The 107,229-nt window shown below is 37.3% G+C and overlaps 6 protein-coding genes across 10 annotated transcripts; 3 read left to right on the top strand and 3 right to left on the bottom strand.

Moving 5' to 3' along the window:
- Window positions 1-1,346: 1,346 nt before the first annotated feature.
- Window positions 1,347-7,845, top strand: fbxo9 (F-box protein 9). 4 transcript variants are annotated; one of them, XM_042736107.1, is made up of 13 exons: window positions 1,347-1,514; window positions 2,066-2,131; window positions 2,606-2,728; window positions 2,887-2,944; window positions 3,027-3,123; window positions 5,441-5,571; window positions 5,653-5,767; window positions 5,880-5,998; window positions 6,079-6,169; window positions 6,612-6,707; window positions 6,792-6,885; window positions 6,987-7,141; window positions 7,360-7,845. In XM_042736107.1, the coding sequence occupies exons 1-13, from the start codon at window positions 1,512-1,514 to the stop codon at window positions 7,466-7,468; spliced, it is 1,257 nt and encodes a 418-aa protein (XP_042592041.1). In that variant the 5' UTR covers window positions 1,347-1,511; the 3' UTR covers window positions 7,469-7,845. The 4 variants fall into 4 exon arrangements, with proteins under 4 accessions (XP_042592041.1, XP_042592040.1, XP_042592043.1 ...); XM_042736106.1 differs by having other exon boundaries at window positions 6,984-7,141; XM_042736108.1 differs by lacking the exon at window positions 1,347-1,514 and adding an exon at window positions 1,526-1,935 and having other exon boundaries at window positions 6,984-7,141.
- A 645-nt stretch (window positions 7,846-8,490) lies between these two features.
- On the bottom strand, window positions 8,491-20,143 carry elovl5 (ELOVL fatty acid elongase 5). The gene is made up of 8 exons (XM_042736113.1): window positions 19,694-20,143; window positions 18,334-18,398; window positions 17,606-17,793; window positions 13,647-13,724; window positions 12,590-12,761; window positions 12,057-12,181; window positions 10,047-10,181; window positions 8,491-9,965 (listed from the first exon to the last, which is right to left on the bottom strand). Exons 2-8 carry the CDS (start codon window positions 18,389-18,391, stop codon window positions 9,846-9,848), a joined length of 876 nt encoding a protein of 291 aa, XP_042592047.1. The 5' UTR covers window positions 18,392-18,398; window positions 19,694-20,143; the 3' UTR covers window positions 8,491-9,845.
- A 1,212-nt stretch (window positions 20,144-21,355) lies between these two features.
- Window positions 21,356-37,845, bottom strand: gclc (glutamate-cysteine ligase, catalytic subunit). The gene is made up of 16 exons (XM_042736097.1): window positions 37,344-37,845; window positions 36,073-36,185; window positions 35,690-35,872; window positions 35,152-35,265; window positions 34,650-34,708; window positions 33,752-33,888; window positions 33,563-33,637; window positions 33,006-33,122; window positions 31,201-31,339; window positions 30,839-30,951; window positions 30,638-30,730; window positions 28,369-28,473; window positions 28,091-28,172; window positions 25,848-25,960; window positions 25,636-25,756; window positions 21,356-22,280 (listed from the first exon to the last, which is right to left on the bottom strand). The coding sequence occupies exons 1-16, from the start codon at window positions 37,491-37,493 to the stop codon at window positions 22,099-22,101; spliced, it is 1,896 nt and encodes a 631-aa protein (XP_042592031.1). The 5' UTR covers window positions 37,494-37,845; the 3' UTR covers window positions 21,356-22,098.
- A 2,855-nt stretch (window positions 37,846-40,700) lies between these two features.
- Window positions 40,701-47,541, bottom strand: klhl31 (kelch-like family member 31). The gene is made up of 3 exons (XM_019115663.2): window positions 47,408-47,541; window positions 44,656-45,858; window positions 40,701-41,495 (listed from the first exon to the last, which is right to left on the bottom strand). The coding sequence occupies exons 2-3, from the start codon at window positions 45,828-45,830 to the stop codon at window positions 40,763-40,765; spliced, it is 1,908 nt and encodes a 635-aa protein (XP_018971208.2). The 5' UTR covers window positions 45,831-45,858; window positions 47,408-47,541; the 3' UTR covers window positions 40,701-40,762.
- Window positions 47,542-48,240: 699 nt separating this feature from the next.
- Window positions 48,241-56,036, top strand: eloal (elongin A, like). Its single transcript, XM_042736098.1, has 11 exons — window positions 48,241-48,382; window positions 49,819-49,875; window positions 49,953-50,065; window positions 50,181-50,871; window positions 51,206-51,308; window positions 51,425-51,586; window positions 51,661-51,758; window positions 52,542-52,722; window positions 54,695-54,818; window positions 55,268-55,371; window positions 55,728-56,036. The coding sequence occupies exons 1-11, from the start codon at window positions 48,311-48,313 to the stop codon at window positions 55,787-55,789; spliced, it is 1,767 nt and encodes a 588-aa protein (XP_042592032.1). The 5' UTR covers window positions 48,241-48,310; the 3' UTR covers window positions 55,790-56,036.
- Window positions 56,037-58,769: 2,733 nt separating this feature from the next.
- lrrc1 (leucine rich repeat containing 1) lies at window positions 58,770-98,017 on the top strand. Of its 2 annotated transcripts, XM_042736100.1 has the most exons (15): window positions 58,770-59,313; window positions 71,486-71,603; window positions 74,293-74,371; window positions 75,408-75,497; window positions 77,239-77,295; window positions 77,404-77,467; window positions 78,874-78,948; window positions 79,178-79,322; window positions 79,679-79,797; window positions 82,622-82,705; window positions 88,122-88,237; window positions 91,790-91,962; window positions 94,366-94,508; window positions 96,549-96,668; window positions 96,756-98,017. In XM_042736100.1, the coding sequence occupies exons 1-15, from the start codon at window positions 59,155-59,157 to the stop codon at window positions 96,795-96,797; spliced, it is 1,584 nt and encodes a 527-aa protein (XP_042592034.1). In that variant the 5' UTR covers window positions 58,770-59,154; the 3' UTR covers window positions 96,798-98,017. The 2 variants fall into 2 exon arrangements, with proteins under 2 accessions (XP_042592034.1, XP_042592035.1); XM_042736101.1 differs by having other exon boundaries at window positions 58,772-59,313; window positions 96,549-98,017.
- The last annotated feature ends 9,212 nt before the right edge of the window (window positions 98,018-107,229 follow it).

Genomic DNA, 107,229 nt, shown 5'->3' with positions numbered 1-107,229 from the left:
CACGTTCACATGGAGGGCCAAATTACTTGAATTAAAATTACTCACACTTAAATCGTTAAATAAATGTTGAGATATATAAATAAATCATTAAATACATACTTTTATAATTAAATACATAAATAAATGCATAAATGCTTTTATTCATTCATTCATTCATATGAAAGAATGAATGAATGCATAAAAGCATTTATGCATTTATTTATGTATTTAATTATAAAAGTATTTATTTAATAATTTATTTATATATTTCAACATTTATTTAATTATTTAATTTTGAGTAATTTGGCCGTCTATACGTTCAGAGTTTTTATTTTCCTTTTATCTTATTTTACCTACCCTTTTATTAGCAAATCTAATAATAATAATAATAAAAGAGAATAAAAGAAACAAGCCAACAGATTGTGGTATGAACCCGCTCAGACGACTCTTGAGAAAAAGAAAACGCCTGCAGATTTTACAGTAAAACAAAAAGTAGTTTTAATAGTTTCTGTCTTTTTCTACTCACATTAAAATAATACTGGTGAAATAAGGAACATTTGTTTCACTTTAGATAGATTTTGATAACGAACGTAATGGTGAGACCTTTTTTTACAGTCTATGGGTGAGACAGACGTACACAACCTTAATTTGAAAACCCACGCCACCCGACATCTTTCAGCAGAACCACAACCTCAAAAACAATCCGGCAAGGAAGTCGACCGGAAGTTGAAGTCGGCCGCGTGCCGCCATCTTGTAGCAGAACTTCACCTGCTGTTAGCATCCCATTGACTCCCATTCATTTTTGCGTCACTTTGACAGCGAATAACTTTACATCTGAGGCGTTTAAAGACTCCATTTGTCCATTATTTATTTCTAAAGATACACGACAATGTATAAAGGGCTCCATCACGTTCTATGTTACATTATGGCCCCGTAGAAACAGTTTTTTGTAAAAATAGGCTAACGATTGCGTCATAACCACTCGACTCTCTGTCGCACAGTAGAGAAATTACCGTACAGACAGGAGGAGAAGCTCGCAGTCAATCGGGGAGACGTCAAGAGATATGGCGTACTGGCGTTACATTTTAAAAATACTATACAAAATAATTAATCAGAATACTTACTCCTGCTCACTCACGCCAAAGAACTCCCCGCTCAAACTCGCCGTCTCTGCAAGATTAACGATGGCAGTTTGCACCCACAGCTACTAGAAGATTTACATCTGTCAGACAGGTTGCTGACGTCATCAAGCTTAGCCTGAGTCTGCGCGTCAGAAACGGAAGTTCTAAAAATCGCTAAAAACGGGCTTCACTTGTCTCAATTGAGTTCCAATGGGGTCGCTGTGTCCATTTCTTTTACTGTCTATGCTCAAAACAAGTGTGTCGCCATTGCTGCAGTCACACACTCATCGTGATGGCTGCCGTGTGGCGAGCTCGCAAATTTGTCCGCTCTGTCGTCCGCTTCTCTGATCGTGATCTGTAAAATACTCGACTTTAAACGCGACATTAAAAGAGCTCGCAAAATAAGCTGTTATGGTTAGTAAAAACCGTGTTTCTAAGATCAGCGAAGCTGCTAATCAAGCGCTAACATTAGCATGTTAGCAGTCATGACGTGTATTAGTTCTGTCACACAAACCCGAGTGTTTTTTGACTGAATAACAGTCTTAAATAATTCCTTAAATGTTTATCGTGTAATAATAACACATATGCATAATTTCCTCGTGTATGTGTATTAAAAAGTTGTGCATGCATGTTGTTTACAAAGTTTGCAGTTCTGTAAATCACGCAACAACTGAGTTTAACTTGACAGTCAATCGTTTGTTTTGAAAGTTTAGTGCAATGATATTCTGTTGCACTGGGCCTGGTCATAAATGCATGTCAAGCTCTCTGCTCGTCTCTGATTGGTCGCTCTTATTGTCCACACCAAACATGGACGTGGTTATAGTTTTTTAATCAGGTGTTTGTGAGAACTGCGTCACCTTTTTTTTTTTTTTTTTTTTTTTTTTTTTTTTTAACTATGTATTTTCACCTACTCAATTAATATACAAATATATAATTTGAAATGACTGAATATGTGTTGTTTCTAGGCTGAAAGCAACCAAAACACTGTTGAAGAAGGGGAAGATGAAAATACAGAGGATTCTAATCTGCAAGTTAGTGAGCCTGGTCTCCTTATTTATTTTTGTTAAGACATGAAAGGAAGTTGTAACCCTCTTTATGTAATAAATTTGACTGTGCACAATTCATTAGTACTCCAGTTGACTCCCGTTGTTCAAATCAAGTCTCACCCTACATGTCCCGTTCTTGTTGCAAATCTCAAAGACATTTTCTTAGTATAATCATTTAAAGCTATGAATTCTGGGGATTGATAACTGATACGACAATGAACATCAGCTCCACTGATTGTCTTTACAAATCTATTTTCATAACTACTTCCTTTCTGGTGTTGTTGTGCATAATTCATAGTTGCACACAATTTCCAAGAAAAACATTTTTGAATCTTTCATCAAAATTTATTTTGCTCTGCCAGTGGAAGGACTTTGCTTGGTCCGAAGGTGTGGGAATACTGAACTTCTTATGAGCAGAATCTATCAATAGAGTTCTGTAGTTGATTTTTGATGTTTCAGTTGGAGCTCAGTGCTTTTCGAGCAAAGTGGATGTCTGAGCTTCAGCCCAGCTCAGGTGGAAAGAAAAGCGTCCCTAAAACTGCTGAGCTGAAGAGGAGACAGGAAATCGCTAACGAGGAAAAGGTGTGAGCTCGTGATTATTCATAGTGGATGACGTTCTCTACGAGAAGAAAAGATCGTTTCTTGACCAAAATAACTCTGTGCTGTCACAGTGCTGATGTGTAATGTTGTATCCTTCACTCGACGCTGTCTCCTCACTGATTGTGAATGTGTGCTCATAGGCCCGAGAGCTGTTCCTGAAGGCTGTCGAGGAAGAACAGAACGGAGCAGTTTATGAAGGTCTTTTTGATTCAACAATCAGACTTATAAAATGGACTCCATGAAGGCTGCAGGTATAAATTTCCCCATTTTGACTTCGCAGCCATCAAGTACTATAAGAGTGCAATGCATCTGGTGCCGGACATTGAGTTTAAGATCAACTACAGCAGAAGTCCTGATCCGGACCGTGCTGGGAGCTAGTAAGTGCTCGGGTGCAGAATGAACTGTCACGGAAATTTTGTCATGGATATTATTTTTGTACAGACCCTTTGTATGCGACTTTGTATAACATTTATATGGTTTATTTATATAAATATGTGTGTGTGTGTGTGTGTGTGTGTGTGTGTTTTGTAATTTGCATAAATACAGTGAAGGTTTTGTGATTTTTATGACAGTTTTTAAGCACATTTTCTCATTACTGTAAGGTATCACGATGATGCACTTTTTTAGTTGTTTTGAACAACTTTGATCGTTTTTGAAGATTCTCATAACCGTATTACTTTATACAGTTCTTTACCATTTAAATAAGCCTATATATATATATATATATATATTATAGATATATAATATAATATATATATTATATATATATATACAGTACAGGTCAAAAGTTTTGGAAACACTATTTTTAATGTTTTTTTGAAAGAAGTCTCTTCTGCTCATCAAGCCTGCATTTTTTGATCAAAAATACAGAACAAAAAACAGTATATATTGTGAAATATTATTACAACTTACAATATATATTCTATTTGAATATACTTAAAAAAATCAATACTTTTTACTTCCTGTGATGCAAAGCTGAATTTTCAGCATCATAACCGTAGCCAGCTTCAGTGTCACATGTAACATCCAGTCTATCACATGATCATTTAGAAATCATTCTAAATATTCTGATTTACTGTGCTGTCTAATATATTTGATGAAAAAAGGTTTAAAAAGAACTGCATTTATTCAAAAAAAAAAAAAAAAATCTAATAATATATATAATAATATATTTTCTTTACTATACCTTTTTATTAACACATCCTTGCTGAATAAAAGTATTGATTTTATTTAAAAAAAGAAAGAAAAAAAAAATTACTGACCCCAAATTACTGACCAGTAGTGTAGTTTATTACAAATATATTTAATATTTTTTTTAAACCATAGCTTCTTTTTATTTATTTTTTTAATTTTTTTTTACTTTTTTTTATGATCCTAAAAAAGTATCATATGTTCTGAAAAAATATTAAGCAGAACTGTTTCCAACTTTGATAATGAATCATATTATGATTTCTAAAGGATCATGTGATAATGATCCTAAAAATTCAGCTTTGCATCACAGAAATAAATATAATTTAAAGTAGTTTTAAAATATTAAATTTTTTTCTGTATTTTTGATCAAATAAACTGCAGGCGTGATGAGCAGAAGAAACTTCTTTCAAAAACATAAAAATAGTAATGTTTCCAAACTTTTGACCTTACTATATATATATATATAATATATGTGTGTGTGTGTGTTGTTTGTTTGTAATATAACGATGAAGCTTTTGTGATTTTTATGACAGTTTTTAAAGGGGTCATGACATGTTTTTTTTTTTATTTTATTATTATGGTCCCCTAGGTGCAATTATAGTATTACTATAGTTTTAAAAATTTTTAAAAACTTTTAAAATGTAGTGAATTATGACATTTTTGTCCACCCTGTTTCTCATCCTTCCCAAAACAGTCTGTTTTTGGGTTGTTTCCCCTTTAAGAGTTCAGTGTTAACGCCCATTGTTATGATTGGCTAACGACAGTGCCCATGGATCAATATTAACACCCCCAGCCATATTGAGGCATAACGTGTTTCAGTAGCGGGTGATGCAAAGCGACTCTTGCAGTTGATAAAACCTTATGTTTGAGCACATCTGCGTGGCATTGTAATTTTTTCCTGTACACAGACCCACTCGCTGTCCGTCGATGAACACTTGTGACGCGCGGTGCGACAACGATACGAAATGAGCAGTTTGGCTTGTGCTGGAGGCGTTCATATGCAAATGGTTGGAACGTCACTTCGCACCGTGACGTCACTTCTTACCATGGATCCAGAACGAGCTGTATTTTAGAGCTTGATTAAAATAAATGGCTCGTTTATATGGGGAGGACGTCTTAAGCTATGAAACTTGCAGGACGTTTTAATGGTACAAAGACCTCTTATATTCCAAAAGATCAAGGCAAATTTGGTTTCTCATTTCATGACCCCTTTAAGCACATTTTCTCATTACTGTAATGTATCCAGATGATGCACTTTTTTAATTCTCATAACTGTATTACATAACACAATAATCAACAATAAAAAAAAATACATAATGACAATAAAAAAAAAAATTAATTAGTAAACATGAAAATTACCTATAATAAGCAAAAAATGACCCTGAAAATAAGCTTTATTTTGCATACATGCAAAATACTTGACAAGTTCGTATTTGTTTTTTGGTTTGCCATTTGAAGTTTGATTGCATGATGATGTGAATTTTTGATTGTCCCTCTCCTTAGCTTGGAGGACAATGAGAAAGATCGGGAAATAGACGATCTACTGACGTACTTCCAACAGCAGCTGACGCTGGGGGACGGCACCATGAAGCTGTGTGAGCCTGACACCGACACGACTCAGGTGCACATCTCAGGTAATTCTCACACTGGAGATAGTCTCTGTGGATTTCTAGAGTTTACCCGTTGCCCTGACAGACCTTTTTTCACGTCCACAGCTTTGCCCTTCGAGGTGCTCATGTATATCTTCCGCTGGGTGGTGTCATGTGACCTGGACCTTCGAGCCTTAGAGCAGCTTTCTCTGGTCTGCAGGGGTTTCTATATCTGTGCGAGGTGATCATCATCAGAGTAAACCAGCTCCCCCTTAGCATTATAGCGGCTTGTGCTCAAGAACAGCACTCAGATTTTCTCCATTAAAGATGTATTTGTGGGTGTCTTGTTTCAGGGACCCTGAGATTTGGCGGTCTGCCTGTTTGAGGGTGTGGGGGCGGAACTGCACCAAAATGCTGCCCTTTTCATCCTGGAGAGAGATGTTTTTGGAAAGGCCACGTGTACGCTTTGATGGTAAACACGTGCGTTTGTGTACGTCTTCTTGGACGTGTGCTGCATGGACAGTATTCACTAAAGGTCCGTGGTTTGTGCAGGTGTTTACATCAGTAAAACATCATACATCCGTCAGGGGGAAGAGTCTCTCGATGGCTTCTACAGGGCTTGGCACCAGGTGGAGTACTACAGGTGAGCTAAGGGCTTTAAAGGATACTCCGCTCAAAAAAGAAAATTCGGTCAGTATTTACAACCCTGTATGCATTTCCAGTGTTTCCCACAGGATTTTATTAGACTGGATTGTCCTGAGTCATGCACCCCCTGGATGAAAATGTTTAGATTTTAAAATGAAATGCATGAATCTGTTGCACTTTGAAATCAAAATTAAGAGTGACCAAATTGAATAGAGTAATAAAGTCTTGTACCTGGGATTTTAAAGTGAACTCAAACGTCGTTTAGTTGTTGATAGTGTTTGTTCAATAGTAAAGTATGATAATTATTATCCATAAGACAGTTTTATTACTATTGTAATACAACTGAACTATAAAATAAATAAAAATCTATTTGTATTCATTTCTTCACTTAAGCACACTGATCTATATTACAATTTATATGACGAGACCTGATCTTTTAGGTACTTGCGCTTCTTCCCTGATGGTCAGGTGATGATGTTGACCACACCTGAGGACCCTTTGGTCACCGTCCCAAGGCTACGCAGCAAGAACTCCAGGTACGTGTCACGTGAACTTGGATGAAAGCACATTTCTAGGCCCTTTGCCATCTTTAAGTCATTCTTGATCTTCAATTTCCACAGGGTGGATTCCATCATGTTTGGTCATTATCGGCTGTCCCAGGATACAGACAATCAAACCAAAGTTTACGTTGTTGTCTCCAAGAGAAAAGAAGAGGTGGGTTTGCCTGTGCAAGTTTATTGGCCCTTTCCTTTAACAGCGCTCTTCTATTTCTTTGCTGTTTTACAAGCAATGAAGCAGTTGTCATCTTTCAGCAGAAGGTGGCAGAGTACCAGAGGAGCCGGTTCTGCAGGCGGAACCCAGCCCCCGAAGCAGAGCGCGCCTTCCATGTAGGACTGCAGCTGTCCTCAGGGGGACGGCAGCGCTTCAACAAGCTGGTGTGGATCCACCATTCCTGCCAAATCACCTACAGGTATCTCACCAATCTGCCCTCTCCTGCACATGTGACGAGTGCGAATGAGATTCCACCTGCCGTCTGTTCACACAATCATCTAGAAGGAGAAACTGATGCTTGAAGGATTTAGTCTATTCTAAAATTCCAAAAATAACTTTTACTCACCGTCATTCCAAACCTTTATGAATGCAATTTTTCAGTGAACTAAAATGTATATTAACTTCTCTTCCCTACAGATCGACCGGAGAGACCGTTGTCACTGCATTTGATGTAGACAAAATGTACACGCCTCTGTTTTTTGCACGAGTGAAGAGCTACACAGCCTTTTCAGAGCGTCCACTGTAGGACTACCCAAGCGATGCATGCAGTCACTCGACCCTTGACCCCTCAAGGTTTACACCTAACTGCCACCTCCATCTGCTCTCCCTACTGCTTCCAGCCCCAGGCTCTTTCTTATGAATGTACAAGAACGCTGTGATGTTTTTAGATTCCTACAGTCTTAACTACAGCTCAAAGCATTATGTTTTGTTTTCATTATAGTGTAAGATCGTTCTCGCTCATATTGTAAAGATAAAGATACTATATATATATATATATATATAAAAAGATTGTCTGTAAGTTTCAAGTCGACTGTGCTGAATGTTCACTTTGTTTTTGTGAATTTCAGTGAGGGAATATGCCTACTGACAACTGGAACGCCCAAATAAATGAGCTATATTGTGTTTTGCTCTCTTTTCTTTTGCGGGTGTAAATTGTGTTGCATAATACCCAAAGTCAAATTGACATCAGAGGAAGAAATATTGGTCTTTGTGGTTTCAAATGTTGTCACCATTTCAGCCCGTCTTCTCAACAGTTTTTCTTGTTGATTTTGTTCTATTCAGTAATTATAAGGGAAGAGAAGGGTGTTTTTAACATAATTTTCAGTTTGTTCAGTTTGTGTTTTCTCGACTGGACCCTGCAGTTTGAACGTCTTTGAACCAAGCACCCTTCAGAAATCAGGTCTAGAATTTAAAAAAGAGGACAGATATAATCCAACTATAACATGCTCAGAGATTTGGGGACTGAAGGGGATTTAGTTCAAGGGGAATTGGAACTGTGATAATATTAAAGAGAATATAAAGCTATGATAATATTCTCTTTCAAATCCACTGATAAACCTTCTCTTTATGTTATTATATGATTATGATTAAGTCTGAATAAGTGTTTGTAGTTGCTTAGCTCTTTTTTCATATTCTGCAAACGTCCTGGAAATGTAACGTGCGGAAACTCGATTTATTACAGTAGAATTCAGTTAAAGTCATAAGACAAACCTTTCAATATATAAAAGCTCAATATACAATAACAAGTAAATAAAGACTGACACATGATTTATTTCCAAATAAAAATCACTTTATTGGGTCTAATGATAACGGCCTACTTGTATCAACTATTGTGCTATTAGCAAATGCTATCTGGTACATTGCATGGGTAGGTCTGTATTTCTGCACTGAAAGCATGAATTAACAGCATTATATCTTTTACCAGGGAGGTGTTACAGTAATGCAAGATATTGTTACTTATCCTACACAGAATACTAACTGAGAGAATGGCTTAATTGTTATATCATATGAAGAACTGGAACTGTTGAGTGTTACAGTAGGAGTATTCTTTGCTTAATGGTTTAACGCGTAAATTACACTTTAACAGCAGACTAGGTTAAGAAAAAAGTTTGTTCAAACACAAGGGCAAAATTTGTTTTAAGTGACTCTTTCTGGGTCTAAAGAACTGTGCGCATACCCTTCACTGCCAGACATGCAGCATTTTCAGTGTCTCAGGAAGGAAAGGGGAAGTGTTACACAGTTCTTAAAGTGCTTTGTAATTACAGTGTAAGCCATTGTTCATTGTTAAAAGTGAAAGTGATGTGCTGGATTCGTTGTGACATTTGACACCATAAAAAAAAATACGAAGCTATTAACTGCTTCTTTTATGCATGCAAGGGCTAGCCATGTGCACAGAACAGAACTGATGAGATATTAAACTGACATCTGCAGGCTGGAGATACTGTGGTGGAGTATAATCTGTGCCAACAGTTTCATATACAACAAACAACTGTATATTTATGGTCTGTTTTTTCCCCCTTTTACAATTTATCAATGCATGCACAGGGCTATTTGGGGGAATACTAAACCCTTATTTTATTTTATTTTTAACTATTAAAATTTTTATTAAATAAACAGTCCATTTTCTTTTGTAAACATTCATTAATTCACTTGCTCGATTAGTCCATAAAACTACATAGCTTCTATTTTTTCTGTATTTCTCTTATGACTTTTACATACTGTCTTCTATTGACAGCAAGATTATCTGCCTGCGCTATAAATAAACGCTGTATAAGCTACTACTGTGTTTAATTCAGCTCATAAGTGTGACATTCTCCTGTATACTTGTCAAATTCTTCTAATAAATTCTTCTTTATGTCTACAAACAAGCGTAGTGTGCAACAGTGCAAATTAGTACAGCATTAATGTTAGCCATCTTTGTATTTCAAGAAAAATTTCATATGAAAAACAACAAATACTCAAGTACACTAACCAAAGCTCTCTTTTCTTCATTTCTGGGTTCAATATGAAAGTGTGGCTGCAGTGTGCAAAAATGTCAGGAGTCTCTTAAAGATGAAATAGATGTAGCGTGGTAAGTGGATAGACTGATATTAATAACGGGACTGTAAGCGGACGAAGTGTCGTCAATCTGCGCGCGGTTTCCTGTATTTCACCTTCTCATTGGATGCCACCCCATTAGTGTGACCATTTATTGATCCGTTCGAGTAATCGGTCTTCCGAGATCCCGCGTGTCTCTTATAGGTCTGTGGAGCAAAGAACGGGAACATTTTGAGCAATTTTTCAAGCCATACTTTGGTACAATGACATTCTTGATGCTTGTTTACCTTTATGTAGAAGTTTGTGAAGAGTAAGATGAGAGTGATCATATAGGTGATCTGGAAATACAGCCAGCCCATTGGGAAACCACATGGCCAAACCACAGCACAAGATGTCTGGAACATGGTCAGGACAAACTGGACCTGCAACCGGAAACAGCCATCAGTGATCATTCTTGAACAGGAGTGACTCTTCAGTTAGGTTAAATAAGCTAACACAAGTTTGCTTGTGGTCAGTTGACGTCTAAATGCTGGCAAATGTAACCATCAGAATGTATATTTTCCAAGCATTTTGTCTTGAAAAGCATACTAGAGGAACAGAAAAGCTCCCCTAATTGGAAATTACCTATGAGCAAAAGACATTGACTCTGGTGAACAAGCTGAAACTTATGTCCTGTTTTTTAGACATCCAAACCAACTAGCATGGCTGGGTAAAAAAAAAAAAAAAAAAAACTTCTACTTTTGATATGAAACAAAGTCTCAGATTTCAAATTCTGTCCATTGTATTACAGTATTCAAACAATAAATGCCGTTTTGGTGCTGTTTAATGGTGTGCTCAACTTGTGGGAAGTGCACATGAACTGATCATAACTTCTGCTTTAATACCAGATTCAGCATGAAATAAACATCTGAAGGTGTTAAAACAAAGGAGACAACAGTATTACGGAGTACAGTATTCGCTCAATCAGTGTTTTAACCGTTTTTTTTTTTGCTTGGTCGGAACAGCAGCTACGCTAATTTAGTCTCTATATGCTTCTCTGTTTCTGCGACAGTACTTGCATTACGAGGAAACTATGAATTACACAAGCTTCAGTCTGGATCCGACCCTTACGAAGATCTGAGAAGAGATGATGATGTCAACCCCCCAGATGACCTCAGATGAAGCTAAACCTGAACAACATATAAAACTACCAAATTTTGCTTAAGCGCAACTAACGCAACGTTTAATTGCAGTCGCAAAGTTTATAATCATTGCAGTTAATAGTGTTCACCATTTGTTTGATTGTGTGTAATTTGTAACTAACTGCACGATTCTTACTGTACATTTCTGCCGTAGTCACCGCTAATAACCTACTCCTAAATACAATGTAGAAACTTAATATTTTCTGTTATGCTGCTTTGCAGCGATTGGTATCATTAAAAGCGTTGTACAAATAAACTTGAATTGAATTTTAACCGTGCAAAGACCTCAGTGGAACAGCTTGTAAACAATGTCATGTAAAAAAAAAGACATATTCATGACCATAAACTCATTAGTTAGCTAGATTTTTTTTTCTAAATATATGCACCATATAACATATTCACTAGAATTTGTCAATGTTTAATTTGTTTGAATAAATCCGTCAAGTTTTTATGACAGTGAGCATTTAATATTAGAAATATTATTGTGTAATTGTTACTTTATAATGATAAACTTAATTGAGTGTAATTTACATTACATCTACATTTAGTCATTTAGCAGATGCTTTTATCAAACGCGACTTACAAGTAAGGTCAATGTAAGCAATCAAGACTAACAAAAGAGCAATGATACGCAAGTGCTATGACAAGTCTCAGTTAGCTTAACGCAGTACATGTAGCAAGGTTTTTTTTAAATTATATAATAAATAAAAACAACAGGAACAGATAGAATAGAAAAAGAATAGAGAAGCTAGTTTTTTTTTTCATTTGAATCCGTTTATTTTAATCTTTAATAGGCTACTACAGTAATGTAGTACCAACTGACTCTCCTGTTTATTTAACAGCATTGAGAGATATTTTTTTCCTTGAGAAAATTTGGCATGTACTGTACATGATATATATCCAAAATAATCTATATTGAATCCAATCGAATCACTATTCGAATCGAATTGCAAGCTTGTGAATGTGAATCGAATCGAATGGTGAAATTTGTGTCAAAACCCAGCCTTACCAAATTAGACATTTTTAAATTGAATATAGCAGTGAACACATATTTCATTACAACAAAGCACTGTGTAAGTGTCCTTATAGAAGTCTGGAGTGAAAGCGTGTACTTGCCAGCTGCCCTTGAGTGATGTACTTTTTCCACCACAGATACGGTCTGAGGGCTGGGACAGCGGAGAGGCCGTAGTACGAGTACATCAGCACATGGATGAAGCTGTTAAACGTGGCGCCGAAGTAGGCTGATGAACAGAGCAGTAATATCAGCTTTAGTCAATCAATCGCAAATCAAATCAGTCACTGAAGCATCACATTAGGTTCACTATGACTTCATATATTTTAAAATGTACAATCTCACAGATTGATTATGGTTGTAATTTTCATAAATAGTCAGCATTATGCACCTCAATCAATAAATCGCTAACCACAATCTATTCCAAGAAGTAAATGGATCTGGTAATGCCAGAGATCGACTCAACAAACTCCTTTAAATATCACCCTGCATTATGCAAACAGTTATTTAAAGACCACCTGGACAAGCATTTTTCCCTGTTCTGTTTGCTTTGTTTTTATGCATCTGAATAATGCAGCATATAAAATGCATGATAAGCGACTGTGAAACCAGGGCAGTTTCCCTGCGAGGAGCTTACAGTGGCCACACGGCACCCAGTTCATGACGAACCACCAGATGTTGAGCATTGTGGCGTGATGGTAGACGTGCAGGAAGGTGATCTGGTGGTTGTTCTTCCTCAGAATGAAGAAGAAAGTGTCCATAAACTCAATGAGTTTGGAGAAGTAATACCACCAAAGTACATTCATCATCTGAGGAGAGATTAAAAGAGAAAAAAAATGACACAAGATGTCATTTCCCAAACATGCAACATCAGTTACATGAAAAGTCATGAAATCATTAGGGCTGCAATGATTCTCAGTCCACTTCTGATTTCCACTTACACAGTTTTTGGTCTCTAACTATGCACTAAACAACAAATATAATACTGCTAAAATGTATAAGCTATGCATTATAGAATAACATCATGAAATATCCTTGTGAAAAAGAAGTGAATGTTAGTGTACTGAATATGCATTTGTAGTTTTCTTCAAATCATAGAAGTATGTAGTAAAATATATATAAATATATATAAAATTCAAAGTATATTATTTCAGTAAAAAGTCTGTTAAAGTGTCACTCATTTAAAATCTGTTGTTTAAATAAATGTTACTGCCCAATTCACCACTGCTTCCATTCACCATATATTCAAACCTTTCCTATTTTCTAATGTCAGACATTGTCCACAATTTTGGTATAATGCTTACATTTCTAATATGATATATGATTTCTAATATACAGTAATAGGGTTCCCAGAGAGGATGCATCTTAAATCTTGAAATAAACCTTCATATCTCCATGCAGTGGATCATGAGGTGACTGTGCCGCCAAGAGCTTCCCAGCTACATGCTGACATAAATTAGCTTGTACATAAAGAACTATTTTAGAATCCTAGCAAACAAAACAGAGTCAAAGGCTCCAGAACTATTCAGGAAATCCTGTCTGAATTTTCCACCTAGTGTGTGAAGCAGAGCAGCCAGTTTAACAGCACACTCACGCATTCCACCCATAGGGAATATTGTGTCTTTAGTAAGAGTAAAGCTGAAGTTTACATTACTCCCAAATCACACAATGTAAAGCGGAGTTTGTTGTGTTACCCTGTTGTCGGCCTCTCCTCCACTGTGGGTGTTCTGGCAGAAGAAGTTGTATCCGCCTTGATACACTGACATTACCAGCTGCAGATACAGAAAGACAACAGAATGAATCATCCTTCTCCACAAAACTGCTTTAACCGTTCATTACACATTAGTGGAATTAGAACTAATTCTTGTGGAGCTTGAGGATCAGTTCACATTAACAAAAAAGTGCAATGTAAATATCATGATATTTCAATATGGCCATTATCCAGCTCAGTTCCTGATACTACCACTGTACCATGGTATTGTCACCAGGTCTCAGTCAGTCAGTAGACTTGTGATATTCTCATGGACACAAACACGGGAAAAAAGGATACATTTCATTTTTAGCATTTATAAGTGTCAGGAAGGAAATATGTTCAAAGCACATTACTAAAAATAATGCAATATTATAAAACTACAAGATTTTTTTTTTTAATTCACAGTAACAGAAAAAAAAAATATTGATATTAAAAATAATGCAAACTAATAAAAATACTACAATAAAATATTTTTAATTCACATTAACAGAAAAAAATATTGATATTAAAAATAATCCAAATTAATAAAACTACAAGAAAAAGTTTAATTCACAGTAACAGAAAAAAATAAAAATAATGCCAACTAATAAAACTACAAGAATACAATTTTTAATTCACAGTAACAAAGAAAAAATATTTATATAAAAAATGCAAACTAAAAAAACTACAAGAAAAAAGTTTAATTCACAGTAACAGAAAAATATATTTATATAAAAAATGCAAACTAATAAAACTACAAGAAAAAAAGTTTAATTCACAGTAACAGAAAAAAATTATTTATATAAAAATAATGCAAAATAATAAAACTACAAGAATAAAATATTTTTAATTCACAGTAACAGGAAAAAAATATTTATATCAAAAATGCAAACTAATAAAACGACAAGGAAAAAAGTTTAATTCACAGTAACAGAAAAAAAAATTATATTAAAAATAATGCAAACTGATAAAACTACAAGAATAAAATATTTTTAATTTACAGTAACAGGAAAAAATATATAAAAAATGCAAACTAATAAAACTACAAAAAAAAAAAGTTTAATTCACAGTAACAGAAGCAGATATTTATATTTAAAATAATGCAAACTAATAAAACCACAAGAATAAAATATTTTTAGTTCACAGTAACGGGAAAAAAAATATTTATATTAAAATAATGCAAACTAATAAAACTACAAGAAAAATATATTTTTAATTCACAAAACAGAAAAAAAAAGAATTCACAGTAACAGAATTACAACTATTAATGTAAGTCATGAATTCATATAGTTCAGAACATTACTGATTTGTTTAATGCTTCATATCTACCACAAGTCTTGCAATTTCAACAAAACAGGTCATTAAATGGATAGAAATTCTCTTGCGCACACATGCGCATACATTGTGAAGATAGATTTAAGTAACTGTATAAAATAAAAATCTCTCATGATAACTGAAGCGGAGCGCAATATTATGAACAACTGCAGAGGCTTGCAGGTGTACGGCTGATGCGTGGACATATTTTACTGCCGACTCGTACAGAAAACTGGACAAAAGTGCTTAATTTTTCACATTTTCATTTCTTGCATGATCTCGCTCTCACCTTTCTCTCAACACTGTGCAGAGCTCCTGGAAAATCTCCCATCAGCCTCTAATCTGTCATTGTTCATTGTCTCATTTTGAATAAAGCCCTCAAGTTTTTTTTAGCAAATGCAGAATGAAAGCTACACACCTGTCCTCTATACAAAATTATATGAAACCTCAAATAAGGTTCTCATTAATGCCTGACCTTGTGTTACAGGTGACAAGGTATTCAGAAGGTGCTCGACTGTCTCAATATAGCCGTAATTGCTTTGGCCTGATGGAGCTCCTCAGGGTCAGAGGGTTGATTTTGTCTCTCTGAAGTCCTGAAGTGCACTCGGCTAATTTCTCTTTACACCAAATAACTCACAGACTGCTCCAGCATCCCACGACCCTACAAACAGTAGGACAGGCACTTTGGAAAATGGATAGTTAATGCTTGCTTTAAGTGTCATGAACTACATATTTAAGCATTCGTTGATGTTAATTTATAAACATATTAGTATTTGTTTTTAGTATATGCTCGTTCATTATTAACTTACATGATATGAATTAATGTATGCTTCAAATATTGATGAATTGAACCTGATTCTAAAACCAAATCCTGAGTGATTGCCTACTACTGGAGGAACATTAATCTTAATATATAACCAGGACAATCATTTAAAGGCACGGTTCACCCAAAATGTAAATTCTGTCCATTTGTGTTCTGCCCATGTAAAGTGACTCTTCAGAAGAGTGTGTCTTCAACTGCTTGATTGATTCATAAGGATTTCTTTTACAATGTCTTTATGAACTTTTGGAGCATCTTGTCACAGTTTGGTGTTTACATAGAAATATCTCTGCATTATGTGCATTTTAAAGACAAACAAAAGGTCAGATGCGTTTGAACTGACATGAGGGCAAGCAAATGACAGAACTATCCCTTTAACAGAGAAGAGATGGGCATTTGTAGCCTAGAGGTTTCTTTCTCTAAAGAGACTGCCATTGATGAGGCAACTGATGGCTGTGATTAAAGATAACTTGTAGCTAACATATCTGTGAGCTTATCCTGAATTTAGTGTTAATTATATTTGGAAAGCCAGGCAATGCAGATAGCGTGGAGAGTGCAAATTAGGCAAGAAAGGACTCTGAACTTTAAGGTGCACATGGACTGTGACTCATCAGTTGGTTTGTCCTGTTCAGTTTCCAAAAAGCCAAACCATCAGTTTCAAAGTGCATGGCATTTCAATACCAGTTTCAAAGGTCCCAGTCCCATTCAAATATCTAGATCAGAGGTCGCCAGCCCCCTGCTCCTGGAGAGCTGTACTTCCTGCAGACTCCTGCACGCTTCCTGCCTGCCATTATCAAGTTACCCTGAAGACCCTGCTCTAGATTGTGTTACATCTATTACAACGTAAAATCAATGAAAATTCTGAAAGGCATTTGTAAACACTCCAAAACAGAAGAATGACAAACAGTTTTTGTTCCAAAAGTACTCATATTTTCTTTTTGCAGCCTCCTTCTGACCTTTAGATTTAAACAAGCCCCTTTTTCTTTTACTGCTGCATGGAAATGTATGCAAAATCACAGCTGTATGCTGACAGAATACAGTGAAATGCACTGAAATGTGTTCTTGTAAGTTCTGGTGTTCAGGGATAATAATACCTCACAATGGTGACATGTAAACATGGACGGTCATATTTTAATAAATGCTCTTTTTGGACTGGGTTAGGATATTTGAATTCTGAGGATGTTCTCACAGTTGATCACCTTTCTCAGTACATTAAAGGGTTACTCCACCGCAAAATGAAAATTAAGCGCCATTTTGGCAAATCTGAGCTGTATGCATGCAGCGTACGCGCTTCTGTATCAGCCGCGCTACAAGGATATGTGTATTTACGCTTTGGTCAGTGCAGCGCGTCTGACACAGAAGAGCGTACGCCGCATGCATACAGCTCAGATTTGCCAAAATGATTTGGAGAGACACTGAGGAGAGGGATTGTTGAATTTTTGTTTTCTTTGAGTACAAAAAGTATTCTCGTCACTTCATAACGTTACGGTTGAATCACTGATAGCAGATGGACTATTCTGACGATGCTTTTCATACTTTCCTGAACCTTGACACTGTTATTTATTTAGCAGTCTATGGGACAGTCTCAAGCCTCCCTGTTTTCATCCAAAATATCTTAAACTGTGTTCTGTAGACGAATGAAGCTTTTAGGTGTTTGGAATGACATGGGGGTAAGTGATTAATGATTTTCATTTTGGGATGGAGTATCCCTTTAAAATGTATCAAATTTGATTCTTACTGATATGACCTCTTCACATAAACACATGTCTTCTTTATGACAAGCCCACCTCATAGAACATGTAGAGAGACAGAAGCGTCAGGCCGAGGTTATACGGCACTAGCAGTGCTCTGCAGGAGTAGGGCTGTCTATTCTTCATGTATTTTGGTCCCATCCACACAACCAGAAGGTACATGACAGTGAAGGCGAAAGTGGGGATGTAGTTGTCCAGTAGAAGCCATCCTCTAACCCGAGGATCTGCAATCGATAGAGCACAACCATCCTCATGCATACGCTATTGCTAAAGGATGTTCAATAAATAGTCACAGTTGTTCCTCTGCAATAAAAAATGGTTTTAAATGTGCCTCATTCCAATCAGAAATTAGAATTGTTATAATGCTGATTTTTTTCTATAATGCTGCTTTGCCTACTCACAGTGCAGGCTGAAATTGCAATTGCTACCAATCTGATTACAAACTTTATTAATATTATTTTTCAATGAGCCTGGAAACCATGTTTCCAAGATACTGGATTGATACAATGAGCACTTTAAGGATCAAATAACCATTGGATTTGTCAAAGTTTGGCAGACTGAGAGATTGCGTGGCTGCATGACACATGATGTGACAGATTCAAATCATCAGCATGCAGTAATAATACCATGGAAATAAAGTGACAATATGTTCCATTCACTAAATCTGCAAAGTTTGTTCAAAAGTTAGGAACACAACACAGAGAAAGGTTTAGCTAAGACTGCAAGAAAGACAATTAAAGACTTAGTATTGGCATTGGTCTTACCCCTGGGTCCCATCCAAGAGTCAATATAAGTGTTAACTCTGTGATTAAAGGCCTCCATCTCCAACCTTCGAGAGAAATCATATGAAGATTACTTCAGCTGTTTACACAAGAGTCAGAGCAAATATACATTCAGTCTGTCTGTGAAAGTCCTAGAACATAATATAACAAAATAAGCTAACCTTATAAATCCTTGCTGGAACACTTATTGATTACAGCAATAAAAATGGCTGCCTACAGCGAGGACTATCATCCATCAGGTTAAATTCTCTTGATTGCCTGTTTGTAGCTCAGTAAAGGTCAAGACATAGTGCTTATAACCCAGAACCCCCCCCCCCCCCCCTTTTTCCGTTAGCAGGACTAAAGATGAGAATTCATAAACGTTAAGAGAACATTCGATTATTGAGACATTGTTTCCATCATATATGGAAACGTGTACTTGCAAGAAAAAGGTTTTCTACGAATGATACAAGAGCTCCTGATAAAAATCAGTGGCTCAAACGCAGTGTATAATGGCTCAGACACACTTACAAAAATTATATATATATATATATATATATATATATATATATATATACATATATATATATATATATATATATATACACACACACACACACACACACACACACACACACACACACACACACACACTATTTTTAGTGGAAAGAAATTATGTAGGGCATAAACTTTATTGTCAATAATAATAATAATAATAATAGCCTATTAACCAATTAATAGGCTTCATTGTCTTTACTTTGTTTTTGGGGTGAAATGTGACATGCTCTTGACAGGTTTTCATCTAAATATTATATATTACATATACAGTATGAAAATTGTAGGCTACATCTCATGACAACCAATATGGCAAACTAAAATGTGTTCATTATAAACTCATAATTTGTAAATGTGCACGATTGGAGATGGAATGATAGAAACCAACATAAAAAAGAAAGAAAAAAACTGACAAAAGTCTAAATGCATACCAATAAGTAATAAAAACTCGATTAAAGACAACAACTGCTGAATATAATATAAAATGAAAATTAGATTCATTATACTGCTTTAACTGATTTGCATGTCATGTCAACTAACGTTACTCGATAGATCGCGTTGCCTTTAAACAACAGATGAAAACTGCAACAACACATTTAAAGACGATTAGGAAACGTTTTGCTAAGATTTCTTCGTCAGAACAAATAAAGAACGGCTTCGCGTGACATAATCATAAACCTATGACGAGGTCATATGATGCTAGACGCCGCGCTCGAGAGGTTACAGACAGCGCAGTTTCTGATGACATTTTTGGGAGCGTCGCGGTCAGCAAGACTATCCAAAAAAAAAAAAAAAAAGCATCTCTTACCTTTAGTCTTCACACATATGTTTCCTTCTGTGCTCAGTCCTGTGCGGATGGTGTCGTCAGTGTGAAAGAGTGGTAAAAGCTCGTGAACTAATGAGTGTCTGTAGTCCACCTTAAACTGATGCGTATAACGGACCGTGTTCCAATAACTCTCTTTATACTGCCGCTCTAGGGCAAAGTCTGCGAGACGAGCACACTGCGTCCCTCACTGCACTTCTACTGTTACGCAGATGTAAAAATCCAGATACGTTCCATTCCGAGAACCAAAGTATGCATTTGGAACGTTTAGAACGCGTTAAAAGATCAGAGCTGTGGATAGAGGTGTGGCTTTAAACACACTTTTTAAAGTGGGGATTTATTCGAAATTTGATTGATGTCGTCATGACAGTGCTTCAAATGGATTTAGAACGTCAACGTAACTGTTTGACTTGCATTATGACGCGTTCTGTTTTAAGCTTTAACAAGGCGTGAACGGTTTCGCGAACTTAAGTCAGTAGTCACCCCATTCATCTGGAGTTAAAACAGACCAATCACAGCGCTGCTATGATGTGGAGCCAAAACAGACCAATCACAGGCCAAGCGCGCATCCAGGGGCCCATGGTGAAGGGGACAATCACAGGAAAAGTGTCACAAGTTCCACCAAACGTGCTCATGTAACATTTTCTTTGTGGAAAGCAGTGGTTAATAGTTAATCTTTTTATAGATATTGTAGTTTTTAGTTTCTAGTTGTAAATTGCATGGCATTTTGTAACTTAGCTACACGCTAAAGAGAAGCTTATTAGAATGACTTCTGTAAGCATAAAAAAGTCATAAAGGTGAAAAAATAAAACTGATCTCTGGTTGATCTGGTCATAGTTCAGTGTGCTGATTCTTTATGATGCAGCGTGATACAAAGTCCCATTATTTTGCATCATGCGCCAACCACTGCACATCTTAGAATCACATATGAAAATGTTATCCATTATTACAAACAATCTACCACACTCAATACACACACTTGACACTCCCTGGCATCATTAGATGAGGATGACTGGGAACATTATTAAGAGCCCTTCCATAAAACTTTTGTTCAGCGACAGCCTTGGATTTTAGAATACAAAGCGGTAAATTATTAACACCAGTAACTGCATAAGATCTATTTTGCTGACATGTGTTTGATACACTGTTTAATCTTTCATTGAACATAAACCTCACGCAAAAAAAAAAAAAAAAAAAAAAAAATCACTATATTTAATTTCACCTGTAGTTTGACTGAAAATAATATCTAAAGACCCATTTTATTTTTTATTCATGGCCTAAGCATATTAAAGCTTGCATTTCAAGCCAATGTAAACTATACAAGTGTTATCTGCTTAATGTAAATGAGGTCAAATTAGTAAGTGTAATAATAGATTGGAAAACTAGTATTTTCACCAAGCACATTCAGTCCTCTGACCAATAAAATAAAGCATTATGTCAGACATGCTGGGGGCATGTGCTTGTACTTGTGCAGGCTTTCATTGCCTGCTCACTGCCTGATGCTGATTAAAAGATTTAATCAATTGAATTTTAAAGTACAAACATTCCACACAAACAGCATTTAAAGGATTGTTTCCACAAGGCTGCAATGAACGCTAATGAAATGACAGTGGTGTGTAAAATGCACAGGTGTTTCACTCAATAAGCTGATTATGTACAGGAATCACTTTATTTGAAGCCATATACAGATGTTAAAGCTAACAAACTTAATCTAATTGATCTTTCTATTATTTTAATAAAAAAAGACCATCGGCACCCTCTAGTGGTAGAGCAGCTAAGCAAAGCTTAACAAACAACTAAGAAACTTCAGTTTAAATTTAGCTGTCTTTCAAACACTAAAATTATATGAAATATCATTTGTTAGTTAAAAACACAACACACTGCACACCACTACGGTCTTCAACTTTCCCCCCCATTTCAATTCCTACATGGGTTCAGTCAGTGCTGCATACAGATTTGCATCAAGACAAGTGTCTTAATCTTTGTCTTATTTGTACAATATTGAATGCCAAAAGAATAAGAATCTGCAAAGCAAGTCAAGTTTCATCCATAAAAAAAAGAGAAAGTACACTTGTTAATGGGTGATGAAGTACAGTATTTACATTTCGACAATGAAAATATTACTAATGTACAATCTAGTGTTTGCTTCATTTACATAATCTTGCACAAACTCAGACTGACGTGAAATATGTACACATCAGAGTACAATTACATCATGGATCTGTTTAAGCTATTAAAATAATTTGCGAATAATAAAAATCTGCTATTTACAAATTCGACAAACCTTTGGCTGACCTCAGCAATCAACACATGCCATTTTAAATATTTAAAACGTTTAATTTCTGGACTGCTGTGGTGTTCTGTTTTCATGCTTTTGTGTCGAGCAGGCTTTATTTTCCTCTGTTAACCGGGTCTCCGATAAGTTCCGGACACTTCTCCTCCCCATTTGCGATTCTGTCACACTTGTGCAGGAGGTCGTAGTTGATTTTGTCCGTAATGACGCTGTCCTGCTTGTACTGAGGATGTTTGGCGACAAACTCCCTCATCCACTTAGCCATCGTCATCAGCTCACCTGAGAACACAGTAGTGAAAACAGACATTACAAGAAATATCAATAACACAATCCAAAATGAAAGTGAGTGAACTAGTTTGCCTGGGGGGGTGAATACACATTTAAATAACTGCATTTCATAAAATAGTTTTGCATGTGTGTATAGTGTAGTATAGTATAATTTTCTATATATATATATATATATATATATATATATATATATATATATATATATATATATATATATATATATATATATATATATATATATATATATTTTATTTTTATTTTTTGCATAATACAGTGCCGTGGAAAGGTTTTTGCCCTCTTCCTGTTTTTTTTTTTATTTGTTGCATATTTGTCACACTTAAAAGATTCAGATCAAACTAATTTAAATTTTTACACAAAGACAATGCAAGAAAATGCAGTTTTTAAACAATGATTTAATTTATTAAAGGGGTCATAGGATGGTATTTAAAAGATCATTATTTTGTGTATTTGGTGTAACAGAATATGCTGACATGCTTAAATGTCTGCTCTGATTGGCCAGCTGACCCAGTGCACTGTGATTGGCCGATCGCTGCAAGCACTCTTCGGAAATGTAACGCCCCTTTCCATAATCACAAGTTTCGTCTCTCAAAATAAATGTAAAGACAGTCAATAATGTCCTAAGTTTTACCAGCAGCTTCAGCCTGAAAGGGGAACAGAGTCATGTGCCAGACACAGTGATGATGCTCTTATGTGTCTGCAGTACACAAGCCACGGACGGTGAAGACAGCTGACTCCACTGTGTGACCCTGTCTCTCTCACTCACACACACACTCAGATACTATTGGCAAAACTCCGCATTTGAAAATTCAATATCAAATACTTAAACTAATACCAAAACATACTTGCAGTAGCTGATTCAGAAGCACCAGATTGTCGTAGCAAAGTCAGAATTACCTCCTCTCCTAGGTTCGCGAAACAGTTGTCCATAAAATGCGTGCCTGTTCTGTTGTAAGTAATCTTAAAGCTTCTTAAATGCATCTACTTTCGGAAGGCCAAATAAAGTGCTTTTGCTTTCGCTTAGATACACAGCATCTCCCTGACATGGCTGCTTCAACACTAACTGCGGTTACTGAAACCCCGCCTTCGTTCTTTGCGTGAACATTTGGGTGGCATTACACAAATATTTCCACATAGTGATGTAGATATGTGGGGGCATGTTTGAATAAGCCTTTTTAGGGGGGCGTGGCAGAGTCTTAACTTTGATAAAGAATATCTCTTTGGATTTGTGACTTTACTCTTTGCAACTTTACAGATCTTCTTCATGCACCAAGAGCTTGTAACACTCCAAAGAGAAAGGAAAATCACATGACCCCTTTAAGGAAAAAAAACCGTCCAAACCTACCTGGCCATACGTGAAAAATTAATTGCCCCGCTCCTGTTAAATCATGAAAGGACTGTGATTAACCACATTATTATAGAAAGCAGAGTTAAATTTCACAAGCCACACCCAGGCCTGATTACTGCCAGACCTGTTGAATCAAAAAATCACTTAAAGTGGTCACCGGATGCCCATTTTACACAAGTTGATATGATTCTTTAGGGACGTAATGAAAAGTCTATAACATAGTTTGGTTAAAATTTCTCAATGGTAGTGTAACCTTTTTTTACCCTGTCAAAAACAGCTCTTTTCAGAGCAAGCCATTTTTTAGCATTTTCCTTTAAATGTTAATGAGCTCTGCTGACCCCACTCCTCTCTTTAGCTGCATTCATCATGAAACTTGTTAAGTAGTACATTATTAGGAAAGGCAATTTGCAAAGATTCATTAAAAAACCTTATACTCACTTCTTTTGATGGTGAAGCTGGATTACGAATAATTCGCGTGAACAGACACATTTAGGTAGATCGGGGTGCATTCCCTTCAAAAACAAATGTAATCCACTACGTCTTCAGCAGCTCAGATGTTGGGAGTAAATGACGACTGCTATGTTCATTATTACATCCAACAACAGAATACCTGAATCGCTTAGGAGACATTCTTGTCTACATTTGCTCTGGTGGTGAAACAATGTTGGACTGATGACAGTCACTCAGGTCGGGTCTAAGTTAAGACACCAGGCTAGTCTGTGCTGAAACACTACTGTCAATCAAACTATCATGGGAGGGGTGGTAGATCGGCTCGATTTGAGAAAGGGGAAATTATTTAACGAGATTAAAAAATAAATAAATAAATAAATAAAAATAGTGGGTGGATTTTTATCATTATAGGGTGGTTGTGTACACACACTGCCAACACACATTTCAGTTCAAACAACTTGTAAAAGTGCATGTAGCGTCCGATGACCCCCTTAAATAGAACTTGTCTGACAAAGTGAAGCATGCTTAAAGAGCAACACATTATGCCGCGATCTAAAGAAATTCAAGAACAGATGAGAAACAAAATAGTTGACATGTATCAGTCTGGAAAGCTTATAAAGCCATTTCTAAAGCTTTGTGACTCCAGCGAAACATAGTCAGAGCCATTATCCACAAATGGAGAGAACAGAGGTGAACCTTCCCAGGACTGGCCGACCTACCAAAATTACTCCAAGAGCGCAAGGATGACTCATTCAGGAGATCATAAAAGAACCCAGAACAACATCTAAAGAACTGCAGGCCTCACCTGCCTCAATTAAGGTCAGTGTTCATGATTCAACAATAAGAAAGAGACTGGGCAAAAACGGCATCCATGGGAGAGTTCCAGGGCAAAAGCCATTGTTGACCAAAAAGAACACAAAGGCTCATCTCACATTTGTCAAAAAATATCTTGATTATTCCCAAGACTTTTGGGCAAATACTGTGGCAAAAATATAGTGGACTGATGAGACAAAAGTGAAAAAATGTGGCTGAATTAAAACAATTCTGCAAAGAAGAGTGGGCCAAAATTCCTCCACAGCAATGTGAAAGACTCATTGCCAGTTATCACAAACACTTGATTGCAGCCAACGTTGGCACAACCAGTTATTAGATTTAGGGGGCAATTACTTTTTCACGCAGGGCCAGGTAGGTTTGAACAGCTTTTTTCTCTTAATAAATGAAATCATTATTTTCATTATAGGGGCAAAAACTTTTGCATAGCACTGTATATAGTATACATCTATTCTGCGTTTTTTTTTTTATTATATAATAATAATAATAATAATAAAAAAAAACTGCTACATGTATTAATCTAACTGAGACTTGTTATAGCACTTGCGTATCATTGCTCTTTTGTTGATTTTGATTGCTTCTATTACCCTTATTTGTAAGTCGCTTTGGATAAAAGCATCTGCTAAATGACTAAATGTATAGAATGTTTAAGAACAGAAACAGCACTGCCACTGTAAATAACCTTAACCTCTCACATACCAGAAGCACGCTTCTTAATGAGTTTAAGGTAGTTGAGAATAGTGCACCGCGTGTCCACATCCACCTCCATGTTCTCAAGGTAGCTGTTCAACATCGGTATCAAGCCGTGAAATACCCCTTCCTAAAAAAAAAAAACGAACAAACACAATAATAACAAGTATCGTTCAACTCGCAGAAGCTTATTGTTGAAGCTATACGAATGTACAGCTAACCTTCCCATTGATGATGGTGTCAATACTCATCAGTGTGAACTCTTCACCGTCATTAGCTTCACTCTCCACTCCATTCTGAGCTGTGGAGGGCGGGTCTAACACTGGGTTGCAGCCTTAAAATAATAATAAAAAAAAAAAAATTACATTTTAAAATAAGTTTGGAACTAGGGATCGACCGATATGCATTTTTCAGGGCCGATGCCGATACCGATTATTACAGATCAAGGAGACCGATAACCGATATTTTGAACCGATATGTGTCTAGTGTAAAAATGAAAATTAATGTCAAAATTAAGAATAAAAAGGCCTCTGACAAAAGACTCTCTCTTTAAATTATTTTAACACATCTTTAATTCTGAGAACTGTTCATAATAACAACATTAATATTAATAATAACAACAAACATAAAAAAGTGCTGGGGAGCATCCATCAGCAGCATTCTGTAAACTAAGTAAAACTTGCATCCATCAGCAGCATCCTATAAACAAAGTAAAACTTAAAGCAAATTTAAACAGCGACAAATTAACAAATAATGGAAAATAAATGTAATCTCTCTCTCTCTCTCTCTCTCTCTCTCTATATATATGTGTGTGTGTGTGTGTGTGTGTTATATTTAACATTTTATTTGCAACCCAGAATTGCATTAAAATCACACACAACCCATATTGTAATAGTGTGTTTTTTATTTATTTTTAGACTGTTTATCACGGCGATACAAACTAGGAAGTATACAGGACAGCGTCATCCAGAAACGTGCAATGTGAGATTATTGACAATTTACGTTATTACCATAGGGTTATTAGCAGGGTGCGATTTGTGAAATAAACAGAGGGGGGGGGTGAAATGTTTTTAATACGACGGAAATTGTATTTAGTGTGATCTCAGTTTAATAAAAACATTGTAAGCATACGTTAGCCCTATTAATCGTAATGATTTAATGTCCACGGTTATTCAAACAACAAATTACATCGAGAAAGCGAGCAAAGAACACAATGGAGCTTTTTGAAACTCCGAATCAGTTAAACCATTGCGTCGCAAAATGATTCACTGTTTCGATGCGCTTCAATCGGATCGCGAACTCGCGAATCATTTGATTCAGATCTGGACGTCAGAGCGGGTTATTGCATGATGTTTTTATCCCCACCGGAGATAAAAGTTATTCAGCAGAGGCAGGGATGCATAGACCAGAAGGGGGAAAAATCCCCCCATCCCCCCCGGCAAATCGCATGCCCGGCTAATGGTTATTAGTCAAAATGAGAGAGCGCTTGGCCGCGGAGATAACTAAATCAGGAATAGGGAGCTCGCGTCGCGTCAGGGCGTCAGAGCTCGCGCTTGATGCCCTTTCAGCTCTTCAAAATTGCATAATGGTAATCTGAATCTGTATGATAAATTATTTTGCAATCATGTTAGAATAAAGCAATATTTCTCCAAATATGCACAATTTTTTTGACTAAGAGCCCTAACGGAACGTACGCTGTTCAGTGAAGCTATGTGAACAACACAAAAAAAAAAAAAACCGCAGCAGACGTGAGTGAATTCATTCGTGTTGATAATCTATTCACAATATAACGTTAAATTGGCCGAATGGTGAGAGAAGTAGGTTTTAGTTTCACTATCTCAGCACTGATGTGATGATCCGTTAAAGCATATCACTGCAATGACGGACATTGACCGGGAATTCACGGTATAATAACTGAACGGGGCTTGTCATCATAAATCGATTATATTTAGGTGTTTTGCAACTTCAATGTAGTGATTTATTGCAACTTCAGGAACGTTTACTGCATTCTTACCTTCGAGAGATAACTTATTGATGTGTGATGATGATCACTGAAGCAGCTCCTGTGCTTTCGGTGTGAGAGCGGAACATTTTCCAGCCGCGCCAGCCGTATTGATTGGCCAGGCTCGTGACTCCCAACAAATCAGACGGACGATAGGCGGGGCTTAGTCTAGGCCACAGAGCGGTGCGCTCTGACTGAGGTGGCTGGATCAGTGCCAGATCGCGCATTTAAAAAAAAATGGTTTTATCGGCAAATCGGTTTTGAAAATGGCCGATGCCGATAACAATAAAAATGCTTAATATCGGCGCCGATAATCGGCCACGCCGATAATCGGTCGACCCCTATTTGGAACCAGCATGCAGTGTTAAAAATCTCCACAATATTTTGGTTGTGCCTTTACACAAAATGTGTCCCAGCTCATTGTTTATATAAATGATATATTTAACTTTAATGTCACCTAACCTTTAAAGACGTCCTTCCGGAAATAAAACATGCCTTCCTGCACCGCATTTCGCTTCTGGGCTTCTTTCATATTTTCATCAACCTAAAACAAAACACATTGAAGAATTAATGAACACATTAATGAACAGAAAGACAAGTGTCATGCACACACATGTTTAATTCTTGGTGGTTGTCTTAGTTTTAAGAACGTCCAGTTTTTTGCCATTTAATATCTTCCTGTTTTTTAGCCGTGTAATGAAGAGTTGAAATGCATCAAAACACTCAAAGAGTAAACCAACCTTTGACAACGGAATGAGGAAATCCAACTTATAGGATAAGATTACACGGGTGAGGAGAACGATAAACACGACATAAGCTGAGTTTTCAAAATCTGTCAGTTGAACCTGTTAAGAAGAAAACAAACAAACAAATGACTGCATATATGTGACCCACAAAACCAGTCAAAAGGGTAAATTTTGTGAAATTTTGATTTTTTTACATCATCTGAAAGCTATAGGACAATATTTGGCCGGAAATAAAACTATTTGAAAATAAAAATTTGGAATCTGAGGGTGCAAAGAAATTTTTTTAAATATTGAGAACATCCCCTTTAAAGTTGTCCAAATTAAGTCCTTGGCAATGCATATTACTAATCAAAAATTATTTTACAGTAGGAAATTTACAAAATAGCTTCATGGCACATGATCTTTACTTAATATCCTAATGATTTTTTGGCATAAAAAGAAAGATTTATCATTTTGACCCATACAATGTATTTTTGGAGATCGCTACAAACAGGGCTCTAAATCGGTTCAAGGAACAAAAACGAAAACCGGAAACGAACGAAATTTTGACAGGAACAGAACCAGAAACGAAATCTAATCTTATAGTTTCGAACAGAATCGAAAATTTGAAATGGCCATTAACCGGTTAATAACGTTATTTTATCATTCCATATAATATTTTAAATTTGCTGTCAACCAATCACGAATTCCAGTAGTACGGTCTATGCAAATGTGATGCTGAAGCCAACGAGTGAAATGTCCGCTCAGCTGTGAACTCATAGGTAAGTCGCAATAATGCACCGCCCTTAGAGTTTATCTTAGGATAGTGTAAGATGAATTCAACAGATCACATGCACCTGCAGCGTTTCTGTGAATGGAGAAAACAGAAAAACTATAGGCTTACATAAAAAGGAATATAGGCATATACACTAAATATTTCACTTAAATCATATTGACAGATTAACGAAACGAAAGAAAAAATGTGCTAAATTACGGTTCATTGTGACACGTTCCAAAGTTTTTGGAAAGGAAAACAAAACAGCAGAGAGTATTTTTCTTTATTTTGCAAAAGCTTGACAGCTTTGAATAATGTTTTGCTTCTGTATAACCAGCAGCGTTGGTATGACCATCGCGCTGACGCCTTACGCGCAACAACATAATTTTGCTATATTGAAGCCTGTTCATTATCAAAATAACATACAGTTAAGGAAACAAATAAAAAGTTACACCACACCGTTTTACAAAATATGTTGCGTTCATCGTGACCGCGCCTCACTGTGCTGATATATCCGATGTGAAGGATGATGTTTTATGTCGATGAAAGTACAAACACTATATAATAAATTATATTTTAGCATCCAGATACGTCGGGAATATGGAAACATTTGGATTCGTGCTGAATGAGAGATGTAGGCATCAGCTTCACCTTAAATTAATTTGTTTTTGGATTGATGTTTTATAGCCTAAACTTTAGAGGATTTGTTTCAGAGAGAAATTAATAACTGTTTTTGTAATGTTTGTAAACATTTTGCTTTAGCCTACAGGCATTTTAGCCTTCACTATTTCGGAAAGTAATAGGGCTAAGAAAATGCGACGTGAGCCGCGACTTAAGGTTTTTTTTTTTTTTTTCTTTTCACTCTTTAAATGCAATCTTATACAAGTGTTTTTTTTTTTTAAACAATGCAGCAAACATTTTTAAATATCTTTAAAATACTTTGATGTCTTTAAAGTGTTGATAGAAAAACATTTTTTTTTAGTAGCCTACATTTTGAGTAAAGAAAACACTGTACTTTATTATTATTATTATTAGGCAAATTACAGTCAAAGAAAATTGTTTTTTTTTTTTAAATAACGTTATTAACCGGTATTTCTTCCACCCGAACCGGTTTCGGAAGGGTAATAATATCAGAGGAACGCAGGAAAAGAAAAGTTAAAATATCGATTCTGCTCCGAGTGAACCGATTGAATTTTTTTTTTTCATTTTCAAGCCTTTTCTACAAACATACCCTTGCTACTTATGACTGCTTTTGTGCTCCAGGATCACGTATGAAAATCAAATCAAACCTGTCCAGATGTCCACATTTAATCCACGTTGTATTTTAGAATTACGTGAGTTACATTATATTACAAAAAGTCATAATATATGGGGTGTGTATTCTGTGAGTTTTGCGTGTTGTGCTTGAATAAACTGTAGGTTGCTTTGCTAAGCACACAGCCAGTCAAGCTGTGTCTGCTTGCATAATTTGGCACACAGACCGGGTGCAGACAGCTGTTTGTTTAATACCTCCATTGGACGGAACTCGACTCTCCATCCGATGTCAGAGTTTGGAGGGGGGGGCTTGAACCTCATTGTCTGCCAGTTGGTTGACTGAATATTCTGCAACACGCATGCAATTTTAACCAAAGTGAGAGAAAAAGGGGGAAATGCCAATGTTAGACCAGTTTTCAATTTGCTAGAACAACAAAAATCATATGTTAACTTTACCTCAAAGTGGTCCGATTCATTCTCATCATCCAAATGAATCTTCTCCTCGAAGAGCGATAGCGGGTCGCGGATGAAGAGATGCGCAATGTGCTGTGCTAGCAGTTTGTCAATGCCTGAACAGAGCAGTACAGCGCGCTTGAAAATACTGTACACCGAGCTGCCAGTTCAATAACCCCCCGTCTAAACCAGATGCGAGTGCTTTGTCGCATCAAAAGCAAACAGAACCCATTATAAGCAACGATGCTGTCTACAGTGGGGTCACAGCATCTTTTGACAAGAGGACAAAGACAGTTTTGACGTGTCCAGTGAGTGCACACAGCCTCAAGCCGCTGTAGACTGGGTGTCAGTGCTGGTTTCTTTACCTGCATCTAGGAGCTGCTTGTTGATATCTTCATCTATGGTCAGCTCAATGTCATTGTATTTCTCACCACAGCAGGAGAGGTAGCTGTCAATCGAATCATACCGTGATTTGTGGATCTGGAATTTGTTGTTTTTCAGCGGCTGCACAGACAGAAACAACACAACATCATTCATTTTTAACCTTGTCTATGAAAAAGCAATCAGAAACACACAAGGACATGGGCAGTTGACATGATGTGACATGCTTAACGTCAAAAACATCCGCTGATTAATCAGCTTGGCCGATATGTTGGTCTATTCTGAGTACTGGCCTTGGCTGATAACTCAGGACATCAGAAGAAGTCAGATCTACCGACAGCCTTGTTAATCATTATAAACAAAGATTTTATTGTCATTTGACAGTAAACATTTGTACTTAATTTTATTAATTTACAAATATTGTGTGCAAACTAAGTGTGATGAGGTTTTTCTTTTTCCTTTTACATATTTAAATAACATCAGACATTATATGAGACCTTTGCTGGCAAAATGAGATGAGCAAATGACACAATGAGCAAATTTAACGAAAAGACCTTCAAAATGATATATGACTGGGCTACACAAAGAAAAATCACCTAGCAACATTGCATCTTTTTCTCCAGTTTTTTTCTCAATGTTCCTTACTAATATTAATAAATCACAATATAGTTTTTTTTTTTTTTATCTTGAAAAAAAAAACAAAACAAAAAAAAAAAAGAACAAATTAAGGCTGTTTACACGTCAACGATGTAGTTAAAAACAAAGAAGTTTTTCTGTTGCGTTTTTAAAAAGTTTCTCGTATACACGACTACGTTTTCAAAATGATCCGCGTTTACACACGCCGCTAAAACAGCCCAAAATGCTGTATTACATCTTTAATACGTGATAACACTCATTGCCTACTCTAGCGCAGCACAACCAGGTCTCGTCCCATTCGTTGATATTTGTGATATCACAAATCCCGGAAAATATGCGCTGTAGTCCATACGAGTCGTTTGTTGTAGTTTTTGAAAAGTTTCTTCTGTTAAATAAATCTCCTTTTGAATTGTACTTTGAGCTTTGTAACTTTGCAGATCTTTTTAATGCTCAAACAGCAACATTACAGACTAAATTAAGTTAAAAAAGTGAAAAAGCATAATAGGACCCCTTTCATTATTATTTGGAGCACTGGCATCACTAGACAAGGGCTTATTGGACTAATCTTTGTTTTTTTGCCTGTAACTCAATCCGACTTATTTTGCCAGCATGTCACATATAAAGTGTGGTGGTATAAAAATTATATATATATATATATATATATATATAAAAGTTCTCAATAGCACCAATTAGATGGGATTAGTCTTATTTTCAAATGATTAACAGAGGCTGTCTGTTACTCCGTGTATGATTCACAAGTCTGGGATTACCGATGTCTGTAATCATTACTGAACTGGGAGGGTCTATTGTTAGGACGTGGGCGTTCCAGAACATCATGCAGCCTATAATTATAAAACTAGTGGAAGGAATTAAGGTCAAAAACCACTGCATTATTTTTTCCATAATTTGCTCCTTACATTGTGCAGGGAACCCAGGCTAGGTCAATATTCATTAGGTCTTGTCCCTATAAGGAAATCTATTTACTTATGAATAGGGTCTATGACTTTTAACTTTTTTTGTTTGTGTGCAGGTTATGTCATAACACTGGGCTTTTCAGCCAGTGGAAACACAGGCCAGATCCGAGCAACGGCTCCAGCACAAGCCAAAAAAAACATTTTAGTAGAAAAATGGGAAGACAGGATCCCGTTGTCACCTCCAGGCCCCGCTCCTCTCGTGTTCTGTCATCCACAGACGCAGAGATCACACCCCAGCGGCAGTCAATGTCTGATACGTAGCCCCGATAGAACGGCGAGGCAGCGCTGAGAGCCATCTGCACAAACATCAACCGCAATCAAGACAACTTCTGAGTGCATCTACAAGCATCTAAAAAGGTTGTACAACTACTAACCACACAAGAATGTGAAAAAGATGAGGGTGGGTTATATATTACTTCATGTGTGGTAAAGATGGTCAATTTTCAACTAAGGTCAAAGTTAGAAGACACCCTTTAAAAGCTTGAAGTTTGGGATCTTAAAATCTTTTTGATTTTCTTGAATGCGGTAGTGTACCACACATCTCCCTCTTACAAACAATCACATCATGCATAAAACCTTTCCCCCACATCTATATACAATTTATTTAACAGTATAAACATACAGTGATTCATTGTCATTTGTTCTGTGAAGCAAAGTTGACTTTCTTTTTTTTGGACCCTTTTCACATGGACAGCATGTTCTGTTGTAAGAATTCCTCCAAGCAGTGTGTTCTTACCACTATGGGACAGAAAGTGGCCAGCTGGTCGTAAAGGTAGCGCGCCTCACTGATGCTGCAGGCCTGGAAGGTCACCTGCAATGACAGTGGTAGACAACATTGATCTAATGTCACTTGACTTAAATATCCTCAGTGAAAATCTGTGAGAGGCAACAATGGTCAGGTTTCTGGGAGGAAAAGACATTTTACCTGCAGGCAACAGTTTCCCATGCCAAAGCCCATGGCGTCCATGTAGATGTGATCAGGCAGGGCCCCCCGGGCAGCTTCTCCATCATCCTCCGGGAACGTCTCCACGAAAGGAGACGGGGTGTTTTTATCTTTAAAAACTGTTAAGGACAAATAAAAAGAGAAGCAATTGAAAACATGCATTGATAACAACACTACAAGCTTTAATGGCTGTGGTTGCCAGATTTCCCCCAATAAGAGTTGTTTTTTTTTTTTTCTCTGTCCAGTGGTTTACTTAATCTTCCCAACCTGACAACCATGTGCAAAAAAAAAAAAAAAAAAAAAAAAAAAAAAAAAAATAAAATATAATAATAATAATAATAATAATAATAATAATAATAAACAAAATAATAATAATAATAATAATAATAAATATATATATATATATATCTGTTGTCTGAATAAAATATAATAAAAAGACCTGTCTAGAGTAATGGCTCCTGAAAATTCAGCTTTATCATTAAAAAGAATACATTTTAAAATATATTTCACAATATCAGTGTTTTAGTCCATTTTTGACTAAATAAGAGTAGCCTCGGTGAGCATAAGAGACTTCTTAATGATTCCCATTTTTAACTGCACATTATAAATATAACAGGTTGGCATTTAGAATCTGGTCGTGTTGCACCTGCTTAGTGTACATGAAGAGTTACTGAACTGTACGTTGAGAAACCCTCCAGTGTATCCACTGGGTAGTGCTCAAGTTTCTGGGTCATCATAATATAAACTCATTTACTCACATCAGGAGTAGATCAAATGAAACCTCATACACTGTTCATTTTATTTCCAGAGAAAGACTGACTTTCAACAACAGAAACAGAAAAGTCAATCATCTACAAAAACAAACACAAAACACACTTACTTGGTACATTTATCACCACCTTCTCGCCCCTCCGGTGACGTATGTTTCTGGTCAGAGTGCTGTAACACATCAACAAACGAGATCTGTTAGTGATGCATTACCTAAAGGATCCATACCTTAATCCATAATATTGTACAATTGTATTGTAGTTTTTGTACAATTCATGTCTGCAGCACAAACAGTGCAGGTTTGCAGAAATCCTTCACTTCCTGTAAGTACGAGTGAGCGTAATGGAACCACCAACAATTCTACAGAGGAGCAGCACTTTGTAAAACGCTCTTAGCTACTGGTATGTGAACGATCATTGTCTGTTGAACTGGGCTCCCCATAATCCCCTTGTGCTGCCTCGGAGCTCTAGCTTACACAAACAACTTCACACTGTTCTGCGTTACACTGCGTCACTTCAGCTGCGGACTCATGACGGCCCATTTCAACATGAAACCAGAGAGAGTTCAGCTGGATTCAGGAACTGAAGCAGGTCACCCGACACATGATCTCTCACCTGAATCTCGGGTGGCTGTTGATGGCCTCATCGGGGAAGAAGAGCGATTTTGACACCCCTTTTTCAACAGGTGTGGGTTTGTATTCTGGCTGAGTGAAGCCTGGGCAGCCTAACCTAAAACACACAAAACGCAAAGAGAGAAATATAACTACCAGGCACATTAGCATAATACACTGCAACTCTACAGATGATTTAATAGCATGGAAAGACAAAATAAGCATGCATCTTTTATCAGGGTCAAACAAGTGTTTGGGGGAAAGGATTACATGTTATCTATACGGCACACCCAAATCACTCATACAGTCAGGAGTTTTGTGCTTAGAACCAAATGGAAATTTGGAATATTTTGGAAATTTAAATACTTTATTAAAGGGCAAAAAGGTCACCCACTAAGACAATATAATCAGGAAGAACCAGGAAAAACATCTCACGTCAAGAAAACTGTTACAATATGTTCTGTGCCCGATGCAAAACCCTGAATCTACATGCAAAGACACCCTTAACGGACATTTGGCAATGCTTGCACAACTTCAACTACCTGGGGAATGATGTAACTGTGAGGAGAGTCTCGTTCTTATTAAGCACAGATGCGGCTTCTCTCCTCCTCTTTCCCATGTTGTCTTCCACCGTGTTAAACTCCGACATGGTCCCTCCGTACGGCTGCCCGGGGGTCCCTTCGATCATGTAGCTGCCGTACTCCGGCCTCCACAGAGTGGGGTGGCTGCGAATGTGGACGTACAAATATGAAAACTAGCATAAGCACAGACAAATCAGCACTCATATCTTGGACACGGACAAACTTTTTGGAAACTAATGGTCAATAGAATGAGTTTTAATAACCGATAATGATAAATCACTTAAAAAAAAAAAGAAACCTTGTTTTACAAATATGTATTATATCCCACTAGAAAGGTTACTCACTTGGGGTTGATCTTTTCACCCTTTTCCTGAAGGGTTTCCAAAACATCCTTCCCGTTCAGAACTAGGCAGACTTTTTCACTTTTGTCATCCATTTCCACCAACATGTACTCCACCTGCAAGATGTTTCAAACACAGTCCATCACGTTACTAACAAAGCCACAAAATATTACCCACAGGTAAAAATAGTTTCTGTGAGCACTGTTGCTTTCACCAAGGTATTATGCACATTACGTGTGAGTGGATTTGAATTGCAAACGCAACGATGACAAAGCACAATATTATTTTTCTCCAAACATTCATAACATACTCATTATGAAAGGACATTTCTAGACCGATGCCATTCCATTCTCTTGGCCTTTTAAATCCACCAATACAGAACAAAAGATTCACCTAAACCAACAACATTCCAGCAGGTTTCAACATAAATCCATCTTCTGGCTGAACAAAAGGTAATGAAAGGGAAAGCCACTTCAAAAGGAGATTTAGAAATTGACAGCCTGTTGATCCGACGTGAACTGCAAGTTTGTACATGAAAACACTTTAAGGCGCCTTTGTTTGAAATGTTTAGTTTAATGCATGGTTGAGAACAGTTTAAAAACACATTAAAAAAAAAAAAAAAAGAGCAAGAGCTCACAAAAAAAAAATTAAAAAAAAAAGTTGACCCTCCCACCCATCCAATGGCAATGGAATTTTGTAACTAAAAAAAAACAGTGGGCAGATCTTTACATGCCTGGGCTGCATTATACATACTGTTTATCAGTGGAAAGTTAGGACACACCCTCTCATAACTTATTACTGTGATTTTCCACATTTGAGGATAAAAACCAACTCAACAATGATGGAACATTGAGTGAAATCAAATCAAAATATCTTAATTTGAGCTTCAGCTGTGCAGTGTCTCAACCAACTTCACCCTGGGGTCATTTTTAAACATCACTGAAGGAGGTCATATGTAGACTGCTTTCCCTTCACTATCGAAAGTTAACAGCCAGAGCGAAACGAGGTGAAGTTTTAGTTTGGTTTGCCTACATAACTAAATAAGAATGTAAGCATTAGCCTTCAGATCGCAAGGATGTTAAGAATCATGCATCCACAAGTGCCAATGCACAGAGTAGAAAGCGTGCATAACACAAAGCGAGCTGAACGGCGCACCTGCTCACAAGCAGCATCCACATCTGGTTCACTGCATCATTGCACGCGGCATCTAAACACGTGTTTCTCCATCCCATACAGTTATACCGTGCATTTGTGAAGACGAGAAAGAGTCTCACCTCGTCTCCCCATTTCAGCACATCCTTCTGTCGATCTTTCACCTTGTTGTAGATGTTGAGGAACTGCAGGATGCCGTGCTTTCTAACGTGGTCCGCATGTTTCTTGGTCTCTTCCCAGTTGAGCGGTGACCCCTGTGACAGTAAGCCCATAGCACAAACCTACGATCCCTCGCTTATTGCTGTGGACTCGGACTTCTGCGTCTCCTTTACCGCGCACCGCGACCTCCCTGCACTCGCAATACTCAACTACAATTTAACGCTCGCGAGCGCGCGCGACGCACGCACGCTAGGCCTTATAGGATTCGGTTTAAACGCGGTTGTATTCGCTTTTCTCGTCCTGGCGGTTCCGAGTCAAGCACGGGCTACGGTCTCTCGCCACCTCGACTGTAACGGAATAAAGCCGTATCGAATTGCGAGCAGCTGATATTTGATCGCAGTTCGCGAGTTGTGTCAATCCCTTCCTCGCGCACGGGCACTTTACGTGAACTGGGAGCACGTGACTGTGCCGAGGCGGTGACGTCATGTAATGACTCAGCAGTCCCGTCCTGTATTGTGCGCTGGTGACGGTGTGGCGAAGGTAACAGAGCTGCTTCGGAAGCCGATCGGGTTGAATGCGCTTTGTTAATCATGACGATGCAAAATATAGGCGGAATGAGTGTTTGTTATAAGTGCATTTGTTCAGCGGTTGGTTTGTATTAAACTTTTTCTATGTTGTCGTTGTTTATGTTTTTGGTTTTATTTTTATTTTTTTAACAAAACGCTATTGGTATGAAAATACTATTTAATTATGTGTATTTTGGATATGCTATCTGGCAAGACATTTATGTTAGGGTTCGAAGCAACACCAAAAACAGCAAACAGAACGTTCCCTAATGGTTATTTTCATCTTTATATATATATATATATATATATATATATATATATATATATATATATATATATATATCATTAGATAGCTCATACAGAACGTTCCCTAATTGTTATTTTCATCTTTATATATATATATATATATATATATATATATATATATATATATATATATAAATATAAATCATTAGATAGCTCATACAGAACGTTCCCTAATTGTTATTTTCAGTTTATATTTAAAAACAAGTAAACTTCCATTTAAAATGTTGCAGATGTGCAGCCATAAAATACTACACAGTACGTTCCCTGATAATTATTTTTATTTTAAATAACCATTAGATATCTGACAAAGGACGTACACTAATAATTATGTTTATTTTAAGTAACCATTAAATAACCTACACAGGACGTTCCCTAATAATTATTTTCTCTCTCTGTGTGTATGTGTATATATATAAAACATTAGACTAAAGAATTTTTTTTGTACTTTTTAAAACTATTTTCAGTTTTTTTTTTTTTTTTAAACCTTCCATTTAAATGTTGCAGATGATTTAGAGTGACTCATAAACTTTATATTGAAGATGTCAATAATGTGAATGGGATAAAGCAAATAGGGATATTGCTATTAGGTCAGGAGTCACTTCTTTTATATTCACTTGTCATCGTCATAATTATTATGCATTTTGCATTGTCATACTGTCTTTTAGCTGCCACTCCAACGCCCATTATGTTTCCTTGGTGAACTTGAAACTCTAACAGTAAAGGGATAGTTCACCAAAAGAAAAAAAGAAAATTGTCATCATTTACTCACCCTTGAGTTGTTCCAAACCTGTATGAACTTCTCTTCCGCTGAACACAACAGAAGATATTCTCAGGATTATGGGTAACCAAACAGTTGATGGACTAATTACACCATTGACTTCCATAATATGGAAATCATGGAAAACAGTTTGGTTACCTATATTCTTCAAAATACCTTCTTCTTTTGTTCAGAAGAAGAAAAACTGTATACTGGTTTGGAACAAGTGGATGGTGAGTAAATGATGACAGAATTTTCATTATTAGTTGAACTATGCCTGCCTTTTGTAGTGCTTTACGCAGCTATTTCTGTGCCACTAGCTGCATTAAACTGAAATGCAAAAACTTTAATTGGTTGGACAAACAGGTATGAATGAAGGAAATCTCTCTCTCTCTCTCTCTCTCTCTCTCTCTCTCATTGTTATTGTTCAAAATAGATTCCAAGAAAAATGTCAACATTAACATTTCTTAAGAAGCTTTAATAAATATGCAGAGCTTTATTATTTGACATCATTTATTACAGTATGTATATTGTGAATACTATTCATTGATGTAATTTAAATAAGCAATACTTTATTAAAGTAATAAATGTTTCCAGTTGCCACATTTTTTTTTCTTCCTATCATACAATGTTTTCTAACCAGAATATTACAAATCATGAACCATCAGGAAACAAAGTGGATTTTATACTTATCCTCTTGACGGTTCAGGCTAAAAAATTTTCTTCACAATTATTTATTCTCTCAGTTTACAAAATATGCCACCACTGTATATCCTTTTATGTCCTATTCAGTGTTCTTCACATCATCACCCACAGCATCATAGTGTCTGCTTTTGTAATTTTCAAACAGGGTCATGACTAAAATGCTACAGGGCTGAGGATACGTGTCCTTCTCTTCGTGGCCTAATGATGCCCTCCTGCCAGGAACCCTGCTTATAATTAACTTGCTTGATTTTCCAAGAGCCAGTAGCATGACTCAAATAACATGATAACATGTTACATGATCAAATAAACCGCCTGGTTTTATGAACATCTACTCCTCATATGTTGTAGGTGAAATGTTAAGACCTGGATTTCTCAAGCAATCTTTGCAATCTATGCTCCATCGTGTACTATCCTAAATAAATATGTACTACATGCTCACATGTGTACAGTGCAAAAAAAATGGCATCACTGGAAAATAATGCAGTAATAAGTATCTGCAGGCATTTTCTAAAGGTTATTCAATTGTTTGTTGATCAAAGGACAATGTCTAATATATCTGGACAGCCTGCAGTGATGCAATTACCTAATTTTGCACATTAAGGGACTAATCAAATCATAACTGGAGAATTGGCCCCACTTGGAAAATAATTTCCCAATAAAAACTCTTGATTTTACAAATATGTGTTGTTTGTATGCGTTTCCTATTTCCCATAAACGTTATAAGCAATAAATCTACCTCAAAGGCAAATCTCTCAGAATTTTCTTGTTCCTACAAAACCTACGAACCATCTTCAAAATGCATCCGTCTTTAGCTGTTTTCAAATCACTTCAATTTTGAACATAGTGGTTTATATAGATAATTGTTCATTTGCATGCATAATGTGTTGTGACTTGACATCCAACATTTCCGAGATTGCCACGAACTGACAATTAATCTTGGCATCTGAGAAAAAATTGGATGAGAAAAATTGGCTTTGAACAAACAGTAAGATAAAACTTTTATTACATTTAGGAACTCAAATACATTTCCCCACTACTCCCACGCTGCTTATATACTAACTGGTGCTGACAATACAGAGCTGGCCCTCGACTCTCGTGTTTTGCGTGTGGGGATGGTTACAACACAACATGAGATACCAACCGTTGCCTCTGGCAATTCATCATCCTCAGTCCATTCGTTGATATCGGGGTTATACACCTGAATGCATTTTTTATACTTCTTCTCAATCTCATTCCAGCCACCTAGGAGGTAAATCTTGTTATTTAAGGTAACAGCACCAGCTGTGCTCACTCCTGTGAGCAAGGGGGCGACATAGCTCCACTGGCCAGAGTGAGGGTTGTAACATTCAACTGGCAAGACATCAACCCTCTCGCCACGGCCGCCCAATTGGCTGCCACCAAGAACATAGGCACGATCTCCGACGCTCACTGAACAGTGCCATCCTCGCGGGGTGCTCAGGCTGTTCTTATCCTGCCAGCTATCGGTGGATGGGTCATAAGAACATACAGCACGAGAGTAGGCGTTGTTAATGTAACCACCACTAACCAAGATCTTGCCATCAATAACTGTGCTAGCGTGGCAACATCTAGGGACTTCCATAGCTGCTTTCATTTGCCATTGGTTAGAGGATGGGACGTAGCACTCGACAGATGCCTGGCAGCCATCAGAATTACGCCCCCCTACAGCAAACAGGAGACCATTGAAGGTGTTGAGGCTGAAATGTGTGCGCTTTTGAATCATGTTCGCCAGGTGGATCCACGTGTTGAATCGGGGGTCATATCTGATGAGGGAAACACCCGTGAGTGATGTATCACTTCGAACAAATACATGCCAATAGACTTAAGACACTTACGGGATAGTTCACCCAAAAATGAAAATTCTGTCATTAATCACTCACCCTAGTGTTGTTCCAAACCCAGGCACTTTCGTTTATCTCCAGAACACAAATTTTCATGAAATCTGAAAGTTCTTTGACCCTCCACAGATAGCAACACAACTGCAATGTCCCCAAATCTAGAAGGTAGTAAGGACATCATTAAAATAGTCCATGTGACATCAGGGGTTCATCCGTAATTTTACAAAGGTATGAGAATATTTTTTGTGCACAAAGAAAACAAAAATAATGACTTTATACAACAATTCTTCTCCTCCAAATCACATCTTCTGCCATTATCGAGAGTACCTCTGCACGTAAACAATGCATGCGCATGGTGCTGCTGATGTAGAACACGCATGTGCTGCGACTTGTTTACGTGCAGAGGAAAGCATGGTATGCGTCATGGTACTCACAATAATAGCGGAAGGTGTGATTTGGAGGAGAAAAATTGTTGAATAAAGTTGTTATTTTTGTTTTCTTTGCACACAAAAAAGTATTCTCGTAACTTCGTAAAATTGCGGTTGAACCACCAAAGTCCTTACTACGTTTCTGGGTCTCTAAACATTTCAATTGCTTTGCTGTCTATGGAGGGTCAGAGAGCTCTCAAATTTCATCAAAAATATTTTAAAGGGGTCATATGATGCTATTTCAATTTTTTCTTTCTCGTTGGAGTGTTACAAGTTGTTTGTGCATATACACGATCTGTAAAGTTGCAAAGACTAAAGTCTCAAACCCAAAGAGATATTCTTTATAAAAGTTAAGTCTCATCCACGCCCTCCTAAAACACCTCATTTTAACACGCCCCCACATATCTACGTCACCATGTTGGACGATTTGCATAACACTGCCCAAATGTTTAAGCAAAGAAAGAAGATGTAACTTATAATATTGCTGTAGTATTGTTGCTGCGCCACCGCCACGTCATGGATATGCTGTGTGTTTCCAAATATGGTAAGGGCCGTAACATTTTTCATCACATGCTTGAGGTATTCGGCTAATCTCTAGCGCTGCTTTTGACTCTATTGACCACAACATTCTTTTGCATAGACTAGAAAACTTTGTTGGCATTAATGGAAGTGCATTTGCATGGTTCAAATCGTACATATATGACCGCCATCAGTTTGTAGCAGTGAATGAAGAGGTATCATATCGATCATAACTGCAGTATGGAGTACCTCAAGGCTTAGTACTAGGGGCGTTACTCTTCACGCTTTATGTGTTACCCTTGGGAGATATCATCAGGAAACACAGTGTTAGCTTTCACTGTTATGCTAATGATACTCAGCTTTATATTTCTTTGCGGCCCAGCAAAACATACATTGAAAAAAACATTGAAAAACTATTTGATAGCAATCTTTCCTTAGAAAGTCACGTTTTTAGCATTTGTAAAACTGCATTTTTCCATCTCAAAAATATATCTAAATTATGACCTATGCTCTTAATGTCAAATGCAGAAATGTTAATCCATGCGTTTTTAACCTCAAAGTTAGATTATTGTAATGCTTTATTGGGTGGTTGTTCTGCACGCTTAATAAACAAACTCCAGCCGGTCCAAAATCCAGCAGCTAGAGTTCTTACTAGAACCAGGAAGTATGACCATATTAGCCCGGTTCTGTCAACACTGCACTGGCTCCCTATTAAAAATCGTATGGATTTTATAATCTTGCTTATTACTTATAAAGCCCTGAATGGTTTAGCACCTCAGTATTTGAATGAGCTCTTGTTACATTATAGTCCTCCATGTACGCTGCGTTCTCAAAACTCTGGCAATTTGATAATACCTAGAATATCAAAATCAACTGTGGGCGGCAGATCCTTTTTTCCTATTTAGCGCCCAAACTCTGGAATAACCAACCTAACATTGTTCGGGAGGCAGACACACTCTTGCAGTTTAAATCTAGATTAAAGACCCATCTCTTTAACCTGGCTTACACATAACACACTAATACGCTTCTAATTATTCAAATCCGTTAAAGGATTTTTAGGCTGCATTAATTAGGTCAACCGGAACTGGGAACACTTCCCATAACACCCGATGTACTTGCTACATTGTTAGAAAAATGGCATCTACGCTAATATTAGTCTGTTTCATTCTTATTTCGAGGTCACCGTAGCCACCAGATCCAGTGTGTATCCAGATTAGATGGTCACTGCAGTCACACGGATCAAGTACATATCCAGACCAGATGGCAGATCAGCACCTAGAAGGGACCTCTACAGCCCTGAAAGACAGCGGAGACCAGGACAACTAGACGAGCCCCAGATACAGATCCCCTGGAGAGACCTTGTCTCAGACGACCACCGGGACAAGACCACAGGAACCAGTTGAGTCCTCTGCACAATGTGACTTTGCTGCAGCCTGGAATTTAACTGCTGGCCCCCCGACTGAGTCTGTTTTTTTCTCCATTCTGTCACCGATGGAGTTTTGGTTCCTTGCCGCTGTCGCCTCTGGCTTGCTTAGTTGGGGACACTTCATTTCCAGCAATATCGTTGACTTGATTGCAAATGATTGCAAAGATACTATTTAAACTGAACTGAGCTGAATGATGACATCACTGAATTCAATGATGAACTGCCATTAACTGAAAAATTAGTGTTTACTATTGTCATTTTGCATTATTGACACACTATTTTCCTAATTAATGCTGTTCAGTTGCTTTGACACAATCTGTATTGTTAAAAGTGCTATATAAATAAAGGTGACTTGACTTGACTTAATCACAATGCACTGGATAACTGGCCAATCAGAACACACCTCGCTTTTCAGAACAATGAGCTTTGTAAAAAGCGGTGATTTTCAGAAAGGTGGGGCAGAGAGGAGCAACAATAATGTACGGTATGTGGAAAATAATGTGTTTATTTGAACCTTAAGCCATGTAAACACATTGCATTACACCAAATACACAAACGCATCATCATATCCCCTTTAAGTTTTGGTACGAAAATGAACAAAGGTCTTACAGGTTTGGAACCACATTAGGGTAAGTAATTAATGACAGAATTTTCATTTATGGGTGAGAACTATGCCTTTAAGCGATCGTAAAGAAAGGACATCAGATCTTACCTGACGAAATTGCTGACGGCATGTTTTGCTTGGTTCCTAGCATCATTCTGGTCTTCACCACCAGCCACGTAAAGGAAGCCGTCCAAAACAGCAACACATTGATTGAAGCTCTTCGCCGGCATCTCCGTGAGCTTGTTCCAGACACTGTCATCATCCCTGTAGAGAATGTCCTTGCTGAGAGATTTTTCAGTTAGGGCAGGCCGGCCTCCCACTGTGAGCAGCACTCGTTGTCCTCCACGGACCTTGGTTCTTCTGGATTGCAGGATGTTCTGCTGGAATGGCAGCAGGTGGTAATTCATGGCATCGACCAACAGACGGTGGCACTCAGAATCTTGCATCATCCTGGGAACGATCTGCACGTGACTAACAAGATCCTGGGGTGAGATGGTTCCAAAGCGGATGCTTGACAGCAGATCAGGAGCATACTTCAGCCTCTTCTCATCGAAGTCTAACCACTTCATTGCGATCTGGAAAGCTGTGAGCTCAGAGGGCAACTGGAGCGAGTCGTCCATGAGAAATTCGCTGATCTGCTCATAGGTGAGCTTTAGGAACTGTTCCATTTCGGAGAATTCAATGAAGTTCTCCCGCATGAACTTCTGAGCACCCTCTTTCGTCTCTTTCAGATTGTGCGTGTCAGCGATGTTGACAACATACATGCAGTTCTCCACACTGATCTCCCGCATCAAGAACTCGCTGCACATCTTCACCAGAGAATGGATCTGCAACATCGTGGCTGCTGATATCGTGCTACCAATGGTGTACAAAGACAAGGTCAGTTTTCCAGAATAGGCGTATGTGATGACTGTAGCCAGACCGACTGGGGACAAATCACTGAGCTCAATCTTCTTGAGGGCTGGATCCTTCCTGAGCATGTTATTGATGTACTCACTGCAGGAAGCCATCACGACTTTGTGAACATCAAAGGATTTGGATTTGGTTGCTACAGTCAGATCACAGAGGAAGCTGTCTTGCCTCATGTGGCCAAGACCCTCCAAGAGGTTGGGTGCATAGCCTGAGTCAGTGACCTCCGTTGAGATGCAACTAAAGCTGTTTCCACCTTCCAGGAGAGTGTTGAGACCATTGATTTTATTGGTGGGACTGTCCTCTAACATAATTGTCATCTCATTGATGTCAGCTTTGATCTTCTTAGCAGCCTTGTTCTTTTTGGGTGCCATGACTGTAGTGATGGGTCACAGCCAAGACCTCGAAAGAATTTTGACAAAATACGAACACATTATGAATCGAAGAACACATTTTAACACGTGTACAGACAAATCTGAACAAATCTATTACTCTTGACCTGTTAGCATGCAGGAGGTGACCAGTCTCTATGTTTACAGCATAATTTAACCAACTTATTACATTTTGACCAAATATTCATCAGTTGAAATATGCTAAACTTATACTTCAGCATTTGACTATCTATTAGCAACCGTAATCTTGTATAAAAAGGGAGTTAACAAATATTCAAGACTGGGTGGAGCCTACCAAAAGCCATAGTTCAAGAATATTTTTTTTTCTAAAAAGCCATATTCATTGATTATATGAAAATGTATATTTGGTTGCAGTCCTGCTCTCAGACAATGTATGCAACATTTTAATATTGTGCAAGAGATTTTTCATTTTACAATGCTCTATGTATCATTAATTCAGCAAATTTGCATAATACTTTATGGCATGGTTTCACAGACAGGGCTTAGACTAAACCAGGATTAAGCCATAGTTCAATTAGGACACTTAATTTTTTATAACCGTGCCTTAGAAAAAAACATTACTGGTGTGCATCTTGAGACAAAACAAGGGCACTGACATATTTTAAGATCAATCAGTGCAAGTTTCTTTCAGTTGAAACAGCTCAAATTTACATTTTAGTCTGGGACTAGGCTTAAGCCTGGTCTGTGAATCCGGGGGTATGACGCAAAAAAATCCCAAAAAACGACAACAACTCAAAAACAAAAAGTCATCTCAGAAGTGTAAAGCTTTATATTAATGCTCTTTAAAATACCAAAATTAACTCTTAAGAGTTGTTATCGCAGCATATCACCTCGGCATTCCTCTCTTTGCATCTGTCAGAAGTTATCACAACTATGGCCAAGAATAGAAAGGCAGCGTACCATTGCTCTAAGGTTCCTTTTATAGACCCTTAAGTCATTTAAACCCATCTGTCCTTTCAGTACTATAACTTATAACTGTATTTGTGAAGAAATGTTATTTTGTTAAATTAAAATAATACTACTCCTAGGGTCTATGAGTGTTGTGTTTGTACCAAGTTCACACACACACACACACACACACACACACACACACACACACACACACACACACAAGTTTGTGTGTGTGTATACAGTATGTGTATATATATATATATATATATATATATATATATATATATATATATATATATATATATATATATATATATATATATATATATATACTGTATCATATACATATACATATACAAACGTACAGCCTGATGAAACAAGAAACTTTTCCCACTAACAGTAACTACAATAATCATATCTAAATATTTTTTTCTTTCATGCTCTAAAACAAGCACCATTATTTTGTTGCTTTAAAAACCAGAACCCAATACACTGACCTGAAGAACCTATACCAAGATTCATATAATCAACTCAAGACCCCCTTGTGTCAAAATGGTAATTGATAAGAAGATCGTTGCTTGTTAAACTAAGGTGCTGTAATGAACCACAAAAATCTCTTTGTATAAAGACAAGTATAACGCACTTACCGATGTCGAGATGAAGTAGGAGGAAGAGAAGGACAGACTGCGGGAGAGAGGTCCGAATAGAGAGCCGCTTAACTCCTCCTCTCCTGCTCACAGAGAAGTGATTGCGCAAATAGTGCGGAGCGTTTGGTGCGCCGTTATTTCACCGAGAGGTCATAAAATAATTATTGGCGTGAAATGCTTTTGATATAGTTTGATTATGTCAGGCGGGTTAAAAACATAAAAACACTTTAAGAAAAAAAAAAAAAAAAAAAAAAAAAAAAAAAACAGGATTAAGGCTTAAACAGGACGGAAACCCCCCCAACTATATAATCTTTGTTTTGTGCAGTGGAAGGGTTCCATGTACCCTGTGTTAAATGTATATACATTTATAAATTATATTTTTTATTAATGGGAAGGACCAATTAAAGTAGCTGCATATGTAAAGTAGTGCAGATTTATTTAGAAGAACTGCAAGCACTGTGAAGTTTCCATGTTACCTTTTAGGCTTATTGATCCATTTATTCCTATCATTAAAAACTCAGCTAATTTCAAGATTAAATTGAAAAATAAAATTCTCAGCGAGGTAGCCATAACAGCTCTCTGAGTTTACTCAACTTCCAAGCATCTGAGCATCCGGCGTGTAGACCACACGCACACGCACACACACCAAACAATTAAATGAAATTAAGTAGGATGTGCAGTAATTAGTGTTCAACAGTGTGATTGCGTGCGTTTGTGGAGTGTTTGGGAGACATACGCCTTGCGGTGCGTCGTTATTTGTCCAATAGCTCGTGTGCACTGATTCTGAGGGCACTCTCGTCTTTCCAACAAGGTAAAATACCTTACATCGTCTCCGCCCATATAAAGGTGACGAAAAAATATGGCGAGACTTTAATAAGCGTACGGCGCACGTGAGGAGCTGACATGGCCGCAGCTGATGTGAAAAAGGTTTTGCAATTAAAACATCAGCTGAAAGAATCCTGTGAAGGACACACGGTAGGATGCTGTCTGTCGCTGTGCAACTGTCAACAAAAAGGTTTTGTATCGTTTTACAAAAATAATGTAAACAGGCTAAAAGATAAAGCCGCAAGGGCAGGACAACACAAGGATTAACGCAATAACATTAAAACTTTAAAGTCAAATTTTTAGCTAACACCTTCTTAAAATAAGACTTTTTGTGAATTCGGTTATCAAGACAAAACCTCTAATATCAGCATGCTTTAAATAATTTGGAAAGGAGGCGAACACAATTGGGATACGTTAAAACAATCGTCAACTAAACAATAAACTGGAAGGTTGAACTGTGTAATCAGATTTATCTTATATGGCACCTTTTTCAAGGTTTTTTTTTTTTTTTTGGCCATAATTATTTAGATGTTTAAATTTCACTGAAAAGCCATTGAATAACCTGAAGCCATTAAATACCCCCAGTCTTAAACCTAAAGTCTGATTTAAATGATTGAGGTATGGCATGGTAAATTAATGGTATGACATTTTATTTATTTATAAATGCATACATACTCTTTGCACAGGGAAAAATAAAAATAAATAAAAAAATAAAAAGATGGTGAACTGTGAATAGAAAATGTAGTATGTCAGCAGCTGTTGACATGGGGGTGGGGGGGGGTGCACTTGAGAGGGGGTCTTTCTAAAAATAACACTGCAGTTGTCTCTCTCTTATGTTGGCTGTTTGTCAGTTTAGGCCATGAAGGGGCAATGTGGCAGTACTTATTGTGTTTAAATGTAACATTCAACATGTTGGAGACTTTTGCAGTGCCTTGTTAAAGTAGTGATTTGTTTGATGTGACCTCACAGAAGCCCCTCTACTGCACATGCACAGTACCTTGTATTTTACAACCGGTGGGTGGCTGTTAATTCATTCATTGCCCATTTATAGTACCTTAGCTGAGGTTTCCCTATACATAGAGCATGAGTGCTCGCTCAGCAAATTCACATTTTTAAAAAGCCATGTGGAAATGGGCGGGTCACACTGATTTATAATTCTGTTCTGTATGTGATACCCACAACATATGGGTATTTTCAGTAACATCTGGTTGTATAAATTAGTGTTTGAAATGCAATCTACAGAAATTTCAATTTTATTCATATACATGTTGTGGTGGAATAACACTTAATTTCAGTGTGAAGCAGGTTTGCAAGATCTTAAACAACTTCTAACAAGGAATGTTCTTTCCTAGTTTGTTGAAACATCTGCAACCACACTAACATTAATTAATGTTCGGATGATTGCTTCGATTGTTCTGGCTGTTGAATTCAATAAAGTTCTCCTTTTATTGTAGGACTAGTTCAGCAGCTTGTTGGAGTTTAAATTCTCATTAGTTGAAACCGAGGCAGGTTTTAAATTCTCAATCTGGTAATAAATCAATTATTGCTTTGGCTTCGATTATTTAATTTAACCTCTTCTGTTTCAGCTGCTGAAAATCTTGAAGAAGCTTGAAGTATTGGACATTACACTTGAAATTCTCGCTGTAAGAGCTTAATTTATTTTTGAAAAGTGTTAAAATATTTTTCTCTGGAACTTCCAATATTCATATTTCGTTTGTAGGAAACGGGAATTGGAAAAGTCGTCAACTCCTTTCGGAAGCATGATGAGGCAGGAAAGGTGGCAAAAATATTGGTTAATCGATGGAAAGCACTTGTTCCAAGAGACTCTATAAGGTATCAACTGGTACATCCTGGTACAAATCTATAATTGGAAAATAGATTTGAAATTTTATCTTGTTCATGTGACGTACTCTATTCCTGGTCTGCACTTTTTTGTTCTTTCTTGCAGTTTGAGTGGGGGAAAGCCTGATGACTGCCAAACCCAAAATGAACAGCTTAATAAAGACGTTCAAGAAAGCAGTAAACATGAAAACAGTCAGCTTTCAGAGACTGCCAATTCTAGGAAGAAGCCAAAAATTGAGAGTACCAGTACTGAAAAGAAAATGTCACAGAATCTCGACATTAAATGCAAAATCAAGCCCAGTAAATCCAAAATCTACTTTAATGGTGAACAAAAGGGTGAGCCAAAAAAAGATTCAAGTGTAAATCAGGGCTTAAGACATGCCAAGGAAAAGACGAGTGGTGAGCGCACAAAACATGATAGCAAAAAGACTGACAAGACTTCTAGGATAACAAAAAATCAGGAGAATACGAAGCGTGAAAAATCTTTGAAAAGACCTGAAGCAACGCAAAAGCAGAGAGAGAAGAGTGGAGATGCATGCAAGAAAGAAAAGATGGAGAAGGCCACAGACAAAGCAGTAGCAATGGAGACTGTGGACGGCTGTCAAACGCCTTCCATGTCCTTTGAGGCCTACCTGAGCTATGACCTTGAGCCTCCCAAACGCAAAAAATCCTTCAGTGTTGCCAAGAACCCGAAGAGACTTAAAACTGCCCACAAAGAGAGCTCTGCTGTGTCTCTTGTGAAGACAAGCGAAGCAGTAACAGAAGACCCAGTGAGAACAGCATACAAAAAAACCTGTGTATGTTGCTTGTGGTTGTTTTTCTCCAGTCCTTTAAAAAAAAATAGTTGTGCCACAATGGAAATGTTGTTAGTCAAGAAAATCTCACGCTCTGCTGTAGCTTTCAGATTGAGTCCCGTTGGATCAGTTTGCCAAACACAGAGTAACCAATGATGCTTAATGTTATTGATCACAAACCTGACGCGTGCAGCTAATGTTGTTATTTTTGATTTGAGCTTTATCCCCCAGTCACTTTCCATTGATTTTCTTCCTATAGAAAAGAAAGTCATACAGGGTTGAAATGATGTGGAATTGCGTAAATGATAAAAGACATTTAATTTTTTTTTAACTCCAGGTTCCTGAGCAGTCAGTAATGGACTTGCTAAACATTCCTTTGCCAACCAGTTTTCCTGAATGCGAAGATGTTTCTCAGTATCAGTACTTCAGTGAAAAGAAAGGTGGGTCAGAGCTTTGCATCTGCTGTTTTTTTTTTTTTTTTCATGTTCTCAAATAATGCCAAAAGCTTGACATTGCTGCAATAGAAATTCTCTCAGCTATTCATTTATTTTTCTAGTGGATAGAAAGGTCATTGATGTCTGTGAAGAGGCCCCGGTCATCATTGGACAAAGGCTGAAGAATAAGATGCAAGTGTACTCTGGGAGTAAGATGGCGTACCTGCCCACCATGATGACGCTGTACCAGCAATGCATTCGAGCGCTGCAGAACAACATTGACTGTTCGTGACTGGACATTGTGATTTTGCTCTCAATATTAGAATGGGTCTTAAAGAGCTTTTTGATCCTTTTGCAGCTCTCTATGAAATTGGAGGTGTGCCATTTGAGATTTTGGAGCCAGTACTAGAGCGCTGCACACCTGAACAGCTGCTCCGGATCGAGGAGTGTAATCCAGTAAGACGCTAACTGTTGTCTTTCATAGTGAGGAGAATACTGGAGACTGTGTGTGCCATATACATATAAACTGACTCAACCACATGGCTTATTTTTTATTATTAACATTTTGAATAATAGTCATGAAAAGTATGAAATAATAGCATTGAAGTGTATGAATTGCCTAATGACCAAGTCAATTAAAGTTTTAAATTAAAGCAATAAGCCCCAAGAAGCCATGGTTTACAGTGAATTTATAACAGCTAAGGGGCGTTAGTTAAGCGGAGTCCCTAAAACCCGCTTAGCTGTTATAAATTCACTGTAAACCACGGCTTCACGGGGCTTATTGCTTTTCTAAAATGGTTATTAATATACGTAGTTAGGTTTCACAAAATAAAACAAATAAAGTGTAATAATAAAATAAAACAGTATTCTTCTACCAAACATTATAGTTCCTCAGATGTGGTTGCATCAAAGTGGTTGCCAAGCAACACACAAAGTAAACAAAGGTGTATGTTTGTAGAGTAATTTAAAACCGCTTTGAACACTGCTCAGCCAATCAGAATCAAGGACCGGAACTAAATATTTGATATTTTGTCTAAATTCCAGTTCTACACATTCTGGGGTTATCTTTCAAACAAAGAAAAGAAAAGATTGTAAAGAGAGAAATTTGTCCATGTCTACAGAACAAATGGCCAGCTTTTAAGCTTTTAAAGTCTTTAGTTCTAAAAGCTTGTTTTTTTTTTTTTTTTTTTTTTTCTCTCCAAGTGACTTACCAATATATGTTTGGTATTTTTGACACAGGTGTACATTGGGGTGACGGACCACCTGTGGGAGAGACACTGCCAGAAGGATTTCAGAAATGCCCAGCTGGAGGAGTATGAGTCCTGGAGAGAGATGTACCTCCGCATGTCCAAGGAGAGGGAGAGAAAACTAAAGCAAATCACAAAGAGCATCGTCTCCGCTCACTCCGGGAAGCCAAAAGGTAATTGGATTTGCATCGTACTCTGCAGTTTCTCATTCATTCCTCACCCAAAAAAAAAAAAAAAAAAATTCTTCCTTGTACATGTTAAGGAAATCGTACACCCAAAAAAAAAAAAAAAAAATGTTGCTGAAAATGTACTTATGTTCCTTCTAGAGAACAGATTTGTAGAAATGTAGCATTCCATCACTTGTTCACCATTGGGTGCTCTGCAGTGAATGGGTGCCGTCAGAATGAGTCCAAACAGCTAAAAAAAAACATCACAATAATCCACAAGTAATGCACACCACTGCAGTCCATCAGTTAATGTCTTGAGAAGTGAAAAGATACACGTTTGTGTACAAAAAAAAATAAAATAAAATCCATCATTAACTTTAAACCATTGCTTTTGGCCAAAATACCAGTCCATAATCCATAATTTTTCATCCAGTGAAAATGTCCATCCCGTTTCACCCTCTATTAGGGATAGAGGACGTATGTTTTAGCTGGAAGCAATGGTTTGAAGTTTAAAAACATGCAGCTTTTCTTATAAGATGTTAATTGATGGAATGGAGTGGTGTGGATTATGATGTTGACGTTTTAATGAGCTGTTTGGACGCTGACGTTTCTGATGGCACCCATTCACTGCAGAGGATCCGTTTGTTGATGTAATGATTAATGCTACATTTTTCCAAATCTGTTCTGATGAAGATACAAATTCATCTACATCTTGGATGTCCTGAGGGACAGCCAATTTTCATTTTGGGTCGAACTGTTTCTTTAATGTCACTGAGCAGCCCCGGCCACTGATATCCTAATATGCACTGTATAAATGATATTAAATGATCTACTACTCTACAATAATGTCATGTTGCCCAGTGCTGGCTTGTAGTACAGCTGATTTGGGTTGCTTCCTCCTGTAGATTGTCAGCTGATGTTTAACTCTTCGGTCTAAGCTGGTACTGTAGACAGACACTAACTGACTATTGGGAGATGATTTGTAAGTGTAATCTGTAAGCCTCATCTTTAAGTGTTTGTTTCTCCAGAGCGGGAGCAGTTGTTTGTTGGTGAGCTGAGGTTGAAGGCTCATAAATGCAGTTGGCTTCTGTGGTAATATGGCTCTAACCATCTGTCTGCTCAGACTATGAATAGATATAGAGCGCAACTGAGACTTTAGGGTTAATGGCAGTAGATGGATACGGTTGAACTCTAATGCCTTCAAACTTTCGTTTTCATCTTCATTGAGGCTCTTTTGATTTCTCTGTTTAATACAATTATTTTTACATAGATGGGATCACAGCAGCTGTCTTACAACTGGTCTTAGCATTCTGACTAAATTTGGCTTATGTTCACTATTAAAAGATGTAATGTTTACCAAATTTCTTAATGTCCTTTTGGGCAAAATGTAAAAATGGGCTCCCTTTAAATTTCCTGTGTTGGATTTTTTGGCACTTTTTAATGAAGTGACAGGAAGTGAAATGTACCGTACTCATGTGTTGTGTTTTTTATTTTTTTTTTCCCTTCTTCTTCTCTCTTGTGTATCTAATATGAACTATGGAAAAATTGCTCAGAAAGTGTCTCTTTGCTCTAACTGTAGATTATCGTAATGGATGACTTGCATTTCATGAATGATGCGGTTAGTTTCTGGTTGTTCACATGATTTAGCTGCTTAGTTCCCAGAAGGAAGATTTTGTAATCAGGAACTAACTTTTAGAGAGAGAAAAAATATTTAGAATATAACTCTTTTACAGCATCATCTACAGAACATAAAATATATTACCTACATTTCACAAGTGCATATTAACGCAAATGTGTATGTAGCCCTATTCGGATTGTAGTTGTTTCTCATGCAAACGTAAGGATAATTAACAAGGGCTAGTCTATGATTTTATCGCCATCCAAATCCAGAATGTCAGTGTTTTTTGCCCCACCATCTGCTTTAACTTTGCTTTGAATGTCACACTTACTGTTTTGTGCTTTTGTTTTTCTCTGTTAGGCAGGCAGGTGAAAATGGCGTTTATTCACTCAGCTGCTAAGCCACCTAGAAATGTGAGGATCCAGCAGGAGATTCACGGCACGGCCGGCCCCGTGACACTACCTCACCCAACAGACAGAGCCAGGTCAGTTCAGACCAGATTAGGCTGGAAGGGCCACAATCAGCCCTTTTGGTGAAAGAGCCAGCTGTGTGTACTTGCATCACAGTTACACAATTAATAAAACAACTGTGTAAATATCACCATGCAGTGTGAGGGGGAAAAAAAAAACAGTAGAAGAATTCTAAAGGTACTGGTAATTTGTTATAGTAGTAGTTCATCCAAAAATACAAAAAAAGAGAATTTACTCCGGCCATTCAAGATGTAGATGAGATTGTTTCCTCATCAGAACAGATTTGGAGAGATGTAGCATTCTATTACTATTTTTCACCAATGGATCCTCTGCAGTGCATGGGTGCCGTCTTTTAGAGAGTGGGAATTGATTTGAAAACAAAGGGTTTCCCCTTCCGTTGTGTCACGCTAGTCACTGTGCAGATGAATATCCTTCAAAGAAAATCTATCACTCCACTCCACAGTAGTGTGAAACCCAATGAGAATCGGGGAAGATCCGGCTTCAGTGAGCCTTCAAAACCCTCCACTAACAACTCTGGCCAAGCCCAAGACCCCCGAAAGATTAAAAGTGAGTTTTCACATGTTTTCGACTGTGCCTCTAAAAAGCACACTTTATTTGGCAGGACTCATACATATTCCAATAGTTATAATATGTGTAATTGTAATAGCAGCTCAAAATTGGCATCTGGTAGTTTATCTGGTTTGCAGATTTGAGCGCGAGACCTGCATCACACATTACCAACAGTCAAAACACTGCAACGGTTAACGTGATATTCGCTTTCATTTAAACATTTCTAGAATAGTTTTTATTTTGATTAACATTTTCATTTATTTTAAATCGTTTGATTACTTTTGTTTATACAGGAGCAAATGCTGTCATTGTTTTGCTGGTTTTAATATGGTGTTTGTCTTGTATGTTCACAGGAGTGGCACCCATGATGGCAAAGTCCCTAAAGGCCTTTAAAAAGCAGCTTAGTCGTAGATGAATGTAGCGGATAATACTGAAAGTATATCATTCCTCGCCCACCCTTATTGTCTAAACCGTTTGGACAAACCCCCACAATGTACTTTGTAATTCCACAAGATGCTTACAGTATTGATGAAATATGATCAACTTCGTACTTATTTGTATGAACAATTGCACTTTGAAATCAAACTGCCTCTTTGTATTTAATTATTTTTTTTTTTTCGATCATGACAGACATTCTGAAATTAAAACTATAAATAATCACAGAATCTGTTGTCTGCTATGGTGCTTGCCTGCCAGTGTGCTATCAAACCCAAGTGTGTTTGTCTCCATCTACTGGATGTGGGGGGGGCCATTTAAATTCAGTTCCCTCCTAGAGCTGTGCTTCTTTCTTAAATGGTGCATGGTTTGTTTGGATAGTTGCAGACAGCAGGGAAAAAAACTGTACTAATTGCAAAAAATAAAAAGGACTAGTCTTATAGTCATGCATACAGTAGTTAGATAGAAAACTGAGGGTATCATCTTAAAAGCAGAAACACTTGTTTTAGTGATCGGTCAGTTGGTAATATGATTAATGCTAATACAACAAATTTTTCTTTGCAAAAACATTCCAGTCACACTTTGCCTACTTTAAAATATAATTTTGGTCCTATTTTTGTGTTCAATCTGGGTCCTGAAGCAAAAGCAGTTGAAGCAACAGTTTTGTTTAGAAAATCTAGTGTCACGCTGGCAAAGCAGTTTTCTTAAAAATTAACTGGGTAGTTAATTTAACAACATTGGTTTAAATATTAAAGAAGCAATGGCTCCTTTTTTACAGGTATCTAAGCACCTGAGGAAATTAAGGTTTAATTTTAACAAGGGGTTTTTACAGTAATGCTACTGAAGAACCATTTTGGGTTCCCCAAATAACCTTTCTATGAACGGTTCTTAAAATAACCATTTTGTTGTGCAGCAAACAAACATATAAGCCCTTTCACTTTCTGTAATTCAACACAATCCCACCAACAAATATACATACACTCACACTATAGCAAAATGTTTATTCACGTTCTTAAATACAAAAGCCAAAGCTCAGTATCTGCACACACAACTCTTATTAAAAAAAATAAATAAAAAAAACTATCCAGTGCAAGTCATAACTAGTTGGAACAGCAATGTAAACACTAAAGAGAATTTTGTCAAACATATGAGTGAATTAACTCTCTTTAAGGGAAGTGTTTAATACCCAAGTAAATGTACACGTGCAATAAAAAATGTGTGTATAAGCTACAGGCAGGAAATGTAGGCTGTACCTTACAAACCTAATAAATCCAGTGGAAGCGCAGAGGGATCAGGTCTTTTTTTCCTGTAGATCATTAGAATGTGACCACATCATTTCAGCTGATATTGTTTGAATGACAGATCCTTACTGTGTGTATTGCCTCACAAAGTGTTACTTGTTAATATTGATTTCAATTGTATCCATTGCCAGGTGGGAAATAATGCCTCAGTTAGATTGAGGCATGGGCGATATGCGTGGGGATGTTTTCGGACCGGCTATATTTCAAACTTCTAGTTCAAAAATGTATCTAAACTTAAAAATTCTATTATGATTTTAGAATGGCTGTTGGGTAAAAACAATAATCCCTTGCTAAATGTTTTCTTGCTAATTGTTTTGTGGTTCATAATTGTTTTGCTGTTTAAATTGTGCAGAAAAGCCTGTTGGTGCATGTTGTCAGAAAAGGGCTAAGTGTGTTCAGTCAACTGTATGATTGATTTTTCCTCAGCGGAAAAGCTTGTGTTTTCTTTTTAATAATCCATGCTTGAAATTTAATGAAAGTGTCTTCCAAAAATAAGTATCTCTCCAATCTTTCTGCATAAGCATGATGTGTTGATTCAGTCATAGTGTGTCATATCGTTTTTTTAAACAACAATTTATTGAAACAGGATTTGTGTTGCAAACATAGCAGCAGGTTTTGAGCCGTTAGCTGTCATTCTAGCTCAGCTCTGTTCATACTAGACTCTTGTAGTGTGAAGAAGTGTTTACGAAATCGCAAGCAAATTAGTAACAAACAATTAGTGCTCCATGACATTTTACAATAGCTGTTGTTGCTTATTTGGTTATGTTTACTCTCAATCTATTCACTGAAGAAAATTAAAAAAAAGATTTTGCAATTTTTTTCTTTACTCTTAGCAGTTTATTAGTTACTATCCTCTTAGGGAACAAACTGAATTTGTGCCATTTTTAAACCTGAGATGAAGATATTTTATGACATTCTATGCTGTTTTAATTTATGGTATCAATAATGCTATAAGCCTCAGGTCTCAATTTAACCCACTTATGTAATATCCTCACATGTGAAGTACAACCTTGTTGAATCATTGTCCCGATAACATAAAAAAGGGAGTGGTATTCACAAGTTTTTCCTGTAGGAATCCATTTAATCTATCACTGGTCATTTTGTTTTATTATAGGTCATGCATGTTCATAATTACTAGTTTCAAACTATTGTTATTATTATTAGTTTAATAATAATGACAAAACATGAACACGTGTCAAAATACGAAAAACAGAGCAAACAATACAACATGTTGCACTGCACAGTTCTGAATCTGGCAGGTTTATATATATATATATATATATATATATTTTTTTTTTATTTTAAATGAATGCCAAGCTCTCATTTCAACCTGAAAAAAAAAGCATTCTGAAAAATGTAAAACAAATAAAAGCTACTGTATGATGTAGCTGAATAATAAATATTCAAATAAAATCGGGTTGATAATCAAATAAACAGATTTGTGACTGGACATTGTTAAGATTTCCTTTCTTCTGCAAACGCACACTAATTAGCTATATTGGATAACTTGGATTGCCAGATTTTGTGATAGATGGACAGATATGAAACAGAATAAACTTGTTGAATGTCACATAACTATTCAAGGGCGACAAGGTGTGTGAGGGGAAGTGTAATTTATGTAGTGTTTACGCGCAGGGAGGGAGCGAGAGAAAAAGGGAGGAGCCGGTGGGATTCGTGACGTCAGTCTGGAATGAGGGAGTGAATGTTCCGGGTCAGAAACTCCGGGATCAGAAAAACGCCAAATAAACGCTACTAAACAGACATGTAACCGCTTACAAGAGCGATAAGGCACACTTCTCAGCCTCTCAGTAAAGATGTCGCGAAAAAGGTGAAAAAGCGGAAAGAAAACTCCAGGGAAGCAGAAGTGGAGCGCGACGGTTTTATTCCATGTTTCGTTCGCGTCGGAGATCGCTCGATTGTATGCGACACTAGTTGCGCTCTTTCACCGTTACTAGTTTCTCCGGCTTGTTTGTTTGAGTTTTGATTGCTGTGGCAACTTTTCCAGCAGTACGGATTTGTCTAGGGCTAGGATCAGCGTCCCGTGATGTTTCACTGTATCCCTCTGTGGCGGTGCAGCCGTCACATCGAGTCGATCGATAAGCGCCACTGCTCGCTGCTCTTCGTCCCGGACGAGATCTATCGCTACAGAGCGAGTTTGGAAGAGCTTCTACTGGACGCCAACCAGCTCCGGGATTTGCCCAAGGTAAGAAGACGCCAACCTGTACTGGGACCACTGTTGCTAGAAAAGACTGTTCAGTAATGGATGAATGAGAAGCATTTGTGGGCCGCGTCTCAAATCCTAATACGCCGCCTGCATGTTAGAGCATTGCGCGTGGTGCGCTCCGGGTCAGCGGGTGAGCTGAGAGACCTTCAACAGTTTGGGGCACATGCCCAGTCCGCAGCAGGATTGAGCATCATTGGGGCCTCCTTGCAGGAAGTCAGGTAGCATTTTTAGGTGTCATAGACATCTACTCTGAGTCAGCAGCAGTTTTGGGCATCAGGTGTGTTGCAAATCAGCAGCAGTTTTGGCCATCGTAACCACGATGCAGTCAGTATTGTTATGCATACTTGAAAAAATATAGGTGAAGCTAAGTTCCTTTAGCATGATAGACATGATCAGATTCCAGAGCGGTTTTGGCCATCTGGGTGTCAGCAGTACTGTTGTAGTGCTGTCAAACGATTAAGCGCGTCCAAAATAAAAGTTTTTGTTTACATAAAACGTGTGTGTGTGTACTGTCTGTATTTATTATGCAAATATAAATACACACACATACATGCATATATTTAAGAAAAACTGTCATGTTTATATACAGTATGAAAATATATGTAAGGTATATGAGTATAAATATATAGTCTACATGTAAATATTTTCAAACTGTATACTGTGTGTTTTAAATATACACAGTACACACACATTATGTAAACAAAAACTTTTATTTTGGATGTGATTAGTCGTCATTAATTGTTTGACAGCAATCAGAATCATTTTTGGACTTTGTAGGCTGAGCTGTACAGAAACACTTATGATGCCAAAATGCCATGTTGTATGAACCTGTGACTGACAAAAATGCATTCTAGTTAGGGAGCTCACTAGGATTTGAAACGCAACCGCTGTCATTGTGCAGACAGCAGAGAACACTAGAACTCAGCACAATGTGGTTGAGGAAAACATTGTGACAGTGAGCTCTCGCTCCATTAGACAATGCTGCAGTGGTTCAAACCCAAAAGAAATGATCCATGAACTAAACGCTAAACCCTAGGTGATCCAGAGTAACTTCTAAATAATCTTGACAAATGCATCCTGCATTAGTATGCAATATAACATGAATGGGCTGCATCGAGCTTTTCTCGAACCGGAAAGCTCCACTTTTGCCTTTTTGGTGACCTTTCAGAGCGCAGACCCATACGTGAAGCAGCAGAGAGCATCTGATCGGTGGAGAGGACTATCGGGGAACATTTTCAGGCTAATGCTGATTTAACCATGATGCTTTGCTGACACACAGGACAACTCCCTCTACCTCCCACTGCAGTGCATCAGTTTAAAAAGGCCTTTCCCTCTCACACTTGTATGCAATTACAGTAGCCTTGTGTAATCTTTACCACAAAAACATAGAAGAACTCTCTCAGAACAGAGCAGTGGAGGGCTTTTATAAAGTTTGTAAAGAGCACACGTTTGCTTTGCTCCCCATGCGTGTGCAGCAGTCCATCCTGCATGCAGTGCTGATAGACTGACCAGCAGCATTGCTTGCAGCGATACTTTAGCATGTAATGAATGAAATCTTCAAGATCAGTGATAGATTACAGTGCTGTGCCGAACAACTGCAGCACATCTCTCTCTAAGGCTAAGGCAGTAAAACATTCAAGACCATCATATCTCACACCTATTTGAGCTTATCTGTGTGGGCTAATCCTATTTTAGTGAATTCCAGAGTGTCTATGAAATCAGACGGCAAGACCTTGAGCAGGTTTCATCCTTAAACTTAAATGCAAGACTAAGTCAGGTTTCTTTCACATAAGAAGCTGAAGGAAAACAAGGAAATAGATCAAACAGGACCAAGCAAATTTTCCAGCTCATAGTTATACCATTTTATAAATATTGTGAATAGCTACTGTGGAGAGGATGAATATTATATTCATAATTAAAAATCCTTCATAAAATAAAACTTCAGTGTTTTGCGTATAATGCCCAAACCAGTTTAAGGTTTTTGTCCTGAGAAATACATATCAAAATGGATAACGTCAAAGGTTTTTGTCCTATATTAATAGTATAGGTCTCCACAGTTATTGTATAAACCTTTGCTGGGATAAAAAAAAAGTAAGTAAAAAAAAAAAAGTTATTAAAGTAAGTAAATTGGCCACATATCAGACTTTCTCTTTAAGGGCTGAGTGGTTGAACGGAGTGCATCCCAGTTTTTAACCATGTATTGTAAGAAGCTGCGTTACCTATCGAATTCAGTTATTCGTGTCTGAGCATGTTCATCTTAATTTTTAGTAGCTTATAAATCAGAGAAACAGAAACAGTTTAGAGCACAGTTCATGGAAATTCTTTCTACATTTACTTGCTTTCATGTTGTTCACAAAAGAAGGAACTTTGAATAATGTCCTGGCTGCTCTTTTCCCTGCATAAAATAAATGAAGCTTTCACTGAGGCAAGAAGATTTAAGGCACCATGAAAGTATCATAAAAAGTAGTCCACACAATGCTGGATCCCAATTCTTCTAAAGGCGCACTATAGTTTTGTATGAGGAACAGTGATAAAAGTAGAGATTGGGGTGAGTGATACGGGGAAAAAAAAAGTATTGATCACAATCTGATCACATTCCTTTTTTTTTTTTTTTTTTTTTTTTTTTTTTTTTTTTTTAGACACTTTTGCAAGTTATGAGCAGTACAGCAAAACTAATTTCCCCATTAAAAAAATAAAGATAAAAGAGTGGCATATGATTTAGGCCAACATGTTTTAGCAATGTTCAATTGGTTAATGAATCATTTATTTCAGATTTGGATCTACTTTGTCTACTTCACAAAAGTTATTCTTGATTCAGTTCTTGCGTTCACTGCACTGACTCAATGACTTGGTCATTTGTGGTCAACAGCTCATTGAGAGGGAGATGTTCTTTTTAAAATCATGTATCTAAGTCTGAATGTATATATTTTTGACCAGACCAAAACACCTGGTTGCTCTGAATTGTTGCCATTCCTGTAAAATGTGCTGCTTGACATCTTGGTTTGTGGTATCCAGACTCCTGCTGTTTGTTTGCTAAAGTCAGTGAAGTAGGGCATTTGTTTTAAGAGCAACCAATAGGATTCTTTAGCATAGCTACAGTGTGTTTTTAAGTCTCTGGAGACAAATAGAAACCTCCCAGAAGTGTACACTGAGAGAGAATTTAGTTAATGGTTGGACTTTTAACTCTCCTTTGGAGACCCAATGTGACCGCGGGGCATATCCAAGTCAAAAGCGTGCAGTTTAGACTGAGCTTGAGAAGAAGGGGAAAACACACACATCTTAAAGCCTGTTTCTTGTCGGTTTGTATGTGAAAGCTCTTATCATGGAGATTTCCTGGAATCAGACTTCATGTTTGGCCTAAAATGTGAGGAATGTTGTGAGGAGAGTTAATCGTGTGTGGGGGAACCACTAGTCACTGCTCTCTCAGCAAGCTTTGCTAAGCCTTTTTTTATGTGAAATAATGGCTAGGAGTGTAGGGGTGTGTGATATGTATTGTCTGCAGTTGTGTAAATGTAATTGTGTGAGCTGAAGTTATGATGGCACTCACTTTGTAAACAAACAAACAAAAGTCACGGTGCTCGCTTTCACTTGATGTAGCCTGATGAAGCAGATTGCATTGAAAATGAAGAGAGCTGTTTTTTCCAGAATATCAGCACATTTACAAATTCGTTATTATTTTTTGTTTCACTGCTGGGTTAAAATTAGTAATTTAATATTGTCATTTATATTGTAAGTTGGGCAAAAAAAGCCTACTGTTTTTTGAATAAAATGAACACTGCTCTTTTCTTGGCAAGTAAATGTGGATTTAGATTAAGATGATAGATGATTAGATTAAGATGATTAAGTAAATTAAGCTTTGTTATACATTATATTTGAAAAAAAGTGCTGATAAACCTATAGCATAAATCTCTAATTTGGAGAAGCTAGGGTGTATTCACACCTGTCTTGTTTGGTTCGATTGAAACAAACTCTGGTTCATTTCCCTCTTTGGTGTGGATCTTTTTGGCAGGTGTAAATACAGCAATCGCACTCTGGTGCGCACCAAACAACCGAACCGAGACCCAGCTGAAGAGGTGGTCTCGGTTCGGTTCCAAACGAACTCTGGTATGGTTCGTTTAAGGTGTGAATATGATCTGACCTCGATCCGACCAAACTGCAGAAAGCACTGCGCCTTTTGAGTTAACAGTCTGGAGAAGACGCATAAAAATGCCAATGTGTTCAGCAAGTTCAGTGAAAGGATGAAGGAGAGGGGATTTGAGCGGTCGCCCACAAATCACATTGAGCGGTTTCTTCCCCATAGAAGTACATTATAAGGAAACATAACGTGGTTTAACGTACCTTAACAGCGACCGGGGAAAACCAAACTTCTGTCAAATTTTACTTATAATAAACACCATTTTGCATCCACGTTAAGCTGTTTCCATATAATGGACACCTGTGGGGGAGAAAGTTATATTAACTTAATATTAACGTAACGAGATATTATTCACTTCATACGCTGAGTAAGAGCTCGTTCTTATGACAGTAGCAAGTGATTATTATAAGTAACATTTGACAGATGTTTGGTTTTCCACGGTCATTGTTAAGGTAGGCTACGTTAAAACACGTTAAGCTGTTTCCTTATAATGGACTTTTTTGGGGGAGAAAACGCTTAACGTGATATTATTCACTTTAACTGAGGAATAAGGGCTCGTTCTTTTGATGGTAGTGTTTATTACAAGTAAGGTTTGAGAGAAATTTGGTTTCCCCTGGTCGGTGTTTAGGTACGTTAAGCGATTTAGTATGTCCCCACTTGCCAAAGCCTGCCATCGCTTTCCTATGCGCGCTGTTTTTTATTTTATTTTTTATTTATTTATTTATTTATTTTTATATATACCTAATCCGTCTTCTGCGCAGTGCCATGGTCAGTATGCTATGGTAGGCACACATAAGAAGATGCTCTCTCTGCTGGAACCGTCTTGCAGCACTTCTTCGTCTTCGCAAAATCCTTGTTACAACATCGTATAGATGACTCATCTGATTGTCTCATCTGATGTTCATAAGTGTCTTCATATTGCGTTTGTAGCTAATAACAGAAAATCAGTAAAATAATAACAATGCACTACGAAAAATCTGTTTTTGAACTTCCTGCTTTTCTCTGCTTGAGAATTTCTGTCCAATGAATGGATGACCTTGGCACACGTGTAGTTTTGTTTACAATTTCTGGTTCACTTGCAAAAAGGGCAGTCAAAAATCAACATTGTATTTGGTATGGACCAAAGCAAGTGAACTAGCGGACTTTCATGGTGTGAATACACCCTTAGATATTTTAATGATCACATTAGAAATTAATGTTTTTTTATTATTATTATTATTTTTTTATACAGGTTAGATGGACATTTAAATGATTTTGTAGATCTTTTTTGTTAGCTTTGTGTCTCACTGTATTTGAATCCAATGAGGCTTCAAATATTGACCGAGGGGTTAAGGTTAATGTAAACTAGCATTTGCTGGCTGAAGGGTGGAGGAGGGGTGACAGCAGCCCAGCTTCATTAACAGGAAGAACAGGTTCAGTGTTCCTCCTCAACGATGTGTCCGCCCGATAACACTCTCACAGGTTTCTGCTTTCATCCATCACCTTTTATAAACTGTAGCTGGCATTGCAAAGGAAGTATTGAGATGAGTGTGGTATGAACATCTGAGTCTAAAGAGCTCTATTGTGTGCCAGACCTGTTGCAGTCTTGGGAGGTTTCTGTGTCTATTGTCTAGACAGTTTTCTCTTCCTGTGTAGCACTAACGTTTTGATTAAAGAGTGAGAAGAGAGACTGAAAACAAGAAGAGCAGCATTTCTGTTCTTCTCTTTTTGATAATGGCCTGTTTGTTATTCTGGCGTAGATTTCACGTGATTTTTTTTGGTTAGTTGGGTTCATGAAGGTCAGAGTAGGAGTTCAAGTGCAGTTGAATAGTTGATTCAGTAGGGATGATGAGGCTCAATGCTATGCAGAAAAGCAGACAGAATCCAGTCATAAAAATAGAATTGATTTGAATGTCATGGAATTTGCCAATTTTTAACTGGGATGCTTTTGTGAAGCAATTCACCTTTAACAAAAGATTCAACATTTTATGCCTTCATTTGATTACCACTGTTATGATATAGTCAGAATAATTAAAAAAGACAGCACATCATTTCTAAAAAAAAAACAAACAAAAAAAAGAAAACACAAAACTTAGGGCCTTATTACTGTAAAAATGTTAAATTGTTAATTTGGTAAAGTTTTAATAATTCAGTTGATTAGACCTGATGATTAAAATGTATTTAAACGATTAAATTATAATTCTGAAAAAAATTAAATGTGAAACACAGTATTTGAGAAAAAAAAAAGTTGTTAGGTTATAGGTTTCATGATATCAACTCAATGCTTTTTGATTATTAAATCACAAAAGCTTACAGAAAAATGGAATTTGGGAAAAAACTAAAACAAATTTTATAAATCACAATTAATTTATTTTCAGTATTGGGGGATGCCTGTGTCCATGTACACAAATGTCAGATGGCAGTTGCATTATTGTATTATTGTAAGACATAACTTTTTCACTTTTTAGATTTTGATTGGACAATTTCTTTAAAATCCCATCATTTAGTTTTAAATGTGTATGCTAGTGGAGGAATATAAAATTATTTGCATACAATTATTTTTTTTTTTTCTTCACACTATGATGTCCAAAACCGCTCCCCTTTGTTGTGGCTTCTTCTGCAAGTTACCATGAAGGTCTTCAGATGGTTTTGCAAACGGTGTTTGAAAAGCTGCGTGAAACGCAATGCATTATACATTTTTTTTGCATGGAACTCAAAGAGCAGCAACACAGTTTTTGAAGTCAGTTTCACACCATTCTGCGCTGGCTCTCCAACAGAGTTGTAAAGTTTGCCTGAATAAGCATTTCTTTCATAGTTTTTCTCTTCAGTCTTAGCTTAGCTGCTGGTGGATGGATTTTTCTGTCAGAAGAATTCTATATATGTCATGTATGGATACTAAAGCCCTATTTGGACGGTAATTGTTTCTCATATGGACGTCTGTGAAAATAAATTCACGTATCACCTCAGTGATAAAACTCCTGGATTCGGATGGCCATTTATTCACAGTGGTGAAATAAGTTCTGTGATCCTGCGAACCCGGGAATGCGCTGCTCACTGTTTTTTATTTTATCTTTGTTGTTATAAATAAGAACGATGCAAAAAAAAAGAACAAATATAAGAAAGAAACAAGTGTATAGTGTATTGCTTTTTTTCATTTTGCATCTAAACATAAGCATTCAAGTAAGAAAAAAAATAGGAAGATGTAAAAATCACTTAATTGTTCGTTACAAATAAATTATTAAAACCACAAAAACAGTTCAATTAAGAGCAGAGAGTGATTCCTTTTCTTCATGCACAAAAAGTATTCTCGTAACTTCGTAAAATTATGGTTAAACCCCTGATGTCACATGGATTATTTTACCGATTTCCTTGGACCTGGAAACATTGCAAATGTGTTGCTCGTCTATGGAGGGTCAGAGAGCTCTCGGATTTCATCAGAAACATCTTAATTTGTTTTCCAAAGATGAACGAAGGTCTTACGGGTTTGGAATGACATGAGGCTGAGTAATTAATGACAGAATTTTAATTTTTGGGTGAACAAACCCTTTAAGACATAGCTAGTGTAATGCATGGATCTAATATAATGTTTCACATCCAATGTTTTCCCCAACAGTTCCCCAAATGTTCACATGTAACAGATTGTTTGTGTGAATACTTAAATGTGTTTAGCCTATTGTAAATCTGTGTGTATATATGAGTATCGGGATCACACGCTGTCGGATGCGTCTTTATTGCAGGATGACAGTAAGTATGAGAAGCAAGTGGAGAAAAGGTACTCTTCTCAGAAAACGTACAAATAAAGATGCTACTTTTAGATGTTTAATTGGTATTTGGAGCATTGGGATCACTAGACAAGGGCTTAATGAACAATTTTTTGTGAAAAACTCAAATTTGACCAAAATCAACATTTTTCATTTTTTCTTTTTTTTTTCTTCCTGTAGCTCAAAATTAGCCCCTGCGCCTTTCTGACTAATTAGGCCAGAACAGGTCACATATTTGAATAAAAATTAGATAAATAACAAAATACATAAGTCAAATGGTCAAGGTCCAAAAGTGCAAACATAGTAATAGAAATAAAGCAACACATCCTGTTCTGAGGCATGTTCAGGGAGTACAGAACTTCGAATGGCGAAAGATTGCTTGCTTTTGCTTTATTATTTGAAGTGGAGTGGAGGTGCAGTCACATTAGCAATATTTCAGCAAAATTTCACAGGCAAAAAAAGGTCCACTGCAGTATTGGGTCATATGCTCAATTGTCATATTGTCAGCCTGTGACATCGCAGAGACACGATATTACCGTGCTAATCTATTTAATTATTTACTTGCTTAGTTTCATTGCTCGAGCATAAGGCTAAAAGTAGCCAAATGTTTTTAATATGACTGAATTTGTATTTAAGATGACAACAATTTAAAGTGGTCATATGACGTTGCTACAAAGAATATTATTTTGTGTATTTGGTGAAATGCAATGTGTTTATGTGGTTTAAGATAAAAAAAACAAATAAGTTTCCACTTAATCTACATTATTGTTGCTCCTCTATGCCCCGCCTTCTGAAACTGTCGATTTTTACAAAGCTCATCGTTCTGAAAAGCAAGATGTGCTCTGATTGGCCAGCTATCCAGTGCGTTGTGATTGGCCGAATGCCTTAAGCGTGTGACGAAAATGTTATGCCCCTTACCACAGCAGTTCCCAATCCCAGTCCTCATGCCCCACTGCTCTGCATATTTTGCACATCTCTTAGTTAACACACCTGATTCATATAACCAGCTCGTTAGAAGAGAGCTACATGTGTAAACTGCGTTTCGACTGAAATGATCCCTGCACTGTGTTCATTGCTCCCTACACCCTGAGCAGGGAAAAATCTCATATCTGCTCCCTTTAGGGGTTCCATTTTTTTAAATGTTCATTTATGCTAATCAACGGACTGTTATGTCAATAAGTGCTGTCATTCGGTTGTGTTTATTATGTTAATATGTTTCAGCATGTTACAATCATTATATGGCTTTAGTTAAGGTAGCATGTCTTCTGAATTATACCGTTTTATCATACAGATTGAAAGTGTGAATCCTGTCTCTCTCCCTCTCTCTCTGTTTATGGGTGTTTGTGCCTGCATGCGTATGAGGGGTGTGATTTTTGAATAATAATTGAATAATACACTGCAATTTTAGAATATTCTTTTTCCTTGAAATGCCCATCCCTTGTGCTATAAATATATAGATAATTTTTTGGCAGCTGTTACAGAAACATTTTTACAATAAACATTCTAATTTGACCTTGAGATAAGATAGCTTTGATATTTGACTACTATTTATGATCATACTTGGTTACAATGACACTAATAGCTTGTATTTCTGCCAGCAAAATCAATCGGGAGTTAATGAATGATATTTTGAATAGAATAACGAGACGCAAACCTTGTACATATTCAGGTGCATTTTGATCAGTGCTTCGCTACACAACATACAAACTTTTATTCCAAAAGTGCGCATATTATTTATTCACACATTTACCTCATGTTTCTTTAATTACAATAGAACCATAATTTCTTAATGACTCACAGAAAGACGATTCTCTGCCCATCCATCAGTCAATATTGCGTGATCAAAATTACGGTGACTGTAAACATCTGCATTCAGTCTCATAATACATTTATGCATCAGTTTAATATATACAATATCTGCATTAGGTCACAGTAGAGTAAGTTTTGAGCAAAAACATTGTGTATAAATCTCATATTGTCACTCTAATGGCGTGTGCTGACTTCTGAAAAGCCCTTCTTGGGCTGCGTGAACCAGGATCACAGTCTTTAAGCAGGAGCGCTGACAGTTAAAGTCCATTTCTGATTTTATTGTTGGTTGGATTGTCATGTTGCAGTATTTTACTTGCCAATATTTACCTTTTTTAATTTTTTTAATTTTTTTTTATTTTATACGCTCTCTTGGTGGTTCGTGGGGTAGCATCACCCAGGGGACAGATATATATATATATATATATATATATATAATTATATATATATATACTGTTATCTAAACACAAGCGTGCTTTAGAGTATTTTCCACTGGGTTGGAGCAATGGAGTGTACACACCACGAGTGCTCAGGATCGTTTATGATAATGATATCCTCTAATACTGTTATCTAGAGCCAAGCGTGCTTTAGAGTATTGAGCTGAACATGCAGGAAGTACAATATAAGCACTGCTGGAGAGATGCTGCAGGCAGGTTGTTTGTCTCTGTCTGACTGCGCTGATTTATGGGGTGCTTCAAATGCACTTTTTTCCTCGTGTCAGTCGTGGTGCCAGTGAGAGGTGGGAGGAACTGAACAAGTAGGTCAAGCAGATAGACATGAATAGCTGATTACATCACAGAGAGCCATACACTGAGCTGCTTTTGCCAGGCCACTGGACATTAGTAATTACTAACCTAATAAACTAGTTGAGTTTTTTTCTGTGTGAATTGATTGTGGAATATTTGGATATGGTTCTGTTTGTAGCCCTTGTGTGGGGTGTTTCTTGTTTGTCTTGTGCTTCTAGACCAACACATCAATAATACTCAAATGTGAGTCAGTAGAGCATCAGAATTACCCATAATCCTCTCTAAACACCCTGTTGATTTGTGTAGGCCATGTTTGAAATAGCATAATAATGTACTATTCTTGCTATCTCTGCAGTATATACTGTACACAATTTTTGTATGCATAGAATAACCCACTGCATTGGCAAAATATGCATTCTACAACAAAGCATACTGTATGGAATCCCACAATGCATAGCGCTTGACTTGACTGCTTCTATGCAGAATTGCATTCTATTTATTTCCATTTTGATGAAAGTGTTATGATCATGTGACAACAAGGACAACTTGTTACCTTTTATTATTTAAAAAAAGAAAAGTTTGTATACTGCAAAATATTTATGTAGTAATCTAGTTTTCCATCTCATCTTGGCATGAATTAAACTGATGTGAAAAATTTGCATATTGTATTGCAAATAAAGCACAGTTTTCAATTCCATCCCAACATAATAAATGACTTGTGAACAATTCAGGAATTAATTCTCTGAACAATTCAGTGAGGTATACTGATATACAATCAAATAATTTAGATCACAGATGTTGGCATTTCAGAATGACTAAAATTGTATTTTAGATGCACAATGAGATTGGTCTGCTTGTTCTGCTAATGCTTGCACGATAATGTTTAATCATAATTATTAGACTCAAAAAATATGTCAAGAGAATGTCAGCATGCATGGATTGCTCCCAGATTTAATCATGTGAAAGTAAACAGACTAGCTGTTTTACACATACTGGAGCAAAACTTATACTTGCAGATTTGCCGAAATTTTAAGCTCATCAGTGCTTTTTATGTAATATGAAGATGCACATGGTTGCCAGGTTGGGAAGATTGATTAAACAACTGGCAGCAAATGTATCAATTTAGGAGAAACATTCCGACTGGGTGGATTTATTTGTGGAGGCTTGTTAACAATGCAGTACAATGCAAATGCCAAAATAAAATGATAAAATACCCAGCAAGTTAATATCACAGATGCAAATTTAATAATTCAAGAAAAGCTGAAACTGTGATCCCGATTAAAATGATTTATCCTGCCGTCACATGATCATGTTGAGGTAAAGTCATATGATTTTTTTTTATTTTTTACACATCCAGTAATTTAATCTATAAATGTGTTTGTCACAGTTTATGCATATGTTTTCCTATCGACTAAAACATGATCTGCTTTAACTGAGTGCACAAGGTATTTTTATGCACATCTTATGATGTTAGCCGCATTTTGGCATTTCCATCCAGCCTTTCTTTGTTTATTTTTTTTATACGGTATGCCTAAATAAATATAAAAATAAATTTGATTTGATCATTTGATACTGTACATTACACTTTTTGTGTACACGTTTACTCTTTATGTGATTAAAAAAATATGGAATTACATTTATAATTTAATTTCTGTGATTTTATGTACAATTACTAGCACTTGTCCTGAATGTGCATGACTTTTTTTTTTCTTGCTCTGTTGCAGCCATTTTTCAATTTGACTAAGTTGAGAAAACTTGGCCTAAGTGACAATGAGATCCAGCGGCTGCCGGGGGATATAGCCAACTTTAACCAGCTCGTAGAGCTAGACATCTCTCGAAATGGTAAGAAGCCCTTTGCTTTATCAGACCACTGTTTAATTACTGTACTACGTGTCTGTGAGAAACTTTGGCCTCTCATGTCTCGCCCTTCCCGCACGCTTCAAGCATACGCCCTGCATATTTCAGCAGCTGGGTTTCTGTGCTCAGCAATTACTTACAAGCTTTCAGCATCATCCACAGTAATTCCCAGCCTGGATCGCAGCGTATACACGCCCAAAATTCAGTTCTCGTTTCAGCTATTTTTACCATTTTTGTTCAAGCGGCAGTTTTCAAACTAGACTTCATGGTTTGTGGTGTCTTGAGATTTTAAATGACCTTTCTTAAAGATATATTTCAAGAAAAATATAATTCTACCCCTATTTACTCTCCCGCATGTGTTTCTTAACCTGTATGACTTTATTTCTTCTGCTATACAGCATAGATATTTTGAGATTTTTTTCCATACATTTAAAGTCAGTGGGGTTGAATGTTGTTTGGACTCCAGTGTTCCTTATTTTGTGTCCTGTTTTTGTATGTTATACTGAAGGACTATTTTTTCAATAGGCGCGTTTCCATTACAGATTTGCGCAAAACTTTGGCAATATGGCGTATTTTCAATTCGCAATTTAAATTTGTGCAATTTGAAGAGTATTGGAGACACGCCTACAGTCAGGTTTGCGAAGTGATGAGGGTGTATAAACGTCTTGAATTTTCATTCTTGGCTGCTCCTTTGTTGATTTTGATTGCTTCCATTGTCCTAATTTGTAAGTCTCATTGGATAAAAGCATCTGCTAAATGACTAAATCTAGTGTAATGTAACGTAACTATCCTTTTTAAGAATGGTTTATGCTCTGTGTGTTTACACGCTGTCTTGCTGTGGAAGTTCCTCCCTTATAAATTGACATTGTATTGTAGTTGAACTCTGATCCCTCTTAGGTATAGCAGCATTTTTATGGCCGACACATAAATGATTGAAATATTGGCTTTGTTCCAAACCCCTGTAAGCTACCTTGCTGTCTCTGTATCTTGTAAGGAAGCATCTGAAATGGAACGGTAAAGATTCACGGCTCTATTCAGTTTCTCCATATGGAGAAATTGATTTTGACATTAGCTTAACTAAGACAAACCTACGGTGAGCTACGAGGTTGTTAATCAGTGGTATAGGCTTTTGTTGAAACCATCAGCCAGCAATACTTCAACTCATTTTTAAATGAATCATGTTTAATAGCGGAATTCCTGGTGGAAAAACCACATTACCCAGAAATGTTCAGCAATCAGAGACTCGTGATAAGGAAACTGCGGCAGAAGAACACTTAAGTGGCCTGACCACTCCAGTGAAGCAATGCAAATTTCCCTATGCTCTCAGTCTGTGTTAGACATCTTTAAATGACATTGCCTTTTTTAAAAGTCTCTACAGGAAAAATACTTCCAGAACCAAGGCCTCTGAATAAGTGGATGAATATACTGTCACGCTCTATAGCGCTCCTCACTGGAGTTTTGCATTAACATTAAGCTCACAACGCAGTGCTCTACTAGTATAAAACTGCATAGCACACTCAGATGTTGAGTAAGATAGGAAATAGTTTTATTGTCTAAAAGATTTAATTGTTTGCTGTGACCTATCGGTAAGCCCCTCCCACGAATGCAGATGAGCCAATAGCAGTTGAGTATCAGTTTGAAATCTTTAGGTTTAGCGCCATATAGAAACATTGGAAGATCCGAAGCTCTCATGGTTTGATGGTGTTTATGCTACAAAAAAATGGTAAAGCGATGTGCTTGTGGTACTTGTAACACTGATTCCAGCTATCCTGAGAGGATGGGCAATGGAATTTATTTTATTCCATTTCCTAAGCCCAAACAAGACAGAGAATGTTTTTTTTTCTGGTTGTCATACTCTCATTAAGTTACAGTTTTCATCTGCTCAAGCAAAGCGTTAATGTCATCTTGTGTTTCAGCAAGGTATCTCTGGCTAAAACTAGCTAATGTTAAAGTTTGTGTGAGTATGCTAACGTACAAACATAAATAATGAACTGTTCTCACGTCATGTACAGTGTAGGGGAAAAACACATAAACGAGGGTCTACATTTCAGTGCCTCTTCATATTAACCTGGATGAATGTAAATTAATTTCATCTTACCCTGCGGCACATGAACAGTGAAGATCCTGGATGTTGTCATCTGCGATCATGGTGACCGTAACACAAGGTTTCTCCTGCTTGCATTGTGATCTGTAAACCTTCACTTTGAAATTAATCCTACCATATTAAAAGTCAAATCTGTCATAGATCCCTCCATGGCATATTTAAGTCCCACTCGAATGCTCCTCAACAAGAGGTGGTCCTTTTATGTTCAAAATTGTTCAAAAACATCTTTGGACAGCTGTCATTGTAAAACAGTTAGCAACTCAGTTTATTTGTCTGAGTTAGTGACAGTAACTAAAGGGGGTGGGGCTTACTGATAGGTAATTATAAATAATGATTTAATGCCATCTTGCATGTTTCGGTAAAGGATGCATGCTGTGCTGACTTAGAATGCGGTCAAAGGAAGGCTTCTTCTTAAAAGCATCTCTGCCCTAATGTTGGAAGTTTACCAGTAATTCCTCAAATGCTGCTTATGGGCAGCTCTCTAGGTTTTGGGACAAGGCCATTGTTTTGAATATAGCAAGGGTTTTATTGTTGTAAGTGGATTAAATCTGTTTCCTCTTTTTCTCACAGACATTATGGAACTCCCTGAAAGCATTTCATATTGTAAAACCCTCCAAGTAGCAGATTTTAGTGGAAATCCTTTGACAAGGTAATTGTGCACTTCAGCTTTTGTGTGATATTCTGGTCCTGTATGATTACTGACATGTTTTACCAAGCTCAATGTGTGGTGTCAGTTCATGAAAAAAATGCTGGAAAACTAAAGTAAAATATTAACAAAAATGCTACAAGATTTTGTTATATTAATTAGTGTACAGTTTTGAATTGAAACTAGTTCTCACTATTAACTAGTTGCTTATTAGTATGCCTATTATTAACACATTGGCTGTGTATTATTCTGCATGCCCATATTCTACATCCCTAATCCTATCTAATATCTAAATTGAACAACTACTGCACTAACTGTTAATAACCACCACATTAGAAGTTTGAGGGAAAAGTCCTAGTTACTGGTTTGTTAATGGCGAGAACTGGACCTTAACATAAAGTGTGACCCTAGTTTCTAGTACAATTCTAATTTAATCAATAAAACATTACATCTGTGGCTAGCTACATTTTTGTTAGTAGCTTTAAGTGAAGAAAATCTTGTGAGTACTTTATCTGTTTTACATTCTGAGTAGACTGCGGTTGTAGAGTAGCTCCTCCAACACTTCATCAGGTTGGTAATACAGATCCACAATCATTTTTCTTTGTGCTTCTTGTGGTGTGTGCATTGAGGCTGGGTGGTTCTTTAAACGAGTCTTAATTGCATGTCTACTACACCACAAATGCGGTTTATTGACGATAACCTAATAGCTGTGTTGTGCTTGACAGGTCATGCATTATGCATTAGCACTGGATCCACTGTGGCCCTGTTTGCCAATTTGTTACAATGCTTGACTGCTTCTGTATTCTCTGGTTATTTTGTAACAAACCACCATATGATTTGGTTTTAGTTTACTGGCAGAACTTTCTTTTTAGCAATTATTTGTTTTGTTTTATTTTTTATTTTTTTTATATAATAGTGAGTAATCATGTTTGGCTGGCATGAGCATGCTCTGTTCTTTCACCTGTCCAGCAGAGCAGATGCACGTTATTCTCTTCTGACATTCCCTGTGTGAACTGGGTTTGTTTTTGTTTTGTTTCAGATTGCCAGAAAGTTTTCCGGAATTACGGAGTTTAACATGCCTTTCCATCAATGACATTTCTTTACAATCACTTCCAGACAACATTGGAAAGTAAGTGTTGTGCATCTTTCAGCTGCAATCCAGTTTGTTTTTAGGTACTCTCCTTTTATTAGACCAGATAATCTGGCTCTTTGTTTGCAATATTTAGAGGGATATTTTTATGATATTAAGAGGGTTTGATCTATGATGACATTCTCAGATGATTTCATGTGAAATTTGATCGCTGATGTAGACATTCAGTCTTTGAGATGAACTGACTTCATTTGCTAGGTCCATCCTAGTTGTGGCGTCTTCCTTCTCTGTATTGTAGGACTCTTATCAGCATCTGAGATGGTTACAGTAATAATTATCCCATGACTTAATGACTATTGCTGATATGATAACAGAACTTTTTAAACTTTAGTAGACACATTCTATAGTCAGCTCAGTCACACACATGCATATTTACAAACAAAAACATTAACATGCAGCACTGACACTGTTTCCCCTGACTGAGGGCGGACAGTTATTACTGCAGCATTCAAAGGCTTTAGTTTGTGGAATTGAAATACAGCCTCGAGCAATAATCCTCTTTTATTTCTCTCCGTTTTCATTTCAGGAGACAAACCTGATTAATGTCTGTGTGACTTTAGCTGTCTCTATAGCCTTGATCTCCAGACGTTTGAAAGCATGTTGAACTCTTGTCCCTTCTCTGGGTTGATTAAATTTTTACTGACAAATAGTCCTTGAAATCAAGCTGTCCGTGTGACTGACTGAAGCGATCAGATAGCCACACATCTTAACCTTTTTCATTTTTGTTTTGAATCCGTCTACTGAGAAATGAAACCCTTGATTGCTGAAAGTTGTTTTTCTAGAAATGCGAGCGATTTTGTCTCAGAATTACTGGCTTCTGTTCAATTTAAATGGGGAAGTCCTTTTGCCCTCCTGTTACATAATTTGGTGTAGTTATTGTTTTTAAAACCATATCAGGTTTTAAATAGCAGAAAGCCCCTGGAAGCCCTGAAATAAATAAAAGGGAATGCCACTCCCCGTCTGTGAGGCTCAGAGCAGTGAGCATGTGCTGGAAGATTGTGATTGCTATCTCAGGATGTGTCTTAAGTGTGCTTCCCACAGCGCCTAAACCTTCACTGTCAGCACATAGATGAACCTTATCTCAGTGCACAGTATATTTGAACAGAAAACGAGAAGACATTGCTGTGAGGAGTTTGCTTCTGACTCAAAACTTTTGAATGGTAGTGTACCTGGTTTCCATAAAAATATTTGTCAGTACAACTGTGTTCAACATTGATAATACTCGGCAAACCAGCATATAAGAATGATTTCTGAAGGATCATGTGACACTGATGACTGGAGTAATAATGCTGCAAATTCAGCTTTGATCACAGCAATCAATTACGGTTTACAATATTCAAATAGAAAATGGTTATTTCACATTATAATAACAATATTACTTTATTTTTTATCAAATGCAGCCTTTTGGGAGCTTAAGAGACTAATTCAAAAAACATATAAAGTCTTAATTAGTCCAATGTGTGCTTATGGTTGAGATGTTATTACTTTATCTTGATATCCTTTAATGGTCTTTATGTGGACTTGGAAGAAGCTTTGTGTTGTAAATGTTACTCTTAAAATATCCAAAACAACTGTCTTAATGGCAATATGTGTAGTGGTCCTGTAATGCAAATGAAATTGAGAAAACACATCAGGACAAAATAATTTACTGCTCGAATGTCTAATGGTTTACATTTATGCATATACTTAAGATTGTGCATTGTTCCTGTTTTTTATTTAGCCTCTCTAACTTGGTATCACTGGAACTCCGAGAGAACTTGCTGACTTATTTGCCAGAGTAAGTGTACACCTCAGAACGTTGTGTGTGTGTGTACATATGGCAAAAGCAAATTGATCTTTTTTATTTATTTATTTATTTATTTATTTATTTATTTTTTTCAATCAGGTCTCTGTCTCAACTTCATAAACTTGAAGAACTGGATGTAGGAAGCAATGAACTGTATAATTTGGTAAGTGTTGAGATTTAATGGCATGCTCTAAATGGACTAATATGCTTATTTACTTTCAGATATAATAATCAAAACTTGTATACAAAGTTGTAAAGTTGTATACAAACATTTAACTTGCAAATTTACTTTCTTTTTTTTTTTTTTTTTTTTTTTTTTTTTAAAGATTTATTTATGGGCTTTTTTTATGCCTTTATTGGAAAGGACAGTGTAGAGTAGACAGGAAAGTGTTTTTTTGGTGAAGAGAGAGGGGAGCGGGATCAGCAAAGGACCACGAGCCGGGACTCGAACCCGGGTCGCCGTCAGCGCAGTTGCGCTGTATATGTCGGCGCACTAACCGCAAGGCTATTGGCGCCGACTGCAAATTTACTTTCTAATGATATAATTGTTTCTACTATAATTCATTGTTGAAATATGATCATTTAAACCATAGCTGTCATAAGTTTCGAGAGATTCGTGCTGGCTTCCTCTCGTATTACAATAATGCACTCTCCATGTTTGCCATTAAAATAACGCCAAAAACTGCCTCAAATGAACTATAAATATGATCATAAAGTCGTAAAAGCTGCAATCCATTTCTTATTGGTTAAAATGAATGGAGACTATCTCGTGTTTTTCCGTGGGTGTCCATGTGACATCAGTGGTTCAACCATAATTCTATGAAGCTACAAGAATACTTTTTGTGCACAAAGAAAACAAAACCAAAACAAACTTTTTTTTTTAATTCACATTTTTACTGTGGTTAATTGTGAAATTGTGTTACAGCAATATCTCTAATTGGTAGTAGATAATCCTTGCCTTCCTTAAAACTCTCTTCTGGATTCACAAATGCATTGCAAACCTCAGATTTGATAATTAAATGTGTGCATTTTGACGAATTTAAATAATTGGTAAATAAAGTATGTCATTTACAATTAGCATAATCCCGCCAGTTAACAACTACAGAAGTTACATTTACCAGCATGTTGTGGGATCTTTTTGACTCCCTTCTCAAATTTTGCTCTAGTATATTGCATAAATGCAAGAGACTAATTGCCATATAACAAAAATTATTCACTTAAAGTGACAAGCTTGCAGACAAATACTACTGGGGCTCCTTATAATAGTAATCTTTTTTAAAAAGGAAAATGGACTGATGTTTTCAATCTTTTTTTTGGTAGGTCTCTCGAGATTCACACATTAATTGAAACATTGGGACATTTTTCAAGCGTTTATTTAGTGTACTGTCGTTTGTCCAAGTCTAAAACCCTTGTTTCCATGAATACGTCCCCAGTTTGACAGAGGCTGGACTATGTCAGAATACCATTTCATGACAGTTTCGCGCTGGCCTGCTTTCTAGTGCACGTCGGTAACAGTTACCTGCTGTGTTCTCACTGCTCCATCTGAACTCTGTCAAACTTTTCTTGCAGCCCGAGACAATAGGCTGTCTTGTCAGTCTGAAAGACCTGTGGCTGGATGGAAACCAGCTGTCTGAAATACCACCGGTAAAGTATTTCTGACATGTCCTGTTGATGTCTGTCTAGCGATCTGTCGTATATATACATATATATATGTATATGTGTGTGTGTATGTATGAAGATCCGACAGACCGCTAGACAGACAGACATACATATATGTGTATGTATGTGTATATATATGTATATGTATATATGTATATGTATATATGTCTGTGTTTACATTTGGGTGTGTGTGTGTGTGCTTTCTCTGCATCAGGAACTGGGGAGTATGAGAAGCCTTACATGTCTGGATGTATCCGAGAACAAGTTAGAGCGCCTCCCAGAGGAGATGGGAAACCTCCTCTCCCTCACTGACCTCCTGGTGTCCCAGAACCTCATAGATGTGCTGCCGGAGGGCTTAGGTCAGTGTTAGGACCTGACCGCTATCTGCAGTGCCTGTGTGTTTGTGTATGTGTGCTTCTGTGTGGTTGTTGTGCTTCATAACCTGCAGAAATTAGATGATGGTGATGGAGGAGTTTGATTTTTAGTTTGGAAAAGGGAGAGACACAAACTCATTTTCTTGTTTTGTTTTGTTTTAATGCAAAATATCAGTTCAAACTTGAAGAGCTTATATTAATGGAACGTTTGTTGGGCATGTGGTTAACCTACTTATCCACTCTTGTTGGGTTCTCTTTTGTTTAAAGAGCACAGTAGTGAGTTGTGATGTTTGACTTTGTTTTTATGCAGTAATCATATTGTAATATATGTTTTCCTTTAGGTAAACTAAGACTGCTTTCAATATTGAAAGCAGATCAAAACCGATTAGTCCAACTCCCGGAGAGCATAGGCAACTGTGAAAGCCTGACAGAACTAGTGCTGACAGAAAACCAGCTGGTGGTAAGTTATAGCACCGGAGACTGTCTACATGCTTTCAGTTAGCAAGAGGAAAACATTAAATTGTGCTCATTAAAATTAGTTAATTATTAACTTATTGAATATCAGTTCATTGCACAGTTCTTTTGATTCAAATATTATAATATTAAAAAAAAGATTTTTCACTTTTTCAAAAATCATGACATTTAAATTGCTGATAACAACATAATAAGAAGAATGTAGGGCTGACTAAAATTGCTCATTTAAATGGTGTTCAGGTCAGTGTCAGCCCTGCTGTAACACACCTGTCAGTAATTTTCTGAAGCCCAGATGTGTGGTTATTTATGTGTTTGATTAGGGTTAGATCTAAACTCAGCAGAATGGAAAGGTTGATCTCTGGGAGCGGGGCACCTCTGGGGTGTATTCCAGAAAGCACGGTTAACTTACCGTCACATATGCCCTGAACTCTTGGTTGATTAATCCAAACCATGTATTTTATTAAGGAAATACGTTATAGAAAATGCAGATCCATGATGTGTGAGATGATTCTAAAATAAAATAAACATAATATAATAAAATAAACATTACCTTGTCATAATAGTGTTTTATAATTTATACAGATAAATATTATATATGCCAATGAAATAAATATAACAAATGTTAGAATAATATAGTAGTACCTTATATATTACTAATATTAGTGCTTTAAAATTTCATACAACTATCTATCTATCTATATATATATATATATTTTATTTATTAATCACATCCAAAATAAAGGTTTTTGTTCACATAATGTATGTGTGAATAAAACATATAAATATATATATATATATATATATATATATATATATAGTATGTATATAGTTTATGTAACTATATTGTAATAATATATAATATTGTGCGCTGAAGTAAACTAACCCTGAAACAGAACTTACTCCGGAGCAGGTTATGTTCAGAGAAGAAGTTACTTTGGCTACTTGCATAGACTGAAAGTTACCTCCATTTTTGGAACCGAAAGCTGAGGTTATCCGCTTGCTTTCTCTTAAACATACTCGGGTATGTCACATAACCTGCTTTCTGGAATATCCCCTGACTATAAATCCTCATAAACCCCATAAACCCATTAATCTATGCCCTTAAGGGGGTCATCGGATGCTACATGCACTTTTACAAATAGTTTGAACTGAAATGTGTGTTGGCAGTGTGCACACAACCACCCTATAATGATTAAAATCCACCCACTGTTGTTTTTTTTTTTTTTTTTTTTTTTTTTTTTTTATCTACCAAAATTTTTACCCCTTTCTCAAATCGAGCCTATCTCAGATGCCTGTCTATGTGACGTCACAAAAACAGGCCCCTCCCACGATAGTTTGATTGACAGTAGCGTTTCAGCACAGACTGGACTGGTGTCTTACCTTAGACTCATCCTGAGTGACTGTCATCAGTCCGCCATTGTTTCCCTGTTTGAGCCCGATTGAGAAGCAGAGGATATTAGTGAAGAGGATCGCACAGAACCTGTGCAAGCACAGCTTTTAATGGTAGGCCTGTGCTTTTTGTTTGTTGTTGTCTCATACTTTTAGATGCGCTGTTATTTGTAAAGGCTACTGCTTATGTTAGTTTTTAATATGTGGTTTTATCCTGATTAAAGCTTTAATACAGTACGGCAGCTGCACGCGCATCCATGTTTAATGCTTCTCATTGGAACAGTTCATGGTTGGAGCTGAACTGAATGAGAGAGAGACCACTGCTTTAGAACACAAATATAGAAACAGAGAGAGAGAGAGAGAGAGATGCAGAGCGTGTGTAGAGCAGGGGATGCGGGGAACAGTATTAAGAACTGCTGCTTTAGAACATTGATTTAGAAACTTGTGAATCCATTAATCATTAAACACAGAATCGTGATTCATATATGAATAGATTTTTACGTGTACCTCTAGTTTTCTCTTCCTCTACTCTAAAGCAATGCAGCATGGCCTCGCCCCCTTTGCTGCCTTTTCCCGAGGGCGGGGTTTATCTGGGCTTGTTATGTCATGAACCCAGGAAGTAACTCGTTATCGTCCCTACCAGCCGTTTTTGTAGGCATTAAACTTTCAGAATTTTAAAAGACGATATCTCCATTTGCATTGAACTTTCAGCTTCGTACCTTTGCAGATATTGTTCATGCTCAAACAGCAACATTACAAACTAACTAACGTTAAAAAAGTGAAATCGCAATGAACCACTCCTTTAATGAATCTTTGCAAATCGTCTTTCATTATAAAGTGCTGATTAGCAAGTTTCACGTTGAATGTGGCTAAAGTAAACAGTCTTTCTGAGAGCGGCTGGGAAGAGAGGGGCGGGGTCAGCAGAGCTCATTTACATTTAAAGGAAAATGCTACAAAACGGCTTGCTCGGTAAAGACCTGTTTTTGGCAGGATTAAAAAGGTGGGGTTTTTTTACACTACCATTGAGAGTTTAACCAAACTATGTTAGAGTTTTCATTAAGACCCTAAAGAATCATATCAACTTGTGGAAAATGGGCATCCGATGACCCCTTTAAAAAAAGCTTATTACACCCTTAAAAATGCTGGGTTGTATCACCCCATGTTTGGGTCAAATATGGACAAAACCAACCGTTGGTTTAAATTAACCTAGATTTAAGATTAATCTAGAATTTAGGGTAATTTAAACCAATGGTTGGGTTTGTTAATATTTGACCTAAAGATGGCTTGGATCAACCCAGCGTTTTTTTTTTTTTTTTTTTTTTTGAGTGTAGAGTCTTATGTGATCGTCTTATTGGTCCATTTTTTATTTTACAGTACATGTTAATGTATGTGATTTTCAAATGTGTTTTTTTTTCTCTCAGAATTTGCCAAGAAGTATGGGAAAACTAAAGAAACTGTCCAACTTCAACTGTGATAGGAATCGACTAACGTCTTTACCAAAAGAGGTATGCCATCCTAGTCATTGGGCCCTTATTCACAAAACACAAGCAGAACTACTATTCATTTTATTGTCTTAAAAGGTTTCAGATTTCCCAATCGGTACCTTTCATTTGACCCGTAGTCACTTGAATGCACATCAAATTGTACTCATGACTTCCTAGTTTAGACAGGGAGCTCTCAGGGGGACTTGATGCCAGCAGCATGTAGCAAACTATCTTTTAACACATCTTGCTTACACTTCACTCCATGGGTGGGACTGTGTGTTTACTGTACATATGCAGTAAATACAGTGGCGCCTACGGCAGATTCTCAGTAACCGTTCTGATATGCTTAGAACTAGTTTTTCTTGCTGTTGCTAGTTTACTCGCACTGTATATTTAGACATTACTTTGCATACAAGTTCACAAGGTTGTCAAACTATGTTTAACAGTATTAGGAATGGGAGTTATGTTTCATTTTGTTAATTACTTGGATTAACATTAGGTGAGTGGAGTGTTATTAGCTCAAGGTCATCCAGCAGGTATTTTTCAACTGAAATGCTGAATTTCTCCTACAGTACGTTCATGACTACCTTCATTGCAGGACTTTGTGTTGTTTATGACTAGAACAAGTCCTTGAAGATTGTCATGCTTTTTCCAGAGTAATCTTTTTATTTTTTTTTATGTTTGAGGAAAAAGTTTTTATTACTATTAAACTTGACAGACAAGAAATTTTATGGTTGGATCATTATAATACAACTGCGGTAAGACGTGAGTTGCATGTCCGACACAGTATATAACAGTAGATTACAGTAGTGCTGCAAAGGGTACTTTGTTGAGAAAATAGTATCCAGCGCCTATTTGAAATATATTCTGAATGTCTGTGATGTCACAATGTTGAACTTATTGGTACCATAGTTTTGTGGTGGTCTAGTATTAAAACTCTAGTATAAAAATCCTCAGCATAGAGTACACCCCCTCTAAAACTAAACAAATCCAGCTGTTATTCTTTACTTAGATGAACCCTAATCTTCTGAGATCTATATTCATTACATATTATGCATTCAGACAAGTTAAGGTTCTTCTGGGACATAATTTTCCATCAAGTCTGCTTGATCAGTTACCAAAGAAGCACGTTGAAATTATTCAGGAAATTTTTATTTTCTTATCAAAGTGATAACATTTTGTGTTGCAAAAATGAGTACATCTTCCTGAAAGTTAGCAAATAAAAGTGAGTGTGTTCAACCAAAATGTTTAAAAGGGGAGTAATTTCTTGAAAATTATGCTGCTAACAATAGAACCACTTGGGAGTTAACTGTCTGGAGACTTATTTACTTATTTCTTAGCCCAAAAGAGGACAGTTGTACAAGAGGAATACCAAATCATTGTTTTAAGTGAAAATTTAGCAAAAGTAAAAAAGACTTGAAAAGGTCCTTGAGAATAATCAGGCCTTCACTTTAAGCATTCCTTTAGTGATAAGTGTTCTTTTTTTCACATGGAAAGAGCAGAAAAATACCAAGCAAGTACCTCAGAGCCAGCTAAAGCTATGAAAAGAGTGACTGTCTGTCTCACAAAGTAAGATGCAGCCTGCAGAAGTGATATGCGTTGTTGTTGTTGTCCACACTGGAACTGTAGCCAAAGCATAAACTCATTTAACCTTTTCCAAACCTTTTTTTTTTTTTTCGGTAGATCTTGGGATTTTGTAAAGTTTAGCAACACTTTCCATTGAATGGATAGTTCACCCAAAAATGCTAATTCTGTCATTAATTACACACCCTCATATGGTTCCAAACCCGTAAGACCTCGGTTCATCTTTGGAACACAAATTAAGATATTTTTTTATGAAATCCGAGAACTTTCTGAACCTGCACAGACAGCAACACAACTGCAATGTTTCCAAGTCCAGAAACGTTGCCAGGAAATCTGTAAAATAGTCCATGTGACGTCAGTGGTTCAACCATAATTTTACAAAAAAACAATACTGAGAACACCTGTTTCCTAAAAAAAAAAAAAACGACTTTATTCAACAATTCTTCTCTTCATCCCGTCTGCAGCAGTGCGCCACCATTGTGGAGAGTATCACGCCGTATGCGCTTGCTTCTGCTTCATGTACACAATGCATCGTGATACTCTCCACAATATCTTAATTTGTGTTGCGAAGAACAACAAAGATCTTACGGTTTGGAACGACATGAGTGTGAGTAATTAATGACAGAATTTTCATTTTTGGGTGAACTATCCATTTAAGACCAGGGCGTTTAAAGAGGTCATGCTCCTTTAGTTAATCAGGATAGATGTGACAGTTTGTCATGAACATGAGGGTCAGAGCAGTGTACTTAATGTGGGGCGGTTATGGAGTATGTATTAAGTAGTGGAATATTACAAGTTTGTTCAATTTAATCAAGGGTGTACTTATTTCTGCAACTCTTCATTTAAACAAAATTGGCAGATATTAATTACATATATTTCTGTTTTTATTAATGCATATATTTATATATGTTGCCATCTTTCCATGAAGTGTATTAGTGATTATTGGGGGGAACTCTCTTGCGTTTGTTCATAGGGGGTGTACTCGATTATGCCGGGTACTGATTACTGTAGATAGTGTTTTATTTTTTTTATTTTTTTTATATAATAGTTGATGCATTAAATTGAGTAAGAAATTCTGATAACACTTTAATATAGGGATTAATTCTTACTATTAATTAGTTGCTTATTAGCATGCCTATTACTAACATATGACTGTTTATTAGTACTTACAAAGCCCATATTCTGCATGACCATACTCTACATCCCTAATCCTACCCAATACCTAAACTTAACTACCCTACTAGCTGTTACTAAGCAGGAAATTAAGAGTTTATTGAAGCAAAAGACATAGTTTATGGTTTGTTAATAGTGAGAATTGGAGCTTAAATAAAGTTTGACTGAAATTCTCATGCATGTATGATGTACTTATAATAACTAGGTATTAACCCTGAACCTAACCCCAAACCAAACCTTACCCCTTATTAAGTCCAATTAGTTACATTGTGAGACTCATTAGTTGGGTGTCATGGTGTCTATAATTTTGTTGACGGATTTTTCCACATTGACTCTAATTTCTTTTGCTGTCATGTTAGATATTGACTACAATGTCTAATCAAGCAGATCAACACTTGCAAAATTGCAATCCACAATGTAATGTAATACATATCAAATATTTAAAATTGGTATGAAGTGCAGTTTGAACAGCCTTAACCGTGCAGCCTTTAGCATTTACAGTTCATTGTCTTTAAGATTAAATATATTTGTCCTCACAGCAATTCTAAGGAACAGTACTTTGCTAAATTAAGATGTTCAGACTCCATTGTTAAAACTCTCAACATGCTTGGCACAATAGCTCACACTTGCTTTGGCTCAAGTAAGTCTCCCTCCTGTGTGAGCGTGTCTGTCATGAGTGCTTTGCTTTACACACTGACTCATCCGATAGTGGTTAATCCTTACACTTCCTAACCAGCAAATCCAGTTCCAGGCCAGATTGAGTTCAGTGAAAGCGCACCTTAGGTCAGTCAGTGTTATTCGCGTACTGGCCTGGGGCACCCTGCCATCACCCGTCACATGACTTTGCCTACCCATACAAGCTGTAGTGCTGTGTGTTTTTGACTGCAGTGCTCGGGATGGGGCACACACACCCGGACAAACACATAGCCCTTTGAGTTAATGCTCTGTGTCTTGTGTCTTCTTCAATGGCCCTCAAGTGTCTTATGATCTTGAGAAACCCTCATCTCCTATTCTTAAAGGGTTACTCTTCCATACTTTCCTGTGTGTGGGGTGAGGACGGGCGCTGGTGACAGCTGAACAAGATTTGAGGAATGTCATTGTTTTGTTTAAACAATGGGTTTGTATGAATGAGACCGCTTGTTCTCTGAGACTTCTCTGACCTCAATCAATGGACACGACACAACGCAAAAGCCAGCAAAATGTCATGTTCTCATATTATTTCATCTTCAAGCAATCTCAGAGTGTAGGGCTACACATAATGACAAACTGACTAAAATAATCATGATTATCAATTATAATCGCGATTATTGGTTACTATTTCTTTTAGTCAAAATTATTGCATTTTCACGTAAGCACAAATCAGTTATTTCATTTTAGGATTTATTATTTTTATCATATATTTATCATTTTTAATTAACACTTTCTACAGGTGAAAGCTGGTAAAACCCTAAGAAATTTATCGGCATGTGGTGCTTTCCTGATCCCCTCCTCCTTTCTCTGTCCCATTCTGCTCTCCACTGTACTAGATGTTAAAACAGTGACGTTTTCTAATATAAATTCCAGTAATTCCAAATTATGGTAATGTTTTTTTCTGTGGAAACGGTAAAAAGGACTTTGTAGTATAGCACAGAGTTTGTGTAGGTGCGTTTATTTAGCAATCACAAACAAAATAGCCATAGAGGTTTATGTTTGGATTTATTACAGTATGTCATTTGAGAAGGTTTCCTTGCAGATTTACTTACGACAAATACACATTGGCCTTATGATTGTGAAGGAGAACAAACTTGGCTGTATTACACATTCATTTAAACAGAATATCATAATCAAATATGTTTTTGCTGGTCTTCAGTACATCAGCGTGGTTGCCAGGTTGGGAAAATTAAGTAAAACACTGGGAAGAAAATATATCCTCTTAAACTCTTGACATCTGGCACCCCTGTGCATGAACTATTATGGAGGCTTGTAACCAATGAAAGGTAACATAAATGCCACAAAAAAAAAGGATGATCAAGATGAATAACCAGCTGGCCAATACTTCAAATAATTATGTTTAGTTAATCCAAGAGAAGCAGAGATGATCAAAATATGATTTATTGTACAGCCTTATTTTAACTAATAAAAAATAACAATTATCTGGGGTCAGGTTAATAATGTTTCATTAGCATTTCATAAAATGGATAATTACACCTCTGAACTTCCAGCTTGAAGTCAGATTTTTTTTTCCAGCTCTTTTTCATTTTTTTTTTTCCAGTTCTTAATCATGAAAAATAACTATCATTGACCATTGTGTTCAAATGTAAGCAGTAACACACAGATGAGAAAACCTCACTTTTTCAGCAGTCTGGTGTGAATCGCTCCATAGGAATCCATTGCTCCAAAATCTTTTGCATTTGAGAGCTTTCATTGCCTTTTAGCTGCCCATTAACTCTAGTTCAGACCACCTCTAATTGCTTCTAATTTGAGCTCTGCTGGCTTACTGTCACTGAAACCGCTTATTTAGGAAAGGTTTGCTTGCTGTTTAGTGCAGCGGTGTTCAATTCATTTTGTTCATCACTCTGTCTTCACAGTCATTTTCCTGCAAGTATTCATATGCTGGCAGAGCTGATGTTGTGCTAATTTCCGGAGCGTTTCACAGTGGTCACAGGGGAGTTTGCTCATGTTGTTTTGTGATTGGTTTCAGATCGGCGGCTGCTGCAGTCTGAATGTTCTGTGTGTGAGAGAGAACCGTCTGGCGCGCATCCCTCCCGAGCTCTCGCAGGCTACAGAGCTGCATGTGCTCGACGTTTCTGGAAACAGGTTTGTCACAACAGTGTTTTCTCACCGGGGTTTTCAATGTAGACACAGAAGTCAAGCACATCAGTGACTTGACACGGGAGGTGTATCACTGCATCACCATTCCAAATCCATAAGACTTTCATTTATCTTTAAATCACAAATAAGGATATTTTTAATGAAATATGAAATATTTCTGTTCCTATATATATATCGCTTACCAGCCCTACTATATATATAAGTAGGGCTGGGATACTCCACCCCAAAATGAAATTTTTTTCATTAATCACTTATCCCCATGTCGTTCCAAACCCGTAAAAGCTTACGGTGATATAGAGAGACACAGAGGAGACCGTTGACAAAGGAATTGTTGAATAAAGTTATTTTTGTTTTCTTCATTTCCAAAAGTATTCTCGTTGCTTCATAACGTTATGGTTGAACCACTGATGGCAGACCTACAAATCTTAACATACCTTTCATACTTTTCTACACCCACACACAATGTTTCCTCTAAGCTGTGCCAACTCAATGAGTTGGGAAAGCCATTTGTGAAAGCGAACGCGCGCGGCGGCCGCGCACTTCTTCCATCGCGGGCTGTGATTGCTATAAAGTTGACAATGAGTTGGGAAAGCCATTTGTGAAAGCGACTGAATTGCAATGCTCCGATAAATTGCTATAAAGTTGATATCGCGGTAGAGTTAGAACCGGTGAATGCGGTTTACAGGTTTCATAGAAAGAGAATGATGTGCGCGGCAGTGCGCCAAATGAGTCGCTGTAGAAACAGAAAATTTTTATGGTTGCGGACAAAATAGCTCAAATCGAGAGCCAACGCAATGACATGTGAAATAAAACATCATCAGGTATTAAAGAAGTGTGGCCTGATTAAGTGCTGGATATAGTGGATGATGGGCACAGAACGGTAACAAAACTCAGAGACATTTACAGTCACACACAGGTGTATTGTGCAAACTACTTCATATGGATGTTTAGATAGCTATAGAAGAATTCACGTTCACGGTTTTTAATTATTTTTGATATTATATTATGTTAGGCCTATAATATTAACCCTTATAAATAATTGACCTTGTTTTTTTAATGGAGTATCTTATGCTCATCAAGGATGTATTTATTTGACCAAAAATACAGAAAAAACATTAATATTGTGAAACATTATTGCAATTTCTAATATTGATTTCCTATTTTAATATACTTCAAAATATTATTTATTCCCATGAAGCAAAGCTAAATTTTCAGCATAATTTCTCCAGTCTGCAGTGTCATGTGACCCTTCAGAAATCAATCTAATATGCTGATATCAGTGTTGAAACTGCTGTGCTGTTTAACCCTTTAAGTGTTATATCTACCGTATGATTGAGCTAACTTTGTAGAAATAGCTCTCTGAATTTAAATCAAGTTTGACCATGGACTGACAGCTCAACCGTATGATAGAGTTTTATATAAAACATAAAAAAGTTTTAATAGTATTGTATATTGTAACACAAAATTTCTATTTTCAATAAACACTATTCTTTTTTAACTTTATATTTATCAAAAAATATCACAGGTCCCCAAAAAATATTAAGCAGCAAAACTGTTTCCAACATGTGACACTGAAGACTGGAGTAATTATGCTAAAAATAGCTTTGCTTCATAGGAATAAATTATAATTTAAAGTATATTAAAATAGAAGACTTTTATTTTAAATTGCAATAATATTTCACAATATTATTTTGTGAAATAATATTCAGTATTTTTATCAAATATATACTGCCTTGATGAGAATAAGAAACTTCTTTAATAAACATTATTTATCCCAAACTTTTGAATGGCAGTGTATTAAACTGTAACAAAAAAAAGAAAAAAGAAACGGTTCTCAGGTAAACCTAAAATTTAGTCACGGCTCAAATTAAATACAAATAACACAAAGTTAAAAGTTACACAGTTTTTTGTGTGTGCGTTGTACAGGTCTGGTATAAAGAATGTTTTTGCTCAGGTGGCCGAAATGTCTGCCCAATAAAGAAAACTTTTGCTCAGCAAGAAAAAAAATTAGAGGGAACATTGGTCACAGGCCTCCCGGTTTTCATCCAAAATATATTAAATTGTGTTCCGAAGACGAACAAAGCTTTCACAGGTTTGGAACAACATGGGGGTAAGTGATTGACAAAATTTGAATTTTGGGGCGGAGTACCTTTTAAGGGGCATAAAATTTCCATTACATGCTTGAGGTATTCGGCCAATCACAACACACTGGATAGCTGACCAATCAGAGCACACCTCGCTTTTCAGAACGATGAGCTTTGTAAAAAATCGACACGTTTAAGAAAGCCGGAGCATAGAGGAGAAACAATAATGTACATTATTTGGAAAATGTTTTTTGAACCTTAAACCGCATAAACACATTGCATTACACTAAATACACAACATAATGTTCTTTTTAGCAACATCATATGACCCCTTTAAACATCTCCGCTCTTTATTTTCAATTATTAATAAATGTAATTACATTGTTTGGCAGCGAAATTGTAATCATTTTTTTCTTTAGCTTTCAAATAATTTTGAAGTTGTCCTAAAGTTAAGACCGTTTTAAGGGTTTTTTGTCAAGTTTCTGAAACTCCCCCTTCCTATCTGTAGTTTAGATAAAACACTTAGGAAATGCTGTTCTGTAATAGATTTTGTCCTAAATGTAGTCCTAACTGAAATTACCATGGTTACCAAACAGATAAGATTTTAAAGTTAGGATCTTTCTGTAATACTCGCCCTGTTGTATAAGATCAGTATCACTTTTGCACTCTTGCGATAATGCTTAACTATATGATGTAAATGAGACAAAAACTCAAACGGGTATTTTTGTCCCATATCTTGAATTTTAGGGACATTCTAACTACGTTCTCAAGGCTCCATCACGCAGCGAGTTGTTGCCCTACATCATATTTGTCATCCGTCAGCTGTATGAAATGTCATATGACCCACATGGGGCGTGGTTAAATGCGTTAAATTACTAGCCCTAATATATATGTGTGTGTGTGTGTGTGTGTGTGTGTGTGTGTATGCATGTATATGCTGATTTAATGTAGGCTTTTATTCACATTTAAAAACCTGATCAATGCACATACTCGGAGCACATCAAATATGGTAAGCACAGGCTCAAACAAGAGTGAGAATGGCGTTAAATTACAAACAAACAAATCCACAGCCAGTGATGCATACAGAAATTAATCATATGCACACAGAACTTTACAGCTCAAATAATATGCTGTTGAATAGAAGTATTCATATAAAGGTGATAGCAAAAATACAAGCTTCACATTTCTGATTTCAAATCCTCTAGTGCACATGCTCCATGGACCTGTTGGATATGTTTTTTCACTTGGAAATTTGTCGGGTTAGTTTAAAAAGGCATTTTATTTATAAAACTATTCTGAGTAATAAAGCCTGTCAAAAACACATGCATGCCTGCCACATTAGGACTGGCAGGAAAACATATAAAATGTTCCGCTTTGAGAGTTTGCAGGAACAGCATTAAAGAGAGGCAGAAGCGTGTCTGATGAATGATATTCTGTTCGTGTCTCTGTGAAGACTGCTGTACCTGCCCTTGACCCTGACCTCTCTACGACTCAAAGCTCTCTGGCTGTCAGAGAACCAGTCTCAGCCCCTGCTCACCTTCCAGACGGACGTGGACCCCGAGTCTGGAGAGAAGGTCCTGACCTGTGTACTGTTGCCTCAGCAGCCCTGTGAATCGGAAAACAAAGGTAAAGCTCTGATGTGTCCACGACACTTAAAAGATCCTGTAAGCTGTTTTTCATCAAAAATTCTGCCAGAAATGTCACTTCTACCGGACATATGTGAAAGCACACAGTCTCTGTGGCAGGTTTTCAGAACATCAGAGGACCTGGTGCTCTCTTTCTGTCAGACGTTCTGGGCTTTCAGGTTTTCTGTGTGTCTTTAGGCGAGTTGGGGGTTTTATAGAAAGGGTCAAATGTGGCAGAAGTTAGCGAAACTGCTAACAGATATATGTAGGATAAGCTTAAGAATTGTAAATAATTTTTTCCTCTTTTTTGTATAAAAGAATTTCATATGCTGTGTACTAGTGTCGTCACAATATCAGTAGTAGTCAGTAGTCTGTACCAATACCAGTAAAATTCCACAGAACTCGGTACAAATTTTGGTACCATAGCAAACTTTTTTGTATTTTTTTTAACTGTGAAAATAAAAATAAAATTTAATTACTGCTATTAATAATTAAGTAAATAATATGTTAAAACATTAGCATGTAGCCTTCTAATACTGGCCAATTATATAAACATTGCATTAAAGAAGCAATTGAAACATAGTAGAGGTAACAGAACAAGTGGCAGGTGTAGTGCACTTATACTGTATGGTCATCACTCCTGAAACTTTGCAGTGTGTACTTGGCAGCATTTAAAACAACATTTATTCAATTTATGAACAGGTTATATAAAGAAAGTGAGCAAAGAGTTCTCACTTTATAATTAATGAAGCTGATATCATTTCATCCACTGTGCAAACTTAAGTGAAAACTCTTTTTTTACGTTGTGTCTACAGTACCTTTCAAAAGTTTGGAAACATTATTTTTTAAATGTTTTTAATCAAGGCTGCATGATTTACATAATTTCTTTGATGCAAAGCTGAATTTTCAGCACTCATTACTCCAGTGTTTAGTGTCACATGATGCTTTAGGAATCATGTCTGCTATAGTAAATTATAGTGTGAACTTTGTGTGTATGCAGAGGTTAAATAGCAACGGCATCATAACGAGATCAAGGTAATAAAAATGAAACTGACTAAGATTAGTGGGCTTCAGGGAGGGGAATGTTAGATGCAGAGTATGCCCTTTAAATGTTTTCCATTCTAACCAGCACTTCACCACTTTTGAGGCATCACGTTTCTGCCGAGTTTATTTGCAAGGGGATTCTGCACATAATCAGATTTTTTTGGGGTGTAATATTCTGATAAAATCTCGTGTCTTCTGTGCTTTAATCTTGCGGTGGTCCTGTGGGATTTATGGGGTGCTCAGCACTCCCGTATGATTCAGTGTGTGATGTGTGTTGATTTGAGGGGAGGTATAGGTGCAGCAGGGCATGTACAGATCAGATCTTGATATCCCTGAGCTTCCTCTGGCCTTCCTCCACACTCATGTGCTGCATTCTACATATCTCCAGCGGATTGGACGGCTAAAGAGGCTTATCTCCTCTGAGCTCAGATGTTGCCACACACATTCTCCTCCCACAACCGTGTCTTAACCTAAACCCATTGAAGCTTTTATTTTCTGGAGTCTTTAACTTTTCTTTCATTGATGAAAGTAGGGGTCAGTGGTGAAAAATACAGTAGAGTGAAGTTTTGTATGTGCAATATTCCATGACATGAGTTTTACTATTAAGCTCATTACTTCAGTCTTCAGTGTCACATGATCCTTCAGAAACCATTCTGATATGCTGATTTGCTGCTCAAGAAACATTTAAATTTATATCAAGATTTACATCAAGACACATTTTCATCAATTTTATTACAGTTTGTGCTGTTTTGTGGAAATTGATACACTATCAGATTCTTAACAAAGTAAATGATTGAATATATTATTGAATAAAATTTAAGCAAAGCCCTATTAAATTGATGAAAAGTGTCAGCGAAGACGTTGATGTTCTTTTTTTATAAAAAGATTTGTTTCAAATCAAAGATAATGTTTCCACAAAAAAATATTATGCAGTAAAAATGTTTCAACACTGATAATAATATCCATTGTTAATAACTGAGCATCAATAGGAAATAATTGAGCATTAAATCAGCATAATGCTTATTTCAGGTTTTGCTGACACATTGAATGACTCTTGAGATTTTTAGTCATCACTTCCTCAGATATGTTTGGATGTGTTGGAGGTCAGGTCATGCTGGGCTGGACGGGGCGCGTGAGGGAGGGGGGGAGGGAGGGATTGTTTCTCAGAAAGCCGGTGACTAAGGCAGGATTTGAAACGGTGATCTCACAGCCCGCTTTTACTTGAAATATAAGCTCCTCTGTGTGATTTTATGAAAACTAGAGTAAATGCAATAAATGATATTTCCCCGTAACCCAATAATAGATAAAGGAGTATGTTTAACCCATGTGTGTAAAAACAATCTATGTATATGCTGTTTAGGTTCCGATAACCTTGCCCGCTGTGGTGCTCTGGAGAGTCTGGTGGAGAGCGGCATGCTGGATGACACCTGGGATGACAAAGCCACAAACAGAATGAGCACCATCCGTTTCATGGAGGAGGATGATGATGAGGATGATGAAGAGGTGAGGAAGAAGAAGGCTCTGCTAAATGTATTATTTGGATTTAGCATGATTATGAGTTTTGTACAAGTGATGTATCGGGTGCCTTTTTAGTGGTGTTTTAGTTTAAAGATGACCTCATACTAACCTTTCACTCGGATATACACTTTGTTTGCAGGGGTATATACATTTTTTAAATAAAATTCTCCCTGGAATTAAAATGCCCACTTTAAATTATAAATTTCAGTCTTAATAGCTAGTAGCAACTTATGAGCTAAATACTACAGAGGATATATTTAGTGTATCTATGGTGCATTCCATTGACCTCGGATGTCAGAGCTGGGAATGATGTCACACCCAAGTGGACTGTGTTTCAGTAGAGAAGTCAGAAAACCAAGTGTGACACGTCCATTTTTAGCAATACCAGTCGTTTAAAAACACACAAAAAGTGCTATTAAACAATATATTACTACCGTTTTTCTTCTGTGGGGGCAGTCTTGGCCTACTGGTTAGAGAGTCGGACTTGTAACCCGAAGGTCACGGGTTCAATTGTCAGGTCCGGCAGGGATTGTTGGTGGGGGGAGTGAAAAACCAGTGCTCTCTCCACCTTCAATACCACAACTGAGGTGAGACCCTTGAGCAAGGGTCCCTTGACCGAACCCCCAACTGCTCCCTGGGCGCCGCAGCATTGGCTGCCCACATTCCCCCGAGTGTGTGTTTACAGTGTGTGTACGTTCACTACTGTGTGTGTGTGCACTTGGATGGGTTAAATGCCCATACTTGGAAACACGTCACTTCACTTCTTCACTGTTGATGCATTGAGCAGCCATATTGGGTTCTGAAGTTGGAGTTGTTGCAATTCCTCTGAGATTCCGGGTTGGAACTCTGAGTTGGGAGGGCATTCCAGTTAAAACTTCCTACTGGGAACTCAGGAATACAAATGGAACGCACCATTACTTCTGTTTTTTTTTTTTTAAACAGTCTGCAAATCAGTGGGCCTGTTCCAGTACCCAAAGTTGCAGTCTTTACATATGTCTACTTGCATGCCGTATTTCCTATATTTTGCCCAAATATTCAATTGTGCATGAAGACTGCAAGGTTTTGGTTACCCAATGAGAAACACTTACAGCATGGTAATTGTTTCTCATGGGGATTTACAGGAGTTGGTCTGTGATTTTATTGCCTCTGAATCCAGAATGCTGGTGTTTTTCTCGCACCACCGGCATGAAAATCCTACAATTTTTTTGACAAACCCCAAGGTCGTGTGGTAATTTAATCATTGTCTGAATGCGCATCTCTGAGTTTACAAGAAGAAACCGATTCAAAATTCTAATCTTTTTAAAATCTTTTTTGACTACTGCCAAACACCATATGGTAACTGTTGCACATCACTGTAATTTGCATGCATATTTAATACTGAAATTTAATACTGAGTGGGAGCTGATAAGAAGAAAAAGAAGAAAAGTACGTAATCATTTGAATACACTTGGGGTGCTGCAAAGTAAGTGATTTTAAAAAAACACTGTAAAGTTTTCCTTGATTTCTCGTGTGATTTCGGGGCATTTGAGTTCCTGAACATAATGGAACCAGTATTAGAAAGAGTGTGGACATAGTGTGCATTAAGGGCACTGCTTGAACATTTACTTCCTGTCACATGCACTGGCTCTCAAGTGGCCAAGACCACAAGTGTGGGTATTGGGACAGGCCCTGTGTGTTATTCATATGTCAAAAGCAGTATGCTTTGTTGTGTGACGCGACCTCATCATGCTTTCCGTCATCTTGAAAATGAAGTCTTGACTCAATTGAGCTGAGAAAATGATTTCTTCTGAATCATCTGTCACACTGTAAAAGGCAAGTCGAGTCAAGTGCATTGCACTGTAGGACATGTAGTAGGTAAACTCCATGCCAAAAGGAAAGGCTGTGACAAAACACACTTCAGTGTCTCACACCTCAGCCTTCTTTTTTCAACCAGATACACTTTTCATGGGTTCTTAAAATGCTCTGAAGAGTGCTACAACGAAAATTGGTGAATTAAAAAGGGTTCTTTTTCTTCCTGTTTCTCAGAGAACACTGTTGCGGCGGGCCACGCCACACCCAGGCGAGCTGAAGAACATGAAGAAGGTGGCCGAGAGCATCCGAAAGGACATGAACGCCGCCAAAGGCCTGGATTCCAACAAAAACGAGGTCAATAATGCTGTGGACCGAGTGACCACGTCTGTGTGACTGCTGTAACTCTGAGATGTCTCTTACCCAGTGTGTCTGTCCCTGAAGCCCCCGCAGAGCCATTCCTCACTGTGTTCTCCCAGGGGCTGACCACCCTTTTGCTGTCCTGGGACCACCAGAGCCCCTTTTCCAGCCCTGCTAACTTCATCCGCTCCTGCCCTGTGTCAGGGATGAGTCCTCATTACACGGTGCCTTCTTTTCTAAAGACCTCCAGAGCAAAGGAATGCACGTTTTTACTCTTCAAATCCAGTGCTTTTCTTTGACACACAAAATAGTTAGTTGCACTACAAGTCTTATCATAAATCTGTCAAGAACCTTTAATATAGAAATATGAATTTTATATATATATATATATATATATATATATATATATATATATATATATATATATATATATATATATATATATATATATATATATATATATATATAAATAATATGCTCTATTTTTTTATTTTCGAACACTGGGTGCATTTCTTTCTTTTGGTGATACACGGAACCCAGGTGTTTTTGGACCTACTGATTTTAAAAATTATTGTATAGTTTCTTGTGAATATTGAGACTTTTGTACGTGTGGCAGCTCAGGTGGTGTAAATTTTAGAAACAAACAAACAAACAAAAAAAAGATGCATATCCATTTTCTTAATCAATGAACTTTCCCATCGCTTGGACTTAATTTTAGAATTAAAAGCATTCGAACAAAGTGACAGATTTTTAATGTCATACACAGTTCATTCTTATCTAAACATGAGGGGGCAGCTTTGTATTTGATTTTCAGGTTTTTCTTCATAACCCATGCAGTTTTCAGTGTGTGTAAAGAATGTTTTGTACTAAAAGTTAATTAAAAGGGCTAATACGGTTCTGGACCGTGAGCTGAAACACTCCCGACATGTGGACCGACAAACTGGAGCTGATATTACTTAAGTAAGCAGACTTCTGCCGCAGTTTAAATGTGCTTCCAGCTTTTTAAAAAGCAGATACAATAAAACTCTTGTAATTAAGGTAAGGGTAGTTAGTTATTATCTTCTGCTTTGGTTTAGGTGAGCAGTTTTTCCCTCCAAGTGCCAGAATGCACTTTTACAAGCAATGCTATCAATTTTTTATTTTTTAATATATGTATATGGTACACTACGGACTTCATTTTACATTGTATGTTTTCATTTGTATTCCAAGAAAGACATGGTTTTTAATGTTGATTTTGATCTTTTATTTCTTGTAAATGAAGCTGCACAAAAAACAATCTTAAACGGGCGTAGTTTCTGGGCCGTTTATGACTTTAACCACTGAAATAATAAAATGATTTCATGAAATCAAAGGTTGAGATTCATTATTTATACAGAGATTTAATATTAAACAAAAATGCTACAGATGTCTTGCCCCTGCTTTTGTTCTTCTCGGATTGATGTTAAAAAAACAGTTCAGCCAAAAATATAATTCTGTCATTATTTAATCAACCTCATGCTATTCCATATCTGTACGCTGTTATTTATTATTTTCTTAGTCATTTTCTATCATTTTTTTATTATCTGAGCTTCAGCCCGTTGTTTGTCCACCCTTGCTTGTTTTCTCCCACTCAGTTACCTCACTGTTTCCTCTGCTCGCATGTGTGGCTTTTTCTGTATTATTTCACTTATACATTTTGTTGTGTACTGAACATCTAATTTTTGTCAATAGATACAATTTCCATTCCATAATGATTATGTACTGTTCAGACGAGCACTTCATACTGTTGCTGAAGCTTTGTAATGCAAATTGTATACTGTATATGGGACCCTGGACCACAAAACCAATCTTAAGTCGCTGAGGTATATTTGTAGCAATAGCCAAAAATACTGTACATTTTACGGGTCAAAATTATTGATTTTTCTTTTATGCCAAAAATAATCAGGATATTAAGTAAAGCTCATGATCCATAAAGATATTTACTCAATTTCTTACTGTAAATAAATTAAAACATTTTTTTGATTAGTAATATGCATTGCTAAAAACTTAATTTGAACAACTTTAAAGGCGATTTACTTAATATTTAGATTTTTTTTGCACCCTCAGGTTGTATCTCAAACCATACGTTAATGGAAAGCTTATTTATTCAGCTTTCAGATGATGTATAAATCAGTTCTGGTGGTCCATGGTCACATATAAATAGACATGAATGGGCTCTACAAATGGACCAAGATTTAGAATTTGCTCTATAATTTTACCCATTGAACATGACATTGGTCCCTGGAGCTCATTTTGCTGATTCTATATTCCACATGACCATATTTATGGAAACTTCTGTTCAGAAGGATGCATCACATTTACATTTAAAGGACATTGATAACAAATGTTACAAATGACTTTCTCTTTTGAATACATGCTGTATTCTTTAAACTTTATTCATTGTAGAATCCTCACAAACACTATGCCAGCTGTGCAGAACTTGCAATTAAACAAAAAAAAATATATATATATCATATTCAGGGGAAGTTTCATCACATCCTTTGTGTAACTCCTTCCAAATGAATGATTGCAGGTCATTCCTCACAGCTGAAGGTTCTTCCATCCATAATACTATATTGTTTGTTGTGTGATCTCCGAGTTCTTTTGTCGTCTTACTTGGCAGCTTCAGCTGTGGCTCATTCTTTGAAACTCTGTCTGAAAGCCAGCAGCTTGTCCTTGAACAGTCTTCTCCTCACTGTTGCAGATGAAACTGGTGTCTGGCATTTACTGTTCAATGAATCTTCTAGCTGAGCGTCTGGTTCTCCAACTAGAGACTGTGATAACAGATTTTCTTTCTTTTCTACCCAAAACAGAGCTGCATAGAATAATTCATTCTCTCTCTTAAAATAAAAAAGATTTTTTAAAAAGAAGTTTTACCTTCAAATAGTCACAGAAAAATATAGATGAAGATGTGGTCTTTAATATATATATATATATATATATATATATATATTATATATATATATATATATATATATATATTATACAAAAATAATGATGCCATTTTAATTTTCTTTTCAATAATGTAAAATACTAAATCAAATGTATTTAGACAATTTAGTAAATAACTAATTACTGCCATATCAGATAAAAATTGATTAAATTCTTCCTGAATTGATGGAATGTCATATGATTCTAACTGATATTATTATGAAGAATTAATATATTTTGAAATGTGTAATTCTTAAATAATGAATCTCTGAAATATAATAATTATTAAATTACATTAACTCTTAAGATTTATGTTTAAGATTAACAATTCATAAGATTAAGATGAGATTTAGTGACATCGTCAAGAAGAGAATTAAGTAAGTTTTTAAAAATGGGTAAAATAATTAAGACTCCATATCAGCCTGAAAAAGGGTTTTATTTTGCATGGAGTAGTTTAGGTAAAGACTACAAAATGCACACATGATGATGAACTTGATGGAGAAGAGTGTTATAATGGGGCTTTTAATCATTTATTATTATTATTGTTATTATTTTAATGGTGTCTGGATCTCAGTGGTGAAGTTATGATATAGTTTTTGCATCACGTACCAGATGATTGTGGTCTGTTGCCCAGCAGAACTGCTGTTCTGGTACCTAAGTGAGAGAGAGAGAGAGAGAGATAGAGAGAGAGAGAGAGAGTGTGTGTGTTACACTGACCATGTATATCTTTTCAAAATCAATTATAACTGTTGCAGTTGCATGCATGATATATTAGATTTTAATTAATTCATAATTTATGAATTTATGTTTATAAGGACATTTAGAAATGCATGAACATGCTACATTGTGGGAGTATGAACATAAGATTCCACTGTACCATATATAAAAAAACATGTATCCGAGTTATATGTCTTAACAAGTCTGAGTGCTTGGATGATTGACATTTTTCTTCATCCACTTAATTGGTGAAGCAGCTGCAGTCTCAGTGGAGCTTAATTGGCAAGTAATGAAGAAGCCTGAGTGCTTTCTGGTCGCTAAGGTAACTGATCATTTGGACAGTAGACGGAAACAAGTGATGTTTCTGAAAAGACTTAAAAGACCCCTGAAGGCAGGAAGTTATGGTGAGTTATCAGAGGAAGGGGTGTTATAAGACAAAATCACTATAATAAAAGACACCAAATTTAATTAGTTTATTTATGAATGATAGTAATCAGAAATATATTCACAAGCAGAGGGTCTCAGGAGGGTCTCTTGGTGATACACTCCAAACTGAATTACTGTGCCATTACTGAAATATTTAACTGTTAAATATGTCAATAAGTTTCTACCTACATACAGTGGGGAAAATATTTATTTGATCCCCTGATGATTTTGTAAGTTTGCCCACTTACAAAAAAATGAAGGGTCTGTAATTTTTATGTTAGGTTTATTTTAACATATAAAGATAAAATACCAACCAAAAAATCCAGAAAAAAAAGTATTTGATCCCCAAGCAAAACATGACTTAGTACTTGGTGCAGAAACCCTTGTTGGCAAGCACAGCGGTAAGACATTTCTTGTAGTTGGTCACCAGGTTTACACACATCTCAGGAGGGATTTTGATCCACTCCTCTTTACAGATCCTCTCTAAATCCTTAAGCTTTCTTGGCTGTCGTTTGACAACTCAAAGATTCAGCTGCCTCCACAGATTTGATATAGGACTGAGGTCTGGAGACTGGCTAGGCCACTCCATGACCTTCTCCATGTGCTTCTTCTTGAGCCACTCCTTTGTTGCCTTGGCTGTATGTTTCAGGTCATTGTCATGCTGGAAGACCCATCCATGACCCATCTTCAGTGTTCTGGCTGAGGGAAGGTCCAAGTTAATGCCAAAGAGCTCAATTTTGGTCTCATCTGACCACATCACTTTCTCCCAAGCCTTCTCTGAATCATTTAGATGTTCTTTGGCAAACTTGGTAGGGAATCAAATAATTATTTCACTCACTGAAATGCAAATCAATCTCTAACCTTTATATATAGTTTTTTTTTTTTGTTTCCTGGATTTTTAGGACGGTATTTTGTCTCAATCTGTTAAAATAAACCTACCATAAAAATTACACTCCCTTCATTATTTTGTAAGTGGGCAAACATGCAAAATCAGCTGGGGAACAAAAAAATATTTTCCCCACTCTATCTATCTATCTATCTATCTATCTATCTGTCTGTCTGTCTGTCTGAAGAAACAAAAACTGAGACAGACTAAATCCAGAAGAACTGTGGCAATGTCTTCAGTTCTTCTGGATTTAGTCTGTCTCAGTTTGTTCTGTTTCTTCGCGTCAGTCTAGAGAGACTGGATGATGATCAGATCAGATCTCTGTGTGGAGCACTGGCTGCTGTCAGACTCCTTGTGCAAACAAAAATCTCACTGGATTATTACAATTAATGGCAAAATGAACGTTTGGAAATGTAGACTGATATTTCCTACTCACATACTACAACAAAAGATAGAAATAACTGAGATAAAACCATTTTTTTTAACTGGTGAACATACTAGTGTTCTAATAATTTTGGCCACCACTGTATGTAATCATGGTTCCCTAAAGGGAATGAGTTGGAATGTTTTGGGAATACCTCTGTGTGACCACGATCTGAAACTTGTGTGGAATCGATCCAATGGAGAAGCGTCATGAGCGGGGTGACACAAGCCACCAGAAGGCTTAAAGGGATTGTTTACCGAAAAATAAAACACCTGTAAGACCTTTGTTCATATTCACAAAACAAATGAAGACATTTTTGATGAAATCCAAGAGCTTTCTGATTCTGCATAGACAGCAACTCAACTGAAACATTCAAGGGCCAGAAAGGTAGTTAGGACTTCATTTAAAAAAGTCCATGTGATATCAGTGGTTCTATGACAATGTTATGAAGCTACGAGAATACTTTTTTTGTGCACAAAGAAAGCAAAAATAATGACTTTGACATAACAGTACCATGACAAATGCATGTGCATTCCTCTGATTGAAAAAAAAAGGCTCAGCGCACCTGGATTCTACGCCAGAATGCTGGCTGAAAAGAAATTGTGTCTGCTTGGTCACTGGGGAACCCACTTTTTAGGTGGACCAAAGCAGAGGAACAACTGATCTGCCTTACGCCAAAGTCAAATGCTAGAACTGGACAGAGGAGATTTTGCTTCTCCTGTTCAGTATCCTTGAAAGGACGAGGATAAAAGGCTTTTAACACTATGAGCCTTGGGGTAGAGGTGACCACTCTAAGGACATACCCGGGTCTTGGGTAAAGGCAAGGTCCTAACCATGCCTGGGGTGAAATCCAGGTACAAGGGAGAAACTCACAGTGCCTTAAGCAAGGAGAAAGACAGTTTTAGGGTGAGGAATTTATCTGGAACTTCCTCAATGGGTTTAAAAAGGGTGTTGCACAAACCCTCCAGAACCAACACCAAGTCCCACAAGGGCACTTTGGTACACTGTGCAGGCCTCAGAGTGCCTTGGAGGAAACATGTAACGAGTGGGTCTCTTCCCAATGACTGACCACCCAGAGGGCCATGGTAAGCAGTTATGGCTGCCATGTACACCTTCAGAGTGGAGGGAGATAATCCTGCGGAGAAACACTCCTGCAGAAACTCCAGAACTGTCCTGATGGGGCAGTTTACTGGGTCCTGCAGTCACTGAAAATCTTCCGCTTCAGAGTGCACTGTTTCCTCGTAGCAGGAGCTCTGGACTGGAGTATGGTCTTAACAACCTCAGTTTAGAGACCGAAAGATCAAAGCAGAGCTAAATGCATGAGGGAGAACCAGAGCGGACAGTGTTTAATTTCCTGAGACACAAATTGATCCACTTCCGAAATTCTGGCTAAACTTGGGGTGGAGCCTCCATTCCCTGGACCTTAGCCCCTGTCTCGACAGGATGTCTGCTCCCTGATTGAGGTGCCCAGAGATGTAAACTGCTCTGAGTATGAGGAGTTTTCCCTGAGCCCAAAGGAGGATCTAGTGTGCCAACTTGTATAGTGGGCGCGAACACAGACCCCCCTGGCAGTTGATGTAGGATACGACTGATGTGTTGTCTGTGTGGACAAGCACATGATGACCCCTCAGATCTGGAAGGAAGTGTTTCAGTGCACGAAACATGACCAGCATCTCCAGGGATTTCATGTGCCATGTAAGATGGTGGCCTGTCCACAGACCCTGGGCAAAGCGGCCACTCATGACCATTCCCCAGCCCATGAGGGAGGTGATTAACATTAGCATCACAAAACTACAACTTGACACAAAAACCAAACCTTCATACACAAACCAAAGTCACCTCCACACCTCCAAATCATATTATGCCCCTCCCATACAACCCCAATGAAACAGTTTACTACACACATAGGCTAAAATAAAATGGATTTCATAGGACCCTACTGTACACAGGTAAGCACACTTCCAATAGCAGACAAGCTGCAGATGGAACAATAAAGTATCGGCTGCAGAACCTGTTCTATGGCCTCCTTTCTCAAGAGAGTGTCTTTTCCTTGTTCCACTACCACAGACTGCTCAGGGCCCACTAGTGTGTGGACAACCCCATTGAAATTAGGAAGGTGAGAACCAAACTGGATTCTGTAGCCTCTCTCTACAGTCTGCAGCTGCTCGAGGCTTGCCTCTGGTGTGGCTAGAGCAGTCACTCTGGAGCCCTGAAGTGGATGACTGGCAGGTAACAACCGATCTGACAACACCCCCACTGGAGGGCATGAGCATTCTCGTGCCATACCCTTTACAAGCGGCAGCTGAGAACAGGGCTAGCTGAAGACTGCTGTGCCCTAAAGCACCGGGGCTGGCAGGGTTCACAGAGCAGCCCCCTGACGGCACTGAGGAGGATTGGGCACCATATACTGAGGTGTAAACCTCTCCTCCCCAGAGGGGTCTGCCCTTGAAGCCCTGATACTCTTGGCATCAGGGCTTCTTAGTGGAGGGGTTTTCTTCAAGAGAATGATGGTCCACAGATCCATGTTCCCCCTTGAAGACCCCAACCGCCCCCTGATATGCTATCTGCCTCCTTTCTGCTGTGGCTACAGGCCAATGGCCCAACCACCGACAGATCTCTCTCTCCATGCTATCTGCCTCCTCGCTCTCACCCAGGTCCTTAAGCAGGTCGGCCTGGTATGCCTGTAACACCACCATGGTGTGCAGAAATGCACTGGCCTGACCTGCCGCTGCATAAGCTTTACCCACCAAGACCAACGTTGCTCTAACTGGCTTGGTGGGAAGCCTCTGGGCCTTCAGAGATGATGCAAAGACCGGGGAAAGATAGCTTGCAAATGTCTGCTCCACCTTCAGCATGGTCCTATATACCTGCTCATTCAGCCCCATAACTTTGGAATAATTAGAAACTGTAATTAATCAGGATGAATATAGGGTTTTTTTCCACAAACTCAACAGCTAGGTGTGAAGTTCAGGAAAAATGGAAGGCCATGGATCTAACGTGTTCATTTAATTTGCTTTTCTGATTAACTTTTCTGAAAAGCAAGCATCAGGGTTGAAGGTTAGGGACAAGAGTGATGCGAGAATTCTGACACTATGATGACAGATCCAAAAGCAACTTTTGTTAATAAAACTTTAATTTCTTCATTTAATATAAGTGAGTGTCTTTATTGTTGCTGGGTTTTCAATAAAAAAAAACAAACAAAAAAAAACAATGAACCACAAACTAAGCATTGGTTTTAAATAAGGGAAAATACCTTATTTGGGTTACAACGCAAGGTATATCAAGGTGTACTGCTGTTTGTATTAAAAAAACGCCGTCAGTTTTAGCTTTTTAATGAGATATGTATACTGCAGTTTCAATCTTACAGTTTGTGTAAAGGTGAAATTTTTAACAAGCAAACAGCTGAAAGTATTTCATCACTTCTGTTCCTGTCTCATCTATAGGGGTGCAGAGCTGCTAAAACCTCTGTGAATAACAACAGCCACGGCTGGCCTTTTCCCGGTCTGCGCTGGGTCACAGGGAAGGACCGTCTGTCAGGATTCAACTTGTTTGCTCTCACTGGTGGACATGGCCGCAGCTCCAGCCCGGAGAAAGGCGCAGAGGAGATGGAAGAGCCGTCTGATGATGTAAGACCAGCATGTTAATGTCTGTTTCAGAGGTACGCTTTACCATCTTTGGCTTGAGCAAATGAAAATGCGATCATTATTTACTCATCCTCATGTTATTAGACACCATTATGCTGTTATTTTCTCTGTGGAACATCTACTGTACTTCTTGGCATTTCCCCACCTAAAAGTCATGGGTACAATAGGAAGTGGGTTGCTCTAACAAACAGGCACTGTGGCGGTCGTCTTATAGTAATGCCATGATACTTTGATATACACTATATTATGATACTGAGTGAATACCATATTCATTTATAATGGTATTTACATCAAAGAAAAATGCAGCAATACCATGTCAACTGAAAACACTGTTTCTTCATCAGTACAGCTTAGGTCATTTCTCAGAGCTGGAGGGAGCAGGACGCAGACCTAAGCCTCAGTGGGGAGAAAACGGCCATGACAGGAAACTTCAGAGATACAAAACTCAGCGCCTGGTGACCCATCTCCACAGAGACACGGCCCATGACCCAGAGTGCCATACCAGCTCGGAGAGGCTCAGCCATCCGGCTGTGTCAGAGCAGCCCTGTTCCCAAAAATCAGTCGTTTCACATGTACCATTAAGAGTAAGAGTACAGACAGCTAATCAGCCGCAAATTCATCAAGCACCTAGAGATTACGATAGAGATGCAGACAAGGAGGTGGCGGGAATGACAGGACTGTATTATTAGGCTCCTCCCAAACTTAACTTTAGAATTTTTTTGTTACAAAGTGACATATTTGGTTTCTGTGAATTTATAATTATTGAAAACATAATTTACTCATGCTTGACTGAACTGCTTGCCTGGCATGCATATAATTACATTTGCATACTATTACAGTTCATTTTTGTGCCCTTTGTCTCTTGATCTCTTGTAAAAACAAGCAGAAAGAGCAGCTCTAAATTGCACATCATGCATTTTAGAATGGGGTGAGCCTCTCGTAAAATTAATGAACATTTCAACTAGTCTCAGTGGTTTCTATTAAATGACTTTGTAATTTATATGTCTGATTTAAGTTAGACTCTGATTGTATTAGTATAAGGTGAGGTAGATGATTCTGCCCTAATTCATTTTGTAATAAAGCTCTGCTGGAGTTTGACTCTTGGGGTGATGGTGTTTTCTGTCCCTCCAGCTACAGATCAAAGTGAACGGACAGAGAGGAGGACTGGGAATTTGTATTGCTGGAGGGAAAGGCTCCTTGCCGTACAAACACAATGATGAGGTAGGCCTTATCTTCCTGTAGCTCCACCATCTGAATCTCTTTACACGCTATTACTATCATGCTCCTGTGGGTCTATTTACAATAAAATATACACAAGGACTGGGATACTAACGTGCATCCAGCCAGCAATTCCACTGATGATATGAGTGTGCCTGATTTCCTTCCCCCATAACTAGTCATTTCCTTCTGGACACTGATTGATTTGTTTTCTTTGTGTCAGGGTATTTTCATCTCCAGAGTGTCTACAGGCGGACCGGCGGAGAAGGCTGGGGTTCATGTTGGGGACAGAGT

This window comes from Cyprinus carpio, chromosome B13 (assembly GCF_018340385.1).
Source record: "Cyprinus carpio isolate SPL01 chromosome B13, ASM1834038v1, whole genome shotgun sequence".
In the NCBI taxonomy this organism is placed as follows: domain Eukaryota; kingdom Metazoa; phylum Chordata; class Actinopteri; order Cypriniformes; family Cyprinidae; genus Cyprinus; species Cyprinus carpio.
The sequence above is the reverse complement of the archived record's forward strand: the minus strand, read 5'-3'. Positions and strand labels throughout refer to the sequence as shown.

What these genes read in the sequence shown, in the direction of transcription:
- lrrc1 (XM_042736100.1), top strand. Translation starts at nt 59,155, where the DNA reads ATGTTTCACTGTATCCCTCTGTGGCGGTGCAGCCGTCACATCGAGTCG. An exon ending in AGTGGAAATCCTTTGACAAG is followed by an intron (nt 74,372 to 75,407) that starts GTAATTGTGCAC and finishes GTTTTGTTTCAG; the next exon opens with ATTGCCAGAAAGTTTTCCGG. An exon ending in CTTCCAGACAACATTGGAAA is followed by an intron (nt 75,498 to 77,238) that starts GTAAGTGTTGTG and finishes TTTTTTATTTAG; the next exon opens with CCTCTCTAACTTGGTATCAC.
- eloal (XM_042736098.1), top strand. Translation starts at nt 48,311, where the DNA reads ATGGCCGCAGCTGATGTGAAAAAGGTTTTGCAATTAAAACATCAGCTG. An exon ending in GTACTTCAGTGAAAAGAAAG is followed by an intron (nt 51,309 to 51,424) that starts GTGGGTCAGAGC and finishes TTATTTTTCTAG; the next exon opens with TGGATAGAAAGGTCATTGAT. An exon ending in GGATCGAGGAGTGTAATCCA is followed by an intron (nt 51,759 to 52,541) that starts GTAAGACGCTAA and finishes TTTTTGACACAG; the next exon opens with GTGTACATTGGGGTGACGGA.
- fbxo9 (XM_042736106.1), top strand. An exon ending in GGTTTCTATATCTGTGCGAG is followed by an intron (nt 5,768 to 5,879) that starts GTGATCATCATC and finishes GTCTTGTTTCAG; the next exon opens with GGACCCTGAGATTTGGCGGT. An exon ending in CACCAGGTGGAGTACTACAG is followed by an intron (nt 6,170 to 6,611) that starts GTGAGCTAAGGG and finishes CTGATCTTTTAG; the next exon opens with GTACTTGCGCTTCTTCCCTG.
- gclc (XM_042736097.1), bottom strand. Translation starts at nt 37,493, where the DNA reads ATGGGCTTACTGTCACAGGGGTCACCGCTCAACTGGGAAGAGACCAAG. An exon ending in TCCTCATTCCGTTGTCAAAG is followed by an intron (nt 28,173 to 28,368) that starts GTTGGTTTACTC and finishes GTTTTGTTTTAG; the next exon opens with GTTGATGAAAATATGAAAGA. An exon ending in CATTAAGAAGCGTGCTTCTG is followed by an intron (nt 22,281 to 25,635) that starts GTATGTGAGAGG and finishes CTGTGTTCTCAG; the next exon opens with GTGAGCTGATGACGATGGCT.
- elovl5 (XM_042736113.1), bottom strand. Translation starts at nt 18,391, where the DNA reads ATGGAGGCCTTTAATCACAGAGTTAACACTTATATTGACTCTTGGATG. An exon ending in CTGGGTGCCGTGTGGCCACT is followed by an intron (nt 12,182 to 12,589) that starts GTAAGCTCCTCG and finishes TCTGTTCATCAG; the next exon opens with CCTACTTCGGCGCCACGTTT. An exon ending in TCACAAACTTCTACATAAAG is followed by an intron (nt 9,966 to 10,046) that starts GTAAACAAGCAT and finishes TTTGCTCCACAG; the next exon opens with ACCTATAAGAGACACGCGGG.
- klhl31 (XM_019115663.2), bottom strand. Translation starts at nt 45,830, where the DNA reads ATGGCACCCAAAAAGAACAAGGCTGCTAAGAAGATCAAAGCTGACATC. An exon ending in GCCGTCAGCAATTTCGTCAG is followed by an intron (nt 41,496 to 44,655) that starts GTAAGATCTGAT and finishes TTCCCTCATCAG; the next exon opens with ATATGACCCCCGATTCAACA.